The sequence below is a fragment of the Centroberyx affinis genome, unplaced genomic scaffold (assembly GCF_046629955.1).
Source record: "Centroberyx affinis isolate AG114_WGS23_722 - 3 ecotype Tasmania unplaced genomic scaffold, CSIRO-AGI_Caff_v1 ptg001948l_1, whole genome shotgun sequence".
Classification (NCBI taxonomy): Eukaryota; Metazoa; Chordata; class Actinopteri; order Beryciformes; family Berycidae; genus Centroberyx; species Centroberyx affinis.
The window spans coordinates 299,444-423,948 of NW_027280305.1; the positions used below are offsets into that span (position 1 = coordinate 299,444).

Genomic DNA, 124,505 nt, shown 5'->3' on the forward strand with positions numbered 1-124,505 from the left:
TGCATCAGTTAAGGAAATTGTTCTACAACAGTAGCCTACATTCAGCTGTGACTTTATTCATGAAAAATATAACACTGTAGTAACCTCATACTACTGAACACATACACTCCAGATTTAAATGTTTTAATATTGAGGTCATTTCAGAGACTGGTTTCATGAAATAATCTGTTTAAACAGAAAAATGCATACTGTACATACTGAATGTAATAGGTAGACACTTGGACCCCTTTATGCAATAGAAGGGGTTTAAATAGCTCTTGCATCGAATTAATAAGAATTTAAGTGAATTGCAATGTTCAATACTTATTAGACAAAATGGTGAATCAGAACATTTCAAGCAATTGTGAGTGAATGTTAATCTTGATGTGTAGGTTTACGAATTTCAGAACAGGCTGAACAGCCCTAATGTTGTGCCCTAATAGTGAATTTAATATAACATATTAACCTAATAGTGAATATAATATGACACATTAAGTGAAGGGTGCATAGTAAATACCTGACCATTTGAACTAGTTCAGTGACAGAGTGCATAGGCCAAAAAAAAGTGTGTTGATTTAAAATAGTGCAAAGTTTTAGTGATTGTGAGTAAGACAAACTAAAATAATCTAGGTTAAATCTGTGGCTGTGTACTTTCATAAAAAAAATCATAAAACAATATACAGACATTTGTGATCCTCTTTAAGTTAAATAAATAGAAAATATAAAAGCATTAAATTAAGATTAAATGTACAGTAATCCCAGTAGCAGCTGGGACACGTTACACCCAGTACTGCTTAGTGTGTATCGCCGGTCTGAGGTGTTTATGCTGGGGCAGGTTGTTCTGCCTGACGTAGCAGGGGTCGTAATAATCCCACTCCAGGGCTGAAGCCAACACACCGTTGGACAGACCGTCACTGTCTGCCGACAAAATCCGCAGGGAGACGCCTGAAAAGAAATGATTTGTGTACTTCAGAACTTTAGCTAATTAGTACTTCAGAATTCCCTTTAATTAAATGACTGATGGAACATATTGAATCCTGATGGAGCCTAATTTGTTATCCGTGCTGGGCTAGTTATTCAAAAAGTAATACATTACTGATTACTTGTTACTCATTTCAAAAGCAATGCTATAACTTTAAGTATTACCCCTGGAAGCAGTCATTTGTTATATTACTCTTTCCAATACTTTTCCATTACACACCCAAAACTGGCGATCACAACCTTTCATATACCTACAGAAATCTGAATAATGTATGTCCCTCACCTGTGTGCTGCCATGTGAATGATCAGGGTAATAAACAGTGTTAATGGACAATGATCTTGTCAACATTTTACTCAATAAAGTCAAAGTAGTGGGAGTACTTCCATCTATACGTAAAGTAAACTTTTCTCTAAATAACCTAAGTGTGAGAAGATGACAAATAATTTTGAGGAAAATGAAGCAGGGAATGGGAGTAGTATTCAGGTTTTCAATACCTTACCTTCAATCTAATAGGCTATTTAGAGGAGGTTTTGATTGGTAACGTATATCACTACTCAAATTAAAATGTTAGGTCACAACACTACTCATTACTGGGAAAAGTAGCTTTAGCAAATAACACATTACCACTCAACACTGTTTAGGATGGAAGCTGAAGTCTACCTGCACTGGCACCAAAGTCGCTGTCCAGGCCAGGACCCACTGTGGATGTATTGAGGCAGGAAGTCTCTGGAGGGGTTCTGGGATACTCACACTCCACGTCTACCTTGTCGAATAGACAGCGCCTCGGCTCTGCGGCGCCTCGGCTCACATCTGTCAGCAACTCCAAAGTACTGCTCCGACAAATATGACCCTTTGTCTCCTGCTGTGAAAAACATCAGGCCTCATACTTGCATCAAACTTAAATGGCCAGAGTAAAGTTGGATTTATGCTTTATATTGGAAATTGGATGTTAGGTGGATATTCTTTTTTTTAAGTAATAATCTGTGACACTCTTGTTTTAGGAATGATTTTGCATTTAGGCTACTGTACTAAACATCCAGTATCGGGTACATTTTTCCTTGGAAAAAGCCTCTGGCACACAGGATGTGGTGTGTTTTACATTACCAGAAGCAGCAATAGTGGTTTGTATGGAATAAACAGAGGAAGAACTGGATAGTTAGCATGAGCAGTGATAGCCACCATGTCTGAACAGAAAAAGAAAAGAGCACCACCTACAGAAATTTCATCAACAGAGAAACCAAGGCAAAAGACGTCACAGTACTGGACACACTGTTTGATTGACAAGTGCAGAGCAGAACCACCACAGCAATGAGAGCTTATCACCAAAAGGTGGAGACAAAATTGAAAAAGACAAATATCTCACAGATTACCACTGTAATGTTCAGTAACTTGTGAAAGAAACATAAAAGCACATCAATTAATATATTTGTGAAAGGTGAAGAACACTCACCAACCATTTACTTTGGTTTTGGTTTTTGAGAGAATGTTTTTTAAAATGTATTAACATAAAAATTTTTAATTCATTTTTCATCCATTCATGTTTTTTATATCCATTATTATAAAAAAAAACATTCAAATAAAGTTTTTTCCTATATCATAATACTGTTCCATAAACTAAATTCATTCTCATCTTTGACATCCCTCTGATTTGCATTACTTTTTGAAAAGTTTACCTTTCATAATCTACAGGAATATTTGTCTCTGTTTGCAATAAAATATAGTTCAATGCATTTTGACACTTTATAAAGTTGTTTCCTGTATGGCCTGTAGGCTATTCTACAGTTAATTCTCATTAATGTCCTCCCTCTAATTTAGGGAAATTACTTTTTCCATAATAATTTATAGGAATATTTAGGCTATTCAGTTTTTTTTAAACAAAATATTACATAAAATTGCTTACTCACATATGACCTAGGTCTCAGACCAAATTCATTCTCATTGCTGACATCCTACTTCTTATTTACACACACTTTGAATATATTACCTTCCCTAATTTGTATTTTAATGTATTTCAGCACCCTCAGATAGAGGTCAAGAACAAATTTATTCTCATCACTGACATTTTCCCTCTGAATTATGGGAACATTTTCAACTTCTATTATACTATACATTTTTATAGGCATTCCAAAAATGTGGACTAGATGGAAAGTGAGCTCTTGCTATTTTAATTTCTTATTATACATTGTAATATATGTAGTATATATAATTAAAGGCATGATGTCATCAATGTGAATGAATTTGGCTTGGGACCTCTATTGGTCACACAGGACAAAAGCGATTTACATCTGAGTTTGCTAGTGTTTTGCCTATTTGTCTTTTGTGTCTTTGTTTTGTTTGTCTTTTTATCTTCTCATGTACAGCACCTTATAATGTTGGTTTTGAAAGGCACAGCCTATATAAATCAAGTTTACGTAACACATTTTCCTTAAATATAGAAAATTATGAAATTGTAGCCTATCTATCTTCCTGTGATCAAATATATTCAACAGTGTACTTTTACATGTTTTCGTCATAAGTTCATGAACGAATATCCACCGAATAGCCAATCTCCAGTATCAAGCCAACTTTACCCTGGTACTTGCGTCGCTCCTCCTGTTTACATGTGGTAACTAAATCAGCTACTGACCCTTGAGAAGGGATCGTTCACCGTGGGCGAGTTCGGCGGCACAAGGTTTTCCCTCGTTTCAGCCTCCGAGTCACTAAACTGCGGTAGGACAGGTGCGCTTTTACAGCAGTCCATTGTGCTCTTGCTGTACATCCGTGACCTCGTGGGCAGGTCGACTCTTGAGGTGAAACCAGTCGCAGGTGAGGTGACCACGATGGTGCTCGGCGCTCTCAGGGACCCTGAGCCGGTCCCGGTGGCTCCGTCTGGCCGCAGGAACCGGATCCGGTGGTCCACCGCTGCCCTGTCTCTGGAGGACGTTCGTGAGGAGGTCACGGGATGTGGCAGGATGGGCTCTGACAAAGACAGATACGCTCTCCTCCCGTCCTGGGTTGAGGGAAAGGGCACATCGGATATTCTGTCGACCCTGTGGAGGGTCGACTGCAACAGCATTTCCTCTGAGTCCTCGCGCGTCTTTTTGTTCCTCTTTGAAATGATCAATAATTTGTAACCCAGGAACAGGCAGTTCAGCAAGAGCAGAATAACCACAAACGGTATGAGCAAAAGGACAAGTAAGGTCAGATTGGTGACAGGGTAACCTTCAGTCAGATTTGATGGAGTTGTCACTCGTACTTGCGACATTTCATCCCAGAGGACATTAGGGGTGATTTTTTAGAAAATTGCTGATGTCAGCTGAGATTTCCAGTCGTCTCTCTGTGCGCAGGTGGTTTGATGTGTCAATCAATTTGGACTACTCTGTTTCTCATGTTCTCAGAGTGTTTCAAACACATTTGTTTGCATGTCGCCTTGCGGCTCAACTTTGTGCAGTTTGTCCAAAAGAGAATCTTTCCTTTCATCGCTACAATCTCCTTCAGTTAGGAGTATTACTGTCCGTGTTACAAAGTAATCCCTTGATAGGAGAGACAGCTCAGAGGTACTCGCTCACTTAGCGGGCCCATGAGTTACAGATCCGCAGGTGTGTCTCATTATTTACTGGGTCTCCGACATTGTCCTAACCAATAGTCACCGCTAGATGGCAGCAGTTAGCTTTGGTAGGCTTCAACATCACTGCATCTCCCCAGCAGCTCTGAAATGAGGACTGGGAGATTTTCTTGCTCTTAAGGGTGAATTCATGGACTTTAATGGTTGTTAGTTTGCCCTTTTTGAAAAGGTTATTGAAGCCTTCTGTACCTCGACAAGTACAGTGTCTTTATAGCTAAATAATAGTTTATCACAAGGAATGCTGGGGGACACAAGTTCAAATTCAGTTTTTTCTTTATTGTTCATGCTTCCAACTATGTCTATATCAGTTCATAATACAACAACAGCTGGTTCATTGCAGAATATATACAAACATTTCAAATGATTCAATAGAACATTTGACAGATGAATCTCTCTTAGAGACAATGTTTATGCTTTTTGCACACAAAGTACATCTTTGCACACAAGTACATTTTGTTATTGTAATAAATCAATGTAAAACATCAGTCATATGAACACCATATAACTTTGAGTTATTTTGTCAAATAATTCTACCACTCAGGTTTAAGGAAGTCTATACAGACTTGAATTGCAAAGTGATTTCCTGGTATAGGTTTGCAAGTATAACAGTACAGCTAACCCTTTCCTTCAAGAGAAAGGTTATTGAGTCACTGGATGCCCTCGGATACCAAAGACTCCATTCGTCAGTTATGAACACACTACTCCTGTGGCATTATAGTTGTTGAGCATTATGCCTAAAGTGCATACAACTGTAGAAAATCATCTCTCCCTCAAAGTCCTGTCTGAACTCTCACTCACTTCAGTGCTGCTTGCCATTGTCCAAACACAATAAGAGGTTGTGATTGGTTGTGATATTAGCACCTTGGGCAAGGCTGTGTTTGTGAATTGGTAACAACATACACACATGGTGAAGCTGTATCAATCTGGCCACTAACAAAGCCGGCTAGCACTTGGCCAGGCTGTGCTTGATTATCTCGCGGGACTGGGGTGGGATCCTGTCGGGGAAGAGCACCTGGAACTCCACCACCAAGTCGCCTCGCTGGGACGGGCTCTTGGGCAGGGGTAGACCCTCGCCCCTCAGTCGCCGGACAGCACCAGGTTTGATAACGTCACTGCATGGTAGTGGCATCATCCGGTTGTCAAGTGTGGGGACGTTAACTGTGCATCCACACAGAGCCTGGAGAAGAAAAAAAATAGAGAAGAAGAGGTTAGTACTCAAGACCTGTTATACCTCTTAAGAACAAGTTACATAATGCTTTCTGAGTGGCTCCATTATAATTATTATTAGCTACACTTGGAGAAAATGAACTGAATGCCTGGTGTTTTTTTTAAATGGCATGTTACATCACAGATAAAAATGTGGAGCAGTTGTCTCCATAAAAAGCATAACCATTTCCTCGGTTATGCAGTAAACCAGTGTTACAGATGTTATAATCTGCTCTATATATTGACTGTGTGTGGGAGTAAGTGCTTTAGAGAGTGAAGGCAGCTATAGGAAGATGGAGGAGCTCTTTGAAAGGCCTGTCTCTGTGACTGCTACCCAGCTAATCTGTGTGTGGGTTGTAGCAGTGAGAGCCAGAGACAAAGGGAGCCAAAAGCTGCCTTTCCAGCATCCTAGCCTGCCTTATAGAGGCAGAGGAGTCTGCAGCATAGTAAGAGAGAGGCAGAGTGAAGTGAGATTTGTGGGGGCAGTCAGTACCGGAGCTAAATTTAGCTCCTGCTCTCTCTCACTCTGCAGGGGCTGATGAGGTAACGGAGGCGTTGGCAGGCTGCTGCTGCTGTTTTGTTAGCAGGGGTCTGTCAGCCCATTCTAAGCATGGGGTGGTGGGGGCTGGGAACGGCTCAGAGGCCCATCACAGAACACTGTGTTCTGTCCTCAGACAACATTTAAAGACATCACCCTCCCTACATTTGGCAGGGAGTGTGCCTCTGTTGAAAACTGCTGTCTTATTTCTAGATGTCTTTCAATAAATTGATTTTCTTTGGTATATAAAAAAAATATTGAACAGTTATGTAAAGAACTAAAAGTGGCAGTTGGATTTCAAGCTTCTCTGAGTAGGTGTATGGTTGACAAATTGCATAATATGTCTGTCATCCTGCTTATAGACCAGTCATTTTTTTCTTAATATATCATTCATTTGGTGTATGATTTTATCTAAAGCCACAACAGACCCCTAACCCTGATAGATCCATTGTGCTCTACAGCACAATACATACTGAGACCCATAAACTCACCTCTTTGAGTGTGATCTTGGCTGTGTAGACGATGTTGGAGCCATTTCTCTTGTACTGGGGGTGCTCCTCGTCTTTGAGGATGAAGGTGACGTCTGCCGGGGTGTTGTTGGGTGTTTCGTCCCCTTCCCTGGGAAAGGTGATCTTGGTCCCAGCCTTCCAGCCTTTCTTCACTACCACGTTCAGCACCTTGTCCTCAGATCGCAGGCTGCGGCCGTCGGGGTTGAGGCGGCTGCGGGTAATCTTCATCAGTTTGGTGCAGCCGTGGAACACCTCGTCCAGGGTCACCAGCAGGTCGTGTACCACCGCCACACCCTGCAGACGCCGCCGGCCTCTCCGCAGCCCACCCTCATGGGCAGGGAACCCGCCCACATGGCTGAAGGTGAAGCGGCTGAAGGGGTTGAAGAGGTCATCCTCGCCATCATTGTCAGGCCCAAAGAAGATGTCAAAATGGTCGGAGCCATGGAAGAAAGAGGAGAAGGTGGCGTGGGCGTCTCCGTTGAAATTATTGCGATGGGTGTTGCCTTGGTTAGCCATAGACATTCCGTTGCCGTTTTTAAGACCTGTAACACGGAGAGAACAGAAATATCGAGAGTAAGAGCTGAGTTTACTGAGTTCACTCATTGAAATTCCTGCAGAGCATCTCCCTTGATCTGGTGCCTCGTACTATATTCTGCTGTTGCTCACTGACTACTGCAGTTCTGCTCATGCATATTCTGCTCACACTTCTTGAAGGCTAAATTTACATCTGCTATTTTGAAGTTTTGAGGAAAACACTTTTATTGCGGTCTAAATAATTAATCATCCCCACAGCTGTCTATGTCACACGTATTTAGCTGGTTTTACAAGGGGAGGGAGCGCTGCAGGTTTTAGTGAGGATATCCCCCACTGCTCATCAGCATTTTGTCTTGGCAATGATATGAATAATTAATGAACCAGTCTATGCTACTGTAACTAGCCAGATGGCAATTACTATTTAAGCCTGTTCATTTAACTCATGTGAATTAATTCCCTTTTTTGTACTTTATGTACTTTTGAATCACAAGAGTGTAAAATTACAAAAGAACATGCATGCTTCTTACCTTCTTCACCATACTGGTCATATATGCTTCTCTTCTTGGGGTCAGTCAGGATCTCATAGGCTTCTGCAATTTCTTTGAACCGGTCCTCTGCATCAGCATCGCTGTTCTTGTCGGGGTGAAACTTCAGAGCCATCTTCCTGTAAGCCTTCTTGATGTCGTCCTCATTGGAGTCAGAGGAGACTTCCAGGACCTTGTAGAAATCCTTGCCCGCGGGTTTGATGGACAGACAGGGCGTCTCTGGCTCAGACTTGCTGCTCTCCTGTAGAAACAAGCACAGTCATGCATCAGATATTGAATATTCAAAAGGTTGACAGAATATGGAGCAAGCCTGGTACAGTATGCCAAGCATCCTTCAACTTTATGACATCCAGCTAACAGTATTTGTGATATTCACTGCAGAATGAGAATGTACAAAATACAAAACACTGCTGAGTCACTATTGGAAGTCTGGAACTATTGTGTAGGCAACTGTGTTTGGAAGTGTGACGTGCTACATGCTGTAAAAGACTGGCTTATAATAAAACTAATAATGAATGACTAATCATAAGTCTGTGAAGTGAAATGGCCAGTGCCTACAGTAGCCTACAAAATAAGATGGCTGATCTTCAACTTCCTGCTCATTTGCATCTGGCAGATTGTAAAATAGATAGCAAAGCCACTCTTAGAAAAAAAACACCATAATCTCAGTGCAGTGCAACGTGGCAAATCTATAGCGTTTTATAATGCACACAACGTGAGTTAAGGGGAAATCGTGCGTGTGAATATCGTGAGGGGTGCAAAGCCTCCCCTTACAGCCGCGAGTCTCTGCAGCGATTGGCTGTACATGGCTCAACATAGCAGTCTGCATTTGAATGAATCCACAGCAACAGACTTAGCACGCTACACCGGCAATAATCAGCATATGCGGCTCACATTTTCAAGTAGGCTATGACAGCAATGATTATGTATTAGGCTATATAAATGCCTGTACATTATCGTATTACAAATGAATTCAAAAGGTTATTATTATTTCATTTAAAAAGTCCACATTTACTAACATAAAGCTCCTGAGCATGAATACTGAATATTATACAGCTACATCACTCAATTTGAGTCAGTAGTCATCTTTAACAAATGAACTATACATTGACAAACTGCTATAAAGACGAGTTCAACTTACCGCTGATGAAGAGGATCCTGAGCTGTCACCCCTGTGCATAACTCGCACTTTGCACTTGACATTGACATTTTTGTGCTTCATACCGAACTGCGTCCAGATAAGAACCATGGCTGTTTGACTTTAGGCTACGTGTCGCTGTCCGGTAGCGGTGGTGCTGAAATGCTCCAGTTATCAGGCTACGGTTCGTCCTGTCTCAGCGGCTCCTCCGTGCTCTGATAAATACCTCCGCGGCAGCTCCTTACTACACTCACCGCCCACGCAGCGTGACAGAGCTTTCCCCGCACCCGCCCATTTCCTTACGCGCGGCAGGGAATACCGTGATCCTCGGTTTCTTCGCTAGAAAGCTATTGGCGCTCTGAGGATGATCACGCGGATGTGGCAGCCTCCTTCTCCATCTCGAGACTCGCTTCCGGAGTTCTGAAGGCTGGGCTCGGCCGACAGTCACGACACGGCGGATCCTCCCGGGAGACAGACAGACAGACAGGAAAACACCCGCTGGCTGCCCAGACTACCCGCAGACAGCAATTTCCTTACCTGCTGATTGATGGAGCAAACTGTCAGCAAATTTAGTTTGAGAATATTAGGCTACTCTCTAGTAGCTCTCTCCAGTTATTCTACAGATGGTGGTATCTACATAATGTGAATTTAAACTGCCATCATCCAGAGACATGGAGGGAGAAGTACTTAGGCTGCTTATAGGGATATGTTCAATTAGTATTTCGTTCTACCTATAGTAGCTCTGTGGTGCTACACACACTGATTGTCAACCAATCCAGAGCCACTCAGTAGCCATCAGCAAACTATTGTGAAAGGACTGGGCAGGTCCTACTGCGGCTGTGAGGTGAAGTGAGGGGTGATCTTAGGTCATCTATAGCTAACTTGTCCCAAATATCGATGCATAGACCACTAAACAACCAAAATGTCACAATTATTTTGATCATTTGAGTTAAGAATGATCAAAACTACCAGGTAACATGAATTGTCCTTTGTATAGAACCATTCAGAGGTTTAGATGGTTCTTTCGATATAGTGTCTTTAAATCCCAATTTAGTCCTCAAAGAACCAGTAAAGAGTAATTTTTTAGAGTTGAATGTTGAGTATGTGCATGAAATATGTGCCAAACTGAAGGACAGAAAAAACCCCTATAATAATTTAGGAGATAATTCACAAAAATATGAAAAGAAACTGGATCATTTCAGAGAGCTCCCGTGAATTCTGTGTTCTCCCCATTTGTGTGACTTCAAATTAAAGATAAGACATGTTGCTTTTCAAAGACATTAAAGACTCGTGTAATAAAACCATGTTTAAAACTGGTTGGGGGGGAAAAAAACCCATTACTATCAGAAGGGCTCTCTTTTTGATGAAGTCATGTGCTTGAACACCAGTTTTGCGCTATTTTTATATGGAGATCATACTACACATACTACGAGATTATGAAGCGGGGTTGCCTCGGCAGCAGCTGTGGATGTGGTAACTAGTGTCAGAGAGAGCATACATACATGGCAATACTTCCTCCCCTGTGCCGCCTCGCGCAGCCAATGGAGAACGGAGCCTCCAGTGGATTCTCCACTCATCTGACAGGAAACGGCAGACAAATTTGGTTTGAACATGCGGAGCCCGGAGCGTCACACGCGAGCATGCTCAGACCGCAGCTCGTACATGCTATTCACAGATTGTCCAGGATAGAGTGAATCAGAATAGCCTCTTTCACAATGTTCATTCTCCCTGCCCACGGGAACAGCCTGACTGAGTGTGTGCTTGGCGCTCTCTCTCGCTCTCTCTCTCGCTCTCTCACTCTCTCTCACTCTCTCTCTCTCAGTGCACCAACAGATACACATACTCGCCTGTCAATCCCAGAGGAAATAACACTAATTAACGTACAGCCGCACTGACACTGTTATTGTTAGTGGGGGAGAGGGCGGACAGCTCACATGCTTACCAGTGCTCCCACTGAGCTGTTGTTAGCAGCACTCACATGCACTCTAGTACTTGCATTGTACACAAAGCGTCTCTGCCTTTGTTTGTGTCCTCAATTTTTTTACTACAGGGTAAATATAGTAAAGCTGAATTTTTTAAAGGAGGTCATACGCTCCAAAATAGTAACTGGCTAGAGGGTGAAACCTAAAACACCCCTTGTTTCCTGCTTCTGAATAATATATATACTTTAATATATAATATAATATATATTAAAGACACTTTTCAAATGTTACTTCTGTTTGTGTTCCTTCATGATGTTGGTTATCTTCTTTCTGTTATTAGCTTTCTATTTCATGATCTTGAACAGTATTTAACCATATTTATAAAGCACTTTACATTGGGTTACATAAAGCACATAGGGTACATGGTCGTATGAGATGTGCTGTATTAGTAAAATTGGTTTTATTTTGATACAGAGGAGTAGACAAATAGAGGGGACACAAACTTATGCTTGTTTCTGTGTGTGGTGTGTAGTGTGTGGTGTGTGGTGTGTAGTGTGTGGTGTGTGGTGTGTAGTGTGTGGTGAGACCTTATCCTTCACAGGTTCAGCCTGGTCCTACCGTCCCCCGTGATGCGGTGTGGGGGCAGTAGGTGCTGCCTGCAGGAGCCTTGGGAAGGTGAATCACACTGCGGTGAGCACACAGCACTGATACAGGGGAAGTGACACCAACCTCATCTCACACCATCACTCTGCCAACACTTATCCTGTCCTTCAAAGGTCGCTCTGTCCTGCGGATGAGTCAAAGCTGCGATCAGTGAAGAGCCAGCGCACCCACCGACTGAGGTCACTTTTATCTAAAGGCTATAAGTCGATAAGAGAAAATATTATTGGTGGCTTGGAGGAAAGTTTCCCCTGTAATGCCACAAGAATATTAAGTAGGAAAGCTCTCAAATGCAACCGACTGAGTTCAAATAAGGACAGAGAGAAGCTGTGCAAGAGAGATTTTCGAGACAGACAAATCTACATTCATAATCATATTTTAACACCGCCAGGAATGAGATGTTCTCGTTTTCTGATTCTCCCCCTTCCCTCGTCTCGCACTTTCTCCGCCGTTGGACGCCCACATGTCTGGGAGTGTGACTGTCTGCTATGTGTCACACTGGCTGGGCTGCGACCATGTGCCACGGTACAGCAGACAGACAGGAAGACAGACAGGAAGACAGACAGGCAGGCAGGGAGACAGACAGACAGACAGGCAGGGAGGCAGGGAGACAGACAGACAGACAGGCAGGGAGGCAGGGAGACAGACAGACAGGCAGGCAGGGAGACAGACAGACAGGGAGACAGACAGACAGGCAGGCAGGGAGACATACAGACAGGCAGGCAGGGAGAGAGACAGGGAGACAGACCGGGAGACAGGCAGGGAGAGAGACAGACCGGGAGACAGGCAGGGAGGCAGGGAGAGAGACAGACCGGGAGACAGGCAGGGAGAGAGACAGGCAGGCAGGGAGATGGGCTGACAGGAGACAGATAGGCAGGGAGACAGATAGGCAGGGAGACAGACAGGAAGGTAGGCAGGGAGACAGACAGGGAGACAGACCGGGAGACAGGCAGGGAGGCAGAGAGAGAGACAGGCAGGCAGGGAGACGGGCTGACAGGGAGACAGATAGGCAGGGAGACAGACCGAGAGACAGGCAGGCAGGCAGGGAGACAGACAGGGAGACAGACCGGGAGACAGGCAGGGAGGCAGGGAGGCAGGGAGAGAGACAGGCAGGCAGGGAGACGGGCTGACAGGGAGACAGATAGGCAGGGAGACAGACCGGGAGACAGGCAGGCAGGCAGGGAGACAGACAGGGAGACAGACCGGGAGACAGGCAGGGAGGCAGGGAGGCAGGGAGGCAGGGAGGCAGGGAGGCAGGGAGGCAGGGAGGCAGGGAGGCAGGGAGAGAGACAGACCGGGAGACAGGCAGGGAGGCAGGGAGGCAGGGAGGCAGGGAGGCAGGGAGAGAGACAGACCGGGAGACAGGCAGGGAGGCAGGGAGAGAGACAGGCAGGCAGGGAGACGGGCTGACAGGAGACAGATAGGCAGGGAGACAGACAGGAAGGCAGGGAGACAGACAGGAATGCAGGGAGACAGGCAAACAACAAGAAGAAAGACAGGCAGGCAAGCAGACAGACAGACTGGGAGAAAGGCTGACAGGGAGACAGGCAGGTGGTGGCCTAAAGGTTAGAGAAGCGAGCTTGTGACCGGAAGGTCGTCGGTTCAATCCCCCGGACCGGCAGGATAAATCTGGGTGGAGAAAGTGAAAAGCAGCGCCTGCCCCTCCCTCATTACCACCACTGAGGTGCCCTTGAGCAAGGCCCTTAACCCCAACCGCTCCAGTGGAGCTGGAGTGGCCAGCAGATCAGACTGTGGCTGTACTGGTCAGCTTCCAGGTGTGAATGTGTGTGTGAATGTGATCAGGGTGATCCTGAAAAAGAGAGCATTGCTCTCAGTGAAACTCCCCCTGAATAAATAAAGGTAAAAAAAAAAAAAAAGGTAGGGAGACAGGCAGACAACAAGAAGGGAGACAGACACGCAGGCTGACAGGGAGACAGACAAGCAGGGAGACAGGCAGATAGGGAGGGTGACAGGCAGGGATACAGGCATAAAGACAGAGGGACAGAGAGGGAGACAGGCAAGGAGACAGGGAAACAGACAGACAGACAGACAGACAGACAGGGAAACAGACAGGCAGACAAACAGGGAAACAGACAGGCAGGCAGGCAGACAGGGAGACAGGCAGGGAGACAGTTAGACAAGCAGGAAGGCAGGCAGCAGGCAGACTGACAGACACGTGGGCAGGTGACCGGGCAGACAGACAGACAGACAGGTGGACAGGCAGGCAGTCAGAATGGCAGACAGCCAGACAGACAGGTGGGTGCACAGGCGGGCGGGCAGGCAGACAGACACACACACATACACTCACAAATGTAGTACAGATGCACACAGACACACACCGAGCTCTACACTCTCAGTCAGCTAGGACAAATAATCACCCGAACTGTTGGCAACTTCATTTCACAGAAAACAAAACGTCATGTACAAATCCCACTGTTCCACACTTGCTCAGTGTTCAGGAAAAGAGGAAAGAAAAGACGAAAGGTTTTCCCAAAAGAAGAGAGGAGCAAAGCAGTGGACAGACGAGGAGAGGGGAGAATAGGTAAGGTTGAAAGAACAGGTAAGGAGGACAGGAAAAACGGAAACCAGAAGAGAAGTCAAAAGAAAAGATCAGAGAAAACAGTAGGAGAGATTGGAGAACAGAAAGGGGCAGTGATGGATTACGCCTGGCAGGGAAGAGCTTGTTTCTGCTGGAGGAGCACTTTATGAAATCTCCCCTACAGCTCACTGTCTGCAGCACCGGAAGCTGCTGCATTTCTCGACAACCACTGAAAACATTAAAAAGAGGCAGGAGTATTATTTGATCTAATGTCCCTTCATCTTCGTTTTGAACATACATTAACAAAATGGCACAAAAGACTGTCTTAGCTTGTAAAATGACAGATTTAATGTATATTTTATTGCTACTAAACTTGTGTATCCAAACTGTATTTCTACATCAAAATATATGTGTGCTCAGTATTAATCTTAGATTTAAAGGCACCAACAGAAGCAGTCTATCTATCTTCCCTTGGCAAGTGCTGCCCTCTGCTGTGTAGAGATATTGTTTCATAGTAATGATTTCTCACTACTATGCCAGGTATTTTTATAGTGTATATTATATTATTATAGTGTACACAATAGAATGCCAAAGTTATACATCATCATGCAGTTTCCACAATGCAAGCAAAAACACTTGTACAAGTAAATGTCAGGACACAGGGCCAAATCCCAGACGTGCCAAGAGAATCCCTTTCAGTTGGCTTCCTAATTCTCTTACACCACATAATAACTTCCATCAACTACCTTCGAAGACCATCACCTCTAACCAAACTCTGACCTCACCACAGCCCTACCCAAATACCAGTTCATGTGGCCCTCCATTCCCACTCTCCTTCAGCAGAGCCTCGTCTCGGCTGCTGTGCCGCTGAGTGTCCTCCGCCCCCCTCCGAGGATTTCAGCTGTCTGTAGTAGCGCCGGTTTTCCTCGGGGTACGAGACCACTGACAGAGGCAGTCTGCAGATGGCTGGGACCTCAGAGGAGATGAGGAGGAAGATGAGAGTCGACAAGCAGAAAGGCCAAGTGCACGCCGGTAATGCAAGCTGAAAGGAGATGTCATGGGAGAGGAGAGTGTGACGGATGATATGAGAGACGTCTGGGCAGTCGGGTGAAGTTGATAGAAGTTGATTTGGGAAGGAAGTTCCTTACTTACGATGGACAACAAATTTGAGATCGCTGAGCTCATGTATGCACAGAAAAACGCTGCAAAGAAGAACTTTTTGTATTATTTTTTAATGATAAGTATGTATATATGTATTGGGATTTTTTTTTAGACAATCAATTAACTAGCTGATGAGATAGTTAAGTTATTATTCGACAACCTTACCACAGGTTAGAGCCAGTAGATGGGACTGCCATGTTAAAACATAGAACATCCCTCCAATGGCGATGCAGGACAGAGCGCTGTTGTATCCCCACAGTCCTGAGTAAATGTCCCCATGAGGAGCCGCTAGGGCGAGTCCTGCACAGCACATCAAAGGAGAGCACAATATTCTCTATATAATTGATTATGGATCAGTAAACAAATATTACACACATTTCCAATACAATTTGGGAGCTGAATCAACATGCATTATGCCTAATATTATGCAAAAGTTACCACAACAGTAGATTTCCTTAGTAATGCTAGTGCAAATATACAGTGCCAGAAATACAGTCATCATTGTCTGGGATTTTTTTTTAATTTGTTGATATAGCATTATTTGGGGAAATATGTCATGGTAAACAGTTTAGACCATAGTGCATTATCTGCCCTACGAAGAACCAAACCTCCTACCGTAGCCTCAGCTGACATTATGTTATACACATTTCTATGAGTGGAAATGTCTTTGTACCAGAGAGCATGCCAGCAGCAGAGCCCAGCATGGCATGAAGACAGATAGTCGGTGAGCAGAGCAGCAGGGCCAGAAGGAAAAGCCCCCCTGTCCACGGGCCGTCACATCCATACACCTGTCCCACGCCAACCGGCACTGCCAGGAAGAGCTGCAAACAGGAAGTCACCAGCAGGCTTGGTGTCAGATTGTGCTTCATATTCATTCAATTTACGATTGAGTGTTTTCAGTGTTAGAATTTAGTAAAATATGTGACTTCTTTTGTTTAAAAAAAATCTGTATTTTAAGAAAACTGATGGATTGAAAGGCATATATGCAAAGATAACATGGAAACAATCTATTTCATCACCACTAGCCACAATAATCCCATGCAAACTGGCTAAATGTTTAAAGATTATTGACCTGGATTGTTTGATAGTTGTCTGATGTATTTCTGTCATACCTGGGAGAAATTCAGTCTTTCGATGGTGTTGTTAGGAAGGTGCAGGGGGGACTGTGGCTGGATAACCATCTGAAATAGCAGTAACAGTAGGTCCAAGTATGATTTGCATGTGCGTATGTGTGCATACATCTGTGTGTAGCGGGGCTGCACTGTACCTCTGGGAAGTAGGGATGACTGGCTCCTGTAGCTGCAATATGCAGACACACCAAAATGTTAAAGGGCAGGGTGAATACAGGGAGGTCCCATTTGGCGGTGACTGAGGACAAAGCACTTGAGACCACAGGGCTGCAAACAAAGGCACAGAAAAACAGGAAGCAGGATATGGATTATTGATTGGGTGGAAAGGCAAACCATTATACAGTGGCATTAAAATCTGGCATTGTTTTTCTGTGTTTACCTTAAGGATACTGAACACAAAAGACTTGGATGGATGTGTGGATACTCTTAACACTCACAAATGTTAAAGTAGCCAAACAGTTACCTCATGGGATTTTGAATCTGGTTCATTACTTCATGCTATTGCCTCAGTCTCCTTTCTATTTATTTGTCACTATCAGCTGTATACAATCAAATGAAGCAGATATACTTCAAGAAGAGTACACTTACCACAACATGGACATGAAAATATTTGGCAGTAAAAGCCACCAATACCAGTTTCCTTTGGCAGAGAAAACAGCCATCAGCATGCCGACCAAGGTTCCATTGTAGCCGTATAAGCCTGCCGATATGGCCTCCCTGAGGCGAATGTGACAGAAATAACTGACATGTCAGTACCAAATACAGCTAAATAAGACACAAACTGTAAAAACAGCACAGTGAGGTGCCAAAGAAAGAACACCCTGAGGGAACATGACTGAAACTAAAGGGCTAGAGAGACAGGGAATGAAATGCTGAGAGGTCTGAATAGAGATGCAGGGTGACAAGCTGAAGGGGGAAAGTCTTAGACATAATCTTCCTAGTGATATGGCTTCAGGGCATCGGAAAATGTGCTCACTGGGCTATTGAGTTGCAGGAACATAGCTACCTTTTTTTTCCCTGTGATGAAGTGAGGTAAGGATAAGGAGATATGACCTGACCTGTTTTGTCCCAGCACGATGGCAGACACGGTGGAGACCAGGGTCCCCAGCAGACCATTCAGAGCCCACCAAGGACTCTGCAGGAAGAGGCCGACTGTGATCAGGAGCCCGCTGAGGGGGTTGTTGACAAACATGACCTGGGCCACCCCTCGAAATATCCACTCCACCAACTGGAGCGCCACAGTCTGTCCTGGGACAGACGGACAGTGAGCGGAGTGTGATCAATGCTCACCCTCTTGACATGTAATTAGATCTTAGAGAGTTACTTTAAGTCAAGTAATATGATGAGATCAGGGACAGAGGAAATATGAATGTTAAGTATAACTGCAGTTTTACAGAGAAGAATGGAGAGATGAACACTTACTTTTCATCCATTCTCTACAGACACGCATGTCCCCGGTGAAAAGACGAATGGCTCTGGAGAGAAAGGAGTTGGCTGGTGCTTCTTCATGTGAAGGCTGGTCGCTGTGGTCCATAGCTGATGTCATTCGAGGTCAGTTTGTTAAGGGCAGCTTTGGTCCAGATAACATAGGAATATATTAGTAATAAGGATTATGATGTATAACACATTAAACAGAGATCCACATTAAGCAGATTACAGTGTATCACATCAACAATACAGTATAGGGCATAACAAATCATGTAAAACAATATTTCGGTGAATAAATGGCTACTAATATATCTTATATCAGGTTTCTAACTGCACTCACATTCTCTTCAAGTATTATTATGTTTGGCCTTTGTATTGTTTGCTCTTAGAATGAACAAATAAGCATTATAGCTGCCTCTCCATTTTTCTATTTGACATTCAACAAATATGGCACTGAACACAACTCAGCAGTAACTTTTCTGATAAACCAACAAACAAATGGGGTGGTTACCCTGTTATTGTTTTTCACCCTTTCCCTACACATGCTGTTCACAAACAACAGACCACTGGGTGCCTCCCTTCACCCACACTGGCAGATAACAGCAAGAGAAAGTAGGATGACCCGGCCTATCAGCTTTCTATCTGAAATACAAACTTTTATAAACTAATCCATTTGAACATGACTCCCTTTGCTCCCTGAGTTGTGAGTTTTGCTTGCTAATTTTTTCTTGTAAAATTCTTCTAAGTTCTTCTAACAGAAAAGTGTGAGCTAGAGTCTAAACCTCTCTACTAGTCAGGGATATGGCGATGTGCTTTTTTGCTTGAGGGGCTGATAGAAACCATCTGGCAAGTCAGGTTAGATAGAAACGGACTTGTTGAAGAGCTTCCCACAGCTGTCCTCAGTTCTCAGACTGGGTGGGTTCATCTTGTTCAGTGAGCAGCGAGCCTCTTGAACATCCAACTCCATCAATCCTCTAGTCTTCTGTTCTACACGCCTCCCAAGAGTAAATCCTATTGCTTCTATGGACCATCAAGCCACTGACATATATAGTTGTCTTTCATCTTGATTTTTGTTTTGTTTTGTTTTTCCTCATTTGTTTGCTTTGTTTACTTTGAGATGAGGTGCTTTGATAAGCCCCTTGGTTTTTTTGTTTTTTAATCTCACATTTGGTATTAATCGTTGTTTTTTACTGTTCTTCTTAGCACTTCACTAGTGTATTTTATCACTAAATTAACTAAACTAAAAACTGGAATATCAATCTTAAGACTGAGATCAAAGTCCTGCCAAAAGACTGCAAAGATTTCAGCACACAAGCTGTGATCTTCTTCTGGCTGATGGGTAAGAAAAAGTAGGGCAACACTGCCTCATAGCTTTTTATTTCAAATTGGCCAGTTGATAACATAACATTAAAAAAAATGGAACATAGTTTTCAGTCTTTTGAAACCTGACATCTACACTGAGACAAGTCTGAGAACTATATAGAAATGAAATCATCACAGAATTCAAGGATTTGTTTTATTATCCAGTTTCCAAAGATATATTGGCCAATATCAGGCCTAAAAGTCAAATGTTGAAGATCAAGGTCATAAGTCTTAATTTTTTTGAATGAGTTTTAATGAGCTACCCAAACCTTGGTGTGCTCAGGGAGGGAAAGGCAGGGAGTAAAACATGTCATGCTCATAGAAGAAGAAGCTTAACGTCTGACATTATAACCCGGATGGGTATGGTCGAAGGAAACATCAATATAAAGTCCGTACACAGTGGGTGGACATCAGGGCAGACCGGGTGTCAATGCCTTCGATGCCTTCAACAGGAAGCCTACCAAGCAAGGAAAACCTTTACCAAGCAGCTGGACAGGTGCTGCTGCCTGACAGCAGAGAGAGTTAGAAGTAGCAAAGAGGGCCACGGGTCCACAGTGCCTGATGATGCACCAACAATCGACAGCTTCCTATCCCTTCTGCAGGTGTCATGTACAGATGATGCCGCCCTGCTTCCTCCTGCTAACTTCTTGCCTCCATGCCTCATCACCATGACACCATCTGTCACCTTGCTCCTGCATCATTACCGCAACCACCAGCTGCACACATGATGTCACACCTGTAGGTGGCAATACGACAGAGACACTATGTGTCCCTGGCAGCTCCTCCTCATCTTGTGCCTCCCCCTCGGGCGGCAAGTTAAGGCCATGATTTGTAGCTGTAAGGTGTGATTATCACTTACTCTGACAGTCAAATGACATTTATGATTTAATCAGTTTCATAGAATCAGCCTGTATGCCAGAATATCCCAGTCAATTGATTAATCATGCAGTATCTAAAGTCTAGATAATGTTACTTGAAGCCTTTATTTATAAGGAACTGGTTTTATTGATATTTGTCAATGATAAGGTGTCATTCTGTTCTATTCAAATTAAAGTGATATTCCTTAATAACTGCAGTAATTGTGTACATTCAGACTGGTATACATTTGTAATTCTCTTTTTGTATCTTATTTGCAAACCACATATACACATACATGTCTGCACTGCTTTACAAAATTCATCACTTTATCACATATAATATAATATAAACCTGTGAATAAAACATTCTCTCCTCTACTGACTCTCTAAGAATACTGCTTTACTAGAGTGTTAACTTACCTTATCTCATTTTGATAATCACATGCCCTTTCAATGAGTTAATATCCAACACAAGTTAAATACTAAATTTGTTGTATATAATATGGCAGAGTCAAGTAATACAGAAGATGTCAATTGCCTTCTTGAATTGAATTTTCTTGGTACATAGCATTACTTCTCACCAAGACAATAGCACTTTTATCAAAATGAAGCCACACTGGATTAATATGCACATAGGTTTAAAGCAAAAGCTATTAACTAAGGACAACAGCAAACTCTGTTCACTTGGAGATGAGCATACAAGTCATGTAAATTATAATACAATACAACTTAACATAGGCCTTTCTCTCTCATCTATCTGAGTCAATCACTGTGAAGCTGAAATGTAGACCTTTTCCACATCAAGTCCACCAGTTATCACAAAGTTAAATGAGTGCGTACATACGTGATACAAAGCCAGCCACAAAAGGAATCTACATGACGTTATCCAGTCCCTTGGTGTCTATATTGTAGGTCTATATTGTATATTGTAAGACTGCTGCAGACCTAAGTAAACCTTCTTCTTGATCCTTGCCCCTCTCCCTGCAGGTCCCTGGCCCTGAGCTTGGACCAAAGCCTTTCTATCGACCCCGGCAGCTAATCAGGGATCAGAATTTCCTCATTAAGAAAGTATTTCCTGCTCAGATCACACAGTGGCCATTCAGTGGCCTTTGTTTACTGAGTCTCACATTCTGAGCAAAAGTAAAATGTGGCCGTTACAAGAGGAAGTGGGGCATTGTTATTAGTGATTGGTAATTTTCATGTACTGTATAGATGGTTGACTGATGTTTTTGATTGGCTAATTGTTTTCTGTGAAAGTCAAACTGCATGAGTGTGGCCTTTGTTGTTCTTCACCTCCAGGTTCAGTTGCTCCTGTGACCTTTGTCAAGACTGTGCTTGAACAAATGTCCCTTGGCATCTTCAAGCAAACAGTTAATTAGATAGGAAAACTGTGAACTTCATTTTAGATGTTGGTTAAGAGAAATTAGATCAGTCCTGCCTCTTAGCATTGTATTCAAAATCATTTAGTTGATATCATTACATGTCAAACACTGTAATCAACATGAACATGAATCTCAACATTTCAAAGCTCTATATCTTGACTCGACCAGCTTGACCGAATACATAGCAATAAAATCATTGCAAAATATAAAGATCTCTTCAGGCTATTATCCAGTCACCTCCAGGATTACATCAAGATAAGAACTAGACATGTGAGTCAGGGTCAGTCCTGAGGATCAAATGATGAAGTCACGATGAGTCTTAAGTTTGTCATCTTGGTGAGAGAAGGCACAATCTGAAATTTTAATGAGTGACACAAAACTCAATGTGCTCAACAAGGATAAAAAATATCATGCTGATAGAAAAAGAATCTTAATGGCTGACACTGTACAACCTGAGTATGATCAACATGTAGGAAACACCAAACTCTATGAAGTCCATCCACAGCAGGTTCTGCTGGTACTATACTGATGTGAGGTGCTTTTCCTGGGATGGAATCAATCCAATCCACCCTAAGAGGGAAATGCTAATTCTACTGCCACTAGCAGTCTTTTTCTGAGCGACCATGGACAAGATTTGTGTGGTCACCCAGTTGTTTGAACAGCATGATTAAATGTTAGCTATATGCCAAAGCGTTCTCAATAACCATGTATGAGTGAAATATAGCATTTATGGTAATTAATACACAGTTGTAGTAATTGTACTGACTTCTTGTAATGAATTTTCCAAATCAAGATGAAGATTTGAAATTTTTACTCAAAATCAAAATGTTAGTCTGTAAAGCATTGTTTTCAAAGAGATGAGTGGACCAAAATCATACCATAAAAATCACCCCACACCATGAAAGAGCAACCATTACAATCTTTACAATGGTGTTTTTGACCATACCTAATATATTATTATGCAAAATGAGTTTAAAGAATGAAGACAAATGTCAAGTATGAAATGCAAATATGTAGGAAACTGGGACCACCTACGCTAAACCTATATGCACTTATGGTACTGTAGGTTGCTGAGTATAAAAGTGTCCACCAAAAGCCATATGTGTTATGTTATGTTTGGTAATATTCAATATAAGTTACACTATTTAGTATAACAACCTCAGTTGGAGTCCTTAAGAGATGATTAAACAACAAGACAAGTCACTGTAGTCCAAGGGAATGCACATATGCACATACAGTACAAAGATTGTCATATGCACACACACTATGCACATCAGACAGTCAGACAGACAGCAACACACACACACACACACACACACACACACACACACACACACACACACACAAACACACGCGTGCACACACACACACACATACGCACAGGCACACAGAAGTAATCTTCTCATATTTTTTGACTCTAGAGTGAGTCAACGCCATGCTGAGTGCTGAACTCCTGGAAGTCCTCGGGGATTGTGTCTGCGGAAGAGAGAAGTTAGGTATGAGAAGTCGAGCTCAGAGTCTAACACTAAATGAGGCCAAGTCGAATGCAATTACAACTTCAGAGCCTTGTTCTTGCACCAACAGAATGGAGCACTGAGTGTTTAAATGCTCTCACTGGCCCACTTCCCAGGCGCAGGTTAAACACAGTCAGTGAGGATTATATTGTTAAAAGGAAATTGCCCTGAGAACAGCAAAAAGACATTTGTAGTATCACATTAATTCAAAATCTAATATAAATTTGATAAAGCCTTTCCTTACCATTGCAGCGGTATTTTAAATTGGACCAGATGATGTTTTCCTGAGAGAAGCAGAACACACCAAGTCGTCCTCCTCTCATGGTCGTGTCGATGGTCACGCCGGAGTCTGCCACCAACTCGGTTCCCTCATAGAAGCGCGCCCTAAACACAACAAGAGATGTGAAGGGTTGGTTCCAGAGGGTGGAGCTTTAATCAACACACCAGAGATGTAACATAACAGCTGATATTGTCTCTGATAACGTGTTTTCTCTCACCTGATGTATCCAACCTGCGGGCGGTGCTGCAGGTACCAGCGGTAGGACACCTTGTCCTTCCAGCCCACATTTCTTGGGTCCTTCCACAGCAGGCGCACCTGGTCATTGGTGTCTCCCGTGTGCCACAGGGAGTTTCTCAGGTGCTCCCCGGGGCCTGACCTTGACTTCACAGCCTGGAAAATAGAGGGAGAGAGAGAGAGAGAGAGAGAGAGAGAGAGAGAGAGAGAGCAGATAGACAAGAGGAAGGCAGAAATGTGGAAAATATGAGTTGAAGGATAAAAATAGATTTATGGTAGGATGACTATGAATTCCCGCTCCTGGGTATTTGTGACATGACTCGTATTTTCACCTTAAGCTGGATGCCAGGCTCGGCCACGGCTCTGAAGGGTGTTGCCTGCCAGTAGGTCTGCTCAGTCTGCTTCCACATCACCACATAGAAGGAGGACGAGTCCTGGTAGCCGAAGATGAAGCCGGCGTAGTCGTCATCGGTCACTGTGTTCACGTGAAATGTGCCCTCGAAGTCCACCCCGCTGAAAGCAGTGTAACCTAAGCAACAGAAAATGTAATCAGCGTATCGTTTGTGTTCAGTTATTGTTTGTTGGGGTACATGATGTATTTTAATTATTGATTATTAAACTGCATGAGGAAATATGTCTTACCAACAGCAAGTCCTGGGTCACTATTCATGGTCTGAACAATTTCCATTCCCTGTGTGAGAAATAGAGGAGTGTTAGTTAAAGAAGTTTTAATTCAGATTTTTGCACTTTCCTCTTTATTTGCTGGACAGGCATTAAAGTAATTCATTGCAACATACAGTATATTGTCTGCCACTGCATCAAGCTGAACTTTGCATGTATTGTACACTTCAATATGTTATCAATAGGTTAATTAAGAGCCAATGTACATGATTTCGAAGGTTTCAGTAATCTCACCTGGTTCAAAACAACCCAGTTGGGGTCAATCTGGGCGTCCCCCTCAGGGTCCAGCACCACTGTCTGATAGGCTCTGAAGTCTGTCAAAGTAACCTCAGCATTCTCAGGGCAATTGTCGATCCTGTCAATCACTTTGTCCTGGTCAAAGTCAGACTCACACACGTCTCCAACTCCATCATCTGAGGGAGAGCAGAGGGGGAATGTAACTTAGTTAATGGCAAAAAAAAACACAGAGTCCTATTTTTGTGAATCATGGCACAAGGGAAGCGCAGGTGCTAGCACAAGCTGACGGTAATTATGTGACCGGAAGCACTAGTGCAGCACTGGCGCATCTGCAGCACAGTTGTAAAAGGGGTTGGATTAGGGGGAATAAATTATCAATAAGCGTGGTGGGGCCTGGTGTCAATCATGGCCAATCAAAGTAGCTCCTCTCATTCCCTTTAAAAGCAGTATGCATCCCATCATGGTGCACTGGCAGATGAGGAGAGTCCAGACCGGCTGCACCAAAAGGTAGCGCCCTCTCCCAGTGGCCCCCTGAGTTGATTCTTGTAATATATCATGTAATGTAATGTAATTTATCATGTAAGGTACTGATTTTTTCTGATGTTATGGATTATTAAATGGAGGAAAAAGACTGGTTGAGCTTTTCATCCATTTTGGAAATCATGACAAGACATCAAAGATGGTAGGTATACTACAGCCGCCTAATGCAAAGCCATTGATTGTGCTTTAAAAGTTCAGTGACTGGGGGATACTGCCATAATTCTGCACTACCATACCATGTTGTTTGTCGCAGCCATAGGCCTATCTCTATTACAATTATAAAATACCAAGCTTCAGACGCTTCTTTTGGGAAACTGTTGGAAAAAAGGAGACAATGGAATGCAACTGATGCACCGCTGACAACCTGGCGGTTCTGGATGAGGATAAGATGGGAACAGGAACAGGTCCTGGGGGAGTTCAGTGATGTAGAGTGGAGTGTGAACTTAAAGATAGTCCCAAAGATCTATCATGGAGCTTCTGCAGGAACTACTGCATCCAAAGGATGTCACTGTAAGTGCTCCTGTACCCCTGATGAGAGTGGCAATTCCACAGTATGAACTTGGAAGTTGTGTGGAATACCAATATTCGCTAAGACATGATCTGTAGGCGGTGATGCAAGCATAATTTTTGATTCCAAAATTGTGCTGTGCCAACTATTTTGTATTGACACTTCCTTCTAGTGTGCCCACTTCGGTGCAAGTGATGTCATGGTGAGCCATGAAATTACCCGACGGGCGCAGGCATGAAAAATCTGCTTGCGCCCATCGAAATTGCCACTTTGCCAGTGCAAGGTCATTGCACTTCATCTGCCTCGGCATGAAATTAGAGCCCAAGAACGCAAGTAAAAGTCAGGAAGAGTACGGGGAGATTGTGGATGATGTACAGTTTATCTCTCAGCACCAAGGTTTCAGCCATTTGAAGGTATTTATTTACACACTGAGTATCTCAATTAGACAACTGTAACTATTGTCAGTTTGAGTGTGAGTGCTAGGCCTATATCTGTCTCAGTAAGACTACAACTCACTGTTGTCATCAGTCTGGTCCGGGTTTGGTACCAGTCTGCAGTTGTCTGGCCCCGGTGGCAGAACATCAGGGACTCCATCATTGTCATCATCATCATCACACTCGTCACCCAGGCCATCTTTGTCAGTGTCTAGCTGGGAGCTATTGATCACGAGGGGGCAATTATCCTTGGTATCCTGGTGACCGTCGCCATCACTACAGGGGAAATGACAGAGTGACACAATAACACGACATGACATTTAATAAAGAGGTAAGCAGATGTTTCTGTATTTGGATTGGGCTGAGAGTAAAACACAGAGTTTCACTAGAAAGCTTGACAATTTATTAGAATAACACTATGCATGAGAACACAATGTTATGAAAGTGTGCAAGTTTATGCCTGAGTAAGAGTAACACTGAGTAAGAGTAACAACATACTGTAGGTAAGGTATGCAGGTTTATGAAGAATATAGCTGTGTTACCTGTCTTGGTTGGTGTCACAGGAATCTCCAACCAGGTCATTATCAATATCAGACTGAAACGAGAGCAGAAACTTCACTAAAATGGCATTTTCACTTACATGCATCTATCTATCTATCTATCTATCTGTCTGTCTGTCTGTCTGTCTGTCTGTCTGTCTGTCTGTCTATCTATCTCTCTATCTATCTATTCTGGATCAAATGATTTGTGCTGGTCCTGATCTGAGCCTGGTGGTCTGGTCTGTTAAGCCCAACTCTGACCTGGTTTGGGTTGGGGATGTCGGGACAGCTGTCGCAGGCGTCTCCCACTCCGTCCCCGTCCCGGTCCAACTGGTCCCTGTTCTGGACTCGCTGGCAGTTGTCCAGGAAGTTTTTCAGGCCTGGTCACCAATCAGCCAAAACAGTTGGTTAATGTTATTTAGCAGTAAAATCCACCTTGGTCATGTACAGTGTATGTAGATCTTTGATATACAGTATAATGTATGATGGATATGCAAATAGTAAATTATCATAAATATATTCATAAGGAAACAGTAATTAATGACAGCTACTCAACCACTTTTTCAGTATTTTAAATACTGTACTTTTACTTTTCCCTGAGGAATTCTTACTGAAGTAAGTTTCATTTTTATACATACAGTAAGAGTAGTAAGTACAATGAAAATTGACATTTTCAATACTGTTATTCTGGACTTTACCTCTCACTACTGATATAGGTGCATTTTTATGATTAGAAAGGGACCATTGCCAAACCTAGTCCTGATACTGGCCAATAAAATTATTTCAAAGGATGTTGCCAAAAGTGGTAATCGATTAATCTATTGGTGGACAATTTTGGAATGTTCACTAAATCATAATAATGTTTGTTCTCAAAGTAAGTAAGTACTTATTTTTTAGCAAGCTAATATTTTATTTTTAAGTTTGTTTTTTTAGTAAAAAGTAACTGTACTTACCTGTGAAATTTATATTAGTACTTTTCATCACTGAAATCATCTGAACATGAATAATTCATATATGATGAATGAATGCACAGTAAAATGCAGACATTATATCCTTGTTGTGATCAACTCTATGACTATATGGCATGTTGTTTATAATTTGACCACTAGGATGCACTATTGCACTTGCCATGTAGGTGAACACCAGTTTTAGTTCAGATGCCATTTCCCATTCATCTTAGGGAAGCAGAAGCAATACAGTAAATGTGTAAAGGTCAAGTAGCAGCCATAGAGCAAAGCCTAAAGCAAAAAACTCTTTATCATCACGTTACTATGGGGATTTAAGGGATAATCATAGCATGTGAATTATCAAAGCTTATGTTTTCTCCATGTTCAGGCTGCTATTGCTATTTTTATACAATGCTGCTTTTCATGCCTGAGCTAGAACAGTCTTATAAAAGCAGGGTTATAATCCTCTTCACTACAGAGGTACACTGTATATGTTTTAGAGAGATGATTGAAGTCCCAATTAAAGGTCTGTATGTATGAGTATTGTGGTATAATTTAAGTACAGTAGGTGGAAATGTGAATGAAAGGGCAGAGTAATAAGTCATAACAGCGTGTGCCTATGATGCCTCTTGTTATATAACATGAGGGTGAGTGTCAGTGATGTCGTTTCTCTCCGTACCATCTCCGTCCATGTCGTCATCGCAGGCGTCCCCTTTGCCGTCACCGTCAGTGTCCCTCTGGTCCGGGTTCTCCACCGCGCGGCAGTTATCACAGGCGTCGCCGTGGCTGTCCTTGTCGCTGTTCCTCTGGTCCACGTTGGGCTTTAACCAACAGTTGTCCTGGGACAGCCAGGGGCCACACAGGGTTCATTCACTGTATGTGTGCATGCTTATGTCGCTGAGTGTGTGTGTGTGTGTGTGTTTGTGTGCAAATGCCTGCACGCGTGTAATATGGGTCTATGTGAATGTATGCACTGCAAAAAATCTTATCTCATCTTACAATAAGTCATTTAGTTTATTATTTAGTCCTAAAATCGTAATTTTCTTAAGTGAAAAAGTCCGCCAGTGGGGTTAGATGATTTCACTTGTTTCCAATGCAAATCAACTTGTTTCAAGAATTTTGTAGAATACATTGAAGAGCGTGTCATTTTCTTGATAGTAGTGCAGTGATTTGCCTTGACTTGTTTCAAGATACTGACACATTTCCAGAAAATCCATAAAGTGAAACTGCATTGGAAACAAATGGAGTTATCTCACCCCATTGGCAGACCTTTTCTCTTGGCTTAACAAAAATAAGATTTGAAGGCTGAATATGACACTAAATTGGTTTTTGCAGCGTCTGTTGACAACAAAGGGTCTCAGGGGGGATTTGTGTGTGTGGGATGTCAGTGGGTGACGGTACACGTATGTGTCTGTGTGTGTGTGTGTGTGTTTGTGCACTTGTTAACAGTATTTCCACCAACCTGCTCATTTGGGATACCGTCACCATCCGCATCGTCGTCACAGGCGTCGCCCTGCCCGTCCCTGTCGGCATCCTCTTGGCCAGAGTTAGGAACGTAGATGCAGTTATCCTGTCGATGGATATTTGTCAGCATAAACAGCTTTTCGTGACTATATAAATGGATTCCATTACTGTAAAAGGTTGACCAAAGGTAGAGTATTTGAAATACAATAAGCTCTGTTTAATGCGTCTCTATCCCAGGACAGTTGCAGTTATTGCTCATCCAGGCCTTTGTTACCTTTTTACAGCTCATATCCTTGCATTTGAGTTTCTCGTCAGGGTATCCATCAATATCGGTGTCCTTCCCACACAGGTAGCCGTTACCGGCCCAGCCAATTCCACACTGACAAGATAAGTGAAACTCTTAAGAAACTTTGTGCGAATGTGTGTGTGTGTGTGTGTGTGTGTGTGGTGCGGAATCCTACCTGACAAGAGACTGAACCATCTCTCTCTACGTTACACAGGGCATTGATATCACAGGGGTTGGTCAAGCTGTTGCCACAGCTGATCTCTGGCTTACAGCCCTTCACTTGGTCTCCTGTGAAGCCTGTCTTGCAGCTGCCACAGTGGTAAGAGCCCTATGCAGGAAGGAGGACAACTAGTTAGGAGCTTCTTTGGACCTCCACAGCAATTGGAAGCCTACACACATGAAGGAATTGTGCTACATGAGCCTTGAGTAGTTGTCAGATCATGTATTTGTCTTACCATAGAGTTCTGACAGAGAGAGTTTGCAGTGCAGCCTCCGTTGTTGGGTCCTTTACACTCATCAACGTCGTCACAGACCTAAATTATGCAATATGACCAAAAACATATATTTTTTATTTTTATATTTATTTTAACATTTTACTTTCCTCTTTGCCTTTCTTCAAATTTCATTGTGTCGGCATAACTATGACAGACACCTTGACATCTTGTCCTGTTTTATCCCGGTTTTAATTTTGTGTGTCTCCTTTTTGTCTCTGTGTCCTTCTTTTATCCACTCGTTTACCTGTTTGTTGGTCTGGGCGAACAGAACGCCCACACCCTCCACTGGCAGACCGATGTAGCCCAGTGGACAGGCGTCACAGCGGAAGCCCGGGGCAGTGTTCACACACTTCACTCCAGGGAAGCAGGGGTTAAACTGGCACTGCAGAAAGGAGGACATGAGCTCTGTTGAAGCTGCAAAATCTCTGCGGTTCTCATGGGGCTACTCCCCAAAAGCTTTTAGTTTTGATGACACATTTGCTTATGCAAAAGAGAGTTACTGGAATGCTGAAGGGGCTGGCCCTCAGTAAAGGGGTCACTGCAAACACGAAGAGACAGGCACACTCACACACGCGCGCACGCACACACACACACACACACACACACACACACACACACACACACACACACACACACACACACACACGCACACATAAAGCCTTACCTCATCCACATCATCACAGCTGAAACCATCCCCAGTGTATCCATCAGGGCAGGGTCCACACTCGACACCGTCCGCTGTCTCGATACACATATCATCACGGAAACACACACCTGGGGAACACCTCGGCTTCACCACCTCAGTTCCACCCAGTCCTTCAAACAAAACCAGAGAAAATCTTTATTTTTCACCACCAGCAAATTATTTTGCTTTGTTAAATTATCCAAATACTGTATAGTCAAGCCCTATATAAACATTATAAACTATGACATCATCGTTAACATATTTGCCGTTAACTAACATCATCATTACTGGAGTTTGTCTTACCACAGGCCTGACACTCTGAGATGGTGTTTCTGAGGAATGAGGTCTCTTTAACCTGGAGAAGGTCAAACATAAACAAGTTTATGTGCAGTCAGGTAACTGTCAGGGAGGTCAGGGGTTAGGAAGCAGGGGCTAAGTGGCCTCAGTGGGACCGTTAGTGGTAGTTACCTGCTGAATGAGGACGTCTTTCAGCTCATTTATCACCTTGGTTAACTCCAGCATTTGATTGGACAGCTGCTTTGTGTTGACCCCTGAGACAAAGGGACAGTCATTGTGTTTAACCGCAGCTGAGTAAGATGATCCTCTGACTGTGTTTGCTAAGCCTGTTCTCAAGTCACAGTGACAAACACTGACTGCTTTCTATCCACTGTGAATGTTTTCCTGGCAAACATTTGGGTGTCTCATTTATTTATTTATTTCCAAAGAAAGGATCTCACCCAGAGTTTGCACAGCGTCTCTTTGTTGGAAGTGGCAGTCTTGTAATGAAGCAACATTCTCAAACGAGTCTCCGACCACCAGCTTCAGCTCCTCTAAATTGTCCTGTTAGAATCAAAAAGGCCCAAGTGACCAACTAAGCCAGTGGGAAATCTCGATAAATGACTGAGATTGTACCATATTCATTATTGTATGTAAATGAGTGATGGGTCACCTGGTCCCTGGCTTGCATGGTCTTGAGCTCCACCATTCCATAGCCTGCTGGCAGACCCTGGAATACGGCAGGGAGATCCCTGACCGTCTCCACCAGTCTGCAGTCCAGGTGCAGCTCCACCCCACCTGGCCCCTGCTGCTGCATCCCCCTCAGGTGGAACAACAGCCGGTGGGTTTGGCCGTCTGCCAGCGCCAGGTTGTTGAAGGTTACTGAGCTCATCCTCCTGTCACTTCGCAAGTAACGCAACACAGCTATGCGAAGAAAGGATGGAGGAAGGGAGGGAGGGAGGGAGGAAGACAGAGATGGGAAAGAGAGGGTAGCAAAGATAGGAGGTGACAGGGAGCATTTAGAGGTAGAAGGAGAGATGGGTACAAGATGAAGAAGTAATGAGGAGGAGCACTGCATGTAAATGTGCTCAAGGATTGACTAAATGAATAATGGAGAAGCAAGAGAGAAAAAATATTGATCGACAGCAGAGATTGTTACTTGGAATGGGACGGAAAATACTGTAAATAGTAATATATGTAAAAATAAGGAAACAGACTGAGACATATACAGAAAGACACAGGGGATCCAAAGCGATTTCCACCTCAGCTTCAACATTATACTGTACTGTGAGTCATTACCGATAGTACATTCTCTTTCATGCTCTCATACCTCTGTTGAGCTTGCCCATCACAGTGAACTCGAAATACTTGCTGTTGTCCCTGGGGTTGTACAGGCCAAACACAGTGGTTCCGGTCTTGGGCTGCAGCTTGAAGGAGGTTAGGATGAAAGCCTCTTTCACCCCCTGCTCAGCCAGGCCGCCCTGCAGCAGGTCTGGCAGGCAATCAGGTGAGGTGAGCAGATCATAGACTGCCGGCAGAGGCGGGGATGGGAGACGGGGTAAAGCACATGAGTAATGGATGATGAGATATGAATATTCACAACCTGCAGCTCCACTCCAATCCCAGAGTAAACACATCCTGAGTAGACAAGAAGATGATGATGATGTTGAGCCAGAGTGTTTGTTGCTCTGGTGGGACGCTGTGTCAATCAGGCAGCACAAACTTGGCAGGCAGACTTGGCCCAGAGAGATCACGAGGATGTATGTCACTGAATTATGTATTGTGACTACCTATCAGTTGTATAGTATTACTATATTATCATATCTATACTAAAGCTAGGTTTAAGTGCTAACCCTGAAGTTTATATAGGTTCACTCCTATCAGATGTATGGTGGGATTTAGACATAACTACTGACAGAGCGCTTAGTGAGAGTGAAATGCCAGAGAGACACTGTAGACCTGAGCTCATGGCTGGAGTCTTCCTTTAATAAAGTGACTTGGGAACTGGGCAGGCCACAAGAGGATGTGCAGTGAATCTCTAGTTCGCCATTTGCACACAACATGAATACACAAGTATCCTAAAAGCAGTCAGCAAGGCCCACTGTCGTGAGGGTACAAAATTGCTCCCAAATGCTCCCAGAAATTGGCCCCTCTCAGCCACGATAGCAAAGCATGATCCCCAGATGAGATCTTTCCTTCGTTCTTTTATCTCTCTCCCCTGCCCCATGTTCCCTCCCGCTCCCTCCAGCCCACCGTGTGTTTCAGCACATCAGGGAGCAACACGGGGGCTTTAAAAGCGCATGTACTGAAACGTGACTGGGCCTAAAAAAAAACACCATCTTTCAGTGTTTTCTCAGCTCAGTCTCAGTTTTACGAAACACTGTGACAGTTCTGATTTGTGAAAGACTTTTGTATTCAACATTGTCTAACCTGGTGTGGTGCATTACACAAACAGATAGATCTCTGTCTGACTCAACGTGACTTGGTCCATAAATTGGGGCTGCTCCAACAAAACAACTTCAATGCACAGTCTTCACATGTTTTTGGCATCTGTCTTTTTAGAGTCAACACTACAAAGACATACACTCTCACACACACACACACACACACACGCACACACACACACACACGCACATGCACGCACACACACTCACACAACTCACACACACACACTGTTGTCATTCGTCTTTTGGACAGAGGGCATTGTGGGGGTCAGGGATTCTGAGAAAGTGGCTCATTTCACCCCCCTGGTTAACCTCAGACTTCAAGCTACATAAAACTAGATCAGCTGAATCCCATAAATACATATCTTATTAAGTTAATTAAGTTAAGGCAAGCCTCCCTTCAGCATCAGCACATAAAACTATCATAGGTTTAGGCTAGCAAGTGTGCAAGTGGTCTTCATTCTTTATTTTACCTCTTATCAAAAGTGCATACTTCACACTTGAGGTTTTGGATTTAGAGAGATTTGACTTATTGTAGCTTAATATTTCAAAGCATTAGGTATTACATGACTTCGACCAAGGATTTGCAACTACTTCAACAGCTCTCTGGCACAGCTTACGGTGGCCTTGTAATTGACATAAACAATAGAGTCACATTTTAACAATAGAGATGCAGTCTAGTCAACAGGTAATACATCACTCTGCAAAACACTGTGATAATAATACTGCTTTGCCATTTGCTTTTTTGGCTTGAGAACAAAAAATGTCTTGCGAAGCACCTTGTTGCCCTTGATGGGTGGGGAGTATAGACCGGTAAGTGAGAAACCTCAGCACCTAGCGAAGTAATCGTTGACTCGTTGGTATTAATCAATAACCCTATCACCCCCCGCAGATATATTATGGTCATTTTGTGCTGTGGGACAGTAAAATCGTTCTTATTGCACCTTTAAATTGGCCTTGCTCCCTTTTGACAACAATAAATTCTATTCATGCGGAAAGGAGATGATAGATGATGAACTCCATTAATCTGGACTTCTACTTGTATACATAACACCATGTGGCCATTGCCAGGCATTGTAAGGATTAATAGAGTGAGTGAAATGGATGCCATCAATCATTGAAATCATGTGTGAGAAGCTGATAAAATATAAACACCAGTATTTATATAAGTCACCTACAGCTCTGGTTTGTATTTAAACTTGTGTCTGAGTGTGCCTGTGTGTTTGTGTGAGAGAGATAGATAGAGATAGGGAGAGAGAGAGAGTGTGAGAAAGCGAGAGAGAGAATCTGTGTACATGCATGCTTGTGTGTGTGTGACCTGAACTTCAATATTGCGCCCAGACCATCTGAGATTGTTCCCATGTGTGTGACTTAGCTGGGACTGTTTAGATAAATAAGAACACTCAGCCTCCAGCTGAAGTAATCAAACGGATCTGGCTGGATAGAAGCACAGAGACTTAAGTTAGACAGTACAGCTACTGGAATTAAAACTCTGTCTACCCTCCACAAACATGTTGTCTTCTCTGTGTCTTTGTCCTTAGTTTTTCTTTATCTTTTACTGCCCCCCACCACACACAATCAAGATTATTCCAGTAACCAGCAATCACGCTGCTCCTGTATTAAACCAGCAGTCAACATTCCTCTGCAATACGTCTTTTCACTTTCCTTACCACTAAAACTACTGGGGGATATTTAACATTTTATTCTTACCTTACTGAGTATCACATGCCATGACTACTTCTTTGTGTACTTTGGGCCTGCATATGATATGCTCTACCACAGTGTCTGCTGAATCCATTATGCATTGAGCTCAGACATAGTGTGTTAAAATACCCAAGGGCAGAGCCATGAAATCTTTATTTGACAGACAATGCCATTAGTGGATAACATCACAGCCAGGCTACCAGAAAAATGCTAAATCAAACTAAAATCAGGCTGAGACATTCATTTTATATGTAGGTTGATATTTACACAGTAAGTAGAGGTTACATCGTTAGAATGTGCTTTTTTCTTCATTTCTGACTGATTTTTTGTCACCACCAGCACCACCCAGAGCTTTTGTAAGAGCCAGAGCTTAAACTATTATCTTTTACAAGTAAATTTCTTTTTTGAAATGAAGTTTTAATGCACAGGAAAAGAAAAGAAAAACATGCATTCAAGATATACTCACCCAAAGCCTGGGCTTCCACATCTAAGCACAGTTTTAATAGCAGCTGTGAGGCCAGGATCAGGGTTGTCCACAGCCCCATTTTGTCCTTCCAACTGGTCCTAGATCAGCAGTTTCTCTGTAGTGACTTATCTTTATCTGATCCAGTGGCAGATTCCCGTATGTCCTTGGCTGTTGTGAGGGGTGCGTTTGTGTGAGCAGTGTGTGCTTGAGTCCTTTTTGAATCAGAGGTGAGGCAAGACTGCCATGGTGAGCCTAATAGCAGCTGCTGACAGTTTTTGTGTGTCTCTGTATTTGTGTGTTGGTCTGTGTGTGTGTGTGTGTGTGTGTGAGAGAGAGAGAAAGAGAGAGAGTGAAAAGAGCAGGAGTCTAACTGAGGGAGGAGCATCAGGGCCAGAACCTTCCTTAAAAACCTTCCTCAGATGGCCCCATGCAGAGAAGGAGTGACCTGGGAAAACTCTACTGCATTGGCTCCTACTGGCTGCTACTAATTCCCACAGTCTCTCGCGCAAATGTACTGCATGTGTGTGGCTTCCAATGCAGTCTGGGAACTCATGTTTGGCCACAGAAATCATGTTTCATCAAAATGTTTTCAGACTCTCCAGTTCATGCTTGGGTCCCACTAGGGGGGTGTATCTCTGAAAAGGTGTTAACCACCGCTGGCAATTAGAGTCCTATTTTATTAGTTCCACACACCCTCTGAAACACAGGGATATTCTTTCACTTTCCTTCCAGGGATCAGATGCAACACCTTTCCCCTGCGCCCTTGCTTCCCCCTTCATCCCCGGGCAAAGTCAGGAAATGAGCATTCTGGAGCCCAGGCCTTAACAAGCCATGTTAACCAGCCAGCAGAGCTTCAGACAGGCTGGCTCACATTGCCTGGAGGTTGTCAGCATGTCTGGCACCATGCAACTTGCCACATTTGGCAGAGATGAAGAGCTCAGGTCTTAATAGTGTTTGTTTTTCCCAGTTTCCTTGCTTGTTGTGTCCTATTTTTAAAGTCGAATGAGCCTTATTCCATTAGAGCATTTTAAGAGTATTTAGGGCTGAATGGTTCTTCATGGGTGAGCAGCGATGGAGCATGCAGGATTACCAAATAATTACTGAGTCAAAAGTTATGCCCTCATGCTGGGCTGAATCCTTCATTCATTCAAGAACAGCCAAAGTCTCAGAGGCAGCAAGATGAAGGTGCCACTTCAAAGGATAAACAGCAGTATCTATAGAAACAAACAAACAACTGCAAATGAGTCATAGTTTCCCTACTTATACCACAGGTGTTCCTTGTGGTTAGTCTGGATACTGCTGCTGCAGTCTTTTGGTGTGCACTGATATGGACTCCATCCAGATAGTCTAGTCAATGACAGGACACCCTGAGCTTTACCTGTCTTCTGATTGGTGGAGGTTTCAGAATGATCCTTCACAGGCTTGGGGTTCTGGATCAGAGAAAGCCCCACAGACCTCCATGGTAGGCTAGCCGGGGCCAGGAGTTGAATAGACCACATCAGTTTGCTGGAGACCCTGGGCTGAGTCACGTCCTGGTGTGGTTAATGAGATCAGACAGTGAACACTGGAGCTGGCTCTGAATTAACCCAAACCTCAAATGTCTCTGAAACCCCTGACTATTTTTAGTCTGGGTGCAGATATGAGAGGTTCTGAGATTCTGTTTTTTGTGCTAATGCCACAACTTTAACAGACTCTTGTCTCCATCCTGTTAGTTTGTTTAGTAACAGACACAAAATATCCTAGCATTGCTGTAATCACAATGACACCAAAAAGTAATAGTGGTTTTATGTAGCATGATACCTAAAAGAGACATGACGTTTGTGCTCTCAGAGGAGGTCTAACAATTAGTGTTTGGTATCAGATGTACAGGGTTCAAAACCTGAACTGAAAAAGAAAACAAGAAGAAAACAATAGAAACTGACAAGAAAAATGAATGATTAAAAAAAGGCCAACTGATGTAGAAACAATTGATGGCATACATAATATGACGCATGGGAAACAAAGAGGTCTGTAACAAAACAAAGGAACATGTTTCAGAGAAACATTAGGTTCAAAGAAAGTACATGCCTGGCCTTGCACCCTCTTTCTCATCATTATTCAAGCATATTAGCACATTTATCATCTAAACTCAGCATCCATGTATGTCTAAACTGATTATATAATTGAGATTTTATTTTACATTCACATTATTTTGGTTTGTCTTATTCTGCTTGTGGATTACTGTAAATTCATTTGAATAGCTCATTGTATTTACATATTTGTCAATGGCATCATACACAAAAAACTTCATATGCATGATTCATGTATAGTAAAGTTATACTTACTGTCACTACAAGTACTGTATATTTTCCTCTGCCTTTTCCCTAGTATGTATCTCCTCATTTATTGTACAAGCTTTACTGAATAATTATTATTTCTATCTCTATCAGACCAGGTGTGTTTGAGGACCAAAACATCTTTTGGGATTTTTCATTTTTTCATCAATGTGCGAGTTTCCCTTGTCTTTTTTGGTATAATAGAAAAAGATATACTAACACAAAGTGTGTGTGACTACATTGTTGCTGCCACAGAAATTACAGTATTAAAGAAATATAACGCCAATCACACATAAAAGTGAAAAGAGCTTCTTTCTGTCTTGCTGTTAGGGAACAGACTTTTACAACATGGCAGACTGCAGTTGGAGGTGACCATAAGTCTCTGTGTTACTGTGCTGAGTGGTAAAGTGCTCATTAGATTCTGGGGTGCAACGCCTTACAAGGTCTGCACTGAAGTTACACAACAGTAGCCAGTCAGTAAGGCAGAGGGGTTTGGTCCAACATCTAATTAAAATCGCAACATCTATCAAACCCCCATCCCTGTCTGGTAGGAGGGACTCACTCCAAACCCAAAATTACAGCATTAAACTTGACTGAGTTTCTGTTATAGACTGACTGTAACTCTGAACCCAAGGCAGAGGCTTAATAAATGGACCCACATCCTGAGGAACCCAGGCTATTTAGTCTGCCTACTCTTGAGCCAAATTGGTATGTCATGGTGGATAAGGATGTCAAGTTTCCTGGAAACATCTAGCACAGCACAGAAGGCATGAATACAAATTATACATTGAGTGTTATGGATCCAAAATTAATCAGAAAATATATTCTGAGCTAATATGTCCAAAGGAAAACTTATAGAAATAATTCACTCCTCATTACAAATGTATTCACTCTTTGGCCGTGGGTTGCTGACTGAAATCAACCAAACCTGAAGCAAAAATATAGCTCTGTGAGTTGAATGTGAGTTTAACAATTTATTAGTCTGGGACAAATATAAAAGGGGACAAAAATATGATTGTTCTAACATTTAAAAACAGACCAAGAAAACTTTGTTTTTGGATGCTTGTGAAATTGCTGCAATGTTCTAGCAATTCCATTTACCTGACCGAATTGCTCGCCTTCAAATCTCTCTGTAAAATCACTCAAAATGGTCTCCATTGTGGACATTGTAACATAACCTGAACACTTTTCTTGGAAAAACACGGTTATTACACAAGGAGATTGATGATAGGTGCATAAAGGTATTCTCGGAATAGCCTTACTGTGATGGGGAAACGTATCATTTCTAAAACAACAATGTGGTTTCAGTGTCTCACTTTAGTTCTCAGTGTTATTCAGGGGTATTTAACAAAGGCCCCCTCAAAGCCACCGGCAGAAGCTCTAGTGATGGTTTTGCCATATGCAATCGGTGAGTTCATTCTCAGACCACGGACTCTCCAACGGCTCCTCCTCTGTTCTACTCCAGTCACACACCAGCTGGCTACATTCATAACACTCACTCCATCTCCGTCTTCAGTGCATCTCTCACCTACACCTACACACCCCATAGACGGAGACTGCTGTAAATCATCTATGTACTGTATATACTTGATACCAAGTCAGCCATGCAGCTCTGTAAATCTCTCTCTCTCTCTTTCTCTCTCACTCACTCACACCCACACAAACTTTTCCTTTTTTCTTTCACTTTTCCTGCTTTCCCTTTACCACAATTTCCCCTCTTCATTCCGGCATACATACAACTACACTCATGTAAGAAAATTCAAATATACTGGAAAAGATGTCATATTTCAAACAGCTCTGTATATCAGCGCATGATTCTTGGTGTCAAAAATTGTATCAAACAGTTGCTTGAGGATGTGAGGACAAAACACACCTTGAGCAGCTTGTTTACACAGCACATGAACAGCACTGCATTGTGCTCCTTTGAGTTTATTTCCAAGTGCTCTCATTAATCCTTCATACTTCTGGCACACTGAGCCAAGCATGTCTGGGCTAGTAAGGTCCACCGTACACTGGGAAACAGCAGCGCCGAGTGGCAGAGCACACTGGGTCATTTGTTCAGACGCAGTTCATGGCCACGTCTGTGCCAGTCACACCGGGCGTGATTGACTGCTACTAGGAAGAGAGAGGAGACTACGTAGAGGAGAGGGTAGACAGCACATGGAAGCCATTATTACCCTTTCCTGGTGTGTAATCTGGCACGGCAGATGCAAGCAGGCATGCACGTGTTTGGGTACATGACAGGAAAAAAAAAGAAAAAAAGAAGGAAACATTCACCAAATCATACTTGTACACACAGGAACTTCTTTCACTCTGCCTATTCCCCCCCATTGATGCCTTGTCAACTGTGTGGTTGATTAGTCAAATTGCTGCTGTGTTCACAAGAGAGTGGCAGAGCGGATGAAAAATGCAGGCAGTTGAGTATTGAACTCGTCATAAGGTTGTGTTTGAAAATGTTTCTTTGTTGCCTCTGTGCATACTGAATGTCAAATTTACTATATCTAAAGTGGCAAGCCTTCTTTAATTATGTATTTATTGATGCAAATACAGAATTAACATTACATATCAATGTGTAACAGAATTTGAGTAATTTTTATGCATGAGAGTAACCATCTAAGCCTACAGTATGTGAACTCATAGTGAAAGTGGTTTGGATCTTGTGTAGGAGTGTACTTGTTTGGTGAGCCATATGCTATTATGCTTCTGATTGTGGAGTAGGAGTATGTCATACTGTTATATGGAATTATAGGCTATTGTTCCTTATGATAAATCGATCATGGGGAGGAAGTGGGCCACATGTGGTAAAGTGGAGTTACTTGAGAGGGGAGCTCAAACTAGTGACCTTGTTTGAATGTTGAGGCATGGACGACATGCCAATTTAAAAGAATTCTTTTGTTAGATCCAACCTCTTTGAAACTAGACCCTCTATTTCCTGTCTAGCAGTATAGGAGCGGGAAGATAATGCATTTCCCAGAGAGACAGATGTCCGATCTCTAAAGTGCAGCTCAGGAAATGAACAGATTTCTTCCAGGGTGTCTAGACCTCAGTATTGTGTCCTAGGAGTCTTCTCTACCTTTGATGGTTACAGGAGACAGAGCACCGGGTGAGGATTGGGACTTCTTTTATAACACCGACTACACACACTTTAAAAATGTTCACACCATATTCGAACATGTATCTGAAAGTCTGCTGCTTAACCTTTGACATCTAAGTATATAAACTATTAGTAACTTTCCCTGCAATGTGACCATAGTCCCCTGGGTGCACAGCAATAGGGTGTGTAATTGTGTGAGAACATGGTGATTTACAACGCCCTGTCCCACCTGTGACTGCCTGTTTGCTGGAACCCGAGGATAAAAGGTTGGGGGGTGGAATCAGGCACAAGCCACAAGAAAAAAAATCTAACTTCAAAATCACTATTTCACTTAAACACTATTTGTAACATTGCATAACATAAATGGGTCAAAGGCAGTCAGACTGGGCAGGCTCATGAAAGGGCATTCCAGAAACACACATAAACATTTTATCTTCCGACAAAGTGCAGGGCTTTCTTTTTGATTCTAGCTGTGTAAACGTGATCCCATAATGTGTATTGGGCATGGTTTGCATGTGTGCATGTAGGTGTGTGTGTGAATGGAAACCAGGTGCTTTTGTGCTCTGCCAAGGCAGGCTGTTGTTGCATTGTCAGCTTGGTGTGTCTAGAGGTAGCTTAACAAGCACAGCAGGACCCCGCACATCAAACACCCTGCTAATGGCTGATAAACTCGTTGGGCTTGGTCAGGCCGGACAACAAATGGGGGTAATTTACTTACTAGGCAGCACGGCAAAACCTCGGTGTGCTCAGACCCTCTGTCCCAGTCCAAGCCAGCTATTTTCATGAGATGTTAAACAGGGTAAGAGGAAACGGGTCTCTGGTTTATGGGAAAGCAATAAAACGTCAAATCCCTGACTGGTCAGAGCAGCAGCTCCGCTTGTTAAAAAAAAGAGAAAAGGAAGACTTACGTGAGGTGAGGAACGACAAAGGCAGATGGAAGGAGACAGGCTGGTGTGATGTCATAACATTTGAGCAAGGGGTCGGTGAGACAAGAGTAAGAGTCATCATTGGCAGAGAATGAGTCTGGCTATTTAAATACCGGTGTGTCAACACCAGGGAAATAGTAGCCCAAGGAACTGACCGTGCCAAATCAACACAGTGATTTGCAGTGATTCACCTTATATGGTAATGCGGCTCAATTTTAAACAGATGTTGTGGTTTATCATGCAGTTTGCTAACAGTATACAGTAGGTTGTAAATGGTTCAGTCTTTCTTTCCAGTCTTCTATGACTTCATACAGGTAATCTCCAAACTGCAATAGCTAAAAAGAAAAAAAATATGGTAGACATACATTATAAATTACAACCTAAGCTTACTTCAGCAAATCCCTGTGCTTTGCTGGTTGAAAATGCTTCAGTTTCCCTGAGATGAAAACTTTATATACCACATACTGCCAGAATAAATGTCCCCCAATGCTGTACTGAATGGAAGAGAAAACTAAGAATAAGAGACCAAAGAGGCACATAAAAGTTTTGAGGAGTTAAGTTTAATGGGGTCATGATTGTCATAGTCAGAGATCAAATATTGAATTGGTTTACGGGACAAAGAGCACAACCAGAGCCACTACTATTGTCATCAAGCCATCTAACACTCTTCTTCTTCATCAGATAGACAGAATAACCCCAAGAACCACTCCTAGCAGCTCAATCTTATGGACGATCATAACTTTTGACAGATGACAGACATCTTGGGCAAAAAGACTACCATACATCGTCTTTCTCATCACACTTGAATAAACCCCGTCACCAATTATCCATGTCCATCTCCCCCTAACAAAGAGATTTATTGTTCTCGCTGGGCAAAACTCTCTTTCTCTCCTCTCTCTCGTATCTCGACAATCTTTCCTCTCCGATGATGCTTTAGTGGGTTGAGATCAGCGTTACTCTGTGGGAGAGTAAAAGTGACCTCAGTCTGACTCATTGGTCAGGATCCATCCACTCCCTGGGCCCTAAGACAAGCACAGACTGACAGATAGGCTGACAGAAAGACACACTGGCAGAGTGCTGCTGGATGGACAGACAGACAGATGTACAGAGAGACAGAGGTACAGAAAGGCAGGGTCCTATGGTTGCCCCATGACGAGGAAAGAAGGGGGCAAATTAGTGCGGTAGAGAGGGTGACTGTGACCTTATTGGCCGGGCCGTTAGCGAATGGGGGCGCTGCCCTAAAGCACATGTCACAGCGTGCTAGTTGTGGAGGCAGCCAATCGCTTTCCTATGTAGATCCTAAAAAAGAGAGGAGAAAGCAGCAGTTAATTTGTTTTTTGTAATTTATTGATTTTGTCACATTGAAGAGTTGCAGCATTGTAATGCATTTGCTACAGAAAATGACTGACACTAAATAGCAAATTGTTTGTGTATGTGTGTGTGTGTCTCACCCGACTCCCAGTGTGAGCAGGTGTGAAGCCAGCAGAGAGGGAACAAGGATGAGGAGGACATCGGAGGAGAAGATTCCCCTCTTCATCACCTCTGTCTTCCTTACACTAAGAGAGCCCGGCTGCTTAGGGTGCTGAAACACAAACTCTCTGGAGAGAGAGAGAGAGACAAAGAGAGAGAGAGAGAGAGAGAAAGAGAGGGAGATATGAGTCAGAGATAAGATGTGCAGACAGAGGGAAAGAGAACTCGATAGGAGTAGAAAGTGCAGAATGGGGAGTATTGAGACCATGAAAGCCAAACTTATTCTGTTACAGAAGATTTAATCTCAAGAGTGTTGCAGTCAAAGAGAAAACTAGGAGTGATTCACATGTCTCTCAACACTTAAATGAGATATTATGTAGCTTACAGCAAAAAGATACATGGCTTCAAAAGAGCAGGTCTTACTTTGGTGGCATATTTTCAGGTCTACTGGACCAATCCCATACCCAGTCAGTGTCCACCCGCCGCTCACCTTCCTCCTGTCAGGGAGGTCAGTCAAGAGGAAATTAGGATGAAGACAATGATATTAGCCTGAACAGCCTCAAGAGGTCGCTGACATTCATTTGTATTTACAAATCACAAAATAAATATATGTGACCCAAGTAAATCTGTTGAGGAAATCTTGACACACCATGCAGCAAGAAGCAACCGGTCGAAGACGGTTTCAGAAATAGAAAACAGCATGTTCAAGTCCACCAAGAACCAAGTTGTCCCTACAGTGCAAGTGGAATTTTCCACATATCAGTCTTATTTTGAAATTTGGTCTCCAACGTGAAAACGTGGACATGGCGTTTTCTGTTTCTGTGAAATTCAAAGTAACAACAAAATCAAACTTCTGAGTGTCTATTTTTCACATGCATCTGTTTTGTACATAGTCAAGGAGGAAGCCATTGCATCAGATCCCGTCTTCGGTCCCTTGTTGCATGTGGTCAAGATTTCCTGGTTAAATGGTTTGTGTTTGGACTCAAGATGCAAGTAAGATAAGATAAGATAAGATAAGATAGCACTTTATTAATCCCCTTGGGGAAATTCAGGAAATGAAATGTAACTGAATGACAGCAACATCTCAAGGCCATTCAGGCTACCAAATATATATTGGGAAAACAGAACACAAAGGTGAAGTTACTTGGTAAACATCACATGTCAGTGCGATAGAGGAATACCTGAATGGTGACACAATCACTGTCCTGCTCACTAGTGGGTCGTGGGGAACCACTGGTCTGCGGAGTCACCACCTGTGGAGGACTGCGGACAACAAATTGACATTTACAATATATGCCTTCAATTTCAAGATAAGAACAGACCATATTTTAATGATACTATATTTCTGTTAAATGTATCAAACAATAAACACAGAGAAAATAAACATATTTTGTGAAAAACACAAAATTCAATGTAACTCATTACTGTGCTAATTATTTTTTTTACAGCTCACCGTATAGCTCCCCAGCCACAAAACAAAACAAAGCAAAACAAAACAAAAAACACAATACACACAATCAAATTGCTTCATTACCTGTCTTTACTCCTCTCACACTCGAGCTGTGCCTCCAGAAGGATTCGCTCCAGCTCCCCCTGCAGGGCGGAGGAGATACTGTCCTGCGGCCCTGCCAGACTCTCCCTGCGACTTACGGCTGCTATCAGCTCCTCCAGCTCTACCCAGGAGCCTGAGGTATAAACAACACAGTCAGTATGATCTGTCAGGATGCCCAAGCAGTCAGCAAGGACGCAGCAAACAGTAAGCTACGACACACATTTAATAGCCGGTGAGGAGCCAGGGGATGTAATCAAATCTAAACTTGCTAATGAGTGCTTACACTGGCGCTTCTCAACACAAAAACAGAGACAGCATGGTGGCTTATCTGCTTGGTATCTCGGGTTTTCTTCCAGCATATCATATTTTCAGTCATTCTGAGTGTGTTTTGTTGTGAAATTTGTGTTAATAATCACTGGACAATCTCCTGCATTGTGCGTACTATGCTGAATGCAGAAGACCTATCACTGGGAAACAAATTATGGCACAGATGTGTATTGGTGTGATTTTCCTCTATACTGTTATCCTATTGCTTTGCAGTGGGGAGGACAGTGGGAGCAGGTGTGTGATGTTGTGTGCTGACATATGGTGAGAGGTGTAAGCAGCACAACGGATGTCCTGACATGGCATTAGATCGCCTGAGAGGGGCTGAATGCAAGAGGGACAGCAGGCCGGAGTACACAATAACACACACATGCACATAAACACACACACACGCAAGCATGCAGGCGTCCACGCACCCACAGCCAAACAGTGGGGCAGGGCTAACCCAGGCTGACAGCGTGCTTGCTTGCGTAAGATCTTATTTCTGTTAGAGATTAGCCATTCACCCTCTCCCTTCCTCCCCCTTGCTCCTCTCTGCCACTCCTGTCATGCTGCCTGTATCCTTCCCTGGGACGGCCAGCATTTACACAAATCAACACCTCCGTCCTCTCCCTATCAAAGTATCCTTTCCTCTCCTCTCATCTCTCTCTCATTTGGCCTTTTTCTCTGGTTTATCACACAGTGTAATCGTGTAAACAGTGGCAGCGGGGACAGTGACATGAGTGGGCAGAGAGCTGGGGGGGGGGGGGAATTGTGTCATTGCCCCAGTTATTTTTCCACAGAGAGAGTTATGACATAACAACTGCCTTGCTGCCTGACTTCTGTATCTGTCGCCATTTCTGCAGCACCACCATCAGTTTCTGTGGTGCAATCCTGTACACATTCATGTGGGCCGTTGCCAGATCAGCTTTATGTCATATGGGCAAGTGTTGTATGATACAATAAATTTTTATTATACCATGTTATGAATGCATGGTTCTTTACCCAACACCTCTTATGTGTCCAGCAATGAGCACGCAGCACACTGGAGCTATAAGCGTCAGGAAATCTCTACAGCTTAATTGGCTTATAGAGATACAAACAGGTGAGTCATGGAATCCGTTTACACAATGACGGTGTCAGTGGCAACAACAATGACAACTAAAACTGCCAGTGCTTTCTTCCTCTCACACCTGCCCTAAGTCTGCCACGCAGGTTAGTAGCCTATCATTGAGCGACTGTGGTAGCCTATCTCCGCACTAAACGTGTAAACAAACTGAACGACAGAATTGGGGTCATTGCTTACATTATTCACTCAGTGGGTTTGAATTTGCATTAAGATGAAAAATGAGAGTGCAATTCGATCGATGGAGTAAAGCTTGTAAAATGAAGCTTTTATAATAATCTGCGTTATAGATGGTGAGAGAGAGAGAGAGAGAGAGAGAGAGAGATTGCTTCTAAAAGACGGCTACAGCTAAGCAAAAAACCATCTATGTCATCGTTGACAAGACACTAACATATATATTTTCACAATATAACAGCAAATCGATGGCCTGGTGCGTGCATCACGATCACTTACCGTAGAGCCCGTCCTCTGGTGTCTGCGAACCGGACAAAGACATGCTTGAACGCCGGGGACTGAGTGGCTGGAGCTCGGCGGAGAGATGCTGACACCGACCGAGGAGGACAAGCAGGTGAAAATGGGGTTCTGCCCTGCGCTTTTCTTTCAATCACTCTTATGTTGTTGTAGTCATAGGACACTGGTCACCGACGCTGCGCTAATCCGCCGCCCTCCCCCTCCCTCCCTCTCCTCCCTCCCCACGTGTAAGGAGGGAAGAGGTAAACAAAACACACTAGAGTTCAGCAGGTAAAAAGCCACAGCAGCAATGGGCATGAGGCGATTTGCTGACCCGATATGTGCCCTAAAATAGACTGTCCCTTGGCCACAGTAGTTTTTTGTGCTGTAACATACAGTGAGCACATGGGCTCAAATGGCCTTGGTCAGTTTAAATATAATATAAGATGGCCTGGGAAAATACGCTATTCTGATTGGCTGGAAGGTGTCCATTTAATTCGTTTAGCGTAGCTACCCCAAATGAAAAGGAACTATATGGTAATAATACCATAATAACTTTTTAGAATGGTACAGCAAAACTAAAGTCCCTATAGAAATATTACAGAAATATTATAGTGATACAATAGGAGATAAAACATTTTTTATAATAAGATCATATAGTACTGCAGACTTTAAGTCCCTACAGAAATATTATAGGAATGCTGGTGATTTAGTGTATGTAGGCTATGGGATGCCTTTACCAGTTTGATCACCTTTCTAAATGAATGCACCTGACATGAGTAAGAAATAGACATCAATCTTCATCATCAGTCTTGTCCACGGAGTTCCACAATGTGACAACAAAACAGTAGAGGAGCATATAGCTAAACCAAAAATGTAATCTAACCACTTGGGGGAACATGAAAAAATAGCAAAACCCAGGCAAAAGATAGATTAGAAGAAGTGGGCCAATATTTCCAGTAAAAACAGCAAAAACACCTAAACATAGCCTATTAAAGTGAAAATGCATTCATATATAATCTTTAAATTTCATCTTTAAATTTTGAATGTACTTGCAGGCGATTCACCATGCACTCGCCTCCATTCATTGTGTATGAGAAGCAATCGGTCACTGCGCACTGCATATTGGGATATCTCGAGATGCGAATCGGGCTAGCGAGGCGGCAAAAAGGTTGAGCTGTTGCAAATGAACGCAATATTTGTGGCGTCTCAGGGAAAGAGGCACCACAGCCAGGCAGCCAGGGACTGGGCTGGATCGACAGCTGAATTGTCATGGTGGAGGAGAAAATTATAATCGGAATTTCTTTCCTGTCAAAATACCCAGCGGTACATACTGAGCCAATGACGTTAACGTTATTTCACAATGACATTTCACAACAATCGTGTGCTCTGATGAATGTAAACAGTTACATTAAAGTAGGCTGGAAGGGGGCGCCTCTGTGGCTCAACCAGTAGAGCGCATACCATTAAGTAATATTTTTAAAACTTATATCCAGTCAAAGCAACCTTGCATATCAACAACAGAATTTCGCTGAGCGAATTTGCGGCATTTATTTTTTCGAACCAAGGTCGATTTTTGCGATGTTTCACCTGCGTCACGACACATCTCATCAACCAAGATGACGTTTGTTGATAACGTCACACAGACAATGTATAGAGAATGATAGATGAGCTTAATGTGTAATCATTTAGTAAAACACCAAACATCTACACCTCCAAGAAAATTTTGAGAAGGCCTATACAGTATGTTTCCTATGTATAAATAACACAGTCTGTCTCCGTCCGTCCATCCAGCATCTATCAATCTAAAATACAGGCCTACAGGCTATTTATCTCTCTGGCCAATGCTCAAGCCTATTTTTGCCTTTACAAGTTGAAATAAAGACAAAACAACTGTGCGTATTGGTGACGGAAATCAATAATGTAATCAATAAAGTAACTCTTCAGTAAAACGCTATAAGCTCCATTATCCCACTCCTGTCACAAATTTTGAATGAACCCACAAGGCGCTCAGCTTGCATGCAGCTGGCACTTTGTTCAAACAAACTGGACTTACTTCCTTAAATGAAGCGTTATTTCTTCTCTGGCTCAATTGGCTCTCTGAAATTGTTCCTCATGATGCCAGCTGTTCCAACAGTAAAAACAATACAATGAAACTCTCCATGCTCTCTCCTCCTCCTCAGTAATGGGTGTACCCAAATATTTCTTTATTTCCTCTTTACTGAGCAAAAGCAGGTCATCATCACTTGGTGTTGACTCAATTTTTTCGTGGTGCGAATTCACTAAGCGACCAATTTGCCTCCATTCATTTTCTATGAGCTAGATTCTATGACAATAGTATGGATTGGATTCAGTGGCAACAGCACAAATTGGGGTAACGCTTTATTTTACAGCCCGCTAATTACGGTGTAACTAGTTTGTAATTATGGGGTACTAATAAAATAACAATGCTGTAGTTACAGGGTAACAAACCAAGAAGTCCGGGAATTAAGGGGTAACAATTTTGTAATTATGAGAGATTTAAGGTAGTTATGGTGTAACTGTTTTTGTATGTGTTTTGCATACTTAAAAAATAATTACAGGGTACAATAATGTAATTAGGGGACAAAACAAATGTTATCGGTGCTTAAAGGTTCATGCACTGGAAAAAGGCCATTGTAAAGTGCTACAATGTTTCTATTAACTACATGGGTTGATGCAGGTTGTTCTGGAAAAAAGAAATTCTACACCTGAAAAGCTGACTTGAAGATGAATAACTTTTCTTTTTATTTTCCTTAAGTATCCCCTCAGATATGATAGTAGGTAGTAGTAATAGGTAATAGTAATATATAATAGTAATAGTAGTAGGTAGTAGTAAGATTAGAGTGAGGTAACTCTTGTTTAAAACAGTGAAGGGTGCAATAGGAATTAGCAATAAATAAATGTTTTCCACATAAAAAATATGGTATCTTAATACAGATTCCAAATATTCATTATGTGTTTTTTAATCATGTGTAGTTTATAAACCATGTACGAAGTGAGACATCTCTGTCATCAAAGTTTACTGGAGCCTGAGCTTCATCTGATGAATCATAATGCAGCTGGACAGAATGCAGCAGAGTTCATAGAATTTAGAATGTCAGTGTCATAAAGACAGACTGACCTGAACACAGAGACAGACTCACAGTTTCATCTCTGATCGGTGTTCACCTGCAAACTGAGACAGAAAACTTACGTTACATTAATTTGGAGAAACATCAACAATATCTACCTTTTAGAGAGGAAAACATGGAGAGTGATTCCCATCTTGGTAAGCCACATGTATTTATATTTTTGTTATTTAACAGGAAAAGATTAGTACAGAGGATTTTGCTGAACAGACAAACAAGAGACAGACAGTCAGGATAGACTAGTTGTTTGTGTTGAAGGATTTGCATTTGTGTCCAGTGCTTCCGTAGTTTGATTTACAGTACATTGTAAATTCACAGTTAGATTTGTTGTTGAAACAAAACTATGATGAAAGGCATAAGATGAAGGTATGATGAAGCATGTTGACTTTGAATGAAGCTACATCAGGTGGCCTCATGGTTATTTGTTTCATTAAGATGTTGCCATTGCATTTCTTTCAGCATCCATGCAAATGGTTGCTCAACTCAATGCCCTTAATGACAATCGCCATGAAAACATCAACTGCATGTTTGCGAAAGTCCTGAATAAGGAGCAGTACCTTTATGCTGAAGCCTCTAGTTTCTCTGGAGTGACTGCTGAGCTCGACTGTGACCTTTCACCTCAGTCTGCTGTTGGTCTCGGCTCCAAACCTGCTTTTGGATTTGAGAGCCTCAATATATGGGAACCAATAGTCAGCACAGCTTCATCAGCATACAAACTTCTGTTGGATATGGACAAAGGAGACCTTCCTCCCACAGAGAAAGAGTCTCTTCTCATGACAGAGGACACAGTGTTAGGTAATGCTGGAGCATCCATCCACCCAGCTCAGCATGTTGAGGTTCAAGCCAACCTGCTCCGCCTTGTTGAGGCTCCATCCCATGAGGCTCAAATGACTGATGACTTCAAAATCATTGAGAGATTGAGGCTGCTTCAGCACTCCCCCAATGGTTTTGACGATGACTACCACCTGGAGGCAGTTGGAAAGAGATACCTCTATGCTCCCCCATGTGACACATCTGAATTTGTGTCTGACTGCTGCTCACCCTGTGGAGCCACTCTGGGCTGCCTGGATGAGTGGGAGCCACTGGTCAAATCCCACTTTGACTTGGAGAAGGAGGGATTTGGTGAGGAGCTCTTCTACGCTTCATCACATCTCTCTAGATTTGTAGTTGACTGCTCCCCACAGCATGGGCCGACTCTGGACCAGCTTGACAAATGGGAACCTGTTGTCAGCAGCACTGATTCTCACCTGATGCAGTTTCTCTCAGTCCTCCTGGAGGAGGAGGAACTTAGCGAAAAGCACATCTATGATTCCTCATCAGTGAGTTCTACATTTATGGCTGCCTGCGCTGCACACCATGCCCCTACTCAAGATTATCTTGATGAATGGGAGCCAATCGTCAAAGCTGATTCTAAACTGATGCTGTCCCTCCAGGACTTGGAGAAGGAGGATGGACAATGTCCTTTTATCGTCAAGAGGGAAACAGTTGACTCTTGTGCACAGACTGAGGTCGCTGCTGAAAGCTCTGTGACCGTCCTGCATCAACCTGAATGTTGTGAGGGAACAAAAGTCCCTGTCCTCTCTGCTGGACCTGACAGTATCTCCACCTCAGAGGAGGTTCTCCCCGTCTCTCCTGCTGAATACACCCTGATTCACCTGCTCAAGGAAGGATCAACCAACCTGCTTCAGGAGTCCCAGGCTCCAGCCATCCAGGTTGAGGTCAAAGCTCTACCAAGCCTTGTGGTTGAAACTGTAAAGGACACCAAGGATCTGTCCGGTCTGACCCTGGAAAAGACACTTTCACCCGTCCAACTGGTCAAACCTACAGGACCTCAGAGTTCCAGTGCCAAAGACAGCCTGTCAACAAAACCAAAGAAGAAGAAGCGTGGCTTCTTTACTTGGCTATCCCACATATTCCGGCGGAAGAACAAGAAATCTGCTGACAACATGGCTGCAACAGCAGAGACGCCACTCCAACAGACCTGCTAAACAGAAGGAGATGAGCCAAAGCCCTGCTTGAACTCCCTCTCACATGCAGGCCACTGAACTCTTGTCATCTTCCTATCCACTTTACACAATTGAACAACTGAATCATTTTATTTGAATACATTTATTTGCACACAACTGTTAGTGTCTTTGCGCATTTCATCAAAACACACCTTTATTCCTGCAGTTATGGGTAACCTGTAGCCTAAAGCAGTGAAAGTATAATGGAATTAGTAAATATATGTTGGCCATTAACATTTTCTCTACCTCTATTACTAACAATATAATCAATATTTATTCTAAATGTGGCTGTTTTTTCACTGAAAGTCCATTTTGCTTTTAATATAGCCCTTGTTTTCTGAAAAAGAAAAAAACATACATAACATACATCCATCTGGTAATCAATGTTAGGAGAGGAGACCCTAGACCAGCTGTTAGGTGACATTTCTGTAACAATATAGCATACACAAAAAATATGGAACTTCAACACACAGTAACAGACTTAATTGAACATACAAGAGCTTTATTGAATGCAATATACAGTATATTGAGATGAAATATCAAACATGTCAATTTTATAATCTAAAATGTATAATAAAAGCCTTCATAATCCTTTTATAAAACAATTTAGGGTCTAAATGCTTACTCCATAACTACAGGGAACAAGCACCAATAACATTTGTCCCCCCTAATTACGTTACTGTACCCAGTAATTATTTTAGTAAGTATGCAGCAATTACAGAAACAGTTACACCATAACTACCATAATTACAAACTAGTTACGTTGGACGTTGGACGTTGAACTCTTCTGGCCTGAGCAGGCTACTTAAAAGGTTAATCTACTGGCCTGGAGGTCTGGAAATATACCTCGAGGCCAGCGGGCAAATGGTAATGTCGAGCCCTGTAGTCACACCAAAAGGCCACACCAAAGAGTATGATATCCCATGATATATGGTGCCAGATATCTGATCTATATGGAGCCCGGGAGGTGACATGGACGTAATTTTTTTATAAGTCGCGCGCGCGCTTTACTAAAGCACACGCATGCCTTAAGGAAGTCGCGCGCGCGCTTTAAGTAATTCGCGCGCACGCTTTAGTAATTCGCACGCACGCTTTAGTAAGTCGCATACGCGCTTTAAGTAAGTAAGTCGTACGCGCATGCGCACTTTTGTGCTGGCGACACTGTCCCCCTGCCCAACGGCATTTCAGAGCTAAGTTAGTGCCTGGCCAGGCCGGAGCTCCACTTCAGAAAGCGGTAAGGTGCATGCTAGCCTATTACATATTACAAGTTAAGAATGTGTAGTTATCTAGCTATTATATTACACTTGTGAACTATTTTACTCATTGAAAGTACCGAATGTATTTAGCTATGGACAGCTTCTTCTTTCAGATTCGGATTGTCAGCTAGCTAACTTACAGATTCAGAAATTAGTCAGCTAACGCTGGCTACAATGTTTGCCTAAACTTGATCTAGCTTGCCAGTTAACTAGCCACATTCATCAGCTAACATAATAACTAACGTTAAATGCTTTCAGGATTTTCTCCATGAATATTTGCAGTTCAGTGCTCAGTCTCTAGGTAAGCAAACTGGCTATAACTGGGTTAACGTGATACCCTGCTGCAGTAGCTATTTGTCTTGTATCTACTTACTGTGTGTTCACACCAAACGCGAAGCCAATTTTTTGCGCGGCACGATTAAGTCAATGCAAAGATGCGAACAGATCAATTTTGCGCCGGGCGACGTGGATGACGCGACGTGAATGACACAAAATTCGCCTCAGTCGCATATTTGTGCGAGTTGAAATTTTTCAATTTGAGCGGAAAATTCACGTGACGCTGTGTCGCGAAAGCCTATCAGCGTTGAGATTCTCCCAATGTCACTGACGTCCTGACGTTGAATCACAAAATGGAGGATACGCTAATAGTAGCTGTCTGTGGGCTCCCGGAGCTGTATGACACAAGTCTCCTGGCATACAGAGACCGTAACGGAGAGGGCTTGGAGAAAAGTCAGCGAGGAAGTTGGAATACCTGGTAAGTTCTGAAAATATGTGTCTGTTACTTTATTCCAGCTAGCGGTTGTACTTTGCTATGAACCAAGTTAGCACAAGCAGTTAGCACAACACAGCTGGCTTTCGCGAGTATTCGCGGGTTGTGTACTCGTGTTACTCGCACGAGTAACTTGAGTAAACACAAATGATTCTGCGGTCAAACTTGCGCGAGTAACGCGAGGTGAAGATTCGCTTCGCGTTTGATGTGAACGCACCTTTAGATTAATTGTTAAAGTAATGTCTGTCAGTAGGCATTGCTGCAACACATCATTCCATAATGTTAATGTGGTAACGTTAGCTAAAACAACACTTGTTGTGACGCAGCTTGGCTGGAAACTTTTTTTAATGAAAATTAGTGAATACATCAAAAATAGGACCATGTTTTTTGCTCAGTGTAAATAAAATGCCTCTAACATGTAACTATAATTTGGGCTCACTTCAACACCATTAATAGAACCTAACCTAACCTAACTGTTCTCCCTACAGATGGATGAGGACCTCCTGTCGTTTTTGCAGCAACGCAGGACTTTGGATCACTGGACTTGATGGGAAACAACCAGCATCTTCATCATGTTTTCATCATTGCATCAGCTGACCAGTTTATTTGTTCCCAATTAAACCAGGAGGTTTGAGAAATAAAGCACTTCAAAGTTTAAGTATTGATTTATTTGTCTTTGTAGGTTTTTGTGTGGTAGTTACAGTATACTGTGATGTCGTTGCTATACCAAATAAAACAGATGAAAATTGTTTGACTAATCAAACAGACATACTTATTTCAATACATATGGCACATAATCTGTACAGAAGTCTTTTGTTAACAGAAAGTCAAGAATATTAGTGAAAGAAAGTTCAGGTGACAATATTAAAATCATTCAAGACTGTTTTTAAATATTCCTTTCCCCAAGAGGACATAACCTTTAATAACTGCTTCCAATGCACACTGAAAGCAAAATAAATACAAAATGAGAATGCTACCTATACCTCTTAATCTTCTGTTTGCAGTTAATGGTGAATTAGGGCTGCATCAGTCCTGGAAATCATTGTAAGAGTTCAGTGCTCATACAGCTCTTTCTATTGCTGGTTCTCCCAGGAATCCTTTCCCAGGGCACTCAGATCAATCCACATATTCTATCAGTCTATCAGTCTCAGACGGGGCTCTGGATCAGACAGCAGAGGCCTGTGGGACATTTGTCCTGGCAACAGAACCACTCTGGTGTGTGTAGCTGGTGTGTCCTCCATAGCCGTAGCTTAGGCAGACGTTGGAGTAGCCACACACCACCAGGTGGCAGATGAAAACATTAAGGAAGAGATGAGGCTTTAATGACAGATGATTCATCATGCACTGATCCATCAAATCCTTCCATCAAAGAAACTCATGGGGATGAATGGCCTGCCACTCACAGTGTCTCCAGCATGTGGTGTGCAAGGTGTCTAGCCCTGGCAGCAGAGGCCATAGGCTGGGCAAGGCAGGCAGGGCCAGCGTCACAGGGTTGGTGGCAGTGGCATCTTCCTGGGTCTGGAGGTATGGATGATAACAGAGAAAGAGATGATGATATTTGTAGGAGAAGCACTGTGCGTGTGTGGTGTAAACTCAACAAAAAGATGTAGTCCTCACCATGTTTAAATTCCAGACAGGACACCAGCTGTTAAACATGGGACTCCAGACAGTTCTGATCCCTCTTCACTTTCTGAAGTGATGTGTGTGTCAGAATCTACACAGAAAAGATAAAGAGAAAAGATAGTCAATAAAGTCTCGCAACATCGCTCCACAAATAGACCTCCCCATTCATATGACCCGTAGCTGTATCTTCAGGGTTTCTGCAGGGTTCACTGAGTTTAAATTTAACACTTTTTAAGACCTTTTTAATACCACACAGAATGCAATTTAAAACCTGTTTCACAATCATACAAAGTATGAAAGTATGAAAGTCCCATTTTTGCTGTATTCACTAATTTTCATAAAAAAAAGCATTACAACAAGTGTTGTTTTAGCTAACGTTACCACATTAACATTATGGAATGATGTGTAGCAGCAATGCCTACTGACAGACATTACTTTAACAATGAATCTAAATAGATATATATGGAAGCGTAATGCATTCACTTGAGTTCACGAGATAATTATCTCAGAATTCTGAGAAATGTTTTCATGGGGAAAAAAATAATTCTGCTCTGTTTTTCTGAAATAATGAGATAATTATCTCAGAATTCAGAGAAAAGTTTTCATGGAAAAAAAATAATTTTGCTCTGTTTTTCTGAATTAATGAGATATCTCAAAATCCCAAGAGAAGCTCTCATTCCTACTTGAGAGCTCGATTTCATGGAAGCAAACATGTCCCGCCTGTTTAGTTTAATCCAGTTAGCTTTTGGTTTGAAACATTGGGAGATACTCGTATCTTTAAGTAATAGAGATGGTATTGCAACTATAGGCTACTCCATGCAGGTGAGAGCTTCTCGCAGGATTTTGAGGTATCTTGTTAATTCAGAAAAACAGAGCAAACTTTTTTTTTCCATGAAAACTTTTCTCAGAATTCGGACATAATTCCTATCTCATTAATTCAGAAAAACAGAGCAGAATTTTTTTTTTCATGAAAACTTTTCTCAGAATTCTGAGATAAATATCTCGTTAATTAAAAAAAACAGGGCAATTCTTTTTTCTCAAGTGAATGGATTACGCTTCCATAGATACACGACAAATAGCTACTGCAGCAGGGTATCACATTAACCCAGTTATAGCCAGTTTGCTTACCTAGAGACTGAGCACTGAACTGCAAATATTCATGGAGAAAATCCTGAAAGCATTTAACATTAGTTATTATTAGCTGATGAATGTGGCTAGTTAACTGGCAAGCTAGATCAAGTTTAGGCAAACATTGTAGCCAACGTTAGCTGACTTGTTCTGAATCTGTAAGTTAGCTAGCTGACAATCACAATCTGAAAAAAGAAGCTGTCCATTGCTAAATGCTTTCAGTACTTTCAATGAGTAAAATAGTTCACAAGTGTAATATAATAGCTAGATAACTACACATTCTTAACTTGTAATATGTAACTAGGCTACTCATGCACCTTACCGCTTTCTGAAGTGGAGCTCCGGCCCGGCCAGGCACTAACTGAGCTCTGAAATGCCGTTGGGCAGGGGGACAGCGTCGCCAGCACAAAAGCATGCGCTTTAGTAAAGCGCCCGTACGACTTACTAAAACGCGCACGCGCTTTATAAAAAAAATTACATCCATATCACCTCCCGGGCTCCTTAGATCTATGATGATATATGAATGATATTATGCCAGCCTATGTCTACCCAGCAAAATGTGCACATCTATCCTTATTGCTGCCCACTGGATGCAAACCAACTTGTATACTATTTGGCACATGAAAAGTATATTTACTTATGGAGTGTGCACAAACTGCTAGTAAACCAAATGGAGGGAGTGCTTTGCTGTCTTTGCACTTAACAGCACATATCTGACATCAAAATACAACAAAGTGAACAATGCGATGTTGGGAAGCAGGGATAAACCTACTGTAAGTGTGTGCTGATGTGTGGGTTAAAAATATGAAATTGAGTGGACTCCATGTAGCCAAATACCATTAGGTGGTTCATGCTTGCTGCATCACCCTTTCACCTACATTATATCTATTACCTGGACAGCATGGACCTTGGTACTAAAGAATTTAATAATTTAGTTTGACAATGATGTGTTCCTCCTTGGTCCTCTTGTTTATTTGTATCTAATGAGCCCTATGGCCAGTGATTCATCTATGCTGTGACATTCCTTTAAGAAGAAGCTTGGCATCAGTGACATCAGCAGCGTCTCTCATGCACAGACTCAATATCGCATTCCATTCATGTAGCCAAGAGCCCTCGGAGACAGAGGGACACAATGCACGCGGGTGTGCACCACTCTGGTGCACAAACTGAGCTCATCATGTTTTACCCCTTTTCTCTGCTCCTCATTAAAAATAACAATTCAGTAAACACATTCCTAAGGGCCAACTGAGTAAATATTGTTTCTCAGAGTGAGTTTTACTTCTGAATCATTTTCAAAATAATGTGTCTATAGTAATGCAGCCTTGCCCAACACTTTAAGGACAACACCACCACCTGGTGGAGAGACCTGTTAAAAAGCACCATGTCCTGAGGCAATTTCATACCAGCATCAAAATTAAAACTGTCATATGCTGTACTGAATCATACTGATTGTACTACAACTAATTAAGATCTTCAAGCCTTTTTACACTCTCGCTTTTTGCTGATGATGCTCAATAGACACATCACTCACAAGTATAGGTGGTCAGGTAGACAAGAAGATCAAGCATTATGAGTGATGCGATGCACTGTTACTGTGCTTTCTGGTCCATGGCAGCCCTGAGCATCAGGCACCAGCCAGAAACCTCTCTACTTTCACAGTCTATCTCCTCGTCCATTTATTATGTTGCTTAACTGCATTTCTCATCTGACCTCCAGCCTTGTTTCTAGACAAGAGGACAGTCTCAGAAAGTCATTATTCGGCCCAGAAACAAAGCAGAAAAGTTCCCTCATTCATCAAAAGAACTTAAGATCTTTGACAATGTCCTGGGCCCAGCCTAGATCAAAGAGGGAGATGCCAGCTGCTCTCAGGGTCCAGCAAATGACTGCCCATCCCGTTCATCCATCATGCTTTGCACTGTGAGATAGCAAAATAATAAAACCTTTTCAGGTAATGGCCACAGTTAGATCTTGCCATTAGACATGTCCCCTATCCTACAACCTTGTATTAGGCTATGATTGATGACTTGATCTGAGTGTGCATTAAAGGATCTGCTTAAAATTCACTTTTTGTAGCTGGGTAGACATGGAGGCTGATTAATGAGTGCCAATAAAACTAGTGGTGTTCCTTTGGTGGCTCTGCACGCCCTGTGAAAACAGAATCTGATTGGCTACAGTATATGCAGGGAGCCTTTGGATTAGTGTGATAAATAATAATTACAGTTCCTGGGCTCACCCTTAGAGGATGGCTATTGACTCGTGGAGAAGAGAGAGAGAGATCTAAAACAACAGCTACAAACAGCTAAAAAACAAACAGCTTTACTATATGACATCTTGTCTTGGGACCTCCTGTGTAAAATGTTGTGTACTATCAGTAATAATGACCTTTTTACACAAACAAGTTGAAAGATAAACATGTTTCTGTTAGTATTTCTCAGATTAACAAAAAATATACAGGTTCTTGCCAAAGTCTGCCACTGTTTTCCAACAGCACCAAAGCGGTCCTTGTATGTCATTGCCCATGAAAATGATACCCATAATGACATAATTATTTATTGTATTAAAGTCGCTCAGTTGTAAGTGTTTAATTTATTGCAGTTCTTAATAGATGGTTCAATTTATGAGAAACCAAGGGGCAGCACTGTTTGCAGGAGCATCACATCACAACTCAAGGTCCTCTCTGTTGCACCCCACCTACTGCGCCTCCTGTACAGAAGCTTCATAGAGTCTGTCCTCCTCTACTGCTCCACCTGCTGCTTCACCATGCTCACAGTCACAGACAGGGACAAACGCCTATTGTCACCAGAGAGATGAGTAAGCTAATTAGAGCAAAGATCCAACAGAAACATCTAGTGAAGAAGTAATATATCATAATGCAAAATACTGAAATAATAGTATTGGGGCTGTGGGGGGTGGCTATAGGACAGTAAAATCTCACTTTTTTGTGCATATGCATTGTTTAAACATGAAGCCTGTTGCATTTCCAGGTGAAAGGCATGGCAGTTATCGAGCGCTTTGACTGTGTACTCATGGGTATACTCAGCCACCCATTCAATTCCCATTCAATTACATGGGAATGTCTGTCCCCTTTCCCTGGGATTGTACTGTATGTCTATTGTCATCACCATTTTATTCCCAGACTGTTTACAGCTTCCAAGTCTTTCTGCTCACATTTTCAGATGATGACGCCCATTACTGGGGTCTAAAAGTGTGAAAGTGGAACATCTTGATAAAGAGATGCACAGGAATGTTAGTGTATGTCTGAGAGAGAGGGGAGATAAGACAAGATAAGTGATCAGAGCTGATAAAACGGGATGGGATGTCTCAGCCCTCAAGGCGTTTAGGTGTATACTTTATCTCGCGATCTCCCCAGTAGCCAACTATTTCTCCATAGAGTGGTTTCTACTAACCAGCCTCAGGTGACAACAGCCGCCACAGGGATGACAGGCCGCTGTCCAACAATAAGAAAAAAAAATCAATTTGTTCTAGTCAACATGCCTGGGCAAAAACAGCATTTTTACCCCTAGCTCTTTCATGTGAGAAATTCAGCAGAATAACACCCTGAGCATGACTGAATAATAAAAAAAATACACAATTTATCTAATATGGCTTGGCGTTATGCTGTTTAATTTGCATGCACATGTACACAGGCACAAATGCAGTCACTCACACATGCACGGACACACACACACACGCTCACACACAAAGCCAAATAAGGACCTGATTACAGCGTACAGCTAGAGCTAAATTCATTTTTCTATCATTACCTCAGTAAAGAGGCTTCTGTGTTTTTGTCAAGAAAAGCAACATGGAGTTGATTTGGAGAGGTCCTACAGCACTGAGGCTGTTTAACCTTCTATCACTGCTGTGTATCTGGCTCTACTTCAGAGGACCATTGTCCATGTGTCTCTATTATCCTGCTGGTCACGGTTCTCTGGCTCTGCCCCCGCTCATATGGGAGATATCTGTAGAATAATTCTACCTGTCTGTTCCTATCTCCCTCTTCCTCCCTCTTCCTCTCTCCTCTCGCTCTCTCGCTCTCTCTCTCTCTCTCTCTCTCTCTTTATGACCTTTCTTCAGCCCTCTCCAGCTGACCTTGGTGTCCTGTCAGCTCTCTTTCGCTTTTCCCACCTCACACTACAGGCTGCTTTCTACCCCCCCCCCCCCCCCCTTAATTTCCACCCCCTAGTGACTGCTTGTTCCTTCCCTGTCCCTTGGCCCCACCCCCTGGATCACTTCACTCCTCCGTGCTCCCCTCTCTCCCCCCCCCTCTCTCTCTCCCTCTTGCTCTCTGCAGCTGTACATACTCTGCTTTTTAATTAGACAGAGACTCACTAGCTCCACCTCCCCCTGCCTCCTACTCTCTCTCCCCATCACCCCCCCCCCCCACACACACACACACACACACCTCTCTCTCTCTCCCTCTGCTTACAAGGATATAGGACTTGCATGGCGACAGAGAGAAAGAGAGGTCAGATAGAGAGACAGAGAGAGAAGAAAAAAGAGCAAGATAGTGAGAACTGAGAGGAGCATCTGAGAGGATAACTGCCTGTTTGCTCACTCTGTCTTGCTCCCCCTCCCGTCCGTTCACTCTCACTCACAGCGCAAACGCACTCTCTCTCTCTCTTCCTCGCATGCACACACACATACAGACAACGATGTAGCCACAGCGGAGCTCAGTGCTCTCAGGGATAAAAAGGTTTCCATGTGAGGAGATGAATCTGCGGAGAAGAAGAGGGTGAGACAGAAGACACAACCAAAGGAAAAGATTAAGAGGTGAGGAGGAGAAGAGAGAGAGAGAGAGAGGGGGGGGGGCAGATGGACTCTACACAGAGGATAGGAAACGGTGTGAAGCTCACAAGCAGCAGTGACAGAGAGGTGGGAAAGAGAGACATGAACGCCAGAGGGATGGAAGAATGGGAAGAGACATGAAGGAATAGCAGAGAAGAGGAGCAAGAATATGTGTGAGAAAGAGACAACACAGAGGGAAAGAGGAAGAAAAGAGAGATGTGGTATGTATGACTCAGTTCTGTGTCCTGAGGGAAGATAGTATAGCAATCTCCCCATCACTCTTCTCTTAATAATATCACCATAGAGATAAAGAAGTAAAAAACGATTATTGCCGAGGACAGATTTAAGAGCATTTGACATAGGAATACATGCGTTTGTTTTGTGCAGTGGACGTTACCAGTAAGTATCTATTACTTACTGTTTTGTTTTGGCTCTTCTTCATTCTACTTAAGCGTACAATCACAAGAGAGGCAGTGTTGGTGCTTGCATGTGTGCACACACGTGCATGCATAAATTTTGTTTATGTGTTTGTGGCAGGTGCCACACATATTTTTCACAATGGGGGTGAGTTCATGTGCTCATTGTGTGTGTGTGTGTGTGTGTGTGTGTGTGCGCATGTATGCGTGAGCCCACATGAGATTGGATATGTGTGTTTTAGGATGTTGGGATTTGCTTTACAGCAGGTGTGGGAGTTATTTTCCGAGATTGGGCAGCTTTATGAGAAGCTTTAAAGACTGAGGAGCTTAGATTGGGCTGTCAGTTATGTAGCTTTGCAGATGGTAGCAGAATGCTTTCAGTGCATATTTGTCATGAGCAAGACTGTGTGTGGGGGTGTACGTAGAAAGTTTGAGGAGAGGAGGAGGCGGAGAGTCAGGGAATTCCATTCGTATAGATATGTGTGTGTTTCTGTCTATGGAAGGTGCAGTGCATGATATTGTGTCTATGTGCATCTAATTTTGCACAGTCCTACAAGTAATGTGTAAAACTGTTAATCTAAATCATATAATACAAATAATATTTATGTGCATTATCATTATATCATATTTGCTACTGTATTTATGCTACTATATTTGGGAGATGATAGTTTGTAACTGTGCAAATGTAATCCTCCGCACATCATACATGGGTCTCAATTAACAGTGTCATCTCATTCTCGTACATAGTAATTGTAGGCATTGCCATGCATTCATGCTTACAGTTGCACGTGCACTCACGCATGCACGCGCACGCACACATACACACACACACACACACACACACACACACACGCTCACGCTCTTAGAGGAAACGCTGTGCTGTTAGTCCTGTCTGTTGTCCCACAACTCTTTCTTGTTCCTCTCTCTCTTTCTCACTTACTCACTCCCTCTTCTCTCTCTCTTTTATCTCATCTCATCAGTGTGCATTTTAAGGGGCCAGTTTTGGCTTTCTGCCAGAAACGTAACCTTCCTGTTTCTGCTCTATCATCCTACTATCGCTATCTCCCAGTTTCCACTTTTCTATCTACCACTTAATCCACTTGTCCCATTACTTATAATTCTCTTTCCTCATTCTCGCCCATTTATTTTCCCTCCTTACCCAACAAGATTTACACACACTCTTCTCTCATTCTTTCATTTACTCATATTTATTTCTTAGTTTCCCAAGACTCAGAGAATTTGTCTGTCCACTGGTCAGGTATTTTCGGTGGACTGACAGAGCCTGGGCTTCATCTAGGTGACACACTATGATGTGCTCTTGGGACATTGGGCTGGACAGGGACACTGCAGCATGACAGCCTGGCCAAGAGTAACCCCCAGGGAGCGGACTGTACTGTATGTACATAGCCTGCTGCTGTGTGCCGGACATGTCAGTCATGCCACCTGTTCTGTTTTGTTGCTGCTCACTCAGACAGACAGAGACTCTTGGAACACAAAACAACACTTGAATCCTCACTAAAACTCATGGCAGAGATGTGGAGCGAGACACAAAGGCTACAGCATAAAAGAACAAGTCAAGACAAAGAGAATGAGAGTACAAGAAAGACAACAATGTATATTGTTGCTTCTCCATTGAAGAAACATCCAAACATCCAAAAATTTGCTCACAGTTGGCTAAGTACACTTACCAGATACTATTGGCCTACATATAGGCATTTCATATTTTGGAGAGGATTTAGGTCAAGAAAGGACAGATGGAACAAATCATTTCTGACACTAAAAGTTAGAAGTAATCTGGCCATCCTTCAAGAAACTGGAACAAGTAGGGTGGCCCCTCTGTCCTCTTCATTAATGAGCAGGGCTATGGCTCAGCAAGCTAGTGTGTGTGTTTGTGTGTGTGTGTGTGTGTGTGTGTGTGCTGCTCCATCTCGACTGTCAGTGGTCCCCTGGTCGAATGGTGGAGGAGGTGCCACCTTAAGTGTCGATAACTGTAGAACCTTTAAATATTTGAATCTTGTGCTGTCATGTGAATAAGCCGGTTCAGATAAAGTATTTAAAATGTGTGATTAATAGCACGCACACATTGATGCATTTCGTGAGCTTGGAATTATAAGGTTCAATCTGGGCAGAGTGCAGTTCTGAGATATTGAGCATCAAAGTTTTGACATCCCAGCTGGCAAAACTGTTACGTAGTGAAAAGCTCAACAAAGCCTGCACCCCCATGGCACTCTGAAGAAAAATATCGAAATCTTGCGATAATTAGAAATTGTTTTTGTTATGTTTTTGTTGAATTTCTTCTAAACAGAGCTCCATGAAGACTGGACATCCTCTTCCCGGATCTCCCTCAATCCTCAACACTTATTGTCTCCATTTCTCCCTGTGTTTTTCTTTTCTTTTCTATTGATGTGGCTGCTGTTCTCCTCTGTTTATCTGTCTCACTCCTTTCTGCTGCTCTCTTCTGTTTATGTCTCACTCCTCTCTGCTGTTCTCTGTTCATCTGTCTCACTCCTCTCTGCTCCACTGTGTTTCTGCTGATCTCAACTTGTGATGAAAAATACTAAATCAATGTGTAAGCTACACATTTAGTTAAACCCTTCTCTGGAGGTAGGCTACATCAACTAAAAAGATAACCACTGGACAGGAGTTAGTTGATATTACAACCACATACTATATTCATCAGTAGATAAAGAGGAATAACCTGTTAGGAAACCATAAAGATTATTCAAGGTCATGTTAGGCTCTGTAGCTAGACTTAGCTAGCTAGTGCTAGTGCATCAGAAAGCTAAAAATATAATTGGAAAACCAGCGATTAGCCTTAATTAAGCCTAAAGTTTTCTGGCTTGCACGTCATTATAACTACCCTGTCCAGCAAAACTATAGCTAGCCTCTGACAGATGTGGTTGAACGGTAGATGTTGATCAGTCCTCACTGAAATATTGAGGTTTGTGATTGAGGAGAAATAGAGAAATATAACTCTCTGGTACTAAGTGTATACTTTCTGAGATAGAACTTTATGTTTTTAAATATTTAGGCTAACCCCAAAAGGTTCTTTTGTTTTTTAGATAACACCACACAAACACAAAGATGATTACGAATATGTGGATAAAAAGCAAACTCAGATACAACCTTATAATTCCAAGCTCAGGATTTGTATGCATCTGTGTGTCTTAAAACATTCTATGGCAGCTTGTGCAGGGTGAAATATGGCTCGGTGTGACGGCCGACTCCAACTGGCAAGCCGAATGGGATGCCAACACACAGACATAAACAAACAAACCAGCATTTACATCTTGCTATTACACAACTGTCTGAGGGAAATTACAATAATTGTGTCCACCATGTTCTGTTGGATATATAACAAATTGAGAATGATCATTTAATTTGTGATTAAGTTCTTTAAGCTCTTTTAAAATAGTATTTTAAGAAAAGCACCCAGACCTGTGAAGACGATGACATTGCTTGTACTGTCCAGGCAGTGAAACACATTTCACAGTTTTGTGAAGGTGTGTTAATTTGTCTTATGGGTGACCCTGAACAGGCTGGGTGGGCCTTGCTAGCATTTAGAGCCATGATCCTGCCTGCCTGCTCAGCCTACCAGAGATAATGATTTCCACACAGTTAACCAAAGGGGCTGAGAGAGATGTTTACCATCGTTGGCATTTGTTTTGGCACTGTCTCTCTTTCTAAAATATGTGAGTCATGTTGTGTGTATCTTCGCTTGTGTGTATCTGTTTACTTACAAGTTTGTGCCTATGTTTCTGTGTGTCTGCAAAATTATTTATGGGCTTACATATGCATTTTTAGTGTGCTTGCTTGAGCAGTGGGCTACCAGATTCATTTTTTTTTATCAAATATAACAAAACATCTCCTTGTGAATAGCTCCTCTAGAGCTTTAATATATTTGAGACATTGCTGCACTGTGCTGCACAGAGCGCTCACCTAACAAAATATGCAGCTACAGGCAACTCTCAAGGAGTTGTTACTGAATTTGGGGTCTCTTTGGATTGGAATGGGGAAAAAACACAAAGAACGCCACAAAGGCTCCGGCGATGTGCGTTTGTTCTGTGAGCAGACTGTATCGTAAATTCCTCTGGCAGAGTGCAGGTATAACTCTTACCCTTCCTTGCGCTCACAGGGCCAATAACTGATCATATACCTTTTCTTAGTTCCTCTCCAGTTCCTCCTTAAATGCCCTGACACGCTGATGCTCCTGATTTACCACTTCACTGAACCCTAACCATGACATTTCCTCTGCTGCCAGGGGTTGTTCCCTCTTGCTTGGCTCCCTCTCCCCCTACCTCTGCCTGTCTGTCTCCCTCCGCCTCCTCTCCCTCCTATTTATACAGACTCCTACTCCTCTCAGTTTGCTATGTGTCTCATAGCATCTCTAAATATAACCAACCATGTCTACCGTCCTCCTCTTCCTCTTCCTCTCTCTGCCTCCTCTTCATCCCAGTGCATGTACACAGTTCTGTCCGATAAATTTAAGCGTGCCCAGACAATCCAATCTGACATGCTTTTACATAACAATTCAATCTGCAGCACCTTCCACCTCCCTCAGCGCAGTGAGACCCGAAGGTGTGTTATTGGCATGGAGGGAATTTGCGGCATCCCTGAAAGATTGAGGCTCGGAGTATTATTAGACTGGTGTAAACAGAAAACTTGGCTTCTTGTCTTTTTAAATGTATCAGATGTGTTTCTCAGTGTCAGCACGACTTAGCACCGGGAGATCAGATATGACCTTAGCATCATCACGCACACACAGGCACACAGCCATAAAACTACACACACCGGAAAGAAGAGAGGAGCCTATGCTCACAGTAAAGCCTTCTTAGAGAGGTAGGCAGCTAGCGAGGAGGCTGTAGTTGGAGCTAGTAAATCTTAAATAATAACCACAAAGAGTTATGACCCTTGCTGACATTATTCCGCTGCACACCTTCCTCCTCTTGCATGGTGATTTATCTCTCGTCTGCCAATAAAGCTCAACATGGAAATGTCACATGTGGGAAAGGGCTGGCCTCAGCCACAGGAGTGAGCCTATGCAGCATTAAGAGGGTCTGGATTCATTAAACTGTCAGTGTAAATTTTGATCTGAGGGTAGTTTGCAGACTGAGTGGGAGGTACTGTGGAGAGGGGGGGAGAGGGACAGAGAGAGGCAGTGAGGGAGATTGAGGGGGAGCAAGTGGTGGCGGAGGAAGGAAGAAAGATGGGAGTGACGGGTGAAAAGAAAAAAAAAAGGAAAGGTGCCAGATGAAAGAAAGATAGGTAGAGGTGGAATTGGGTTGACATCCCATAGAATGAGTAAGGGTAATGGTCCTGCAATGAGTGGATGGAACTTGGGGTAAAATTTGTCAGGGTGAAGGTTGGAAGTAGAGTGCTCTTTACAAGGGATGGGGAGAAAGATTGACGAGTGGCGAGAAATTGGGTATTACTGAAAAAACTAGGAGGAGTAGAAACATATGCCATTTGGGGGGATGCTTTTATCCAGGGAGAAACAAGGGAGAAAATTGCCATCAAGGTCAAATGGATGTTGTAGATCAAAGCAGGTCAACATTGCAAAGTACATTCTATGTCTTTGCTCATTTTTAGCCACTGTAGTGCAGGATTTAGTTCTCCGTGCCTGTGCGTTTGTGTACCATTAGCCTGCCTGATTCGGTCTTCTCCGTGAATCATAGTTAAGCAGCTCATCTGTATACACTGCAGTGATAAGAAAGTAAAATGAGCCGGAATCCTGTGGTTTGTTTTTAAATCCACTAATATATCTGAGCGTGTATGGTTGATATTTCCCCCCCAGGCTCTGTCGGCTGTGACTTTAATCATAATTAATCCTAATAATCATGTTTTTAAAAGGTTGACGGTGGGGGCGCGGCTGTGACAAAGATCCTCCTCTTCAGAGAGAAACAGAGAGAGAGAGAGAGAGGGAGAGAGAGAGAGAGAGCGAAAACAGTGGACATAAATAAAAGTGGCAGCCCCTCGGGTATCTCTCTCCCTAAATAACCTGGGAGCTGTGAAGGAGTCACTAATTACCCCTCCCACCATGTGGGGAAAAAAAAGAGCGGGGAACAGAGGGAGGGTCAGTCACACTCGCACACAGAATTAGCCCAGGCCTGTCAGTGTCAGAGGCTATCAGAGGGAGATAACAAGGCCGTAGATTACAGATCCATAGATCGGCAAAGGCACGCCGCGGCATTACGCCTGACTGGCAGTGCTGCAGACAGGAAGGGGAAGTGATATCAGGGCCGTAGATCGTCAAACACAGACTGCAGAATCAGAATGACGAGAACACACTATAAACTACAGCATGGCGGACAGACTGTCATACAGTGACCAGATGAATCAGAAAGGATGTCACCATGGCAGATCGTCAAGGACTAATAAGAGGACCACAGACTGTTGAACACGGAGGAAAGGAGAAATCTGTAAGACACGCGCATATAGGCAACATGATAACAGTCACAGCGCGCTTCTGGGAAGGAATAATACAGAACCACTCCCACTACTACTTCTGTGTTCTATGTGAGTAGTAGATACATACCTATACAGACAGCCAGTAAAAATAATGTGATCACAGACATTAAAATTTAAAGGAAGGGACCATAGATATTCATAGAAATATCTAATAGACATGAGGAAACTATACCTCCTACACCATAAGACAATATCCTCTACAGCCAATGTGAATCAGCCTTAATTCCCACTTTGAATTTGCACTTATTTTGGGTGGATTTTCTCTGTTGCTGCTGATATACTAGATTTTTTGTCTCTGCAGTCTGTCTTTCTCATTCTCTTTTGCCACCCCCAGCCCTTTTCATTACTTTTTCTAAACTGATAACTCTCAGTGTTGACCCTGCTCTCATGCATTTTTTATTTTTTTTAAACTACCTAGCTTATTACCTTCTTCATTATTATGAGGAGCAACCACATTATCTTTCACTGGAAATGCAATAATATGGAAACTAATACAGTCTCTTACTCCTGTCTCTGACACACTCCTCTCTCTCTCTCTCTCTCTCTCTCTCTGTCTTTCCGCTCTCTTCAGGAGCTCACGCTATCTTCAGCCATGAGAGTATGAGTCACTGAAAGAAGGACTGGAAAAGAGAGAGGGGGTAGAAAAAACAAAAAGGAGGGAGGGGGAAAGAGAAGAAAATCGTGGAAAGAGATAGACCATTATGGGGAAGCACACAGGCCCATCCCATACCTTGGCCATCCAATCTCCTGAGGGCCCAGGGGACAAAGCTGGCAGAGCAGGATGGGCCGCCAAGTAGACAGGCCAATGTGATGGAGACGGGAAGGATGGACAGGCTGCATCACTCCAGCCCTGCCTATTTGCTGCCTATTTGCGGCCCCATCAAGATCTCCTCAGATATTATTAGGAATAAGGAAGTAAGGAGCTGAAGTGCACAAATACAGAAGACATGCAGCACTGTGGATCTTTCTCACATTCTTCTCAGACTGCTCTTATTACTCATTTAATAGTAGACTTTATGCTTGGTAAATTTGTTGTTGTTTTTTTCTATGGATGTGAGAGTAGAGACTTAATGTTCTTGGGTTAGCATCCACCACCATGTATATCGGAATCCATCTTTTCCTGAGGACAATTTGAGTTGCAAAGGACGTAAAATAACCTGCACCGCTGTGCCCAAACCAATAAGGGACAGCTGTATCCGCAATCTGCTGTGTGATGGAACTGGAACTCAACCAATCAAATATACAGCTCTCTTACTGTCATAATGAGTATCCAATAAAGCAGAGATCAGCTTCCATTTTGACTCACTAACACAACAAGGCTTTCATAACATCAAACTGCCTGCAGAGCCTGTGGATGTCGGGGGAGGGAGAGAGACAGGAGACATGGTGAGCAAAGAGCCCAACCACTTGCTCACAGGCCACACCAACAGCAAGAGCACCTTGGCGGACAAGCTGCCCGGGACCATGACTGTGCGCTCTGTGCTGCTCAACCGAGACTCCCCAGATATTGAGAGCCGCCTCAAGCGGCGCCGCAACCGCACCCACCAGGTCCGCTTCAAAGACCTGGAGGATGGCAGCAGCAGCAGTGGCAACAGCGGCACAGGAGAAGCCAATAGCCATCAGAGGCCTGCCACAGAGTGCGACAGCCCCCATCCTCTCCGCAAAAACAGCAGCAGGGCCCTCCAGGGATGGGCACACAGGGATGGGCCAGGGACTGAGACTCTTCCTGGCCAGACCTCTGTAGTGGGGGCAGTGCGTGGGGACATGGCAGGTACCATAGAGGTGGTGGCTGCTTTCTTAGCCAGGGCCCCTCCTCATCCATTGACCCCAGGACCCACACGTCGATGCTGGGCACCCCCTCAGACTAACTCCCTAACCTTGCCAATGACACGCAGGCCCAGTAACAGCACCAGCACAGCCATCCAGACCTCCCCATGCCTAAAAAAGCCCCAGTCACTCTCTTCCACCCACACACGCAGCCACAGCCTGGGGGACTCAGTTGGTGTGGATGGGGATGATGAACATGACTCTCAAGATGAGTACCTTACAAACAACCATGTGTCGTTGCCTGGGTCCAGGGATGAGAACAGTCCTCCTGGGCCTGGGGAGCGAACAGTGGTGGAGAGGAGGGCTAAAGCCTCCAGGACGGACGATAAAGCTGCTGCTGCTGTCGTAAAGAATTCAAGGCACAGCTGCCCCCCCTCAGTCCTTCACCACACCGAGCCCTGTTACTGTTCCTCTGTACCCTGCCGGGATGGCTCCAAGCGCCAGGGGAGCACCACTCCCTCTCTGGTCAGGAGGAGGAAGCGGCTGAATAGGGCAATAAGTGATCCTGGAAAGGAGGTGTCCTACTGCACCACTCCCACACAGACTGAGAGCCCCAGTCCATCCCCTCCACCCTCAAATACCCAACTCTGTACCACTCAAGTTCAAACTGAGAGCCCTTGTCCCTCCCCGCCTCCAAATGCAAAACATTGCACCACCCAAAGTCAAACTGAGAGTCCACACCCGTCTCCACCTCTGAATGAAAAACACTGCACAACCCAAATTCAAACCGACAACTCTCATCCATCCCTACCTCCAAGTGCTAAACAACGCACCACTCAAATACAAACTGAGTCTCCCTGCCCCGCTCCTCCAACCTCTCCACCTTGCACTACCCACACACAATGTGCTTCCCCACCACTGACTATATATCCCAATTCAACCCAAGTTCAATCTGAGAGTCTTTGCGTATCCCCAACTGTGACTCAAGACCCTCCAATCACCCAAACAACTACTGTGCCTTACTGTGCCTCCCCCCCACCTACAACTGCACCAACACTGACCCCTGAACATTGTGATATGCCACCTTGCCCTTCTCCAGCCAAGCCAGCTTGCACCACCCCATCTCCTCCCACAGCAACATCCACCACCATTCCTTGCTCCACTTCTGCTCCTACTGTTACCCAACACTCTGTCCCCTACTATACTGTAGTGTCTCCACCCACAACCCCCAGCACAGCCGCAGTCAGCTCCTGTCCCTCTACAACTGCAACACCAAGCCCCACCCAAAACTGCACCACCCCGATCTCAAACATTGGACCATGCACTCCCCTATCCTGTACTACCCCTACTCCAACTATAACCCCCAATATAACTCCCAATGAGCCAACCCTAGCTCCAACCACTGCTCCAAACGCAAACGTCACACATCAAACACATCCACCACCAACCAATGCATCGAGCACTATACCTCCTACAAATCTAACATCTTGTACATTTGTAACTCAAACTGCCCTGTCGTGCACCTCCATATCATACTACACCACTACGCATCCTATTGGACCCCTTGGCCATCATTCAAACTCTACTTCACCCCCTTACGCCACTCTTATACAAACTGTATCTCACTGTAACATCCCATGTCAAGCTGTGCAAAATACCTCTTCTGCCAGCACAGGGATAGCCCCCTACTCCTCCCCAGTCCCAAAACTTAAATCTTGCACTTCTCCACCTCCACTTGTAAAGACTTATGCATCCACTCTTCCAAACTTGCAATCGTGCGCCACACCAACTAAAACTGTTCCCCTGTACTCTTCCACATTTCGTGCTGCACCACCATACACACCCCCTTCTCAGGCCCCCTACAACACTCAGGATAAGAGGGGCATTCGACTTCCACCGCCACCCCCACCACCTCCACCCTATACCCCACGCAAAGAGGGAAGCATCACACCAGGCCCTGCACACCGACCTCCCATGCTCAGGGCAGACAGCAAGGCCAGTGAGAAAGAAAAAGACAGGGGGAAAGAGAGAAAGGAAGATGTAAAGTGTACAGAGTCACCCCAGCTCTGTGAGAGAGCCAGCTCTCTGAAGCACAGAGCTCCAACCCCTCCAGTTTCTGTGACGAAGGGAGAGAAGCAGTCCTCCTCCTCCTCCCCTGCCAAGGCCTGTTCTAAACCCAGCTGTCTCAGCTCAGCCCAAGCTCAGCTTGGGGCACTACACAAAATGCTCTGCTCAGGAGCCAGCGCCAGGCCCAACACCCCCAACAGCCAGCACGCTCTCCCCTCAGGCCAGCAGGGTTGCTCTGGAGCCTGGGGCTGCTCTGGTTCTGCGGAGCGGCCTACAGCCGGGCCGCTGACTGCCACCCAGGCTGATACTCTGAGACAGGTCCAGGAGATTCTAGGAGGGCTGGTGTCTGGGGCCAGGTGTAAACTGGACCCGTCCAGGGTGGCAGAAAAGCTGTTGTGCGCCAATGGACCCCTGCATGATATCCGTAGCTTGCAGAACCAGCTCCACAGCCTGGAGGGGGTTCTGGAGACCAGCCAGAACACCATTAAGGTCCTGCTGGATGTCATTCAAGACCTTGAGAAGAAGGAGGCTGAGAGAGATGGGTGAGGTGATATTTCATTGTGGTGGGACATTTACATTATAACATGCTTACCTCAATACTATTCATCGCCCTGGTAATCTGTAGCCACCTTTGGTATTCAGGCTTTTTTCATCCCTCATTATCAAATTTGAAACAAGTAAAATTACATGAAAAGTGTGACACTTTTGTGAAGTGTGAAAAATAGTATTACATTGCCATAGTTCAGATATTGTTTTTGCAGATTTTGGACCACATTCAAATATTGTGTTGGAACTTCTAGAATGTTGTTTTTAAAATGAAAGCGAGTGAGTAACTTCACTACCAAATCCTGGCAATGTCAATCAAGATTAATTCTACTGGTTAAATATTGCTTTAACTGTTACACACGATCAATAAATTATATTGCCTGCATGAAGAGATGACCTTCCTGATGAGATAGTAAAACTGACATTGATGTTCACCTTGAATGCAATATGATCAGGGAATAGAGAACCATACTAGTTTTACACTCACCTTACATGAGGACAAATACTTCAGTCTCCACAGTTTCATTAATATTCACCAAATGCACTTTGCGGTTGAAACATGGACATTCTCTTTTATGGTGCTAAATGCCAGTTTGGTTGGATTATTCCTTATGATAGTGGAGTGGCATGCAAATGTGGCTGAAAATGATCACTTTGAAAGAGAAATAGATAGGGAAGTGGCGAGCTGTTCTTACGAAAAAGAAAAAAGAAAAAAGTGCAGGACTACATAAGTTATGAGTGTCTGGTATTTGGGAGACCTGGAAAGTAAATGTCACCATGTAGCCTAAGAGCCCACTGTTTCACTCTGAGATGGTTATTTTCTCATAGGAATCTGTCCAATACAAAAACAAATGAGGGCCAGACAAAACAATGTGATGATAGCTTTGCACTAGAAGATTGTCTCCTCCCTCATGGAATGGAGTAGACAAGTGGATTGCTGTTGGTAGATTATTTTTCACAAGAAAGGGGAACATCAGCAGCCCAACAGTAATAACCTCCCTGCATCATGTGCTGTGAATATTACAGATAGATGGTTGTTTTGCCTGAGCTTTGCTGTGATACAGCTCCTCTATTTATAGCCAATCCCAGCATTGTAAGGCAGTAAATACTTTGGCAACACCGCTGTGTGGACAGAATACAATGCAAATTTGGTTAGAATGAGAAGGCAAGCGAGACAGGGTTGGGTAAAACAGCAGAATGAAATTGATGAAAGAGGGGCTGAGCAGCGGAAAGTGAGAGAGAGAAAAAAGAGACAGAAGACAGGTAAGAGTTATTTTCATGAAGTCTCACATGTCAATCACGCAAGTCTCAACTCTTGATATGCTTAAGAATTCATGTCAAACCAACGCATGCCTTTTGGGAGATAGGTTGCACCTATTTTGCAACTCTTTCCTCATGCATGCAGCAAAGCAGTGATAGATAGGAATCATCGCTGGGCTGTGATCATGTTGATGCAGGGGGGTTCAGATGCTCCATGCCTCTTAGTGTAAACCCTTTACAATTCTCATCAGCACTTTAATTAATCTACTTCCCACGTTGTAAGCTGCTTAGTAATTTCTCCCGCCTTATCACACCAAAATAGTACATGATGTGCGGAGGGTAAAACTCCAGGAGAGGAGAGGAGAGATAGAGGCATGGATGGACGTGTGTCTACGTATCTAATGGAAAGGCTTGACTGATATCTGAGCAGCGTAATCCAAAGCACACTCTTACATTTTTGCAGCCATTTGAACATACTACTGTGTGACCTCCTGTCAAATAGAATATTTCACTCTTGTAAGGCTGACAGTGCATTCCAGTATAGGGATTCAGTGATAGGTCGCACGCAGACTTGAATTTTACCTCATAAGCATTATTTTATGCCTGGAGTGATATAGTGAGTCATGGTTTACGTAACAGCCCGAGCCTCTTGGAAGGGATATCATTCATTAAAAAATGATCAGGGGTGATTTTGGAGAGGAGATTGGTAGATTCACAGCGGTGTGTGCCAGCAATTCAACGTGATAAAACGATATGATAAAAACTATAACCGAGCTATATCTCCCCTCTACAGGACACACACAAACACGCACACAGAAACATCACCCTCTCACCCCTCACAAGTCAACTCTGCTCCTTTCTGACAGAAGACACTCCTACAGGACGGGCCAGGACATTGAGAACTGTGGGACCTGCAGGGACTGTGCCTGCATCATCTACAGGTAATAGGCCCAGCCCACTGTGGGCATGTGTGACTTGTGTTTGCACATTTATATTTGATTATATGTGTGTGTGCATGAATTTCCACATCTTTATCTGCTGTTTTACATGTTAATACTGAGAGCACAGTGCGTGTCACAGTGTACAGTTATGTGCATCACACCGTCATTTCGACTCACATCAGTTCGGGGGAATTCAGTTTTATGGCTTGATAGAGCCAGATTATCATGCAACGCTATATGAATATGGGCATTCATTGCACAGTGAGAAACTGTAGGTGCAAATACTGCTGCAGGTTTGATGACTGAGCACGGTTATAAGAGATTTATTAAGACTTATCACACACGCTCAAATACTCTCACTCAATTTGCACTAACAGATGAACAATAACACAGAGGACTTTAAAGTCACACACCCGTGTGCCCACTTTCTTTCCTCACTCTTCCTCTACTCCTCTCATTTTTCTCCTCTCTTTATCTCTCTCTAGCACGCACAGATACACAAAGTCACACACAGACACACACACACACACACACACACGCAGTTACTGCATAATCATTCCGCTCTTTGAGATTTGAATTGAAATCAATCAATTAACAAACAGGATTTCACAGTTTACAGTAACGCGAATAATAGCAAGACGAAAAGCGAGGATTGCTATGAAATTGAAATCCCTGTCTCTTAGTTGTAAATGTCAAAATCACAAAAATGAGGGGTAGTACAAGAAGCAGATCCAGCGGAGCGAGAAGAGAAATAAAACAGCGGAGAGAGAGAGGAAGAAAGACGGCGAAGGAATACAAGAAGAAAGACAGCGGAAGAAGACAATAAGAAAGAAAATGAGGGATAGGAGAAGAAAGATAATGGAGGGGGAGGGAGAGAGGAAGAAAAAAAAAACTGGGGAAGTTGGGGCCTGCCAGGTCCCTGCTGCGATCTGAGAATTAGACACAGAGCGAGAGAGAAAGGGAGCAGAGGGAGAAGAGACCCATAAAGAAAAGGGATTCATTCAGGAACTGAATACAGCTTCATCCTGAAAGATTATTACAGTGAGGGCTGCTGCTGGAGAATAGCAGTGCTGAGATGAGAAAGGGGAGTCAGAGACACAGAAGGGACCGCGCTGAGGAAGAAAATGCGCCAGAAGATAAGATTATCGGGAAGGTGTATTATATGACCGTGTGATCTGCTGTTATATTGCCCTTAACAAAATACCATGCACTCAACATCCCATGCTATTGTTTTATGGTCAGAAGAAGACTTGTCACATTATCTGTCAAGCCTGCATGCTTCTTCCATGTGTGACATGGGGATTTTCTGGGTTTAAAGACGAGCAGATTTTCCTTTCTTTGAGGCTCAAGTTGAGCATGGCAGCAATGAAAAAAGGTGTTGGGGAGAGAAAAAAAAAGAGAAAATGAAGTCTGACAGGACAGATTCCTTCAATTAAAAAGCTGCTTGAGGAAGCCATAAGTTCACACAGAAAAGCACAGGTCAGCACCGTACCAATCTACTGGGAAAGTTCTGACTGGAATTTATGTAAAAAAAAAATATGCAAACCGCGTTGCCCTTGCCCATTAAGCCATTGATAAATTTGGCTTAAACTGTTCTGAAGTCAGACAACTGTATCAGTCAAATTACACTTCCAAACACTTCCAAAATAGAGGAATAAAGTAATTACAGTACTAGTTTATATTTAATTAGTAGGCTAATTGAACATAAATATATTAAATATATATAGTAATTCAACTGTTATGTCATATAATTAAATCATCTGTCATCTACCCCTCACTATTTTAGTGTTAGAGTGTGTCTCGTCCTCTGCCCACAGAGCAGACAGGCAGTTTTTCTGCTGCACATGTAGGTTATACTGTATATTTGCCTGCTGGCTAATGCAGCGGCTGTGATCTCCTCTATGCAGTATTTCAGAGGTTGATGTTGGACAGCTTCGTCATGGTCAGCCTCCAGGTAGTCAATACTTCATTACCTCTGAACACTGCTGTTTCCACACTCACTCACTCACTCACACACGCACACACACACACACACATCGCTGCAGTAACTTAGTACTTAACATGTGTTTCAGTTTATCTTTCAGTGTTTTGACAATTTTTGCTCATAGATGTTTATAGTTTGTATCAAGGGGCAGATATTTGGGATCATTTTTTTTTATTTTAAATTTAAAAAAAATTGTTTTACTTTTTAAATTTAATTTTTAGTTTATTTTATTTAGTTTTGGGGGCAGACACTATAATTGCATTTAGTTCCTTGCACTTCTATTTCTGTTTAGTTTTAGTTTAATATTTTGTAAAATTCTTGTCAAAAGCCAAACCACTGCAAATCATCACACTTGTTGCTCTATCTCTTATTTTATAATTATCACACATGCACCCACACACAAATAAGCTGCGTGTGTGTTTATTTGTATACATATTTATTTCTATACATGTTTACATGTATTTGTATGCATATGTATGCGTGCATGCATTTGGTCCTCACTTTCAGGTCAGGGTTAGGGAATTATGTAGTCAATGGAGGTTAAGTAGTAAGACAAACGTGTGGTGCGCACATGCACACACACACACACACAGTGATTTCACCTCTTCACTCCAAACCAAGTATATACATTTGTACATTGAGATGTAATAGGCAGTGAAAATGTGTGTGCGTGCATTTGAGCACGTGTGTGTGAGTGTGTGTGTGTGAGTGTGTGTGTACACAGAGCTTTGTTCTCCAGTTCCTCAGAACATCTTTTAGGGCAAAGCTTATATAAAAATGCTAATGAAACTTTAAGCATGCAAATGTAGATACTAGTGGCTACAGAACGTAACATTTTGAACATTTTGTACCCGACCAAGACTCATAAATAAGTGCTTCATTTGTTTAGCTTTTTAGGGGTCTCATATTACTGAAAGAAAAATGTGTGTATCTGATGTTATTTATCCAGCACCAGTGGCACATTAACTGCATATTAATGTGTGAATCCGATTGTGTAGCCGCGCAGGAGTGTTAATTAGGGAGTAGAGTTATGAATCTGAGATTTTCCCCCATTACGCATTTTGCTAATGGGGAATGTGCTGCATGGAACAAAGCGGGAGTTCTAACAAGGAAGTGTTGCGCTTAATCCCTGTGCAGCGTTCGGAAACGGCAGCCTAATCAGATCTGTACTCAAGGTGCTTTATCTCGGCTGCTGTTCTGCCGATTGTTTGATCGCGCACTTTGCTGGAGGATCTAGATGGGCCACTGGTCTCGGACGGATTAATGCGATGTGGATTTGCAGCCAAAACCACTCGCTGGTCCATACGTTTTGAGTTAGACGATGAGATGCTTGTGTATTTTGTAAGACAATCCTTCATATTGCCCTCACTGAACAGCAGATAATTGAGAAAAGGGTTGCTGAGGAAGCATTTTTCCTCTCTTTCCAGCTAGCTGGCTGTTATCTGTGGGAATGCCATTCATGCTGTTTGATATCTATACTGCGGCCCCATTTCCCCATACTATCCTCTGTCCATCCCTCTGTTTTAGTGTCTGGGCTGAATCTTTGAACTCTCATTTGCCAGTGTCGATGAATACCCCTTCACATCATTTAAATGCATATGTGTGTGTGTGTGTGTGTGTGTCTGAGAAGCCAAGTAACGCAGTGCATGGCGGCGGCAGGGTGGAGGGTTCCTCTACTGAGCCTGTAAGACTTGTTGGAGGAAGGATAGACTTGGAATGATCCATTGGGAGGTCTTGATACGAACATTTTGTGACAGCGCCTACAGTACCAACTCATCACTCCCCATTCTCTCCACACACCCATCATGAATCAGCGCTTTCTGACGCACAGCTCCACTGACACAACATCGTGTGACAGGACTGGATCCTTCCGCCCTGTCCTTTGACTGCCGATGCACCAGAGAGTGAGAGCTGGTGGAGCATGGGAGACGTGGGGAGAAAGGAGGAGGACTGGGGAGAGGCGTGGGAGAAACCAACTGCAGGTTAGGGGGGAAAGGAAATTGGAACGACTCTCTCTGCATCTCAATATCTCCACCTTTCTTTCTCTCCCGTCTAACTCTCTATCACTCACTCACTCTCTGTACTTCTCTCTTTTTTTTTTTTTTTTTTTTTTACAAATGCCTAACTCTGGTGTGCAGTGAAATATTCATCCGCATTAAATATTAATCACAGCGCCTTTAAAAGATTTTAAAAAGTAATAATAGTGTTAAAGGGGACCAGGAGCCATCTCCGTAGGCCTGGTCTGGGTGAGCGACGGTTGCCAGACCGGGTTCGTCCGATACCTCCCCGTGACGGAGTGGGCCAACATGTCCTGCATGGTTAAAAAGCCAGTATAATGCAGTCTGATGAATTTCACAGAGAATGCATTGATTGCATTAAATCATTCTACACAGCATGGGGAGAAGTATCAGCCGTTACATTTTCCTCATGCAGGAAGTTCTTCCAAGACAAGCCGTGAAGGGTTAAGACGGGGGAACATGGGAATATTCACTCCAAATGGGATACAGAGAGGGGAGAGGGAGTGCTGCAAAGTGGAGAATCTGGTAAGAACAAAGTATGGTGTCTTTGCTGTCACTCAAGGGTGTGTTAAGAGCTGTGGGCTGCGGTGCGTGGAGCCCTCATTCACACTACTCCTGGCCTCTATAATGTGCCTCTGCCTAGTTTCTGGTCTCCAGAGTGCCAGTCCTCAGTTTGGGCTCACGTCTCCTCTCATTGGCTTCGATTCACCCTCTTACGTGGCTCAGAAGGGCATAGCAGCCAAATTCAAATACTCTCCACATGGTCCCAACACTCGCCCATTGGGGCTGACAGCTTCACATTGTCATGGATTTATCCAGAAAAATATGGTATTTTACAGACATCAGAGATGGCTGCCTATTCCAGTAGATTGCTTGTGTCAGTTCCTCCGCTTTCCCCCCTCCGTCTTTCTGCGCTTAGAATATAAATACATTTCACACCTAAAGAGGGATGAGGAGAAGTGGTGCAAACTCAGAGCTCTGGGATGGATAGAAGAGGAGCGGGAAGGAGGGGTGAGGAGGGCGTCAGAGAGGAGGTGAGCAGGAAAGATTGCCTAGGCAGCTTCTCACGGCTTTGCTTCTTCCCTTCCACAACCAAATCAACTAGAACATGAAGTGTTTCTGTGTACAGTTTATTCAGGCAAAGCAGCATCTGCATTACACATACAATATGCAAATGAACAGCAACTTCTCCAAAATAAATCTGCACATTGAGCTGAGCGCTTCAGAAACACGCAGTGACGTGTGCGCAAAGTATAGATGAACTTAACATGTTCATGGTCACGCAAATCTTTCTCAACCTGTACCCAGCCCACAGTCATTCATTAAACATTGACAATTCCCTGCCATGATCATAACAGGGAGTGAAAATACCTGACTGAATAGAATATTAAATGAATTCCTGACAAAAGATAAGAGATATAGAGAAGGGAAGAGAAGGAAGGTGCATCTGTATCTGGAGGGATAACAGAGCAAAGAACAGAGGAATGAAAGAACAAGAGTGCAGTGACAGGAACCTGTGTGTGTGTGTGTGTGTGTGTGTGTGTGTGTGTGTGTGTGTGTGTGTGTGTCTGTGTGTGTGTGTGTGTATAAAGCACGTTTATTTAAAATTCCTCCATTAGGTACAGACGCGTACCTGAAAAAAACAATACATTCAAAACATCACAGTGTCTTTACCCAATAAAGAAAACAACAAACTAACACACAGAATTAAAATAATAATAATAATAATAACCCTAACCTACACACTACACACATTTCTAATTTATTTATCAGAACATGCACTTGTATTTTGAACCAAAAATAGAGAAAGAGAGAGAGAGAGAGAGAGAGAGAGGGAGAAAGCGAGAGAGAGAGAGACCGGGGGGGGGGCAATAACAGAGAAAAATGAGGGCTGGTCTACTTTCTGTATAACTGGATATGTGAGCTTTTGGTTTTTCTGAAGAAAGATTTGTCAGATTCTTCACTCTGACCTTTCGCTAACAACCCTGTCAGGGCTTTGAGACCTGTGTGTGTGTGTGTGTGTATGAGTGTGTGTGTGAGTGTGTGTGTGTGTGTGCGTGCGTGCGTACGTGTGTGCACATGCGCGCCACTGCCCCCACGGATGAAGCTGATAATGGAGAAGTGGTGTGTGTGAAGTGTGTAAAGGGCAGGGCAGGCAGTTCCTCTGCAGTAATCCATCTTTACTTCAGGGCCGAGCCGGGGAGCAACAGGCGTCCCACAGGGGAGGCGAGGAAAATACACTGTAGGCATCACTCTCATTCACATGAAGCAAAACAGGGGGAAATGTGCAGCCAGCATGAACACAAGGTTTTCACAGCAAGAAATCACGATAGAGATAAGATAAGATAGAGATAAAGAACATCATTTGTACCCTATATTCTCTCTCTCTCTTTCACACACACACACACACACACACACTTCCTCAGAGACACACGCATGCAGAAAATGCGTCATGTGTCATGACATGTAAACGGAAGATCCATCCAGGGATTTCTTTTCACATTATTCCTCTGAGATGTGAAATTGTAAAATTGTTATGTGTCCTTACAAACGTGTATGCACTCATGTGAGTTTGTTTGTGTGAAAGAACGACAGATATAGGGCCGGGTGTGAGACAGAGGAAGAGAGAGAGAGAGAGAGAGAGAGAGAGAGAGAGAGAGAGAGAGAGAGACCAAGAGAAGGAGAGAGAGAACCCTTGTTCATGCTGTTTGGCAATAATCACAGATTCTAACTCATGCCAATAGCAAGCGCCAGATGGTACCCATCACCGTTATGCCATGTCTTTGAAACAGGGAAGAGAGAGGAAGATCAAGAGTGGCATGCGGAACAGGGAAGCACTGCCTAATGTGGATGATGTGTCATATAAATACTAATCACACTGGTATCACACCCACAGCTAAATTAGACCCCTAAAGCTCTTACACTAGCACCAACCCTCAATCTTCCCTCTGCTTTGGCGCTGCACTAATGTATTTATGAGAGATCATCAGCAGATAAGCAGATGAACGGGATATTAATTGGTTACGTCGAACGCTAACATGACAAATGTTTTTGTGGGACTTACTACTCATCTCTATTAGTATTTATGTGCTGCAAGAAATGAATACAATTACACTCTATTTGTTTACATTGCATTTATTGTGTAGGTATGCATACAGATCTATGGGATAATCACACTATCCCCAAAGCCTATGAACGTTTCATTACTGATTCATTAACTACCTCTATTCTTTCACAGTGCCAACTCACTATTAATAATCTATAAACCCTTTGTGTAGTATACACAACTGCATTAGGAAAAGGATTATCTCCTGGCATTCCTCCCAATACTATTTTGAAAATACTGCCCCAGCAGAAATGGTGTCATTTCATTTTAGTGTTCTGTGTTGTGATGTGTGGCTCTGCTAACCTGAACATGCACCCCACAGACTGCACCGTTAAATTTGGCACTGCTATTTTATCTTGTCCCTTCTTCAGGAAAACAAACAAGCAAAACAGTATTATTCTGTTAAATATGCATGTCATATATTTCTGACCTCATTAGTTATCCAAAAAAATGCCCACTTATGTAAATAAATAGGTTTGGTTACACATTTCTGTTAACCTGTTCCCTGTGCTCTGCATCTTTACACATTGCCGTCAACCTTTCCTCCCCCCAGCTCTCCCTAGCTCTATGTACATCATCCCCAGGGATTGGCTTAATGTTACATACCCCATACCCCTCCCCAAAAAAGAAAATGCTGAAAAAGCCTTAATACATTAGCGTGTGTGGATACGTTTGGGTGAACGGGTGAGACAAAAATAAAGATGGATAGATCCTAACTGCTAGTTACTTTTTTTCAGGTGGCAAACTGCCACTCTGCTGTCACACCTCTCTCCCTGAGATCTCCTCTGTAGCCGCTCATCCATCAGACCCTTCCGCTCCAGCAGCTATCACTCAATACCTCAGTGGTGCTGTTAGGCTGAGGACAAACAGCATTCTGCATTCAGCCGGCCAGCATGCTATCTTGCCTTTTAATCCACTTTATCTGACTTGCACAGTGAGAGACTCAGGCAGCTGTAGAGCAAACAATCATACAATTCATTCATCATGTGAATATCCTGCATTATTGTTGATTACACATACTGTAGAAATGATTAGGCATAACTTCAATCAATGAAGTGACTGGTTATTAGACCATTTGCTATTTTGAATAGCAAAAATTCTCCAATAAGGAAGGGGCAGTACTGCAAACTTATATTTTCCAATGCTTAGAATCAGATACATATCCATTGTGCTATTAAACGAGAGTGGCTGCTTAGGAAGAAACCTGGCTTGAATGTTGGGACAGAGGGTGGGCATGTCCCACCACAGATGTTGCACTAAATTTGGCCCACGGCAGCCCCAGAAGGCTGAAAAGTAAATTTTGGTCTGCCAGAGCTACTTTCCTCTATACCAGCACTCGGCTCTAATCAGCCCTACACTCACCTGTACTACTACACTGAGACCACATTCACACTTAGGCTTACACTTAGACTGGCTTGAAACAGCCTGCTCAGCGGTTCAGACAAAGCAATATACCAAATGAACAGCTGATCCTTCTGGAGTGAAACAGCTTGCTCAGCAGCTCAGAACCCACATTGTACAATAAACTTACACTAAAGGGACAGTTGACCATGCTGGCTCAAAATGTCCTGCTCAGCAGTTCAGAAACAACACTGTACTGGCAAACTACAGTATGGAAAGAATTACAGTAAGAGCTGTGGACAATTTATGATTACTCACCTATTATCCTGTCTCAGAGATGAGACAGAATTCCATTTATTCCATCATTCATTCATTCATTCACTCATCTAAGACCAGAGAAATATTGGCTGATGTTGACGATGGTCATTGTTTTTCCTTGTTTGTCAGCACAGAAAAGTTGGCTCCAGCAATTTTCAGGGGACATTGTCCATCAAGCCAACAACGTATTAGTGTTGCCATACATCCCACCTATCACTGAAACCTCATTTGAGCAACCAATCAGGTTACTCAAATCAGCCACTGGCAGAGGCAGTGTGGGTGATAGCAGCGTGAATGCGCAGCTACCTAGTAATGAAGCTATGGCTATATGGCAGCTTCCTTCCACACAGCGGATCCTGCAAGCCTTGCTATTCAGCCTTGACTGCTAGTTCAGTGTATGTAAACTTGTCCCTTTCATATGCCTTTTGTACTGCATCCTCCCGTGGTACAGTGAGCACTACAAAGTAAACAAGGCACTAAGAGTTGGACCACAATACCAGGTCAAGTCCGACGCTGGTGCTGTCTGTCTCTGATGGGACTGTAGGTTGCTGGCCCACATCTGCTTGTATTTCTCTGTCTCTAGCTGTCCTAACTTGTGCTTACTCAGTGATAAATCTTGCATGACTTGTTCTTCATTTACAAAGCAATTTGATGCTTAGGAGTTTCTCCTAATGGGTAAAGAATTGGTTTCCCTGAGTTCACTCCCAATTGCTGCCAAGCTCTACAATACTTGGTTATGCAGCCAAATAACTGACCTTGAAAAATGCTAACTTGCATCCTGGAAGTACATATCTGAGTATTGTCTGTCTAACATAGAGGACATATGAGGTTTTCACCTAGGCACTGGCTGAGGCTTTTGGGTGATGGCACTATATCATGGGTTGCTCTAATAATGGTTATTATTTTAGATACCCCGATATTACCCATTTCTTTACAGCGACGCTTCTTCCTCTCTAGACCTTCCCAGTTCATCCACAGTCACTGTTTAGTCTGAGAAACTGCTTTGTCATGTCTTGTGATTTCACTTTGGTGATGTAATGCTCTACTACCAATTTAACCTTTTCTGTGGGTGTTTTCTGTGGGCGTTTATGCGAAGGCCTCCACAACTCTGCCACACTTGCAGTACGGTATTCCTATGTGTAAGTGACGATCAAAGGGGAAGATACTGTTATCCTGTGAGCTGCAGTTTGCTGCCTGTCACAGACTTCACCTGACTGACTTGACTGACTTCTCAAGGAGTCCTGATCAATGTTGTGCACTCCTTCTATCAAGCACCTCTTCTCCCCTTCATGCATTTTAAGGCATTCTGAATATGTTACTCTCTACCAGCCCCGAGAGCAGCAAAAAGTGAGACTTGCACTACGGCTACACCTGCAGCTCATTAACAGAATGCAGATTGGTTCACACATGCAGTACTTGGTAACACACAGGCAAGCATGCAAACACAAACAAAACTGAAGCAGTGCATGAGTCAGTACTTTATTTTTCATACTCTCTGTACAGAAGCGTTCGGTAACATACTGCTGCAGAGTTTAATGAAACGGGTGAGCTGACACGAAATCACTCCCAGCTGGACAAATTACTATGTTGTGGGAGAACCAGATGTTTTACATTAGATCTAAACAATGCTGAAGTGGACTCTCTGGCACTCTTTTCACAGCACACAAGTCTGTTTACAGCACACTCCGAAATCAGTGCAATCTGAATGTGTATGCAGGTATCAAAGAAGGATCTTCAAAGCCAGACCACAGTTTGGGACACAGTCTGACAGTCAGGCAGCTGATGGGACTGTCTCAGAATGTAAATAGGCCGAGGAGCATGTAATACTTTGGGGTACATCCTGTTCTGTTCTCCTAAGTATTAATAGGAAGGTGTCAATGTTTATTTGTGAGTGTGTGTATGTGTGCGCGCGCATGCATCCGTGTTAATTTGCGTTGGGATACTCATGCATCTGTGTGTGAATGAGTGTGCCACTTCATTGTGGAGCAAAGTAGCACAGGCACAACGCTGCTGTCTACAAAGATTGACTGCTCATATAATTCCTGCTGAAACCAAATGTTCTTTCTTCAAGCATATTCAGCCTAGGATCCTTAGAGAAAATGGTAAAGATGTTTTGAGTTGATTGCCTTTGCACTGCTGTATTTCTCCTCCACCACTCCGCAAAAGTACAGAGGAGGAGAGACAGAGGAGAAATTATCATCTCCTGCTGCTCGTACTGGTGTATGAATCTCCAATAGATGAGAGGATGAAAAACAGATATAGCCCTGCTCAGCCATAATACTTAGAACAGAAATCTTTTTCTGTTTGCCGCATTTTTAGACTATATCCAATATGTTACGAGTGTTCTGTGCATTCTTATTTGCAGTGTGTGTGCAATAAAGTGCAAGTAGCGCACTCTTTTCTTGTCCTGAACAGCAAACCAGACTATTAAGATAATTCATCTGACTGCTGTAAAAACTGTTAGAGTAATAGGAGAATCCTATTGCCATGGCAGAGATAACCCAAGAAAATATTCCTATTGTTATTGCTGCTATTTTCTCTAATTGTTTCAGGCAGCAGTCGTGAATAACCTTGAATTCAGGACAAGTGGCGTGGTGACTAAAAATCTGCTGATTCAATCCCCTCTTGCATGCACTGGGGCAATGCTCTTGGGCAAGGTCACTCCCAAACCCACACCTGAATTGTTTCAGCATGTATCCTGCTGTGGAGGAATGGTTAAAAAAAAGAGAGATTTGAAAAGTAAATCTCTAAGGATGGAATAAAGTTTGCAAAGTAAGGTCACACAGTGGGAATGGATAGCATACTGGCACAAGCATTTACAGCAGCAATTTTAACATTTCCATTCGATCTATAGTTGACTTTGATCCTCCCACTGAGTCTCTGAGGTACGTCTAAGTAAGGTAGTTTCAGCCTACCACCGAGACATAGGTATACCAGACAATTAGACAATTTTAGGGCAGGTTTAGGGCAGGAACACTTGCATATTAAAATATATTAAAAGTTAGAATTAGGCCATATGATTTGGATTAGAATCAGAGCCACTAGAGTAAATTCCTCCTGCTCCCCATCTTCATAGGGATGAGTGTCAAAAACATATATATATTTTTTTTTACTTTAAGAACACTATAAAGCTAAGTGATAGCTTGCCAGACTCTGCTGCACTGCACTGCCACCTCTCCAAAGCTCTCCCAATAAGCTGCGGAGTCAGGACATCACGCTAACGTGACGGTTCTCTCCCACACCTCTGTTTCTCTCTCTATAGAAAATCATTTGCATCTCAACCACAGCACTGACACTCCATGACTGAAATATGCCCTGCATCTTCTGTGTGGCGGACCTAATTTGCTCACAGGGAGGACATGGGGAGGGATACGGGCTAGCCAAAAGGAGGGGAGAGGTGAGCAGAGATAGGAGAGGAGCAGTGGGAAGAGCTGTGTTAGGTTCACAGATTCCTGCCTGCCACAGTTTGTGGGCTCAGTGTGCAGATAATTAGGGTTGAGGGTGGACAGCTCCCTACAGTGCCTATGTGCCTTGATCACGCAGCGCTATAGACTGGGGCTATTCATTTTCACAAAGAGGGAACAGAGCAGGCACAAGACAAGAGTCTCGCTGGGGAGATCTGTAGGGAGCTGAGCTGGATGGTGGCATGAACGAGGAGGCTGTGAAGATGAGGGAATGGAGTACTTTATTTACTCTATTCATCTCAGAGTGCTAGAATGGCAGAGACAGACTCCATCACTTACTTTCCTACCGACTAGCACCTCTGTTTACGCAGCTGTGGAGGTTTGTTTCAAGCTGTGAAGCAGTCCCAGCTGCCACAAAGAGGTTTAGTTGAAGTGGCTTTTTTCTCTACCTGCTGTAAATATTGCGGAGGGAAGAAATCCTCTCCACTGCTTTTTGTACCCACTCACTTTTTACTGTTTACTCTGTCCATATCAGTTGCTTTCGCTGCTCCTGTCTGGAGTTTGATGTTTTCCATTTGCTTTTTTCTGCAGTAGAACAGTGAGAGGCAGGCATGCAGACTGAAGTGGCTGTACAGAGTGAGTGACTGAGGGAGTGGGAGTATGGAAGCCAGATGGATGTGAACGCGAGACTCCCTCTTTCTCTTCACACATCTCATTGTTCTTGCCTGAAAACTCTGGCCCCTGCTGCTGAGTTCACACACTTTACTCCCTATGCAGCACTTCTCTCCTCCTATCCTCATCCAAGGGAGTCCTCTTTATTTCCAGCATCTGTGCTGTGATGAGAAACACCACCTAACTAGGCCACTGCATAATAAGCAAGAATAGCAGCAAAGTAAAACAAAAAAAAAAATAGAGAGGAAAAAAAAGAAACAGTTCACAGGGGGGAAAGCATACCCAACATGCAACTGCTTGCGACAAAAGTAATTCAGCAAGTAAATATTGTCCTTATAGGCTATTTCTTTATTGAAGATGTATTCATCTATTAATGCTTACCTGAGTCACAGGGGTGCATCAGAGTTCACATCTTGTTTCACTAGTGAGGCCCTGGAGCTATAATGTCACGTGACTGACAATGCACCTCGCTGACGTTTCCTTCGCTGTGTGTCAGCTGGAGTCCTGGGATCCCTCATTTCTCTGTTAACACAGCATTGAAGCATTTAATTCACTTTGTCAACAGCTTCATTACTGTGTGGCAGTTGTGGGCGTCTTTCATGCTTCTCTTTGATGCTTTTCACACTTGTCCAAATAGACCACTACTGAGTCTTTCCCTCTCTCTCTGTCCCTCTCTCTCTCTCTCTCTCTCTAGTGTGGAGCATGATTTTCGTCTGCAGGAGGGGCAGGTGGTACGCACATGGAAGGTGGGCGACCCCCCGGAGGGCTCGCCACAGACCGCCACTCCCCCGCCCGCCACACCTCACTGCGAAGACTCCCCTCAGCCAGTGCGGCCGCCTGCCACCACCAAGAAGAACAGGAAGAAATGCTTCTGGTTCCTCTGAGTGCTGGAGGAGAGAGGACGGAGCAAGAGACATTTTGATACTGTACTGTAATGCACTGCATATCCTCCCTAGAAACAAAACAAAACAAAAAACAACAACAATTGACTAGCTGTGGAGATCTGAATCATTGGAGAGCGAGCATGAAACTGTGGGAGGTGAAAGACGCCTAAGATCCAAACGTTATGAATATAGCCATTGCTGTTGGACTTGATGAGGATGGTTTGACTGGGCCACACGTGTTGTTACAGCTCTTAAAATGCCTCGTCAGCACTTACAGGTTTGATACTGGTGCAGGGAGGTAAAAGTGCTGAAGCCGAATAAAAGCAGAAGTTTAGTCCACAATATGACTCACAGTTAGAAAGCAATTAGAAGAGATAAAGAGAATATATACCGGGTGGAACGGGGCAAAGGGGCACAGTACGAGAGGCTGCAGAGAGGAAACAGCATAAAAGATGAAACGAAGAACGAGCGGACGGGGAGTGAGAGGAAAAGAGAGTTAGAGAGACAGAAGCGCAGCGGCAGGATTCATCTTCACTAATGGACTAATGAGGGTCAGAACACCAGCTTTTATATCCAGAGACATTTAAAAAACAATTATTATGACCTGTATTTAAAAACTTTTAATATAATTGATGATAAAAATGCTACACATGCGTCGACATGCACATTACAGTACACACACAGAAACACACACACATAAACAAAGGAGCTGAGACATTCACACAAAAAGCATATAAAAATGGAGAAAATGAGCGAGTAGAGTTCTGTACATATCAGAGCTATTCTGCTTGGATGCTATATTTCAGATATGGATTACTGCTCTATAAAAGTATTTTACCACAACTGGTTGGTGTGTTGTCATTCTGGGTTCAACAATTTTGAGAGAAAGAAGAGCCATGATTATAAAGTGAATGATCAGTCACTTGTATGAAATGTGACTGTAGGCTTTAATTGAGTTAGGACTTAGCCAAGCAGGAACAGTAATAGTCAAATGCCTGTTGACCTCTAGCAATACAGACCAAACATGTTGCGTGTTTCTAAAATAACGCAACCCAATGCAAGGAAGGGAAGCAGTACATCATAGTCCTCAGATGGCGGCTCAGACAGCCCACTTTCCTGGACACTCCAGGGCAAGTCTCAGGAAATTAAGCCTCAGCTGTTTGATGGCTGTGAGAAGCCCCAAATATTACTACTTAGTAATTCATGACACACATAAGCTGCTTCTATGAGGATCTGAGGTTGTATGAGATTCTGGCCTAATTTGTTCTAAAGTTTGGAAAGTGTTAGCTTTCAATTTGTTTGCCTGCTTGTTTGCATTTGCATGACTAGTGCCAGTTTCCACTTGCCACAAACAAAGCAGAAGGAAGCAGAATGTGTTTCGCCTTTGTTTGGAACAGTTATTGGAGCCGTTGCAGAGAACTGATGTTTCAGGCAGCCTCATAAGGCAGAAGCCCACACTCCCAAATGTTCCAGGGTGTGCACTTTGAACAGGTTTCAGCAACATGCCCCTGAGTGTCGATTCATAGTGTACTTGGCTGAACATTTAGGGGGGCTTTAACTGCCAAGTTTTCTTGTTGGGCGCTCAAGACATGGGTATACAAGCACGCATATGTACACATGGACACACACACACACACCTTGGATCAACCTGTCTAATTCAGTTCAGCAGAGGCCCCATGTTCTCCAGCTAAACTCTGCATCCTGCTGTGCTCCAGTGATGTGTACAAGTTGAAAAGCCTTTGCTGTGCAAGTACCACAGCTTCAAAACAAGCACACATGTACACGCAAACACTGTCGCAGACACATTTGTGTTAGCACACACAGACTCACAAATGGAGCCACACATTTACACTTCACACACACAATCACACAGCTAACATATTGTTCTCAGACCAATACAATGCATTATCTCCCCCGCAGTTGTTCCTCTCCCACACAACCGGGCACATATTCCCTCCTAGCTCTGTGTGTGCAGTGCTACGCTGAGAGGAGTGTAGAGTTGTCAGTCATTAATCTGCTACAGCACAGCCTGTAATCCTGATGACAGAGCGGAGCGGGCTTACAGAGAGCAGAGAGGATCTGAGCCCAGCCTGGAGTGAGGAACAAAGGAGCCAGAGAAGACTGGCTTTGAATCCGTAAAGAGAAAGTGTGTGTGCGTGTGTGTGTGGGGATGGGGGGGGGGGGATTCTCGGGTGAGGTAGGTAACTATTTTGTCAGCAGCGCTGCAGCACTATTCAAGAATCCTGGCACACACAAAAGAGAGAAAAGCTTTACATGGAGAGGAATGCAGGCTGCCAGTGTGTCACAGTAAGACACACCAGGTAGACAGGCTCTGGTCCAGACCGGTCATTACAGGGCTGGAGAATGGATTGGGAGCATGGAGGGATGCAGAGGGAGACCAAGCCTATTTTCAGGCTTCTTCAAAGAAACATCAAGGGTCAAAGTTGGCTCACGCAATTCAATGTAACATCCCTAACAGGCTCCGCTGAAAATGAACGAGAAAAAATAACTATGTCTTGAGGCATCAACAAGCATGCATAATGGGCATGTGAAAACAACTACAACTGCCCCTGCATGCTGAGAGGAAACAGCACAGCTAATACTGCATGAGTCATTGAGCTTATGCTGCTATAGAGATATTATGTTTCACTTTACCACATTACAACAAAAGAGGTCATTTTACAGTCAATCACACAGAGAAGTCAGAGGTGCTGGAGACGAGCCCTGTGCTGTAGTGCGTGTACAGACACCAGCCCAGAAAACCAGCACCGCAAATTATTATTTGAAGACTAATGCAATAAATGATGCAAGATTAGCTGTGTCTTTCCTCAATGACTTAATAATGACACTGATAAACAAACCCCAACTTTGCAATGATACTTGAAAGAATTTTTTTCTTTGAACAGAGATAGGAGCCTCATTAGTGACCAAATGAGAGAAAAATATGGATTGAATGTGGACCTGGGAATTATGAGTAAAAAGGCACCCACGCGCGCTCACACTCACACACACACACACACAAACTATACAGACGATAAAGTTAGTTAACTTCCCTGGGACTGGAGACTAATACAATGCCTGGGCACATCTTCTGGCTTAGCTGTCTTGGCAAACAGTCAGTGAGATTTCAAAGGCAAAGGCGTCACACATATCCCAGTCACATCTACATGTGCAGCGCTGCTGCAGTGTCTGTGTCAGTGCCAGTGTCTGTGTCACTGGGAAAGGGTAAATAATGAATTAAAAAGTACCAATTTCAAGACGACCTGCCGGGTTTCTGAGTCAACTCAGCCACAGATTGGTTTAATAAAATATGAGCTAAATTCTCCCCTGCCACCGCTGTCGCCGATGCACAAAAAAGGCCATGGCAATAATCAGGCAATGTAAATACATCCTGGCTGCGACACCACTGTTCTCCAGCTCAGGAGGGGAATTTGCTTAGATATTCATAACACAACGTGAAAAGCAATTTAATGGAGTTCCCTGACATGGCTAGTTATAGTAGTTAAAAGTACAGGTGTGTTGAATTTATTAAAAGGTTCCAATATTGTACTGTTGAAGACTAGAAATAAGTATGCACTGTTCAGGCCACGCAAAGCCCCACGAGCCTAAGTGAAATACAGTGTGCGCTCCTACACCAGGCAGTACGGTACAAGTCAAACAAGCATCAACCAGCAATCGTCAACTCGAGGCTGGTGCGCTGTACATCCACATACCGCGAAGCAGCTCGGTGATTTTTCTGTAGTGGCTGAGTCAACACATGAATGAAATATTTTGTTCAGCAGTTCTGTTAGTTCCAGCAACACTGTGCTGCCACAGCACTTTGGTGGTAACAGGTGGAGTTTTTAAAGTCAACGTAGTTTCACTCACTGCTATCATGCATTACCCCCCATCCCACCGCTCCACCCCAGCACCTAGAAAGCGCTGGCGTACTCAAGCGCACAGTAAACAAGCAGCAGATCTGACTGTTTACAAGTGGTTAGAATTACATATCAACAAAATTCTAAAAACCAAACTGAGGACTAGAATATTCAGATCTTCAAAATGTGAACTTCAGTCATCATATCCTGGGAATGCGGCAAAACGCATGACAACTGCAACAGTGTACAATGACAGTTTATAAAACGGTAAGAACATTTGGACAAAATAAAATAATACAAAGGTTCATGCCTGTGCTACCCCCAGGGCAGTCAAGGTGCTCAGAAACACAGTTTGACAATTATTTTCAGGGGAATTTGTCACTGTTTGAGAGGAATTTTTTGAACATCAAAGTCAGTCTCTCTGAGGACATGTTAGATAACTTCAAAGTCCTGTGACGGCTTTGCCGAGAGGTGCTTTTTCTTTGTTTTTTCAGCTTTCAACCCATTTGTTTTCTACTCCATAGTTGAGTAGACGATAAAGACTGTGTGCATATTGCATCATGAACCTGTCCTTTGTAATTTACAATTCAAAGGACATAGTGGACATTGAATATGTCTTTAAACACCAAAATATTCTGATATTTTGTGAGAAACTGAAACAGTTTTCGCGGTTCAAGGCCATAGGGCTGAAACCCTTTTGTTTTTGTGCTGGTTTCTTCTTCCTCTTCTTCCTTTGTTTCTCAAGTCACTGTGAGATGGTACATGATGGAGACATGAAATTTGGCAGAATGGTAGATAATGGTGTGCAAATGCTTCCCAATAAATATGACTCCAGATATATCCTGATAGGGGCACTATAATTAAAGGCCTTTTTTTTTCTTTTCTTTTTTTTTCATTTGTTTCATTGTTTTTTTTTATTTAAGATTGGGTGAGAGAGAGGGGGATGACATGTGACAAAGGTCCCAGGCTGGATTCGCCACTGACGTCACACAATTTTAAAACTTTGAAAGGCCATAACCCCTACTGTAAGTCCCATTGACACAAAACTTAATACACACTTCATACACATCTATCCTCGCTCTACAAATTTGCCTCAACGACCTCCAAAGTCTGCCATATTTGATTTCTTGCAATTTTCTTCTGTAAAGCTTTTTCATTTTTGGACCCATCAGTACCAAATTTGCCACTCATCCAAAGACGCCTTGATACACTAATGTTGTACAAACAGGCCTAAGCGGATAAATAATGTGGCCGCCATTGACCAGTGAACTTGACAAAGGGTGTGACCTCACACCTGCCTAACTGATCAAACATTTCTCCAACCATCATAAAACCTGGTACACATATTAAGGGTTCATGAAGCATCTGTGCAGCAACATTTTAAAATCAACCCATAGGGGGTGCAACAAATGCCAAAAATTGTTATCTTGGAATACACTGGGAAAGTTAGCATGGTGGCACATCCAGGCTTCTACTTCATAGTCAGGAAGCTGTAGTCCTCCAAGTCCTCCTGCCCAACTTCATTTCCACGGCAACTTGTCCTCAGACAAACTATTCCTCTTTACGTTGACACAAGTAACGTTAAGATTCTTACCGGATCAATGCATTTAACTGGAGGACATACGTCTTTCCCGTTTGCTGTGATTTCTGTAAAAAAACTCAGTTTTATTATTAACTGACCAGACTGTAAATATGGAGTTCTATCTGCACGTTCCTGACATGGAGCCTGGATTGAGCTAAATCCTACGCCTGTTTCACTACGACTGGATGCTTCTTCATGTTTTCATTGAAAAGTGCTATTCTCAATGCTAACGAGTGATACCACAAAGTGATTTTTTGACAGATGTGATGTTTCAACTCTCCCTGCATACTGGGTGGACCAAAGGCTAGGACCAAGTTATAGCAATATTAGGACGTTTGCTTGTGATTGGACAAGGTGGGCATGGCCTATGACCTCTCCAGAAACTCAATCTTGAATATGCATGCCAAATTTCATTCAAGCTGGGCCAAATGGCAGCACTTTAAATGTTGAGGCAAATGCAGCAAAGTTGACACCACTGCCAGCAGTGTTGATTCAAAATACAGTCAGTGCAAAAAATATTTGTAATAATTTAGATACGTTTTTTCATTCATTTTCTTAGCCTACATTTCATTCTGTTTAGTTTAAAAAAAAACTGCTGTGTGAAAACCAGAAATTTGGAGGAACACAACTCTATTTTCACACCATTTTGCTCAAGGGTGCCTTACATTTTACATCACACTTGTTTATGATCTATGTCAGTCATCACCATCAATTTGGATAATGTTATTACATTATGTATCTATTGCTAGTAACCATTACAATGTTGTTATTTTTGTTGTCTTTGTTGGATTGGTTTGTTAAGTCGCAAAAAGAAAGTTGCCACAGGAAGTTTTTCTGCACCAGTTTCTCAACAATGAAGCTGTTACTATGACGATGTGAAAAGGGCCTATTGCTTGTAATGCCCAAATCACGTAGGCATCAAGTTTACCAAAGCGCACACTTTGCGTGCAGCATGCTCTACAAAAATAAGCCCGCTTTGACCTAGTCCAGGCGAAACAGCATTAACATTGCTGATTTGACAAAGTGTAGTCTACGAGTCATGTTGCATTTTATGGCAGCGTTTGCTAACTGCCATGGAATGGCATCTGTAAGTTAGTCTTATCCATTTTTCTCCTGTCTGTGCGACAGGAGTGGTGAGTTCCCTTATTAGCCTTTAGCTCATGTGATGTAACTGGTTTTAGCATTACCAAGTCCAAAACAAATTTAATTGTGAAATAGACCTCGTAAGTCTGACATCAGCCTTGCCCAAATAAGTTATAAAATATGGACACAGTCTGCATTTAACGCAGATGTTTTTACCTATACGTGTATATTTCTCTCTCTAATGGCACTGGGTCCATTGATTTCTGTAACTGTTACTGTTGCAGTAATTTTGCTAACAGCAAGCTAAACACTTGGGTGGCAGGACTCTCTCTCTCTCTCTCTCTCTCTCTCTCTCTCTCTCTCTCTCTCTCTCTCTCAACATCCAAGCAGCACACTGAGCAGGATCCCAGATTTAAATTGAGAGGTGCTAAATTGACACTGACTGTGCTGCACTGCTCGACATGACCAGAATTGTAGAAGTTTTCCCCTCTCTTAATACTTTTTTTAATCATCCTTAAAAAAAGTCGATATAGCCTATATCAGCCAACGAAACTGACATAGACTAGTAGTTGTAAATCACAGTGAAATGCTCAGAGTTTGGAAGAGTAGCCTACGACTTACTAAGCAACACACAGACTCAGAGAAGCCCGAGGCCAGCAGGTGATGCAACTACTGCTTCGACTTGAAAACGGTTAAGAAATCAATGGAAACAGTGCCATTAGAGAGGCAAATATACGTAGGTAAAAAAAAAAAAGCCTGCATTAAACACAGACTGTGACATGGACAATCATGTGAAAACACCATTCATTTCCCCGCAGAGAAATCACTTTGGAACTGTAAGTCCATAGGTCTATGTGACTTGTTTGGTTGTAAATGTGTAGATATAGTTTTCCAACTGTGTAATTTAGCTAGATAAGCCAACACCTCTTGTCCCACTGTTAGTCGTATGGGTTTGAACCCTGACAACGCTGCTTGCTGTTAGATTTCCTTGTTATTTCCATGCAAATTGTCCAGCAAGTGTTACTTAGTTGCTGTGCGTAAGCTGACGATTTTAATAATACCATCACTTGCCAGATAAATGCCGGTTCTAGCCAGTTTGAGTCCTGAAACAAACTGCTGGGCCAGATATATCATGCCACAGTCCGCCCAACTGCGGCTACAAATTCTCCTGCCGCAACCGATTGTACTGGGTCCGGCCCAGATTTGGCCTTGGTGACATCACCGAGTCAGATGCAACGTCGATTGTGCCAAACCCCATAGCCACAATTGGGCTGAGTCCACCTGGCCAGCTGGGATGTAAATCCATTTAAAGATTTGATATTTATACCAATGGAAATTTACATATATTTTTCTTGGGTCTATATTAGGGGTTTTGGTGGTTATTTTATAATATATAATATATATATAATATATAATGCATATATAACATTATATATATATAGTGCATCTTTGTTTTCATTTGAAGTCCTAGTAGTGATTCGTTTTAACACCAGGCGCTGCCTTATCTCAGAAGTGATCAACTGTTGAGCTGACTTTATTTCCCACAACATCAAATCAGCTGCTGACACAGGTTCAGTGAAAAAGAGAGAATGATACCTATAATTCCAGTTAATTAGTAGGGGCTCCTCTAACATCATGCAATATGCATCACATTATTATGAACCTCATGTAACAGTCATACTCATAATAGGTCTCTAGTGACATAATTATATCACTAGTGCTGTAGCATTAATTGGAGTTACTGTGCCTCATGAACAATGTCAATGGATAAGAAGCAGCTCCTATATGTTGGGAGCCATTCAGGCAAAGTAAACACATTGTAAGTACTATAACATATTGTAAACTATATAATGGGCCAGATCTATGAAGAGGAAGGGCAACCTTTACTGAGTGAAAATATGAACAGGCAGCTGATTCTGTGCCCAATCTATCAATACCTGTCATGTATAATTTTGGTGCTATCTGAATATTTTTTTCACAACTTTTTGTGAGGTCTACAGATGTTTTGTTTTATTCTGTTTAACTGAGGACTATTTTCATCTGAACAAAAATTACAAGGTTTATTCATCATGACATCATGTAATGATATTTGTCAAAATGATGAAAGTAGATGGGATGTGCCTGGTTTCATGTATTGAGCATCTGTCACATTTAATAATAAAATAAATAATAAATAAGTTACAATACAATAGGCAATGTTTCTACTCACATAATGCACAAATTTCTACTGAAATTTCCATTCTTGGACATGTTGCCCTATTTATGATATATAGTATTGTTCTCTTTATCCGCCCAATGAAGCGATGTCCCAGCAGCCATAGAACTCCACTGTATTAAAAAAACGATTAAAAACACGTCACAGAGCCATGCCGTTGCTCTGGGCAGCATATTTCATCATCACGATGCACCGGGCCAGCCGACTTTTTTCTCAAACAACTTAATAAGCCGGCTGTAAACATGTTTGCGATCTCAGGAAAGTAGTTCCGTAGCACCAAAAATAGTCCCCGGCGTAATGAAGAATTTGTTCCCTTTTGAATTTGATTTGGTAATAACTACAACAGCCTGACTTTTCGTTGTAACAGTTAGTGATTTTTAAAATTGAAACTATGTCTTTGTGAGCTGTATTTCAAGGTTTTTAGCTTACAAATGGAGCCAATGACTTCCGGGTTGACGGCTAAAAACGGTACATGGGAAGTCAGAAAGTAATGGGAGTAGAGCAAACGCATTGTTTATTTTGTTATTTTCATAGGATTTGTTGACGGTAAGCAATGAATTAAAAAACACCAGCCTTATCCTTTAAGACTAATCCACTAAGCCTCAGTGAGTGTCAAACTCAAAGTTTGATCAGGCCTGCGTATAAATGTAGGCTGACAATTCATTCTGACCCAGTTGCCACACAGCGTGCACTGTTGCATGATACGTGCTAAACAGACACAGCCCTCACTCCTCCAAAATACCATCAAACACAGCCTAGTGTGCTCACTGGTACCTAGCAAGCAAACTAGATAAATAGCTAAAAAGGGAAAGCTGATACTTCTGTGCTGAATGCAAAGAAAAGCCAGTGTGTCTCACTTGCCATGAGACCTATTTAAAGATGTACCATTTCACAGAGGTATGCTGGCTAAGCCAAGGAATAGTATTGCACAAATTGTACAATATGCATGAGAAAATTGCCAGTTTCACGGCCAGCAAGGGGAAAGATGCTACTGAGATTGAGGGTGTAACGTATTTATGTGACTTGACTTTTCTGTGTGACAATCCACAGGTCCCACCTGACAAACACCATCTCTCCATTCAGGAAGTAGCCACACCTCAGCAATTAAGTCCAATGATTGATGAGCTGCCATTAAAGTTGTGGTGTCAAAAGGTTTAGTCCACTGATGCAATGCATTTCAAGTAAACCCTCTTCCTCTGGAAGCAGTGATTATTAGGGGTCCAAGCACATAAGTGCGAGGAACCCTATTGTAATTGTTCCGATTATTATTATTAGGGGTCCAAGCACGTAGTGCGAGGAACCCTATTGTAATTGTTCCGATTATTATTAGGGGTCCAAGCACATAAGTGCGAGGAACCCTATTGTAATTGTTCCGATTATTATTATTATTATTATTATTAGGGGTCCAAGCACGTAGTGCGAGGAACCCTATTGTAATTGTTCCGATTATTATTATTAGGGGTCCAAGCACGTAGTGCGAGGAACCCTATTGTAATTGTTCCGATTATTATTAGGGGTCCAAGCACGTAGTGCGAGGAACCCTATTGTAATTGTTCCGATTATTATTAGGGGTCCAAGCACGTAGTGCGAGGAACCCTATTGTAATTGTTCCGATTATTATTTTTCTTATTCTTCTCGTGCCCTAAAAGTATCTGGACCTCAGAAACCATAAGCCCCACAGCACCCAAACTTTCCACATAGGTTGGAAATGTCACCCACTACTCAGGCACAAAAAATGACACCAATCGACCTGAAGGTGGCGCTATAACAGCCCACTTCACGTTTTGGTCCATAACTTCTGAACCGTGAGTCACAGAATCAAAATTCCACTTCTCCTGGATTCCCTGGATCCCCATGCATCTATCCAGATAGGCCACGCCCATTTCCGTCTGACTAGATTTTCCGCCATTTTGAATTTTCTCAAAAACCTATTTTTGCGAACTCCTCCTAGACCGTTGAGGCAATCATCTCCAAATTTGGTATGCATGATCTCTGGCCTCCCCTGATTAAAAGTTATGAAAAGATTTCATGTACTCCATATCATCTGGCCGCTATAGGCCAATCAATTGTAGGGCGTGGCACATATGTGACAAAATGAGCCATAACTCATGAACGCCTTGTACTATCTTAACCAAAGTTGGTGCACTTGTGCAGGTATCAACTCTGAGGCCATGTGCAAAATTTGGTGCCAACAACACGCATGTACCCTAGAGGTCACCAGATTCTTGGACCCCGTCATTGCCGCTTGCGGCTATATTTAGGGGTCCAAGCACGTAGTGCGAGGAACCCTATTGTAATTGTTCCGATTATTATTTTTCTTATTCTTCTCGTGCCCTAAAAGTATCTGGACCTCAGAAACCATAAGCCCCACAGCACCCAAACTTTCCACATAGGTTGGAAATGTCACCCACTACTCAGGCACAAAAAATGACACCAATCGACCTGAAGGTGGCGCTATAACAGCCCACTTCACGTTTTGGTCCATAACTTCTGAACCGTGAGTCACAGAATCAAAATTCCACTTCTCCTGGATTCCCTGGATCCCCATGCATCTATCCAGATAGGCCACGCCCATTTCCGTCTGACTAGATTTTCCGCCATTTTGAATTTTCTCAAAAACCTATTTTTGCGAACTCCTCCTAGACCGTTGAGGCAATCATCTCCAAATTTGGTATGCATGATCTCTGGCCTCCCCTGATTAAAAGTTATGAAAAGATTTCATGTACTCCATATCATCTGGCCGCTATAGGCCAATCAATTGTAGGGCGTGGCACATATGTGACAAAATGAGCCATAACTCATGAACGCCTTGTACTATCTTAACCAAAGTTGGTGCACTTGTGCAGGTATCAACTCTGAGGCCATGTGCAAAATTTGGTGCCAACAACACGCATGTACCCTAGAGGTCACCAGATTCTTGGACCCCGTCATTGCCGCTTGCGGCTATATTTATTATTATTTTTCTTCTCGTGCCCTAAAAGTATCTGCACCTCAGAAACCATAAGCCCCACAGCACCCAAACTTTCCACATAGGTTGGAAATGTCACCCACTACTCAGGCAACAAAAATGACACCAATCCACCTGATGGTGGCGCTATAACAGCCCCCTGCACGTTTTGGTCCATAACTCCTGAACCGTGAGTCACAGAATCAAAATTCCACTTCTCCTCGATTCCCTGGATCCCCATGCATCTATCCAGATAGGCCACGCCCATTTCCGTCTGACTAGATTTTCCGCCATTTTGAATTTTCTCAAAAACCTATTTTTGCCAACTCCTCCTAGACCGTTGAGGCAATCATCTCCAAATTTGGTGTGCATCACCTCTGGATCCCCATGATTAAAAGTTATGGAAATCGGTTTGATATTCCCTACCGTTCTGATTTAATTAGCTTCCAAAGTTTAATCAACGGTTGTGGGCGTGGTCTATTTTACAAAAATTGCCATAACTCATCAGTGCATTGTGCTACCTGCACCAAATTTAGTACACTTGTGCAGATGTCTACTCTGAGATGGAAGCCCGAATTGTCTGTCATTCCGCCCATAGGGGGCGCTACAGCAATGTTTTAAATTTTAAATGCCCATAACTCAGTAACTATACATCATAGAAACAAAATTCTTGTGTTCCTGTATTCCTTGGGTAAAGCCGCATCATTTTGATAGGCTCCGCCCATTCCCGCCATATTTGATTTTCCACCATTTTGAATTTTCTCAAAAACCTATTTTTGCAAACTCCTCCTAGACCGTTGAGGCAATCATCTCCATATTTGGTATGCATTATCTCTGGCCTCTCCTGATTGAAAATTATGAAAAGATTTCCTGTACTCCATATCGTTTGGCCGCTACAGGCCAATCAATTATAGGGCGTGGCACATATGTGACAAAATTAGCCATAACTCATGAACGCCTTGTGCTATCTCAACCAACGTTGGTGCACTTGTGCAGGTATCAACTCTGAGGCCATGTGCAAAATTTGGTGTCTATAACACGCATGTACCCTAGAGGTCACCAGATGCTTGGACCCCGTCATTGCCGCATGCGGCTATATTTATTAGGGGTCCAAGCACATAAGTGCGAGGAACCCTATTGTAATTGTTCCGATTATTATTATTATTAGGGGTCCAAGCAAGCCCCCAGGAACAGCTCTGGGCTGTGCGGCGATTTTGGCGTAGTGGCCAAGCCCGGTATTGCAAGTCACGTGACGCCATGGGGCCCAAAAAGACTTTTTCCCATAGAGATACATGGGGAAAGAAACACCTGTAAAACTCCGGGAAAATTTTTCTGGGTGTAGCACATAGTCAAAATGGAGTCTTTGAATTATCAATTTTGAAATCATTGGGTCCATTTTTCTTTGGAAGCCACCAAGAGCCATATAAAGCTGTATTTTCTGGAGCTCCGTGAACGCGCCTCCAGGCCACGGGAACGCTCCGTGCGCATTCACCGCTTCTACTTCCACTGTTGACAAGCTATACAGCTAGCTGGTTGTTAGCGGAGGCTTTTAGCTGTATGTGATCAAACTAGATCACATTAAACTCAACCTACACGTCCGCCGACACTTAGGTTTAACAGGCAAGACTTCAGAACAATAACGGATGGTTTCTAATTTGTTTTTGTTTCTCTCTTGATTAAATAGGTCGCTTGCAAGCTAGCTAACGTTATAACATTGCTGTAGTTAACCAGCATATGCAGTTCTATGCACCTACTTACCATTGTATATTTATTTACATCTCAAAATTCTCCGTTTACAGACTATGCCTATGTACTTTTCTTTATCCTATTAAAGTTATGAATATATTTGGGCTTTGATGGTTGTTCTCATTTCTATTACTGTCTGTAAATTTATATTTAGATGTCCAATTTGAGTTAACCTGCTTGAGTTACTGATAATGTCTATTATGTAAATGGCATTGAGTCTTCTTCCAACCAGGTGTGTTTCTGGGCACTGCATAGGAAGATCAAGCTTATAGAAATTTTGCTATGACAGTCTAGATAGTGTAACACTTGCAAACTCAAGTAAACCTTGGTGTGACACAACAAACCTAGAATATTCCCAATGATAATAATTGAACTGTTTTTTTTTCACTAGCAAACCTTACATCTAAGTTGCATAATGCAAACCTATCTTCATACACTGTTCATATAGGACTGTTTGATAAGAGTACCAATATTTATGTCATGACTAAATGTTGTGAGGTGACCCACCTTTGATCCAGTGTAGTTCAGTCCCATGGATTAAATCAGTATGCAGCAGAATAATAATGGCTACAAGTAATACTATCTCTACACTGAGGCAACAGCAAGTTGGTTAACTTGGACTATGTGGTCTAGATGTGTGGCTTTAGTCAATATTGTCAGAAATTACTCACACTGTTGTATGTGTAATAACGTAATTGTAATAACCAAGGTAAGATGGAGATGGAAAAGTAATTTGAGGGCAATGGACTACAGAGTGATGACAACTAAGACTTATTTAAGAGATGATCCAAGACAAACTGTTATATGTAAAGTAAAGATTTATTTCAAAACACGTTCCATTCTACATGTTAAATACATGTAGACATCATAAATAAGTTAATTTCTTTGGGAGCATTTTCCAGAGAAGTGTCAGTGGTTCTTGAAGAGCAGGAGTTTCTGTAACAGAAGAAACTGCAGTAAGTAACTGTTAGCATACATCATCATGATGATTACAGCACAGGGTGAAAAGTACTTCATTTGTGAAGCACTGGCTCCAGTAGAGGTGAAAAAGCTACGAAGTCATTACTATCTATGACCGATGTGAACCATCTCACATCGATAATGCTCTAAATTAAGTTCAAAATAAATCTCCTCATCTGGTTAAGCGAGTAAACCCTTGACATGGACCTGGCTAGCGATGTGTGGCATGAACTTGACTCGCTGTGAGAAACACAAGACAACGTTCAGCACAAGTGGAGCAACACGAGTGGAGCATACATCATAAATGCAAAGTTTAGTCTATGATCTAACCAACATTTCTATGTTTAACTGAGTTTAATTTGTTTGTTTAACTTGCCTGACGTTAACCCATGGTTATGTTAGCTGACTCCGTCTCGTTATGCTAACCGTTATTACCAACGTTAGCTTAGCTCAACTTTATCCAGACTGAATCACTTCACATCAGATGTAAGATTTATACAAATAAAGCAAATGTTCTGTGCTTGAATAAATGATAGAGTCATACCTGGACGATGGTTTCCCCGAAGAGCCGAGTCTGCAGCAGCAACAGTCAATCAGAAGCTAGAAGCTAGAACCTAGAAAGCTGCACATGAACGCGCCGTTGTTACGGACGCTACGAGAACGCCGCTTGACTCGTTCATGTGGGATAGGCGGGGCCAAGAAAAACACTACTGCGCAGGTGCTGTCGGCCACGGAAGTAGGAGTCGTAGAAACTTTTTCGGCGTATGCGCTGGGTGAGCAACTTTCATTGGAATGAATGGGCCGCCATCTTTGAATGCCTCATCCATAGTTTAATACATCCATGGGTCCAAGCACGTAGTGCGAGGAACCCTATTGTAATTGTTCCGATTATTATTATTTTTCTTCTCGTGCCCTAAAAGTATCTGCACCTCAGAAACCATAAGCCCCACAGCACCCAAACTTTCCACATAGGTTGGAAATGTCACCCACTACTCAGGCAACAAAAATGACACCAATCCACCTGATGGTGGCGCTATAACAGCCCCCTGCACGTTTTGGTCCATAACTCCTGAACCGTGAGTCACAGAATCGAAATTCCACTTCTCCTGGATTCCCTGGATCCCCATGCATCTATCCAGATAGGCCACGCCCATTTCCGTCTGACTAGATTTTCCGCCATTTTGCATTTTCTCAAAAACCTATTTTTGCGAACTCCTCCTACACCGTTGAGGCAATCATCTCCAAATTTGGTGTGCATCACCTCTGGATCCCCATGATTAAAAGTTATGGAAATCGGTTTGATATTCCCTACCGTTCTGATTTAATTAGCTTCCAAAGTTTAATCAAACGTTGTGGGCGGGGTCTATTTCACAGAAACTGCCGTAACTCATGAGTGCATTATGCTACCTGCACCAAATTTGGTAGACATGTGCAGATGTCTACTCTGACATACCAGCCCGAATTTGCTGTCATTTCACCCATAGGGGGCGCTACAGCAACGTTTTAAATTGTAAATGCCCATAACTCAGTAACTATACATCATAGAAACACAATTCTTTTGTTCCAGTATTCCTTGGGTAAAGCCGCATCATTTTGATAGGCTCCGCCCATTCCCGCCATTTTTGATTTTCCGCCATTTTGAATTTTCTCAAAAACCTATTTTTGTGAACTCCTCCTAGACCGTTGAGGCAATCATCTCCAAATTTGGTATGCATGATCTCTGGCCTCTCCTGATTCAAAATTATGAAAAGATTTCCTGTACTCCATATCGTTTGGCCGCTACAGGCCAATCAATTATAGGGCGTGGCACATATGTGACAAAATCAGCCATAACTCATGAACGCCTTGTGCTATCTCAACCAAAGTTGGTGCACTTGTGCAGGTATCAACTCTGAGGCCATGTGCAACATTTGGTGCCAACGACACCCATGTACCCTAGAGGTCACCAGATGCTTGGACCCCGTCATTGCCGCATGCGGCTATATTTATTATTATTAGGGGTCCAAGCACGTAGTGCGAGGAACCCTATTGTAATTGTTCCGATTATTATTTTTCTTATTCTTCTCGTGCCCTAAAAGTATCTGGACCTCAGAAACCATAAGCCCCACAGCACCCAAACTTTCCACATAGGTTGGAAATGTCACCCACTACTCAGGCACAAAAAATGACACCAATCGACCTGAAGGTGGCGCTATAACAGCCCACTTCACGTTTTGGTCCATAACTTCTGAACCGTGAGTCACAGAATCAAAATTCCACTTCTCCTGGATTCCCTGGATCCCCATGCATCTATCCAGATAGGCCACGCCCATTTCCGTCTGACTAGATTTTCCGCCATTTTGAATTTTCTCAAAAACCTATTTTTGCGAACTCCTCCTAGACCGTTGAGGCAATCATCTCCAAATTTGGTATGCATGATCTCTGGCCTCCCCTGATTAAAAGTTATGAAAAGATTTCATGTACTCCATATCATCTGGCCGCTATAGGCCAATCAATTGTAGGGCGTGGCACATATGTGACAAAATGAGCCATAACTCATGAACGCCTTGTACTATCTTAACCAAAGTTGGTGCACTTGTGCAGGTATCAACTCTGAGGCCATGTGCAAAATTTGGTGCCAACAACACGCATGTACCCTAGAGGTCACCAGATTCTTGGACCCCGTCATTGCCGCTTGCGGCTATATTTATTATTATTATTATTATTATTTTTCTTCTCGTGCCCTAAAAGTATATGCACCTCAGAAACCATAAGCCCCACAGCACCCAAACTTTCCACATAGGTTGGAAATGTCACCCACTACTCAGGCAACAAAAATGACACCAATCCACCTGATGGTGGCGCTATAACAGCCCCCTGCACGTTTTGGTCCATAACTCCTGAACCGTGAGTCACAGAATCAAAATTCCACTTCTCCTGGATTCCCTGGATCCCCATGCATCTATCCAGATAGGCCACGCCCATTTCCGTCTGACTAGATTTTCCGCCATTTTGAATTTTCTCAAAAACCTACTTTTGCGAACTCCTCCTACACCGTTGAGGCAATCATCTCCAAATTTGGTGTGCATCACCTCTGGATCCCCATGATCAAAAGTTATGGAAATCGTTTTGATATACCTTACCGTTCTGATTTAATTAGCTTCCAAAGTTTAATCAAATGTTGTGGGCGGGGTCTATTTCACAGAAACTGCCGTAACTCATGAGTGCATTATGCTACCTGCACCAAATTTGGTAGACATGTGCAGATGTCTACTCTGAGATACCAGCCCGAATGTCCTGTCATGTCACCCATAGGGGGCGCTACAGCAACGTTTTAAATTTGAAATGCCCATAACTCAGTAACTATACATCATAGACACAAAATTCTTTTGTTCCTGTATTCCTTGGGTAACGCCGCATCATTGTGATAGGCCCCGCCCATTCCCGCCATATTTGATTTTCCGCCATTTTGAATTTTCTCAAAAACCTATTTTTGCGAACTCCTCCTAGACAGTTGAGGCAATCATCTCCAAATTTGGTATGCATGATCTCTGGATGGCCATGATTAAAAGTCATGAAAAGATTTCCTGTACTCCATATCGTTTGGCCGCTATAGGCCAATCAATTGTAGGGCGTGGCACATAGGTGACAAAATGAGCCATAACTCATGAACGCCTTGTGCTATCTCAACCAAAGTTGGTGCACTTGTGCAGGTATCAACTCTGAGGACATGTGCAACATTTGGTGTCTATAACACGCATTTACCCTAGAGGTCACCAGATGCTTGGACCCCGTCATTGCCGCATGCGGCTATATTTATTATTATTTTTCTTCCTGTGCCTTAAAAGTGTCTGCACCTCTGAAACCATAAGCCCCACAGCACCCAAACTTTCCACATAGGTTGGAAATGTCACCCACTACTCAGGCAACAAAAATGACACCAATCCACCTGATGGTGGCGCTATAACAGCCCCCTGCACGTTTTGGTCCATAACTCCTGAACCGTGAGTCACAGAATCAAAATTCCACTTCTCCTGGATTCCCTGGATCCCCATGCATCTATCCAGATAGGCCACGCCCATTTCCGTCTGACTAGATTTTCCGCCATTTTGAATTTTCTCAAAAACCTATTTTTGCCAACTCCTCCTAGACCGTTGAGGCAATCATCTCCAAATTTGGTGTGCATCACCTCTGGATCCCCATGATTAAAAGTTATGGAAATCGTTTTGATATTCCCTACCGTTCTGATTTAATTAGCTTCCAAAGTTTAATCAAACGTTGTGGGCGTGGTCTATTTCACAGAAACTGCCGTAACTCATGAGTGCATTATGCTACCTGCACCAAATTTGGTACACATGTGTAGATGTCTACTCTGAGATACCAGCCCGAATGTCCTGTCATGTCACCCATAGGGGGCGCTACAGCAATGTTTCAGATTTTAAATGCCCATAACTCAGTAACTATACATCATAGAAACACAATTCTTTTGTTCCTGTATTCCTTGGGTAAAGCCGCATCATTGTGATAGGCCACGCCCATTGGCAACTTATCAGATTTTCCGCCATGTTGAATTTTCTCAAAAACCTATTTTTGCAAACTCCTCCTAGACCGTTGAGGCAATCATCTCCAGATTTGGTATGCATGATCTCTGGCCTCCCCTGATTAAAAGTCATGAAAAGATTTCCTGTACTCCATATCGTTTGGCCGCTACAGGCCAATCAATTGTAGGGCGTGGCACATATGTGACAAAATGAGCCATAACTCATGAACGCCTTGTGCTATCTCAACCAAAGTTGGTGCACTTGTGCAGGTATCAACTCTGAGGCCATGTGCAAAATTTGGTGTCTATAACACGCATGTACCCTAGAGGTCACCAGATGCTTGGACCCCGTCATTGCCGCATGCGGCTATATTTAGGGGTCCAAGCACGTAGTGCGAGGAACCCTATTGTAATTATTATTATTAGGGGTCCAAGCACATAAGTGCGAGGAACCCTATTGTAATTGTTCCGATTATTATTATTATTATTATTATTATTATTATTAGGGGTCCAAGCACATAATTAGGGGTCCAAGCACGTAGTGCGAGGAACCCTATTGTAATTGTTCCGATTATTATTTTTCTTATTCTTCTCGTGCCCTAAAAGTATCTGTACCTCAGAAACCATAAGCCCCACAGCACCCAAACTTTCCACATAGGTTGGAAATGTCACCCACTACTCAGGCACAAAAAATGACACCAATCGACCTGAAGGTGGCGCTATAACAGCCCACTTCACGTTTTGGTCCATAACTTCTGAACCGTGAGTCACAGAATCAAAATTCCACTTCTCCTGGATTCCCTGGATCCCCATGCATCTATCCAGATAGGCCACGCCCATTTCCGTCTGACTAGATTTTCCGCCATTTTGAATTTTATCAAAAACCTATTTTTGGCAACTCCTCCTAGACCGTTGAGGCAATCATCTCCAAATTTGGTGTGCATCACCTCTGGATCCCCATGATCAAAAGTTATGGAAATCGTTTTGATATACCTTACCGTTCTGATTTAATTAGCTTCCAAAATGTAATCAAACGTTGTGGGCGGGGTCTATTTCACAGAAACTGCTGTAACTCATGAGTGCATTATGCTACCTGCACCAAATTTGGTAGACATGTGCACATGTCTACTCTGACATACCAGCCCGAATGTCCTGTCATGTCACCCATAGGGGGCGCTACAGCAACGTTTCAGATTTGAAATGCCCATAACTCAGTAACTATACATCATAGAAACACAATTCTTTTGTTCCTGTATTCCTTGGGTAAAGCCGCATCATTTTGATAGGCTCCGCCCATTCCCGCCATATTTGATTTTACGCCATTTTGCATTTTCTCAAAAACCTATTTTTGCGTACTCCTCCTACACCGTTGAGGCAATCATCTCCAGATTTGGTATGCATGATCTCTGGCCTCCCCTGATTAAAAGTCATGAAAAGATTTCCTGTACTCCATATCGTTTGGCCGCTACAGGCCAATCAATTGTAGGGCGTGGCACATATGTGACAAAATGACCCATAACTCACGAACGCCTTGTGCTATCTCAACCAAAGTTGGTGCAGTTGTGCAGTTATCAACTCTGAGGACATGTGCAACATTTGGTGCCAACAACACGCATGTACCCTAGAGGTCACCAGATGCTTGGACCCCGTCATTGCCGCATGCGGCTATATTTATTATTATTATTATTTTTCTTCTCGTGCCCTAAAAGTATATGCACCTCAGAAACCATAAGCCCCACAGCACCCAAACTTTCCACATAGGTTGGAAATGTCACCCACTACTCAGGCAACAAAAATGACACCAATCCACCTGATGGTGGCGCTATAACAGCCCCCTGCACGTTTTGGTCCATAACTCCTGAACCGTGAGTCACAGAATCAAAATTCCACTTCTCCTGGATTCCCTGGATCCCCATGCATCTATCCAGATAGGCCACGCCCATTTCCGTCTGACTAGATTTTCCGCCATTTTGAATTTTCTCAAAAACCTACTTTTGCGAACTCCTCCTAGACCGTTGAGGCAATCATCTCCAGATTTGGTATGCATGATCTCTGGCCTCCCCTGATTAAAAGTCATGAAAAGATTTCCTGGACTCCATATCGTTTGGCCGCTACAGGCCAATCAATTGTAGGGCGTGGCACATATGTGACAAAATGACCCATAACTCATGAACGCCTTGTGCTATCTCAACCAAAGTTGGTGCAGTTGTGCAGGTATCAACTCTGAGGACATGTGCAACATTTGGTGCAAACAACACGCATGTACCCTAGAGGTCACCAGATGCTTGGACCCCGTCATTGCCGCATGCGGCTATATTTATTAGGGGTCCAAGCACGTAGTGCGAGGAACCCTATTGTAATTGTTCCGATTATTATTATTATTAGGGGTCCAAGCACATAAGTGCGAGGAACCCTATTGTAATTGTTCCGATTATTATTAGGGGTCCAAGCACATAAGTGCGAGGAACCCTATTGTAATTGTTCCGATTATTATTATTAGGGGTCCAAGCACATAAGTGCGAGGAACCCTATTGTAATTGTTCCGATTATTAGGGGTCCAAGCACGTAGTGCGAGGAACCCTATTGTAATTGTTCCGATTATTAGGGGTCCAAGCACATAAGTGCGAGGAACCCTATTGTAATTGTTCCGATTATTATTATTATTAGGGGTCCAAGCACGTAGTGCGAGGAACCCTATTGTAATTGTTCCGATTATTATTATTATTATTATTATTATTAGGGGTCCAAGCACGTAGTGCGAGGAACCCTATTGTAATTGTTCCGATTATTAGGGGTCCAAGCACATAAGTGCGAGGAACCCTATTGTAATTGTTCCGATTATTATTAGGGGTCCAAGCACGTAGTGCGAGGAACCCTATTGTAATTGTTCCGATTATTATTATTTTTCTTCTCGTGCCCTAAAAGTATCTGCACCTCAGAAACCATAAGCCCCACAGCACCCAAACTTTCCACATAGGTTGGAAATGTCACCCACTACTCAGGCAACAAAAATGACACCAATCCACCTGATGGTGGCGCTATAACAGCCCCCTGCACGTTTTGGTCCATAACTCCTGAACCGTGAGTCACAGAATCGAAATTCCACTTCTCCTGGATTCCCTGGATCCCCATGCATCTATCCAGATAGGCCACGCCCATTTCCGTCTGACTAGATTTTCCGCCATTTTGAATTTTCTCAAAAACCTATTTTTGCGAACTCCTCCTAGACCGTTGAGCCAATCATCTCCAAATTTGGTGTGCATCACCTCTGGATCCCCATGATCAAAAGTTATGGAAATCGTTTTGATATACCTTACCGTTCTGATTTAATTAGCTTCCAAAGTTTAATCAAAGGTTGTGGGCGGGGTCTATTTTACAAAAATTGCCATAACTCATGAGTGCATTGTGCTACCTGCACCAAATTTGGTAGACATGTGCAGATGTCTACTCTGAGATGAAAGCCCAAATTTGCTGTCATTTCACCCATAGGGGGCGCTACAGCAACGTTTCAGATTTTAAATGCCCATAACTCAGTAACTATACATCATAGAAACACAATTCTTTTGTTCCTGTATTCCTTGTGTAAAGCTGCATCATTTTGATAGGCTCCGCCCATTCCCGCCATATTTGATTTTCCGCCATTTTGAATTTTCTCAAAAACCTATTTTTGTGAACTCCTCCTAGACCGTTGAGGCAATCATCTCCAAATTTGGTATGCATTATCTCTGGCCTCTCCTGATTGAAAATTATGAAAAGATTTCCTGTACTCCATATCGTTTGGCCGCTACAGGCCAATCAATTATAGGGCGTGGCACATATGTGACAAAATTAGCCATAACTCATGAACGCCTTGTGCTATCTCAACCAAAGTTGTTGCACTTGTGCAGGTATCAACTCTGAGGCCATGTGCAAAATTTGGTGTCTATAACACGCATGTACCCTAGAGGTCACCAGATTCTTGGACCCCGTCATTGCCGCATGCGGCTATATTTATTATTATTAGGGCCCGAGCACGACTTCGTGCGAAGCCCTATTGAAACTGAAGGAATTATTATTATTAGGGCCCGAGCACGACTTCGTGCGAAGCCCTATTGAAATTGAAGGAATTATTAGGGCCCGAGCACGACTTCGTGCGAAGCCCTATTGAAACTGAAGGAATTATTATTATTATTATTATTATTATTATTATTATTATTTTTCTCCTTCGCTAAAATAAATCGGGCTTTTGAGGGCCTAAACGTGCACGGAAAGTTGTGCAACTTTGCACACGCGTCAGAAGTGGCGAAAAATTTGATATTTTATGGGTCTCGCGCATGGGTGTGGCAAAATGGCTCGATAGCGCCCCCTACAAATTTCAAAAAAATACTCACGGCCGTACGTTTGTCCTACACGTACGAAACTTGGTAGGCACGTGTATCGTGTCCAGACTTAAAAAAAAGTCCATAGGTACCATGCGCCTAAACCCGACAGGAAGTCCACCATTTTGAATTGAGTGCGATATTTTGGGGCGTTTTTGGCCGTTTGCAGGGGTCGTACTTTAACGAACTCGTCCTAGGCGGTTGATCGGATCCGCGTCAAACTCGGTCAGCGTGTATAAAAGACCTGGACGATGAAAAGTTATGAAAAGCTTGAGTTTTCGTCACACGCCGTGGGCGTGGCGTGGCGTCGAATTTCCACGTTTCGCCACGAAACAGGAAGTGGGTTGTAACACCACTGTACATGGTCACATCTGGCCGAAACTTCACACGTTAGATGAGAGTCCCGGCCTGAACACGTCTACGTGCCGATATTCGGTTATAGTCATAGCGCCACCTACTGGCGAGAGGAAATGACATGTTTTATACTGGGGTGTGCTACTACTAGGGGGTTGACCAGATCCACCTCAAATGTGGTCAGAAAAGCCGTAGGACCTTGATGACGCTTTGTGATGAAGATCGGGAGCGTTCGTCGCACGGCGTTGCCATGGCGGCGCGGCGAATTTCGATGCTTCGCCGTGAAACAGGAAGCTGCGTTAACTTGAGTTTACGTCGTCCGATCTGCACCGGATTTCACGTGCTGGTCCAGAGTCCAGGCCTGAGGACATCTACAGGCCGATTGGGAGTCATAGGCATTGCGCCACCTACTGGCGACACCAAACAGGAAGTGGGTTGTAAAGCGACTCTACGTGGTCAAATCTGCCCCAAACTTCACATGTCCCATGAGAGTCCCGGCCTGAACGCGTCTACGTGCCGATATTCGGTTATAGCCATAGCGCCGCCTACTGGCGACAGGAAGTTGTGTGAACTTGAGCGTACTTTGTCCGATCTGCACCGGATTTCACATGAGGGACGAGAGTCCAGGCCTGAGGACATCTACATGTCCCGCGGCCGCGACACACCCCGACTTGCACACGGAGGCGAGGGCCCGCTCATCACTGCTTGCAGTTTTAATTATTATTCTTTTTCTTAGTCGCTAATGAAAATCGGACTTTTGAGGGCCTAAACGTACTCAAAAAGTTGCGCAACTTTGCACACGCATCAGAAGTGGCGAAAAATTTGATATTTTATGGGTCTTGCGCATGGGTGTGGCAAAATGGCTCGATAGCGCCCCCTACAAAATTTCAAAAAAATACTCACGGCCGTACGTTTCCCCTAGACGTACAAAACTTGGTAGGCACGTGTATCGTGTCCAGACTTAAAAAAAAGTCCATAGGTACCATGCGCCTAAACCCGACAGGAAGTCCGCCATTTTGAATTGAGTGCGACATTTTGGGGCGTTTTTGGCCGTTTGCAGGGGTCGTACTTTAACGAACTCGTCCTAGGCGAATGATCGGATCCGCGTCAAACTCGGTCAGCGTGTATAAAAGACCTGGACGATGAAAAGTTATCAAAAGCTTGCGTTTTCGTCACACGGCGTGGGCGTGGTGAGGCGGCGAATTTCCACGTTTCGCCACGAAACAGGAAGTGGGTTGTAACACCACTGTACATGGTCACATCTGGACCAAACTTCACACGTTTGATGACAGTCCCGGCCTGAACACGTCTACGTGCCGATATTCGGTCATAGTCATAGCGCCACCTACTGGCGACAGGAAATGACATGTTTTATACTGGGGTGTGCTACTACTAGCGGGTTAACCAGATCCACCTCAAATGTGGTCAGAAAAGCCGTAGGACCTTGATGACGCTTCGTGGTGAAGATCGGGAGCGTTCGTCGCACGGCGTTGCCATGGCGGCGCGGCGAATTTCCATGTTTCGCCGTCAAACAGGAAGCTGCGTTAACTTGAGTTTACATCGTCCGATTAGCACCGGATTTCACATGCTGGTCCAGAGTCCAGGCCTGAGGACATCTACAGGCCGATTGGGAGTCATAGGCATTGCGCCACCTACTGGCGACACGAAACAGGAAGTGGGTTGTAACGCAACTGTACGTGGTCACATCTGGCCCAAATTTGACACGTTTGACTAGAGTCCAGCCCTGAATACATCTACAGGCCGATATTCAGTTATAGTCATAGCGCCACCTACTGGCGACAGGAAGTTGTGAGAACTTGAGCGTACGTTGTCCGATCTGCACCGGATTTCACGTGCTGGACCAGAGTCCAGGTCTGAGGACATCTACAGGCCGATTAGGAGTCATAGTCATAGCGCCACCTACTGGCGACAGGAAGTTGTGAGAACTTGAGCGTACGTTGTCCGATCTGCACCGGATTTCACATGCTGGACGAGAGTCCAGGCCTGAGGACGTCTACATGCCCCGCGGCTGCAGCACACCCCGACTTGCACACGGAGGCGAGGGCCCGCTCATCACTGCTTGCAGTTTTAATTATTAGGGCCCGAGCACGACTTCGTGCGAAGCCCTATTGAAATTGAAGGAATTATTATTATTATTATTAGGGCCCGAGCACGACTTCGTGCGAAGCCCTATTGAAACTGAAGGAATTATTATTATTATTATTAGGGCCCGAGCACGACTTCGTGCGAAGCCCTATTGAAATTCAAGGAATTATTATTATTCTGATTTTTATTCTGACTCTTTGATCGCATTTTTGAGGGGCTAAAAGTGCTCAAAAAGTTGCGCCACTTTGCACACGAGTCAGAAGTGGCGAAAAATTTGATATTTTGTGGGTCTTGGACATGGGTGTGGCAAAATGGCTCAATAGCGCCCCCTACAAAATTTCAACGAAGTAGCACGCGCCGTACGTTTCCCCTAGATGTACGAAACTTGGAAGGCACGTGTATCATGTCCAGACTTAAAAAAAAGTCTCTTGGTGCCATGCCCTAAACTCGACAGGAAGTCGGCCATTTTGAATTGATTGCGACATTTTGGGCCGTATTTTGCCGTTTGCAGGGGTCGTACTTTAACGAACTCCTCCTAGGCGGTTGATCGGATCCACGTCAAACTCGGTCAGCGTGTATAAAAGCCCTCGACGATGAAAAGTTATCAAAAGCTTGAGTTTTCGTCACACGGCGTAGCCGTGGCGTGGCGTGGAATTTCCGCGTTTCGCCACGAAACAGGAAGTGGGTTGTAACACCACTGTACATGGTCACATCTGGCCGAAACTTCACACGTTTGATGAGAGTCCCGGCCTGAACACGTCTACGTGCCGATATTCGGTTACAGTCATAGCGCCACCTACTGGCGACAGGAAGCTGTGTGAATTTGCAGGGGTCATACTTTAACGAACTCCTCCTAGGCGGTTGATCGGATCCACGTCAAACTTGGTCAGCGTGTTTAAAAGAGTTTGACGATGAAAAGTTATCAAAAGCTTGAGTTTTCGTCACACGGCGTGGGCGCGGCGTGGCGTCGAATTTCGATGTTTCGCCGTGAAACAGGAAGCTGCCATAACTTGAGTGTACATCGTCCGATCAGCACCGGATTTCACATGCTGGACAAGAGACCGGGCCTGAGGACATCTACAGGCCGATTAGGAGCAATAGTCATTGCGCCACCTACTGGCGACACGAAACAGGAAGTGGGTTGTAACGCGACTGTACGTGGTCACATCTGGCCCAAATTTGACACGTTTGACTAGAGTCCAGGCCTGAATACATCTACAGGCCGATATTCAGTTATAGTCATAGCGCCGCCTACTGTCGACAGGAAGTTGTGAGAACTTGAGCGTACATTGTCCGATCTGCACCGGATCTCACGTGCTGGACCAGAGTCCAGGTCTGAGGACATCTACAGGCCGATTAGGAGTCATAGTCATAGCGCCACCTACTGGCGACAGGAAGTTGTGTGAACTTGAGCGTACGTTGTCCGATCTGCACCGGATTTCACATGCTGGACGAGAGTCCAGGCCTGAGGACGTCTACATGCCCCGCGGCTGCAGCACACCCCGACTTGCACACGGAGGCGAGGGCCCGCTCATCACTGCTTGCAGTTTTAATTAGGGCCCGAGCACGACTTCGTGCGAAGCCCTATTGAAACTGAAGGAATTATTATTATTATTATTATTATTATTATTATTATTATTTTTCTCCTTCGCTAAAATAAATCGGGCTTTTGAGGGCCTAAACGTGCACGGAAAGTTGTGCAACTTTGCACACGCGTCAGAAGTGGCGAAAAATTTGATATTTTATGGGTCTCGCGCATGGGTGTGGCAAAATGGCTCGATAGCGCCCCCTACAAATTTCAAAAAAATACTCACGGCCGTACGTTTGTCCTAGACGTACGAAACTTGGTAGGCACGTGTATCGTGTCAAGACTTAAAAAAAAGTCCATAGGTACCATGCGCCTAAACCCGACAGGAAGTCCGCCATTTTGAATTGAGTGCCACATTTTGGGGCGTTTTTGGCCGTTTGCAGGGGTCGTACTTTAACGAACTCGTCCTAGGCGAATGATCGGATCCGCGTCAAACTCGGTCAGCGTGTATAAAAGAGCTGGACGATGAAAAGTTATCAAAAGCTTGAGTTTTCGTCACACGGCGTGGGCGTGGCGTGGTGTCGAATTTCCGTGTTTCGCCACGAAACAGGAAGTGGGTTGTAACACCACTGTACATGGTCACATCTGGCCGAAACTTCACACGTTGGATGAGAGTCCCGGCCTGAACACGTCTACGTGCCGATATTCGGTTATAGTCATAGCGCCACCTACTGGCGACAGGAAATGACATGTTTTATACTGGGGTGTGCTACTCCTAGCGGGTTGACCAGAGCCACCTCAAATGTGGTCAGAAAAGCCGTAGGACCATGATGACGCTTCGTGGTGAAGATCGGGAGCATTCGTCGAACGGCGTTGACCTGGCGGCGCGGCGAATTTCGATGTTTCGCCGTGAAACAGGAAGCTGCGTTAACTTGAGTGTACGTCGTCCGATCAGCACCGGATTTCACATGCTGGACCAGAGTCCAGGCCTGAGGACATCTACAGGCCGATTGGGCGTCACAGGCATTGCGCCACCTACTGGCGACACCAAACAGGAAGTGGGTTGTAACGCGACTCTACGTGGTCAAATCTGGCCCGAACTTCACATGTCGGATGAGAGTCCCGGCCTGAACGCGTCTACCTTCCGATATTCGGTTATAGCCATAGCGCCGCCTACTGGCGACAGGAAGTTGTGTGAACTTGAGCGTACGTTGTCCGATCTGCACCGGATTTCACATGAGGGACGAGAGTCCAGGCCTGAGGACGTCTACATGTCCCGCGGCTGCAACACGCCCCGACTTGCACACGGAGGCGAGGGCCCGCTCATCACTGCTTGCAGTTTTAATTATTATTATTATTATTTTTCCTCCAAATAAATCGCAGTTTTGAGGGCCTAAACGTGCTCGGAAAGTTGCGAAACTTTGCACACGCGTCAGAACTGGCGAAAAATTATATATTTTAAGGGTCTCGCGCATGGGTGTGGCAAAATGGCTCGATAGCGCCCCCTACAAATTTCAAAAAAATACTCACGGCCGTACGTTTGTCCTACACGTACGAAACTTGGTAGGCACGTGTATCGTGTCCAGACTTAAAAAAAAGTCCATATGTACCATGCGCCTAAACCCGACAGGAAGTCCGCCATTTTGAATTGAGTGCGACATTTTGGGGCGTTTTGGGGCGTTTGCAGGGGTCGTACTTTAACGAACTCGTCCTAGGCGGTTGATCGGATCCGCGTCAAACTCGGTCAGCGTGTATAAAAGACCTCGACGATGAAAAGTTATCAAAAGCTTGAGTTTTCGTCACACGGCGTGGGCGTGGTGAGGCGGCGAATTTCCACGTTTCGCCACGAAACAGGAAGTGGCTTGTAACTGGCCTGTACATGGTCAAATCTGGACCAAACTTCACACGCTGCATGAGAGTCCCGGCCTGAACACATTTACGTGTTGATATTCGGTTATAGTCATAGCGCCACCTACTGGCGACGGGAAATGACATGTTTTATACTGGGGTGTGCTACTACTAGCGGGTTGACCAGATCCACCTGACAAGACTCCAGGCCTGAGGACATGTACATGTCCCGCGGCTGCAACACACCCCGACTGCGGCACACCCCGACTTGCACACGGAGGCGAGGGCCCGCTCATCACTGCTTGCAGTTTTAATTAGGGCCCGAGCACGACATCGTGCGAAGCCCTATTGAAACTGAAGGAATTAGGGCCCGAGCACGACTTCGTGCGAAGCCCTATTGAAATTCAAGGAATTATTATTATTCTGATTTTTATTCTGACTCTTTGATCGCATTTTTGAGGGGCTAAAAGTGCTCAAAAAGTTGCGCCACTTTGCACACGAGTCAGAAGTGGCGAAAAATTTGATATTTTGTGGGTCTTGGACATGGGTGTGGCAAAATGGCTCAATAGCGCCCCCTACAAAATTTCAACGAAGTAGCACGCGCCGTACGTTTCCCCTAGATGTACGAAACTTGGAAGGCACGTGTATCATGTCCAGACTTAAAAAAAAGTCTCTTGGTGCCATGCCCTAAACTCGACAGGAAGTCGGCCATTTTGAATTGATTGCGACATTTTGGGCCGTATTTTGCCGTTTGCAGGGGTCGTACTTTAACGAACTCGTCCTAGGCGGTTGATCGGATCCACGTCAAACTCGGTCAGTGTGTATAAAAGAGCTGGACGATGAAAAGTTATCAAAAGCTTGAGTTTTCGTCACACGGCGTGGGCGTGGCTAGGCGTCAAATTTCCACGTTTCGCCACGAAACAGGAAGTGGGTTGTAACACCACTGTACATGGTCACATCTGGCCGAAACTTCACACGTTTGATAAGAGTCCCGGCCTGAACAGTTCTACGTGCCGATATTCGGTTATAGTCATAGCGCCACCTACTGGCGACAGGAAGCTGTGTGAATTTGCAGGGGTCGTACTTTAACGAACTCCTCCTAGGCGGTTGATCGGATCCACGTCAAACTTGGTCAGCGTGTTTAAAAGAGTTTGACGATGAAAAGTTATCAAAAGCTTGAGTTTTCGTCACACGGCGTGGGCGTGGCGTGGCGTCGAATTTCGATGTTTCGCCGTGAAACAGGAAGCTGCGTTAACTTGAGTTTACGTCGTCCGATCAGCACCGGATTTCACATGCTGGACAAGAGACCGGGCCTGAGGATATCTACAGGCCGATTAGGAGTCATAGGCATTGCGCCATCTACTGGTGACATGAAACAGGAAGTGGATTGTAACGTGGCTGTACGTGGTCAAATCTGGCCCAAACTTCACAGGTTTGATAACGGTCCCGGCCTGAACACGTCTACGTGCCGATATTCAGTTATAGTCATAGCGCCACCTACTGTCGACAGGAAGTTGTGAGAACTTGAGCGTACATTGTCCGATCTGCACCGGATCTCACGTGCTGGACCAGAGTCCAGGTCTGAGGACATCTACAGGCCGATTAGGAGTCATAGTCATAGCGCCGCCTACTGGCGACAGGAAGTTGTGTGAACTTGAGCGTACGTTGTCCGATCTGCACCGGATTTCACATGAGGGACGAGAGTCCAGGCCTGAGGACATCTACATGTCCCGCGGCGGCAACACACCCCGACTTGCACACGGAGGCGAGGGCCCGCTCATCACTGCTTGCAGTTTTAATTAGGGCCCGAGCACGACTTCGTGCGAAGCCCTATTGAAACTGAAGGAATTATTATTATTATTATTATTATTTATGATTTTTATTTTTATAGTTTGCTTGCATTTTTGAGGGGCTAAAGGTGCTCGAAAACGGACCAAACTTTGCACACGCGTCAGAACTGGTGAAAATTCAAGTCTTTTATGGGTCTCCGACATGGGCGTGGCAAAATGGCTCGATAGCGCCCCCTACAAAATTTCAAAACCAAAGCCCCCGCCTTTCTGTTTCCCCTAGACGTACGAAACTTGGTAGGCACATGTATCATGTCCAGCCTTAAAAAAAAGTCTCTTGGTGCCATGCCCTAAACCCAACAGGAAGTCGGCCATTTTGAATTGATTGCGACATTTTGGGGCGTTTTTGGGCGTTTGCAGGGGTCGTACTTTAACGAACTCCTCCTAGTCGGTTGATCGGATTCACGTCAAACTTGGTCAGCGTGTATAAAAGACCTGGACGATGAAAAGTTATCAAAAGCTTGAGTTTTCGTCACAGGGCGTGGGCGTGGTGAGGCGGCGAATTTCCACGTTTCGCCACGAAACAGGAAGTGGCTTGTAACTGGCCTGTACATGGTCAAATCTGGACCAAACTTCACACGTCGGATGAGAGTCCCGTCCTGAACACATCTACGTGTCGATATTCGGTTATAGCCATAGCGCCGCCTACTGGCAGCAGGAAGTTGTGTGAACTTGAGCGTATTTTGTCCGATCTGCACCGGATTTCACATGAGGGACAAGAGTCCTGGCCTGAGGACATCTACATGTCCCGCGGCTGCAACACACCCCGACTTGCACACGGAGGCGAGGGCCCGCTCATCACTGCTTGCAGTTTTAATTAGGGCCCGAGCACGACTTCGTGCGAAGCCCTATTGAAACTGAAGGAATTATTATTATTATTATTATTATTATTATTATTTTTCGCCGGCCAAATAAATCGGACTTTTGAGGGGCTAAACGTGCTCCAAAACTCAGCAAACTTTGCACACGCGTCAGAAGTGGCGAAAAATTATATATTTTATGGGTCTCGCGCATGGGTGTGGCAAAATGGCTCGATAGCGCCCCCTACAAAATTTCAAAAAAATACTCACGGCCGTACGTTTGTCCTAGACGTTCGAAACTTGGTAGGCACGTGTATCGTGTCCAGACTTAAAAAAAAGTCCGTAGGTACCATGCGCCTAAACCCGACAGGAAGTCCGCCATTTTGAATTGAGTGCGACATTTTGGGGCGTTTTTGGCCGTTTGCAGGGGTCGTACTTTAACGAACTCGTCCTAGGCGAATGATCGGATCCGCGTCAAACTCGGTCAGCGTGTATAAAAGAGCTGGACGATGAAAAGTTATCAAAAGCTTGAGTTTTCGTCACACGGCGTGGGCGTGGTGAGGCGGCGAATTTCCACGTTTTGCCACGAAACAGGAAGTGGCTTGTAACTGGCCTGTACATGGTCACATCTGGACCAAACTTCACACGCTGCATGAGAGTCCCGGCCTGAACGCGTCTACGTGCCGATATTCGGTTATAGTCATAGCGCCACCTACTGGCGACAGGAAATGACATGTTTTATACTGGGGTGTGCTACTGCTAGCGGGTTGACCAGATCCACCTCAAATGTGTTCAGAAAAGCCGTAGGACCATGATGACGGTCCGTGGTGAATATCGGGAGCATTCGTCGAACGGCGTTGACCTGGCGGCGCGGCGAATTTCGATGTTTCGCCGTGAAACAGGAAGCTGCGTTAATTGAGTTTACGTCGTCCGATCTGCACCGGATTTCACATGCTGGACAAGAGTACAGGCCTGAGGACATCTACAGGCCGATTAGGAGTCATAGGCATTGCGCCACCTACTGGTAACACGAAACAGGAAGTGGGTTGTAACTTAACCGTACATGGTCAAATCTGGCCCAAACTTCACATGTTGGATGAGAGTCCCAGCCTTAACGCATCTACATGTCGATATTCGGTTATAGTCATAGCGCCACCTACTGGCAACAGGAAGTTGTGTGAACTTGAGCGTACATTGTCCAATCTGCACCGGATTTCACGTGCTGGACCACAGTCCACGCGTGAGCACATATACAGGACAATATTCAGTCACAGACATTGCGCCACCTACTGGCGACAGGAAGTAAGCCTTGCGTGACAATCATCATTGGATTTAAATGGGATTTTCATGGTGTGGGCCACGTCGACCGGTCGGTGTCCAGTAACGACGCCGCGGCCGCGACACACCCCGACTGCGGCACGCCCCGACTTGCGCACGGAGGCGAGGGCCCGCTCATCACTGCTTGCAGTTTTAATTAGGGCCCGAGCACGACTTCGTGCGAAGCCCTATTGAAACTGAAGGAATTATTATTATTATTATTATTATTATTATTATTATTATTTTTCTCCTTCGCTAAAAAAAATCGGACTTTTGAGAGCCTAAACGTGCACGAAAAGTTGTGCAACTTTGCACACGCGTCAGAAGTGGTGAAAAATTATATATTTTATGGGTCTCGCGCATGGGTGTGGCAAAATGGCTCGATAGCGCCCCCTACAAACGATCCCTCGCCGTATGTTTCCCCTAGACGTACGAAATTTGGTAGGCACGTGTATCATGTCAAGACTTAAAAAAAATCTATTGGTACCATGCGCCTAAACCCGACAGGAAGTCGGCCATTTTTACATTTTTGGACGTTTTTGGACGTTTGCAGGGGTCGTACTTTAACGAACTCGTCCTAGGCGGTTGATCGGATCCACGTCAAACTTGGTCAGCGTGTATAGCAGACCTCGGCGATGAAAAGTTATCAAAAGCTTGAGTTTTCGTCACACTGCGTGGGCGTGGTGAAACGGCGAATTTCCACGTTTCGCCACGAAACAGGAAGTGGCTTGTAACTGACCTGTACATGGTCAAATCTGGACCAAACTTCACACGCTGCATGAGAGTCCCGGCCTGAACACATCTACAGGCTGATATTCGGTTATAGTCATAGCGCCACCTACTGGCGACAGGAAATGGCATGTTTTATACTGTGGTGTACTACTCTGAGCGGGTTGACCAGATCCACCTCAAATGTGGTCAGAAAAGCCGTAGCACCTTGATGACGCTCAGTGGTGAAGATCAGGAGCTTTCGTCGAACGGTGTTGCTATGGCGTCGCAGCAAATTTTGATATTTGGCCGTGAAACAGGAAGCTGCGTTAACTTGAGTTTACATTGTCTGATCTGCACCAGATTTCACATGCTGGACAAGAGTCCAGGCTTGAGGACATCTACAGGCCAATTAGGAGTAATTGTCATTGCGCCACCTACTGGCGACACGAAACAGGAAGTGGCTTGTAACGCGACTGTGCATGGTCAAATTTGGCCCAAACTTCACAAGTTGCATGAGAGTCCCGGCCTGAACACATCTACATGCTGATTTTCGGTTATAGTCATAGGGCCACCTACTGGCGACAGAAAATGGCATGTTTTATACTGTGGTGTACTACTCCCAGCAGGTTGACCAGATCCACCTCAAATGTGGTCAGAAAAGCCGTAGCACTTTGATGACGCTCAGTGGTGAAGATCAGGAGCTTTCGTCGAACGCTGTTGCCATGGCGGAATGGGGAATTTCGATGTTTCGCCAAGAAACAGGAAGCGTTGTTAACTTGAGTTTACACTGTCCGATCTGCACAAGATTTCACATGCTGGACAAGAGGCCAGGCCTGAGGAGATCTACATGCTGATATTCAGTTATAGTCATAGCGCCACCTACTGGCGACAGGAAATGACATGTTTTATACTTTGACGTGCTTCTCCTAGAGGGTTGACCAGATCGGCTTCAAATGTGGTCAGAAAAGCCGTAGGACCTTGATGACGCTTTGTTGTGAAAATTGGGAGCTTTCTTCGAACGCCATTGCCATGGTGGCACGTCAAATTTCGATGTTTCGCCATGAAAAAGGAAGCTGGGTTAACTTGAGCTTACATTGTCCGATCTGCACCAGATTTCACATGTTGGACAAGAGTCCAGGCCTGAACACATCTACAGGCAGATATTCAGTTATAGTCATAGCGCCACCTACTGGCAACAGGAAGTTGTGTGAACTTGAGTATACATTATCCAATCTGCACCAGATTTCACATGTTGGACAAGAGTCCAGGCCTGAGGACATCTACAGGCTAACTGTGAGTCATAGGCATTGCGCCACCTACTGGTGACAGGAAACAGAAAGTAGGTTGTAACTCTGCTGTATAGGTCAAATCTGCCCCAAACTTCACAGGTTTGATAATGGTCCCGGCCTGAACACATCTACATGCCACTATTCAATTATAGTCATAGCGCCACCTACTGGCAACAGGAAGCTGTGTGAACTTGAGTGTACACTGTCCAAACTGCACCAGATTTCACATGCTGGACAAGACTCCAGGCCTGAGGACATATACCTGCCAATATTCAGTTGTAGTCATAGCGCCACCTACTGGCAACAGGAAATGCCATGTTTTATACTTAGGTGTGCTTGTGAAGATTGGAAGCCTTCATTGAACAGCATTGCCCTTGTGTAGTGTAAACCTTGTAACATCAAAGTTTATGAAAAGTTTATATAGTATGAACAAAGTGTAAACCAATCCATGTAAAAGTTATAGATATTGTTGAATGTAGGAAGTACAGAAAAAGTGTTGCAGAACCTAGTGACAGTTGGTACAGACAATTAATTGAGTGAAAATAATTGAAGTTAGTGACAGTTGGTAGAGACAATTAACTGAGTGAAAACAATCTGGGCTTTCATGTAAATGCCAAAACAATCAGCAGGACACTGCAGGGAATCGAACCCCATCCTAGTAAACCAGGAGTACCAATACCAGTGACTTTTGCTTTTTGACACTACATGGAAGGTAAAGCAAAACCTACATTACAACAGCATATGAGTGGCAGCATTTCATATTATGGCATAACTGTCCTGCATTTGGGTCACCAAATGTGGATACTTATGTAATTAGTGCAGTTTTGAATAAGTGCTACATTTGAGGTAAATGTTTGTCAATACATGTTTTAGTTGTAAATGCTGTTGTAATGCTGGAAAAGAAACCAGTGTTACAAAAGTTAGTCACAGTTGAGAGTGTTAATGTATTACATTGCATCAAGTTGTTTTAGTAGCATGGAAGTTAGTGACAGTTGGTAGAGACAATCGGAAAAAAGGGCTTTCATGTAAATGCCAAAACAATCAGCAGGACACTGCAGGGGATCGAACCCCATCCTAGTAAA

At 43.7% G+C, this 124,505-nt stretch overlaps 5 protein-coding genes across 6 annotated transcripts; all 5 read right to left on the reverse strand.

Moving 5' to 3' along the window:
• Positions 1 to 757: 757 nt before the first annotated feature.
• Positions 758 to 4,205, reverse strand: hwa (huluwa). Its single transcript, XM_071530626.1, has 3 exons — positions 3,609 to 4,205; positions 1,622 to 1,823; positions 758 to 924 (listed from the first exon to the last, which is right to left on the reverse strand). Exons 1-3 carry the CDS (start codon positions 4,203 to 4,205, stop codon positions 758 to 760), a joined length of 966 nt encoding a protein of 321 aa, XP_071386727.1.
• A 1,223-nt stretch (positions 4,206 to 5,428) lies between these two features.
• Positions 5,429 to 9,146, reverse strand: LOC139653679 (dnaJ homolog subfamily B member 5). Of its 2 annotated transcripts, none has more exons than XM_071530603.1 (4): positions 9,042 to 9,146; positions 7,880 to 8,135; positions 6,801 to 7,360; positions 5,429 to 5,742 (listed from the first exon to the last, which is right to left on the reverse strand). In XM_071530603.1, the coding sequence occupies exons 1-4, from the start codon at positions 9,144 to 9,146 to the stop codon at positions 5,509 to 5,511; spliced, it is 1,155 nt and encodes a 384-aa protein (XP_071386704.1). In that variant the 3' UTR covers positions 5,429 to 5,508. The 2 variants fall into 2 exon arrangements, with proteins under 2 accessions (XP_071386704.1, XP_071386703.1); XM_071530602.1 differs by having other exon boundaries at positions 7,880 to 8,138; positions 9,039 to 9,146.
• Positions 9,147 to 11,552: 2,406 nt separating this feature from the next.
• Positions 11,553 to 17,981, reverse strand: LOC139653692 (urea transporter 2-like). The gene is given in 11 exon segments (XM_071530627.1): positions 11,553 to 11,642; positions 14,961 to 15,041; positions 15,043 to 15,198; positions 15,309 to 15,358; positions 15,483 to 15,617; positions 15,991 to 16,138; positions 16,430 to 16,498; positions 16,585 to 16,714; positions 17,036 to 17,164; positions 17,506 to 17,695; positions 17,870 to 17,981. Coding segments are annotated over 11 exon segments (1,290 nt in total).
• A 2,288-nt stretch (positions 17,982 to 20,269) lies between these two features.
• On the reverse strand, positions 20,270 to 35,507 carry thbs4b (thrombospondin 4b). Its single transcript, XM_071530593.1, has 22 exons — positions 35,210 to 35,507; positions 31,926 to 32,123; positions 31,269 to 31,519; positions 31,057 to 31,159; positions 30,788 to 30,870; positions 30,623 to 30,674; positions 30,299 to 30,450; positions 29,879 to 30,016; positions 29,596 to 29,673; positions 29,316 to 29,468; positions 29,129 to 29,233; positions 28,853 to 28,960; positions 28,070 to 28,229; positions 26,705 to 26,823; positions 26,447 to 26,499; positions 25,987 to 26,180; positions 24,420 to 24,598; positions 24,147 to 24,195; positions 23,837 to 24,033; positions 23,488 to 23,660; positions 23,235 to 23,374; positions 20,270 to 22,952 (listed from the first exon to the last, which is right to left on the reverse strand). The coding sequence occupies exons 1-22, from the start codon at positions 35,286 to 35,288 to the stop codon at positions 22,894 to 22,896; spliced, it is 2,823 nt and encodes a 940-aa protein (XP_071386694.1). The 5' UTR covers positions 35,289 to 35,507; the 3' UTR covers positions 20,270 to 22,893.
• A 6,609-nt stretch (positions 35,508 to 42,116) lies between these two features.
• LOC139653693 (BCL2/adenovirus E1B 19 kDa protein-interacting protein 3) lies at positions 42,117 to 46,569 on the reverse strand. Its single transcript, XM_071530628.1, has 6 exons — positions 46,449 to 46,569; positions 44,549 to 44,699; positions 44,196 to 44,277; positions 43,438 to 43,511; positions 42,996 to 43,142; positions 42,117 to 42,843 (listed from the first exon to the last, which is right to left on the reverse strand). The coding sequence occupies exons 1-6, from the start codon at positions 46,489 to 46,491 to the stop codon at positions 42,795 to 42,797; spliced, it is 546 nt and encodes a 181-aa protein (XP_071386729.1). The 5' UTR covers positions 46,492 to 46,569; the 3' UTR covers positions 42,117 to 42,794.
• Positions 46,570 to 124,505: the final 77,936 nt, after the last annotated feature.

Bases quoted from the DNA above. Each gene is read 5' to 3' on its own strand.
- thbs4b (XM_071530593.1), bottom strand. From the start codon at position 35,288: ATGGGGCTGTGGACAACCCTGATCCTGGCCTCACAGCTGCTATTAAAA. The intron at 30,871-31,056 runs GTGAGATCCTTT...CCTTTGTCTCAG, and splicing joins AGACGCTGTGCAAACTCTGG to GGGTCAACACAAAGCAGCTG. The intron at 28,961-29,128 runs GTAACAAAGGCC...ATCCATCGACAG, and splicing joins AGGATATGAGCTGTAAAAAG to GATAACTGCATCTACGTTCC.
- LOC139653693 (XM_071530628.1), bottom strand. From the start codon at position 46,491: ATGTCTTTGTCCGGTTCGCAGACACCAGAGGACGGGCTCTACG. The intron at 44,278-44,548 runs GTAATGAAGCAA...TGTTGTCCGCAG, and splicing joins TGTGAGAGGAGTAAAGACAG to TCCTCCACAGGTGGTGACTC. The intron at 43,143-43,437 runs GTAAGACCTGCT...CTCTCTCTCCAG, and splicing joins CCTGAAAATATGCCACCAAA to AGAGTTTGTGTTTCAGCACC.
- LOC139653679 (XM_071530602.1), bottom strand. From the start codon at position 9,146: ATGGTTCTTATCTGGACGCAGTTCGGTATGAAGCACAAAAATGTCAAT. The intron at 8,139-9,038 runs GTAAGTTGAACT...TTGTTTCTACAG, and splicing joins CAGGATCCTCTTCATCAGCG to GAGAGCAGCAAGTCTGAGCC. The intron at 5,743-6,800 runs GTGAGTTTATGG...TTTCTTCTCCAG, and splicing joins CCAAGATCACACTCAAAGAG to GCTCTGTGTGGATGCACAGT.
- hwa (XM_071530626.1), bottom strand. From the start codon at position 4,205: ATGTCGCAAGTACGAGTGACAACTCCATCAAATCTGACTGAAGGTTAC. The intron at 1,824-3,608 runs GTGAACGATCCC...TGTTTTTCACAG, and splicing joins TGCCGCCGAACTCGCCCACG to CAGGAGACAAAGGGTCATAT. The intron at 925-1,621 runs GTAGACTTCAGC...ATTTCTTTTCAG, and splicing joins CGACTTTGGTGCCAGTGCAG to GCGTCTCCCTGCGGATTTTG.